This window comes from Buteo buteo, chromosome 5 (genome assembly GCF_964188355.1).
Source record: "Buteo buteo chromosome 5, bButBut1.hap1.1, whole genome shotgun sequence".
Lineage (NCBI taxonomy): Eukaryota > Metazoa > Chordata > Aves > Accipitriformes > Accipitridae > Buteo > Buteo buteo.
The window spans coordinates 30,602,734-30,746,912 of NC_134175.1; the positions used below are offsets into that span (position 1 = coordinate 30,602,734).

Genomic DNA, 144,179 nt, shown 5'->3' on the forward strand with positions numbered 1-144,179 from the left:
GGTTCTAATAAATCTATATTGTACTTATTTGTGTGATTTCCCATAAAGGCTGTTTTAAAGCTTGTTTGAAATTACACTACTAAGCTGAACTCAAGCTAGAAAGCTACTGTATTGTAGGGATGGAGGCAAGGCTGTTAATTAAGGATTCATGAGAATCACGTACCACTACAATTTTGGTGTCAGATTTTAAATATACAGGATTTAGTGCAAAACCTCTAAAAATTAAATTCCAATACACTAAGTTTGGTTTTAAGAAACTACAAGGTTCTGAAACACACAAACCCAGCACCTCATGTTATGTATACACATGCATAAAAACTGTAATATCAGATGAAACTTTGTAACTGTAAAAATAATGTCCCTTGTACCACTGTAAACTACATAATTGTAACTGATGTCAGTAACTGGTATTTTTCTTCAGTGAATGCTGGTGACATGATCAATAAGGTTCAAAGCTCTGTCTAGGGCTTAAGAAATTCACAGAAGCTAAAAAATAACACCAAAGGAAAAAAAATGTCCTTTTATCAAATACAAATCATTCAATGAATAAGCGACACATTTTTGTTTTCAATCATACTATATTACTGTCATGCTTAAGGTTAGACAACTATAATTCCCTTTTGGAAGTGTCAGAAAACAAGCTTGTGCAACAGGGATGCTGATGATCAGTGTAAATAAAATGTTTCATGCAGTCCTTAGGATGTGCAGTGAGCTGAATGTGAACAACCAACCAGCTGAAATTCATGTAGGTTTCAACTAAGCACACATAATAATTGAGACAGAAAATTTCCCTCATAGTACAATTTTAATTTAAAAGTTTTATCCTTTGTTCTATGAAGCTGTTTGTATGTAGTGACTTTTAAAATATTGTCTGCTGGATTTTAACAGATGCTTGAATTACCCATTTAACATTTCTTTTTCTTGGAAATGGATATGAAAATATCAATTCTAGTACTAAAGACTGAATGTCTTGCATTCTAAATAATAACAAAAGCTACAAAGATTACATTAATCTTAATAATCCAATCCTATTTTTAGACAAGCTATTACATCCTAAAGCTTAGTAGCATATTATTTAAATCTCACCCCTAATCCAGCTGAAAACTCATAGGAGCAAAACTATGTTATATCCCTGGTCAGTCACACAAAATATATGCTGCTTCATTTGAGGATAAAACTCTCCTGTTTTCTTTCCCAACCATTCACTTTCCCATACTCTGCATCCAGTCCTATGCCTGGAACTCAATGAAAGGAAGAATGTGAGAAATAATTGTTTTCTCAGTTCAGCTAGTAAATCACACATCACACAAGGGAAAAACTCATTTTGGTTGGCCAAATGAAAAAAAGGAAAGCATATCACAAGGGGTTGAAATAATATTTTCTTCAAAGAGTAGATAAAAGTTTTGTTCTACCTTCTACTGAATTTGGACTTGAAAGTGATTTAGAAATGGAAAATTGAAATGTTTCATCTGGGATAAGATAAAATCAAATTTTATAGGTTTTTTTCTTTTGTTCTTCCTCACCATTCAGATGATATTCGTTTCTTTGTTCTGTTTTTCCCAAAATAGCATTTTCCCAGAAATAATACATTATTAGTCCACATTTAATCCACCTTGATAAGGAACTTGAATTGTAGGAAGACAGTAATTTTCTCTTTTATTTCCTGTACCATGTCCACAGTCACCATACACTGCATGGCAGTTTCCCTTCTGGTTAATTCTCTAATATTCTTCCTGATTATTCTTCTCATGAAACAAAACACAGAACACACCGTATAACTTCCAAAAGATTCGGAGGCCTAGCTTAACAAAAATATCTACACATAGAATAAGCCAGAGTTGCACATAACACTTCAAAGGAGGCACCTAACCCCATTCAGCCCCACCTCACACTCAGGATGACAAAGTCCCCCAGGAACAAAAGCACAGACTGCCAAGGACTTCAACTGTCATCTTCCACATGAAGGTCCCACCCTGTCATGGGATGACTCTACTTATGAGTCTGATACAGCAAGCCCAGTGAGCAGTGTTGCCTGTGAAGGAGTTCAGGCAGCATTACCAGAAGAGGCACATGCCCTCAGAAAGCTCAGTTGTTCAGACTCCTCCAGAGGACCTCTGCATAAATGAAACTACCTTCTGTATCTGGGTATCTGGAGGGAAGGCTGATACGACTGCCTACACATAGTCTCCCACGAAGATACCTCGGTGGGGTGCGGGCTGACATAGGAGTTATAATTTACACCTAAAATTGTATCACCTCATCAGCTAAATTAAATGTCAAGGGACACTTAGTTGTCAAGAAGTCAGGGAAACACTGTTTACTGGGAAACCTAAGTATGCAAAGAAAGTCGTAAGTAACTGCATCAAGATTCCAGGCATGAGATCTCTGAAAGCTGAGATAATGAGGAAAACACAATACTGACTGTGAGACCTATCTGGTTATCATAATGTCTATAAATGAAAAGAAAATGCAGTAAGATAAATTGTACTGGGAGGTGGCATTTAAAATCATCCTGAAGATTAATAGACTAAATATTTACAAAAGGTTTTTGAAAATGTATTCCACTGGTGGTATGAACTCTGGAAAGACTTTCCTTATGAAAGACAGCAACAGTTATCAAATCATTATAAGCTTGTTTATTACCAGAAGTCTTCAAGTTCTGTAAATCCAACATGACAGCAGGTTTTAAAACTACACTTAGTGACCTATTCACTCTGTTTTCAGATTTCTACCAATTTATAAACTCTATCATGCAACAGCTTAAAGATCAGACACTTCCTACATTTAATCTGACAGCACAAGTAATAAAGACAGTATTTTTTCTTCCAGTTACTGACCACCTCATATTCATGCAGTGGTGAAAATTAACATGACCTTTTCAGCCACTGCTATAGCCTAAAGCACAGAAGAGTACTGACAAGGAACAGCTGGGGATGAGAGAAAAGGAGGAAAGAGAATCACACACTTGCCTTACTGGGGAGGTGCTGTGAGTGAATTTTCATACCAACAGTTTTTAAGGCCATTCATTCAGCACTGGTGAGGCCACACCTTGAGTATTGTGTTCAGTTTTGGGCCCCTCACTACAGGGAAGACATGGAGGTGCTAGAGCGTGTCCAGAGAAGGGCAACCAAGTTGGTGAGGGGCCTGGAGCACAAGTCTTATGAGGAGCGGCTGAGGGAACTGGGGTTGTTAGTCTGGAGAAAAGGAGGCTGAGGGGAGACCTTATCGCTCCCTACAACTACCTGAAAGGAGATTGTAGTGAGGTGGGTGCTGGTCTCTTCTGTCAGGTGGCTGGAAATAGGACGAGAGGAAATGGCCTCAAGTTGCAGCAGGGGAGGTTTAGGCTGGATATTAGGAAAAAATTCTTTACTGAAAGTGTTGTCAGGCTGCCCAGGGAAGTGGTTGAGTCACCATCCCTGGAGGTATTCAAAAAGCGTGTAGACAAGGCACTTCAGAACATGGTTTAGTGGGCATGGTTGATGGTTGGACTCGATGATCTTGAAGGTCTTTTCCAACCTAAATGATTCTATGATTCTATGACTGTTAGGCTTCTCAGTGTGTTCCTTCGCATGCTCTTATTTAGACTTTATTTGCAGTCAGCTGCAGTTAGTCTCAGAGGTTTTCATGACTACAATAGATTTTCTTCTACTCTGTGAACTTAATTTGTTATATTTTTATATGCTAATGTTTAGAAAGGCAATTACTATAATTCTGATGCAAGCTATCTCTAAATTTCTTACAGATATTTCTAGCATACCTAAGGTATATAAAATATGTCTTTGTAGTTAGTCTCTTCTCTTCTGCTGCAAGTACTGAAGATCTAATACCTGTTTAATGGGAAAGAAGGAGCAAAAAAGAGATCTATACAATATAAACACTCCAAAACAAGCCAGGTAGATGTGAAGAAAATAGATGAGCCTTTGTGGTCCATGTGCATTGCACAGCAAAACCCCAGCACTCTAATGGGAAAGACTCAGGACTGATGAAGGGAAGACCTCCTGGGTATAAAGATTTGAACACAGGTTCCACACCAGATACTCCCCCAAGTGCAGCAGAGTGGGCTGTGTAGTAAGGACCCAGGTAGTAATGGTTTGTACCACTAAGGAGTCAAGGCAGGCTTCTGATACTTCCCCACGCCAAGGTGAACCTACATGTGGCCAGTTACTAGAAAGTGAGTGTCTTGTAACATTGGAGAAGGTTTTGTAGACCACAACAGGTGCTTGGCTGAATACATGGTCTCTCTCTTTCTCCTTTTCTTTCTCCCCCACTCACAATCTCAATCCACAGTGTCACTTTTGACTAGATGCACTTCTGCTGCCTCCTGTTCTGCCTACCACTGGCAGCAGAGATGGTGACAAGGCAGAGCCTGCATTACTTGCAAACTTGGGAGTAAGACAACATAATTCATTTCAGTTGTAGGAATCCTAGGGCAAACACCAAGGTGCCCTTTCCACACACATTTTTCAAAACCGTGTGTAACTATTTTATTAGATGCTGTTATTTTGACTATTACCTGATTTCTGCAATCCTCCTGTAATATCTATCCACACTCGTGCAATGTTTTTTCTTGGGGAATATATACTGTAGCTTGACAATGTGGGCCAGCTTCTCTATTTTCTTTTGAAAATAAATAATTGATCACTGATGCTCTCAGTACAACTCTGTTCTTCCTCTAAGTTGGCTGCACCAGTCATAACATTTTGGCAATGAACCACCTCCCCTGTGAGCATTACTCACAAGGGTCCATCACTCCCATGGTGCATTGTTACTTCTTCTTTTTTATCCAGAACAATAAGGAAAGATGTGAAAGAGTCCTTGAAGATCTCTGGACCCCCTTTCCGCCCCCCAAACCAAGCAGAGATTGCTCTCTCGAAGTTCAGATCTTTGCCTTTAGATCTGATGCTCTAAAGATTGCTCTTCGCTGAACTAACTGACAGGTAAAATCTGAGGTCATCTGCCTGCTATCCCTTACTGTTTTCCAACAAAATGTGCCTAATGTTCTTACAGAATTTCACAAAAAAAACCCCTGATAATCATATTCATAGCTGTTTTTTACCCAAATCTTGTTACAAAGGGGAAATGAAACAACACACTTGCTATTGCCTGACAATATGTGCTGAGACCCACAGAAGACTCTGGCATAATTTTGATTTCAGGTACTGCCTTCTCAGTACATTTACAAATTAGTAAGCATATTTCTTCTAAGCAAGCTTAGTCAGAAAATTTCCATACATTTCAGGTCAATGCCACTTAACTGGATATCACAAAAAGGAGCTGACCCATGGCTGTTTAACACTGGATAGTAAATCATTGCTTGAAGCTGGTGCTTCACTCCAGAACCCAAGTATCCTGCATATTACTAAATACTTGCCTTAGTCATTCACAGAATATATATATTCACTGTCACTCACAGTATAGGTAAGAGAACAGAATTGATTTATTTCCAAAGGAAAGGATAAAGACAAATTAGGAAAAAATAATGCTACAATAGCAAAACCATATCTTTATGTATTCTCGAAAAATAGAAAATAAACCATGTGAAGATCTTAACATGACTACTGAACAGAGACTGTTTTGTATACATCAGTCTATCAAGTTATCAGAATGAGATAGACAAGGCCTGAAATAGCAGAAGTGAAGTGCCATTCAGTCATATTTAGATAAAATAAATACAGGAAATGCCTGTACTGAAATTGCTGAATCCTGATCCCAGAATTAGTACAGTTTATGTAATACCAGATGAATCTGCATCTTTTCCATTTATTTACCTATTTACCATCTTCTGAATGTTTCTGCATGGCTCTAATCAACTATGCTTTAGATTTTATTTGATCTCTTTGTTTTGGAGGCATACATTTTTCTGTCACATTCCCACTTAAATCAATTTATTGTGCTTGAAAAGCTCTATATGCAGAATTTGCTTGATCACAGAATCCCCTTGAGTTTTAGTCGAAAAGAAAAATGCACCCAGCTCCCTGAAATCATGCCAAATAGCAGACTTGGCTACCAGATAGAAACCCGAAGATAAGAGTGCACTGCAAAAAATCAAATCCAAGGAAATTAGAGCATGAGCAGTGATTAAACAAATTACACAGCCTATTCTGCTCCATCTAATTTAAATATAGAAATGACATCATGCAGTCCTCCGATTCTGTCTCCTAGAGGAATCCACTCAGGAAATGCAGTTGGGTGGAGACAGGACTTTGTTGGGAGGGATCGGAAAGATTGCATATACTTAGAAGAGGACAAAGGAAATATATGAAGAAGAACAAACAGTCCATTTGACTTATGTGTTTTCTTTTACTACACGTGTGTAACCACAGAATAGACAATGTATTTATAGGAAAAAAAATACAACAATTTAACTGCCTTTAGCTGAAGTTCAAGTTTTCAACAGTGGCTGAAAAAGAGCATTATACAATTCCATATTTACTTTTTCACAGTGATATCTGTGTTGAATTTGTTCACTTTAAAATCAGATGATGATGACTGGCAGCAGCAGTGCTTCAAGCTCAACACAAGATCAGAACATAAAGTTGTGCTCTCCTTTCTTCCCCTTTCATTATCACTTGTAGGAGAGAGGCAGCAAATCACACCTTCACTGGAATTTTCTGAATTATGCAAGTGGCAGAACAGAACCTCACTCCTTTTCAAACTGTTCTGCGACACTAACAATTGTAAACCTGCATCTTTATTAGCAAAGCCAGCAGATACGTCTTGAAAACAAAGAGCAGAATTACTAAGAAAAAGACACCTTTTAAACATAATTTTTCTTACCACTACAGCCAACCTTTAAACGTACATTGACAGCACTTAGATCAAGCTAAGTCTGGCATCATCTCATGGGTCATGCACAAGGGAAACCTGTTCCAAGAACAATTTCCTAAAGTTCTGGGTATAAATACTTCCTTTTATCCTCAGGCAGTCACAGCTCCTATTTTCAGCTACACTATTTTAATGAGGGGAGAAGCAAAGATGCGCCTTTTCAGGTGAGGTCAGTCTGGGTGAGCTATGCAAGAAGACTGTGTACAAAGAAGATCAGAGGCAGGTAATATGAGACTCGCAAATACAGGATGAGGCTGACTTTGGTCAGCTCCTTGACTGGGCAGCTATGGGCTGCCTCCTACACTACTTCTTCCATATGGTGTGCCTCCCTGAACTGATCTTTAGCGTTTTTCTGGAGCACAGCTTCAGCTGAGACAAAAGGTCACACCAGGAAGACATTTATATTTGTAAAGTGCTTTGACAGAATGGTAAATTCTGTAATTGCCATAACATACGTGTCTTGCTCTTGATCACATTTCTTAATACTGCAGAGCAAGCAAAAAGCAAGGATTGTGTGTACTAGAGAAGTCAGAAGTCAGCAAGAGCCTTTAAACCAAGTTGTTGTTCCGCCCTGAGATTGCCACCTTGCAAATACAGAAGGCCTGAAACACATGACCAACACATCTTTGCATGAATGTTATGAAAAAGGCTTCATATGAAGAAATGTATGTGGAACTAGATATGTACCACTGAGACAGAGAAAAGCTGCAAACTGCCCAGTGCAGGCTGTGCTCTGACAGTGGGTTGAAGTCATGCCTCTCTGTAGTGAAATTCTGTAAGGTCACCACAAATTCTGTGCAGTACTTAAATTCTAAAAATAGGTTTTAACTGCAACTTAAATGACACATTGGCTTTATGTTGACACTGTGTGCAGCAGTGGCTTTATCCATTGTTTATAAACAACTTTTCTTCTCTCCCCTTACATTTTTTTACAAGGACATCTGAAACAAATAAAGAAAAAGCAAAATGGTGACCTGATCTGCAACTCTGCTTTTCATATTTACAACCTCTAAGTACAGAATTATGTTGGTCTAGAAACTTGTTTTCATCTGGAACTCTGGGTTAAATATTAATTCCTCTACAATCGATATAAACCTCTTAATAAGTTCAGTGGGGTCAGTCTAATGCCATGCTTTTGCTTCCCACAGAAGCAAGCACATATCAACTTCCAATACTCTTCTAATATTAAAGGTTTCCTTTTCATGGATGATTCCTCAAAGTGATTGTTTCTACTCAATTGTGCCTAACAATAATGAGGATATTTCATAAGTGTAACTCTGTAACACTGCTGTGAAATCAAAAAAAACAAGTACAATACAAAATAAGAGGGGAAAACCTAAAGACAAACTAAATAATTTTAAGTCAGGAAGTATGAGAGTCTACGCCTTCTAGTGCATGGAAAAGAGTGTATTCCAACACAGAAAATCACTCAAAATCAGATTGATATCACTTAACAGGACCCCAAAATACCTGGGCCTCAAACTCAGCCAGCAGTCAGTACAATGGCACCACTGGAATTACCTTGCCAGCATAAATCTCTCATGGGTCCAGCTGCTCAAATCTGGAGTCCTTTTCATACACAGTGTAGTGTAATAAATGCTGCTTGTGGTACTTCCCCACTGGAGAATTACTCACAGTAATATTTCAGCTATTTCATGATGCAGTGTTTAGTTATACTGCCTTACATCCACACGCACAGTCCAACATGTCATGGCCCTCCTGTTTGAAGCTCCCTATAAAGGCCTGTGAAACACAGTCTCTTCTGATGGACTTGTACAACAGCACCTTATCTGAAGGTACCAAAACGTATTGGATGGAATGACTGACTTTTATCAAACTGGAATGCAAGCAACATTAATAATGGTGATTCAGCTGTGCCATCACATAGGGATTAGGTGAACTGCATTAACAATCTGCAATGCAACCTTACTTGGTTGGGGCAGTTTTCAAGGTTTTTTTCTTCTAACTGGAGTCAGTGCAAGTGACCTCCTCAAACCAAAAACATTTTATTTAGCTGCCAGTCCCTCACCAAGACTAAAAAAGCCCACATACCAAATGCTGTTCTGTGATTCTAACCCAGACTCTTGCTGTGGCTATTTCTCACATGATCCTTTCTTCAGGCAAAAACTAAAGTAACATTATTCATTTCACTTCAGCCCTAAAAACATTTTCAAACCTCCTCATGAGAGGGGACAGCGAGGAATGGAGGCACCCAGGGATGGGAAAGAAGGAAGAAAGTCCCACTGGAAATTAAATGTTAGAAAAGAAAGAAATGTTAACAAGAAATAAAAAGGAAAGAAGTGAAAATGTTTTAGGGAGCAATGGGTGAAGGGTAGGAGGGGAGTGCAATACATAGCCTAAACAGACTCCTTCAGTCTACTGAACAGATGAGATACCACAAGGAGTGGACAGACTTCAGGGAAGAGGGCATACTATAAGAAAAAAAGAAAAAAAAAGAGACAATGTGAACTCGCTGACAGATATGCCTAATGAATGAACCTTCTCTCTCTTGCTGCCACCAAAGAAGCAGTTCTACCTGTTGATGTCTTAGAAACAGATAAGCAATTTCACAATAGGCAGAAGCTAGGCTCCTTAAATCTGGCTGTCGTTGAGACAGTTTAGGCTTAAAGATTCTGCAGATCAGGATGAATAGCACATAATACAACATCAAGCCTCTGCCAATTTCCCAATCACAAGCTTAATCTCTATTTTCCATAGTGAAGCATTGTCTACATTTGTTATTTTTTATCTTGTGGCATCAGGATGTCAATTATAAGCAAAATTAGAAGAAAATAGGATAGAAAATGTGAGTTTTAAAGGATTAAAATAGTATAAGCCAAGCAGAATCCAAACTACCTGAAAAATCAAAAGTCCTCTGAGATTTTAGGAGTGACTTGTTTAAATAAGCTACAGAACATTCTCTGAGATTAATTCAGCTGCGTAAAAATAATCCTTTTGGTTACCATTTAAAAATTAGTCAAATTGCGTTTTTTTTCCAATTGAGCTGAACATCAAGTATGTACCTAGTTTGACTGGGCTGACACTTCAGTGTGGGCAGGAATATTGTATTAAAAAGCCTTGCTTTTCTATTTATTTCATTTTTTGAATGGGAGTTTCTTTCACAGTTCAATATATAATCACAAAAAAATGGTCACCCTGATTTTCATTCCTCATTATCAGCCTTCATTCTCACTATGGTCTGTCATGTTATCTACCATCGAGATTAAAACAGCATTTGAGATCTACAGCTGGGCACAGTAATGAAGATGCACTGTAGATTTTCTAAAGTGGAAAAAATAGTAAAGAGATGTTAAGGCTGAACCTACACATGACCAAAAGTGAAAAATGAAACAAGAGGAATATGAAAAAAATGGAGACAACTCACAAGATAATGAAGGGTAAAGTACTGAACTAAACTGAATAATAATCTCTCCAGAAAAAGAAAGAAGGGTGGAAGGAGAAGAGTATAACCTTGTATCGGTCTCCTTCTCTCTCCCACAGAGCCCTGAAATCAGCTTGACTGGGGTCCAGCTTTGCTACGTTCTACACACAAAATTAAAGGTCAGATTCTGCCTCTCCCTCCTCCCATCCAGAAGGGTCCACAGTGCACTTAAGAGGCAGGATGCAAACAGGCAAGTGACACAGCACAAAAGGTGCAAAATGGCACAAATTAACTAAATACAAGAAGTGGATGTTCCACCAGGGATTTTTGTTCAAATAAAGCAAGATTATATTGGAGCAAGACATAACTGAGAATAAGCATTTCACAACTTTGGCATCCATCGTAGGACAGACCTCCAAAGGCTGAAACGAAAGAAACCCTTAGGAAACCCTCTCTCCTCTGAAAGAACAACGTTGGTTGCATTCTTGTGCTAAAACTATACCACCAAAAATGAATGCACCTACCTAATAAAGAAACTGAGCCAACATTGTCTCAAACTGAGTTTTAACTAGACATAACCAGATTTAAAGGGACACAGCTATTACTATTAAGTTTACATGGAAGGACTACACAAATGATGATGATGATGATGGAAGACTGTGAACAACCAACTGTAAGAGAAAGAGAAAGGGGTTTGCTGAAGACTCACTAACAGACCATTAAACTTGGCCATATACTACATATGTAACAACACAGCAGTTCTGTGAGGCAATTTGGCAAGGAAATTCCGTATCTGAGAAGCAATGAGAAAAGCTGATTCCTGCACTAAGAATCCTCCAGAAACAATTTGCCAAGCCCAAGCATCCAAAATCTGTCAGCACAAATGCCCAAGTGATGGGCTCTCAGGGGAGAGACAACTTCTGTCAAGCTGGCTAAAATATGCTCTCAGTGAAACATTCGTGGCACTTAGTTTGCCACTCTGAAAGACCTGGCTTTTAAAAGTATATTCTAAAACTTATACTTGGTTTTAAAAGTTATCTATTTGACAGCAAGCTCACTAGGAACCGAATCAATTTTCTGAACTTTCATGTTTCCATTCCACCTGGGCAAACAGCCATTTCTTCTGGGTACCCCCTTGCACATGGCTAAAAATAATTTCATTAGCATACTGAAATCTCAACCTACCATACTAGATGGATAGGTTTAATACAGCCAGAATGTACAGTAAATCATTAATTTTGAAAGTAAAACATCTTTCTAGTCCATTGCTTTCAATTGTTCACTTCTTAGATAACTTTGTATTTCCTGCTCCTTCTTCATGGAACCATGTTTTATTTGTTTGTTTAAAGGATGACAAAACTGTATTAAAATAAATACATCAGGCTGTGCTGGGGAGGCCCCACAACCTGCTTCTCATGAACCTTGGCCGTTCTTGTTCCAAACCCATTGGAAACAATGTATTACAAGGGATAATATTTACACAAAGCAAACAGCAGTACTAGATAAACATGCTGGTTTTACATGGAGAGCAAAATAAATTGGTTTTCAGTAGAGGAGGAAAAATAACTGCACAATATTACTGCACTATGATTTTAAATCATTTCTGTAGATTATCAAATGAAGATTAATGGATTGCTTAAGACTTATATTACACAAGTACATTCTGAAAATTCAAAGAGACTCAACAGGGATGTTACAAAATTCTTTTTAAAAGGCCTTGCTAGGAGGACGCAGTAAATAAATCTGGCTCTGGCTGTGCAGGGGCAGCTGAGAGGAGAGAGCATCTTGTTGACTCATCTTTCTGTCCATTTCTCTTACACTGAACAGTCCCTGATAATTTTCCCAACCTTCTCATTAAAAGCATACCCAAACAAACTTTAATTGTTGTTTTTGTTATAATTGTGGCCACAATGTGCCAGATCTCCTGTACTCAACTGTGGGTACAAAGACTCTGTTCTGCTTGTCTGCTTTCCTAATGAAATGTAACCACTTTGCCTGGCAGGAACTTGCTCCCTTTTCTCCCTTCTTCCCAGTAACTTTCTGATTCTAGTGGAAAAATTTTAACCAAATTTGAGATAGGGCTCAAATACGGTCCTAGAAGCTAAATAAAAATTAGTGATAGGAGACGGGTCCCAAATATAGTGTCACTACTAAGGGAAAAGAGGGCAGTATTCTTTGTCACCCACTTCACTGGGTAGCAGCCAGCTAACCAGTCTGTACACACACACACTGGCTGGCTAATTCTTCCAGATATAACTCCAAACGTCACATACATTGTCTACCATCAAGTAGATACATCATGGAGGTTATGGTAAGTACTGGTGGCAGGAAAGAGCAAAAATGGAAAGGAAATAGAAATAAGCTTTCTCAGTCCTTCCACTCACAGAAAAACTTTTCAATCATTTTCATTGGCTGTGATTATATTTATATCCCAAAATTATTTTGCAACTTCAATTCTTCTTATTAGCAATTCTTCCAAGTGTTTTCATTATGACCATGCACTGATGTCCTAAAGTTGCAATTTTTCAGGTTCTTGTGGACAGCAGTATTGAAGGTGCTAAGCATCTGAAACAGGCAGCTCTGGCTTGGAATGCATCGCTATCGCCTGCTGTTGCAGTGGTGAAAAATATACGTGGGCATTCTTATGCACTTCTGACAGAAGACAGGCGGGTTTTATTGAGGAGTAATCTGCTATACTTCACCCTTTTTCTGACGGCAAGAAGAATGATTAATTCTTGAAGCAAGTGTATTGCTATACTGAGATGAGACTTTCAGTCTCTCTAGAAGACAAGACGAGGTCACTGGTAATACTAGAGTTAGAACACTTCTTAACTGAAGGGCTACCTAATTTGCAACGACCTACACTTCAGTCTATTTTTGTAGGGCTCTTTCTCTGTCATGAAGCAAGACAGACAAAGCTTGTTATTGTCACTTTGATACTGTGTATCCACTCACCGTTCAAAGAAAGTCTTTATATAGAATATGCAGTGAAATAAGCTACAGCATGAGTCACACTGCAAGAGTCCATGCTTCTTGAGTGTTATGAGGCACCAGAGGAATCAAATGACTTGGATATGAGAACAAGGCATTATCCACCAAGCCACAAGTGTAATTATAGAACAGCCTTTAAGAGAGGTTTCATTAACAGAGAGAAAAAGCTGCCTTCACATCTAAATCCTCTTCACATAATTCTTCTGTTAACTTTTAACTCTAAACCCATATTAGAGACAAGTTTTGCAAACCATATTGTAATAAAAATCAAACACATTGGAAATAAGGCAAAAATATGTTTTGCATACTTTTTTTTTTTTTCACGTGGTAACTGCTGTTTATCTGATCTGTCTTCCTTTGATAGTACTGAGGAGAATTCAGTGTTATAGAATAAGGAAGCTGTACACATATGCCTAACATATTTAACTGGCTAGTTTTCAATTTACAAGTATTCTTCTACATACTGCTAGCTGCTTGTTTAGGGAGCATCACAGAACAAAATTTTAGCATTATACTGTCTCTTCAGTTTTATAAACTTCAGATTTCTGTGAAAATCTTGATGTCTTTTAGATAAGATAGCCACTTAAGATTATTATTTGCATAACTCCTGTGGAATTAATGTCCATTATATACACCTGTGTTGGAATGGATCCTCAGCTGACATAAATTAACAGTTTCACTGGCTTCAGCAAAACTGATCTGTATACACTGATCTGTTCCCATAGCACTAATGATCATTCGTCTTCCAATAGGAAGGCATATTGTCCACTAACTAGTACTGAAGACTAGATCTCAGGAGATCTCTGCCATATTCCCACGGATGCCACTCACTCACTATAACTGATACTTGAACAAAACCTGTTCAAACTGGGAAATGTGAAGTCTGACTACCCTGTAGCCTTCAAATTTCCTGTCTGTTTCTGCAGTGGGAAATTTCATCCTTGAGAAGGGCCACATGCAGACAGCCTACATTCCAGCTGTGTCCTGGCCCTCTTCTATTCCCAGGCTCTGTTGCACTGCCTTACCAATAGGGAAGACAGATGAGCATCAGACTTAACAGGCCTCCACCACAGCCTTCATGCTACAGAAGAATCATGTAACCATTTCAGAAATTGCTTTCACCTCCAAACTTTAGGAAATCACAGTAGGTTCCAAAAGCAGTAAACAAAAGCTCTGTGATATAGGTATGACATACTCTTGTCACTGTCTTGAAAAACACCTGGTGGTGTTTTCTTATGGCAAAATCACGAAGTTTTCACATCACCAGTATCACCTAAGTTTAGCAAACTTGACAGGTATTACAAATCCGACATGGTTAGAAAGACCAGTGTAAACAGGCCTGCAGACCTACTGAATGACTGCACTGCCCAGCAAGTGTCAGTAGTACTAGCTTCAGCTAGAGCTAATCCTTCTTGCAAACAGAAACAAGTGGGAAAATCCAAACAAGAGAAAAAAGTGCTAGTGCCCAAGTACTTAATAGGGAATAATTTGTCAACAATAGCATGGATCAAATCTGGCCCCTTAAAAAGGAAAATTGCTACAAGTGTCCAAAGGTGTCATTTTAATAAAGTAGTGAGCAGAAAAGAGCAGATGTAAAATTAAGTAAGACGCCAAGCGAGACCAACACTGCCAGCACAGGCCTGCTGATTTGCTCTTCCTCAAGACAGAAACTAAGGGTCTGATGCACCAGTGTGTTACTTCGAATTCATGCCAGTGTGACTTTTTTCCAACAGACATAAAACTCAAATAATGCTTATCTATCAGGTTAATTAGACCAACAAAGATGTAATTCAGGAGAGGTTTCCAGAGTGTATACTAGTAGTAGCAGGACATGATGGTGGCCAGAAAAGCTGTCTCAAGCTACCAGAAGATGAAAGGTAAAAGTGACAAGACTCTGGACTCAACCGACACTTTCTTTGTTGGAGCAGCAGTCCCAGTAGAGAACTTGATTGCCTTTTCTCTAACTTGCACAGAGCTACATTTTATCTGGATCTCTCACCATCACCCTAAACAGTACAAAGAACAGTAACACACATGCATATAAACAACTCCTAAAGTGGCTCTGTCTAGTAGAAAATGCTACAAAGAGCCTGACCCAAATCATCTCTGACTTTATCAGTATGTTTTAGAAGCTTCTGAAAGATAAAAGATGTATCCTCTTAGAACTATAATTCTCAGTGTCACATGTTAGGCATTGCTTACTAATGAGAATTAATACTGTGTTTGATGTGCTCCTTTATGGTTCTCATGCCTTGCAGCAGAATGGTCAAACCTCTGCAGCTACAGCACCCAGAGGCCAGTTTTGTGGTGGTGTGGCGGCCCCTTGTCACGCAGCCCAGGCCATAATCTCCTCCTGTGCAGACAGGTGGCAGAGTTCAGTTTGCAGACACTGAAACAGCCTAATGGGCAGCAGGAGGCACTGGGCTGTTAGGCCCAAACAGCTGCTCCCTGGTACCTGACAGGAAAAAGCCATCGGCCAAATAGAAACAACCTGCAGGCAAGGCATGACCAGTTGGGCACCAGGGTTATTCGTGAGGGACATTTTAACTTGAACTCTATAATCAGTGCATCACCATCTATGTGAACACAGCCCAGTGGAATGCTACTGAATTAAGTGCTTCATATTTGTAAAACACTTCAAGATATGTAGATTAAGCATCCCATAGAATTGCTAACCAAAATAATATTATTCTGACATTGCATTCCTTCAGGAATAGACAGACAAACACTACAGTACATAAATGGGCTGATTTCTCTTTCAATATAGATCATTAGAGCTCTCCTGAGATTCCCATCAGTGTCAGTAAATGTATGTACAAAGAACTACTCATTTGATTATCTTACAATACAAAACCCCATGCATATATCCACAATGATTATATATTCAGTACATTGCCTTTAATGTCAGTACATCAACTGTGTTTCAGTTGAGATTTAACATTCATCGTCACATTCAGGCAAGTTTTGTCTTGCCTTCTCATCTCCCATACTTGATCTGTCTCTTTAAACTCGGCATTTCTAGCAACCTCTCACAGCTAGGTTTTAAAAGTAGATTCTTCTCTCTGCTCAATAAGCAAGAAAACAGTATATAATTTCCTGGTTTATGTACAACATCTGGCACTGTAGGAAGAACCATTGCAAATCTTACCAAGGCAGCAGAAAAAAATAGCTGAAAATCCTCCTGTATGGAAAATGGCTCTGCAGGACTGGCTATAAAACCTATTACATATTATATGAAAGGTTAGCAGATTTCCTGGCAGACTACAGTACAGTATGTGGGATTTGATTGCTGTATAGAAACAGAGCACTGAGAGAGAGAGGGCCTTCCATGAAACACTAAATGACGAACCTCAATCTGCTTTTCTCTTCACTAAATAAAAAATGTCAAGAGAAATCTGGCAGGAGTCTACACTTCCTAATGTTAATATTGTGAGTGATAGCCTACACAAAGCATCTGCAACAAAATAACCTTCATTATTTAATTGGCAAACAAGCTGAGGGTACAAAATTTCCCAAAGCACCAGAATGACTTAAGCATCCACACTCCATTTATAGCAATGACTTAGGCATTTCACAAACTACACAGCACTGATATTCTGTGACCCCAGGGACAGAATTTAGAGTTATTTAAGCATTCAGAGACACAGTTACCTAGGCACTGGCCCTCTTACCAATCCCATAAGAAGCATATGACAACTTGGGGCGTCCATGTGAGGTTATGAACTCTTATCTTTATCAAGGCTCCAACTCCAATAAGAGGGTTATAAAATGAAGATGAACTTCTATTCAAACACAATCTTAAAAAAGGGGAACCATGATGGAAAAGTTCACCTTTGCAATGAAAGCACATGACAAGGGCATGTAACTGCCGGTTGGGACTGGACCAAGAGGGATCTTACAGTAGCAGTAGATGTCGGGGGATGCAACGAGCCTACGGAATTCCTGACAGTTCAAGAACAGCACGACCTTGAGCAGCTTGTAGTGTATCCTTGAGAGTCTGGAAAGATCCGAGAAGACCAGTACAAAAACAAGATAGTGATAAGAAGAACCGTCCTAACGAACTCACCAATCATGAATTGTTAGTTACTAACCAAACCAATCATATACTAACACATACTCAAAAGAAGGGTATAAAAAGGTGTGTTAGAACAATAAAGTAGCCATTCTGCATGATCTATTACTTGTCGTGTCCGTCTCTACTGCGACAAGTAGAAGCTTCATTCAGTTGTCCAAGCAGAAAGCAGACTGCCTGAATTGGGGGCCCAGTGAGGCAAGAAAGAACTTGTTTCCCTGGTTGCACACCGGTAGACATCACTTCCTTGTGGACTCTGGAGAGCACAAGTAGGATGAGAGGGCATTTGTCTCCCAGTGACTTTTAATTGCTTGAACTTTCCCTGTTAATAAAGCAATGTTGCTTTCCAAACCTTTCCATAAAATTCTAGTTTTTCAGTTGTCTGTCAACACTCAACTGTCACGTGCTCCTTGAAGAAGCAAACTTTTCAGGAGAAGTCTGAGAAGGAAGTACCTGAGATACTGTAAGTGTCTGAAGCCAAAACTAGTCCACGGAGCCTAGATAATTGTCAGGTTGTTTTACAGCCTCCATCTGCAAAAGCACTGCCTAACTAGGAATCAAATACCTACAAAAACCTGTCCTACGCATTTGTGGAAATAACAGCCAAAATTAACTTGGAACATTGCCATGCACTTACGTAAGGTCATGACATGATGTGGTTACTTGTTGGTACTGATATTTATTGAAGTGGAATAAAGTGCTATTCATGAGCTAAAAGCCAACCCAATGTTTTATTCAGAGTTAAAATGCTTTTTCCAAAGAGGTGGCTTTTCCAAAGTGGTAAGCACTGGGCCAATTCTGTTTCCTTTAATGTCATAGGCAGCTTCTGAAAACAGCAGCCCTAATTTGAACCATTATGCTGGCTGTTCAGGACAACTCCAGTCTGGCAAGCCAGCACTGTCTCCCCGGGTGATGAATATGGCTAAGGGTAAGCAAGTAAGCTGGCACAAAATCAGAAGCTTGGGCACAAGGGTAGCTAGGGATTGACAAGGCTCTCCTTGCTATCTGGAAAATCGTTTCCCATTGTGAGTAAGCTGGGGGAAAGCTGGAGAAACTCTGTTATGATAAACTACATTTCAGAAGTGTTCTGCACAGACAATGGCCAGGACCATCAGTGAAAGACCAATAGGAATTTTAATTACAATTCCATTATGACCAAAAAAATTTCTTCTCCAGCAGCATTACAGGGACTATATATTCCTCCCAGGCCTCTATTTTGTCCAAATGCAACACAACATACCTGGAGTCTAAACATTTTGGTTAGGCCAATAATTTAATCTACCATGTGCATTTTTTTCTAAATACATTTTCACTGAGCTATTGCTGTTGTTGCACACCATTACAATTTAAATTACAAGGGTACATGATACATATAGCTGATACTGAGTTTAAATTGCTAAAGTTAAAGAGAATGAGGTACTATTGCATACGTCTCATTACCAGGCCATATGACCAACCCTAGAAATTTCCAGGAAGAACAGCCCTACAAAGATGATGACAGCCAGTCCATTGTGTTTGGGACATTGCTACCCAACAGTATGGTCAGCCCAGATACAAAACATTTCTGTGATGTTTCAAAATATATCTTGCAGATCGCTGGAAAACCCATTCCTGGCTCTTCAGTGTCCTCTTAAGAGGTGACAGAAATCACCAATATTAGTAAAACCAAAGCTACTAGCTAAAATCAGGGAGTTCTAAGAGAGGAATGTACCTAGAATGAACCCACTGAGACTTTTATGTTATCTACAGAAGTCATTGCAGTTGCACCTTTTTTTAACCTTGAAACTATAAATAGAAGTTGTAACAAAACATTTTTGGAAATGTTCTTTCTCCCATAATATAGTAAGGTCTACTTCAACAAAGATCTCAAATGCTAAGCTTTCATTTAGGTACAACTCTATAAAATGTGATCTTCAAGGAGTTCCAAGTCAGTAATGAATGTAGCTATCCAATACTATCCTCTTGCAACCCTCTTATACCATCTTTCCTCTCTCCTTCAGTCTATTCTTCATCAGCATCTAATTACCTGTATTCCCAGCTTTAAAACTTCGTGACAGACACTGATGATACTGAGTGGCAACATATGATGTTACTCTGTCTATAAATCTCTTGGAATTCCCTTTCTGAGGAAGCAGTGCAAATCCAGATTACATCCAACCACTTCACATGTTCCCATGCAGCCCATGGCTCTTGGCTCTGGTTCCAAAATACAAAGCATTCAGCACTACAATGGTCTATGCCCTGCCAGCCGTTGGCTCCTACTCCCTGTGCCCAACATCTCATCTTCTTGGCCAGGTCTGCAAAGACTGGGGAGGGCGCCCTACTGTGAACAGGGATCAGTGAACAGATTTGTGTCTTTAAGAAATTGCTGCAGAGCCAAGAAAGAATAGCCAGAGAGGGGCAAGGCAAATCTTGAGACTATATTTGCCTCTTTGTAACATGAGAAAATAGACACATTTTTCTGCACAAGACCAGTTGGACATTTACAGAAGTAATCAAAGCACACTATAAAACTCTAAAAAAGCAACAGAGCACTTGATTTTGCTTTCCAATATTACAATAAGTTGTTTTTACATCTTATATGTAACATTTTAGCAGTCTTTCAATGGAAATGAAGAAGATGCACACATATATACATACTGCATATATTCCACTCCATACTGCATTTCAGAGTATCTCACTGAAGCAATTTAATTAACATCAGCCAGAAAAGAAAAACGTAATATAAAGGTGATTCAAGATCTATTTGTATAATCTTTCTTCTCATTAAAAATAATGGCCCCTTTTCCACTGAAAGAAAAGCTAAAACAACAGTTGACTCCCGTCCACCCTGAATTTGCATGCAATGTCTCATTGTCTCCAACTGTACAAAGATGAATACCCAGATTAATCAACCATTCCCAATTGTCTGTCTTCCAGATCATGGAGCATGTAAAAAAAGATCTCTGACTCCAGCTGGCACCACTACTCCTTGGCCTGTTCACAGGGCAGGGAGAATCTAGGTACTAAAGGTTGCCCACATATATCACTTCTACCAAGTTTTCAGGTTTGAAAGAGAGTACTTTGGAAATAACAGTAGCCCTTCAGGCTTTGCTCTTTCATTTTAAAATACTTTCTGCTGTTCTGTTTCTACTAAGAAGTCAGCAGCCAACTATCAAGAAAAGAAAATTAGTCAAAGACATTTGCAGGAGCCCCACACTGACCCAGCAAGAGACATACTCAAAGGGACTGTTTCTGGAGCCCTTTGTGTCTTATCCTAGTTCTCATGAGCTGTTACATTGGATTACATGACTTACAGAAGCAAAGATAGCAACATCAAACTCATACACATCAAAAGAGACAGTCTCTTCTCTTTACAAAGTGCTATCAAGACTTTCAAACTCAAAATTCAAATTAAACAGATTCAAGCTATGCTTCTTTCCTTGTCTTGATACCCCATTCCACGGTATTTTCGAGTAGACTGATACAGTGTTAAGAGTTCCACTAGTGTATTTAGGTAACTGTACAGGAAGTCTACCCATTATTTTCCCTCTCTGTACTAGAGCCTTCTGTAGAGCATATAATCATGTGTGAAGATGTGGCTGTCCTTCTGATCCATCAGAGTATAAAAATGGACAGGCATTTGGTCTCCAAGCCCTTTTGAGAGCAGATTTCATCAGCAGCCATTCACTGGAGTTCATAAAGAAAGCAGCAGGCAAACAGAAACAGACAAAAACAATGGTGCAGCAGCTGCACGGGTCACATGTACAGCTGCTGCTAAGGTGACCACAAACGTAACCTCCTGGTTTTGATGTGGGGCTGCCCGAGTTAGGACCCAGTGATTTATCCCATGTTATAGAGCATGTCCCCTTCCTCATTTCCAGAGAGAAAATTCAAACTGAATCTGTGGATGCATCCAGGGATTTAGTCATCTTCAGACTATCTCTAGGAATAAAAGTAGTAATGAATTTATCTAAAAATCAACTAACTCCTCACCCTCCCCTGCAATTCCCCCTGAAGCATTCACTGAATAATTTGCCAATTAAGAACTAGACAGTCCACAAGTCTGCTAGTCATTCATTTAAAAAAAGACACAGGGCACCCATTTTAATGCTGCAGTCACATTTTAATCAAATATTAATCCTTAAAGGTCTTTGAAAGGAGGAGATACACTCTCTTTGACAAGCCCATTCTTAAAATAACTTTTTTGCTTTAACAGTTAACAGTTCAAATGAGAATGCAGCAGGCAAGTCATGGATTAAATAGTACCTTCAACAAATAGGACTCAGCGACATCAAGCAAGAGTCAGAAAGCACAAACTGAGGGGGATGGGACAGTAATCAGGACATGCATTAACTTTTAAAGTTTGCCATTGTCCAATTGGTTTTGGATAGCGTGTATGACAGCGCAGGTCATCCACTGGAGCGGGCACCTTCAGACTAGGGGCTGCAAAAGCTCAATGCCTCCTTGCAGCAGTAGTTCCATGAGGAAATGTGACTTGATCTAATTTTGGAATCTGGAAAAAAGACAAACATCAGGAAGGAAGTTTAAAAATATTTGGAAAAAAGTCCTTTCAGAGAAAAAGGAAACTCAAACCAGATAAATTCAAATAGCAATAAGTCAGCATCAAACTGCTGTGACATGTCTTTTTGGAAATAGCACATAAGGATCGCTTGCCCCTCTCCGGAACATTTAAGACAGGGAGCAGGAAGTCACTACTACCTTTGGATGGGTTTAGCCTAGTGGTTTCCAGTTGCCTCTGTATGTACGGGTATGGCAGACCTCCGTTTGTGTCCAACACACATCAAACTCTGCTGAGTTAGTTCTGCACAGAGCTCTATACACCCTCCCTTCAATTTCAGACACTACTATCTATAGAAACACCGTTGGCACAGAAGTCTGGAATACTCCAGACCCCACAGATGATCAAAGCTAACAGACACGAGATCTGCTAAGAAAAAGAATCATAACAAAGGAAACTACTTTCAGGTTTCTGGTATAAAGACACAAACCCTAATTCCACATGAATTTTCAGTACTGTGCATACACTGCCAGCTAGTACAATCCCCAGCAGGTTTCTTCAGGACTACGCATGCCAATAGGGAGTACTTGATAAGGCCTCACCTGTACCTTCATGGAAGATCAGGATCACATCAGTCAGCTCCCCTGATTCACCTGGTAAATACAGTCTCTAAGGGACTAGTTTGCTGAGTCAATTCATCATATAACTTTATTTTTTAAAAATTCTTAGGTCACAGAGAAATGAAATTAAGACTTTATTAGCTAACTTCCAGTTGTAGGAGAGTAAATCCTCATAATGCACTAAAATGGTCTAATTTACATTACAGTGATTCTCTGGGTAAATGGATGCATGTTTACCTCACAATGACCCCAGAGGGCACAGGTTTCCTCCCATTCTCACTTTGTTCTCCTCTCCTCTTCCTCCCTCCCCACCCCTCTTTTTCTCTGACATCTTTGTAAACAGTACAGAATTTATTTTGAGCCAGTGGAAAGGGGGAGAATGGGCAGTAAGCAGAGCAAAGAGGGTTACCACCTCCTCCTTTCCTCATCTCCTCCTCCTGCACAGCAGCAAGCCAAACTACAACAGTAAAGTCAGAGGCAGGAAAAGGAACAACATAAAGCATTTGAAAAACACCCATTCTGAAAATCCTGGTTTTCAAGGAAAGGTGCTGAAACGTTAGAATTAGCAAACATAACTGAACAGAAAACAGTTCCAACTAGTCTTTCTAAAATGAAAGAACATTGGCTCTATGTTCCTTTCCCTCTCTGTATGTGAGATGGGCACAAGGGTCAAAGAGATTTCACATATAAGGAAGGGGAACAAAATCCATACACCAACCTTCTTCCATACTGCTGTTGCTAAACTTTAAGTACAACTTCTCCTATGAATAATTCTATAAATTGCAGACATTTTTAGTATACCAAAAGACAGTCTATCCTAAGCCTCCTCTTTTGCTCTAATATGCTCCAACACTCTGCTGTGATCAATTTTCATTTCATAAACTAAACAAGGCCCAGCTGGATAAATAATGAGCATAGACAGCACTGTAGGAAGTGGTTATTTATCCTAAATCAACCCTCAAACAACCTCATACCCTCTTTCTTGGAATCAGTGTAGTGCTGGAATTTCACATTTCAGCAATACAATCTATGTCTTCACCACAAATGCTAATTATAGAGCTCAGCTGCTGCTTCTGTTTTTAAAGCAATTTACCATTGTTCTCATACAGTCTAGCGTTAACTCACCTATATTTTCAGCTGAGTAATGTATCCCACACTTCCTGACCTGAGCTGCTACGCGGTATTGCTGTATGGTCTTTCAGGCAATGTAGTAGTGAAGCCCATCTGTAGTCATATTTCTGCATTGCCAAAGTTCTGTGCAACCATGGTGCAGTCAGTCTGTTAATTTTCCCTCTGACATGTGCATGTCAGTACTAAATCTCTGCATCTGTAAAACCCTTTGGGATCCCTGACAAAGAAGGACTCTATGTAAAGGTCAGATTAATAACTTTCTTCTTGAGCAAAAACATTTTATGAGAATTTAAAGAGACATGCAAGTCTAGCATTCTGGAAATTCTCACAGCTGCGGTTTGCTACCAAAACTGTGCTGCTTAGAGTCATGTGTGTTCACATGATCTGCTAAGCTGGGAGCTGAGGGCTGTCTCTTGCTCTTGAACTTTTCCCTCCTGCACTTTAAGATCTGCCCAGCAATGCTTTTATTGTATACTGCTGAGTACATGAGCACGCATGTAAAGGGCATGTGATGGCTGTCACTTCTAAATGGTTTATAACTAGTCTGTCCTTTATTACCATTTCTTTGGGTATTGAAATAAATTCATTAAAATTTCAGGACTTCTTTTTTAAAAACAATCAAACCAAAAACTAAAATGCAACATAGACAACACTTTGCCTTACACGGCAACCACAGACAGAGCAAAGGAACCACATGTTCAATTTGCATTTTTTCTAGATATGAAAATATGTATGCTAATTATCTTTAGAGAGTATTTATATCAATTTTGCTTTTCCAGGACTCAATATATGGAACATACCTCATACAGGCTATAATGTTTTCAAGATTTATTTAAAGGCTTGGACAGAACAGAATACTAATAATATCGTTGCAGGCTTCCTGTGAGTAACAAACAAAGCATTAACTCCTTAGAAATACATGAAGCTTACAAACTGAAACTGTCCAACCCTATAGTGATGAGCATTTAGAAATAAAAGCAATCATTATAAGAATAACATAACCCATCCAAGTCCATAGGTCAGTCAGCTTTCTATTCTGTGTTTTAACAGGAACTGTGGCATCAGCATAGGGCATTACAGGGGGATTAATGACTAGCTGGAATTAATGGCTTTGGGGCTATGCCTGAGGCAATCAACTCCTCCCACCTACTCACTAATCCCAGGAGATACTGTAGTCTCTGTTGGAGCATTAACATCCAACTTTTTTATAAAATCCTTTCTGCACAGGATTTTTGTGCTTAGATTATTTGGAGGACTTTATATATATATGTGAGCAAAAATACAGTGAATTAGGGAGAGCATATTGAGGTGAAAAGCAGTATCAGTGCCTCCAAGACTATGTTTAATGGGAACAAATGTTCTCAGATAAAAAAGAATGCAAGTGGGCTTGTATTTTTGATCACATGCTCTCTGTATATTTGAGGTGTGAGCTATATTGCATTAACAGCTTTCTGTTAGTCTTCCAGTGCTCCAGCTGCTTCAGAAAGTCTGTGCTTCACCCCTGCTCAACTTCCTTATTTTGCAAGACCCCACACCACTACCACCACTATCACCACTGTTGTATATATGCAACAGAATCTTTTGGATAGGTGCTAGGCACTTTCAAAATTGGCCATAATGCATGTACAACAAAGATAACAACCATTTTAGTCATCATTGGCATGAAGTTATTAGCACACTACAGATCTTAATTTGAAAAAAAAAAAAAAAAGGTGATACATCATATGTTACTTTAATTCCTGGCACAGTCCTCAGTTACACTTTTTTATTCCTCACCCAAAAAACTCTATTTGCAAGCATTCACTGCCTGCCTCTTGGCATAGACAGCAAATATATTACAGACTTTCAGCAGTTACACTTGCATGAAGTATTGACTGTACTTCTCAGGTGAGTTCACCAAAACTGCAAAAGACCCTTCAAATCTGGACCCTGGATATTCTCTTCCCCAGAAAAGCATTGCTCTGAAGAATAATCCATTTGCCTGAGATGCAATCTGGAATGTTGGCATTCACCACAGCAGTAATTCTTGACATGACTAGCAACAAATGAAATTGAGAGAGGTCTGTCTGACTGCTGAGCACTACATACTAACTCTAAGCAACCTGAGCTCCACACTTACATTCAAATACTCTCTACTAACATACAGCCTACCTATAGAGTAAAGAACTCAGCAACCAGAAACACTGTTATCACATGGTAAAAAAATAGGCTGTCTCATGTGTTTAAGCTTCCAGCTTGCTTGCACGGTTATCAACCACTCTTGGTCAAATTCTCCACCAAATGCATGCAAGGGCTTTCCCACTGAAGCCTATGTGGTCTGTGCATACATATCTAGATTATAGAGGACAAAGTTTTGATTCTTGTAGCCAAATGCTGAAAATTTTCATGATTACATTTAATTTTTTTAAGCTCCTGAAAAATCTAATCTGTGCTTGTGTGTTCAAAGACACAGATCCTGTACCAGAACATGGTACTGGCTATAACAGTTAATTGTGTAAGCAGCAATACAGCAAAAGTAGAAACAGACATGAACCAACCATATTTGCCACCCTGTTGTTTCAGAATTGTCCACAGATTACTTTAATATTAAAGGCATAGATCTGTACTGAAGTATCTCCCCACTGTGAAATGGAGCTGGCAATTTCATCACTGCTTATCATGGCCTGGGGAAATTGTGCATTTGTGTGCAATTATCAGTTTTCCATAGCCTTTCACTGTCTGCAGATTTTTTGTTGCAGTGATGGAGATGTTACTGGGATGGTTAACTTCCTTCCCCTCAGAAAGAGATAAAAGCTGAAATGACAGAGTTTCTGGCAAGAGAATTTCTGGCAGAGGAAGCAAAGTAGGAAATGCAGCTCCTGATATAATACAGCCCACTCTGTCTCGTCTAAGAGGCTTGCTGCCTGGGTATTTCTCAAATCTCTTTGCTGGATGAAAAATTGCCAGGGTTTAAAACATCTGAAGCTTTCCTGTTTTGAGAATTATGTGCTTTACAGATCATGATAAATCCTGACTAAAATATGAAAGTGTCAGTGTTTTAAACAGTTCCTTACTTCAGTGAGGTTACATTTACAGTGCAATGAGTGGACTTGAATTACAGGGTCCTTTTTCTCTCGAACAGACTGAAAATATATGTATATATTGTATAAACAGTGTTCAAGCACCAAACAAAAATGATGAGAGACACCTCCCTGAAGGAATTACTCAGTCCCTCAAGAATTTTCCTTGCATTATTCCTCACACCTTTCTTTCTGTCTCCTTCCATCCTCCCACCACTCATCACCTGTCCAGGGAAAATAGTGCCAGGTTATTTAATGGCCTTGTTATCACAAGAAGTTTTTATGGTAAGTTGGTAAGTTGAGAAATGGGTTTGTATGGACTTGTGGTGAAAAGTGCAACCTGAGACTCCACCCTTTCTGCTCATAAGTTCAGTTGGAGTCACCGCGGAAATACAAAACAGAGGCAGGAACACAGAGTTTTAAAAAGGGCATTGGCAGCGTAGTACTATGACTGGAAATAAGGAACAATCACACATACTGCTCCAACAGCTCAAACTGGAAAGCTAATTGGGACATGGCCCAAGTGTAGTACCAGAAGTCACACTATACTTCTCCAACGGCCTTGACCTCTGTCACCGATGCTAAAGGTGAATTCTACATTTTATTGCTCACTCTTCCTTTCAGTGATTGCTCCCTCCATCTTTTAGTTATTTGTTTAGTTTTTCAGCACAAAAAAATCCTGGCATTGCCATTATGGGCTCTGAGCCATCTGAGCAATCTTCTTAAAATACACTAACACATCATCCATATGGTTATCCAATATGTAACTATTTACTTTCCAGAATAATAACAGAGGTAACAAAAACTGTTAAAAGCTTCACAGAACTTCAAGAGGCATGATCGCCCTAATTAGAAGTCTATGACTTTCACTGAATAGCAGAGTTATAGACATCAGTCTGCATGATCCCTTTTTTGAACATATTTTCATTATAAGTCTCCCTTAAACAAGACTGAAAGATCAGACGAGTGGTTGTCCTTAGGAGCTACCTGTTTGACATCATTGTCAGGCGTGTCCCAGCAGAGTTTGATGCCATGCACTTCACTATATTCTGGAAGAAATCCACTTCAAACAGCATTTAGGAAGGCTGGGAAGACTATCTGAAAGCTAGAAGAAGAGATACCAAGGAAATTCCTTTCCAGGTATGGTCTTCTTCCATAATAGCTTATAACTGTTAAATGGTTTTCAACACCGGTTCCAAGATTTGGTTAGAGGACCCAATCAAGCTATAAAATAGTTATACTTGTAAGCTGTAATTGGTACTATTTCTGGAAGAAATCCACTTCAAACAGCATTTATGAAGGCTGGGAAGACTATCTGAAAGCTAGAAGAAGAGATACCAAGGAAATTCCTTTCCAGGTATGGTCTTCTTCCATAATAGCTTATAACTGTTAAATGGTTTTCAACACCGGTTCCAAGATTTGGTTAGAGGACCCAATCAAGCTATAAAATAGTTATACTTGTAAGCTGTAATTGGTACTATTTCTTTTATAGTCAACTTACATGTAAAATCCTCTTGCCCCCTCCAGAGATTCATTGTTTCCCCAGAAGAAAATGATACTTGGATGAGAGTTGACTTTGTTGAGACAGTTACCACATATATTCTCTTCACAGCATGTGCAACACTGTCCAAGGGCAAAGTTGTTTATCACAATTTTCTAAGTGTACTTCAGGTGGTAACTGATGCTGTGAAAGCACATGAATTGACCTGTGACTACTTTATACACTGTAGCTTGTGAGTTAAGGTTTTATGCCGGAAGTTGGTTGTGCTACAGAGTATTCCAGATGCAACTCAGTGGAAGGATTAGTGATTATTGAACTTGTGGAAAAAAATCAATGAGCTCTTAGGCCTGTATGTATAAAGCAAGATGGGAGCTTTTCTTGCATACTTCAAAGACCTACAGTTCTTAGGTCTCTCTGGTTAGTTGTGAAATGGTATCTCCTTTTATCAGTAGTGACTAGAGCCCAGAAAGGAGGAACAGGAAGAAGGAAAGCTATGTCACTCCTTGTCCTGGCCAGCAGAACTGGTAAGCTTCAGTATGGGAACACAACATATTCATCGCAGCAACACAGCGGTACACTCTCTCCTTTGGTATCACAGAACTTGAAGGGCCTCAGTTTTCTTTTGCGACCAAGACAGAGATAGTAGAGGCCAGACTTTCAACCTTGAGTGTAAGTTGTACTGCTTTGTAGACAGAAAACTAGAAGAAATGCTATTTAATCAAAACAGTTTGAACCCCTATGATTATATTCAGGCATTTTTCTCAGGACCGCCTTTTGTTTGTGTAAGATACCACCACAGGGCTCATGCCGGTTTAAGGTTTCAGGCCCTGCCTTGGTAACATTGGTTAATAGGAGCTTTTCCATTAAACTTAATGGGAGCAAGAATATTTTGTATGATGTTTGCCTGAATGTCGTAGGTATAAGCAAATTCAATACACTGAAATTGGCATCATTGAGCCCCCTGCAGCTCTGAAAGTGCAGGGCTTAGGGTCCATTAGCATACTTTTCTCTAAAGTACAAGAAACTATAATTAGCATAAATTTATTGACTAAAACTGAAGGTGGAAATGAAGACCAGGCTGGAATCTAGTGAAAGAGCTTACAGGTAGCAGCGAAACTCTCAGCATAATAAACAGATAAACTCAGAATTTCACTCTAGAGGAAGAGGATGTGCCTTGTTTTGACTAATGGAAACTGCATCCAAGACCAAGTTCAGGCTACAAAAGGCACTCAATAGACTTTTGTCTCTTCAACTAAAAAGGAAACTTAAAAGAAGCAGTAATCTAAATCCAGTTTTGTCATATGCAATACAATTCACTTAGCACCTAATTTAAGTGTGACTGTATTATGAAACTTCACAGAAACACACAGAAGCAAATGCTTGTTTTAAGATCACAATATGAACACAACAGTAGACTATCTTAGCAGACATAGCACTTCTAACTGTTCAAAATAACTTTGGTAGGAATCTTTACAAATTATGTCCAGTTACAAGAAAATGAAAACTACTTACTTATTTCATTATCTTTGTAAACCAGAATAATCTCCTGCTGCTCCAGTGAACACAGATCACAGTAAAAAAGTATGTCTCTATTTTACCAACAGAAGCCCAACTCCGTTAAGAGGAGCCAGATTGATTATATTATTGTGTCACGTGAAAGAAGAATACTTCACAGAACAAAAATATAGGAATCTTTGCTATGGTGTTTACAACTTAATACCACATTGGATACATTAGAACAGAAGTAACAAGGTCAAAGAAATCACCGATCCTCTTTGCTTCCTGTTGCTGTACAGCTTTCCTCTCTTTTTGTATTTGTTATTTTGTAAGTCAGACTGTTAAAGCTATGGGTTCCCAATGGGACCTCAGCTTCAGGGGCTGAGTACAACTGAGAGCCTGTGTGATCATGCATATGCATATTTTGTACAAAAATAAACCCTCTACTTGGTCCATGTTTCATCTGCCAGTTGGCCCAGTTGGTTATTTATTCTGTTGGGAAGAATGAGCATCCTTTTTGCCATAAAGCCTTACCTTCCCCTTTCTCCATTCCCATCTATCATTCTTGTAGTGAAGTTGCAACTGTTAATACATAAAACTTAACTTTTGTTTTGGCTAAGGCCTACACAAAATATCTGTGTCTCAAGACCTGAAACTGGCCCACATTCTGAGTATTTTAGTGCTGTGAAGGGGACAATAGCCATACAACTATCCCTATATTTTTCAATCGCCACAAAAATAAACCATTTGTAGACTAAACACATGCAGGCTACTTCTGTTTCGAAGGCTCCCGTTATTATATTTGGCCATACATACACTATAAAATAAATGGATGTTACTCTGTATCTTTACACTTACTTTACCAAGTTCCTAACACTGAAGCATCCTTCACTCCTCCTTTCTCATATTTCATAAATTTGTTTGCTTGAAGCCCCTATCTTTTCCTAAAAATAACTAAATAAATAAAGCATTATTGGGGTTTTTTTAGAAGTGCTTCCAAATTTCCCTCACTTTCAGACTGCACAGCAAGACCTGTCTTGGATTTCCCTGCCTCTTTCCCTAAAGCCATGAGAGAGAGCCTGAGATTCCACATCAATAGCTTTTACTATATATTTTTTCACTTTGAACAAAGCATCACCTTAACATCTGAACAGTAAAATTCCACCTTTCCTTTTTATTTTCCCATGCATTATTTAAACATGCTGCTCTGAATTCTACAGTTAGGGTATTCCTGGGTAACTACAATCAACATCTTTTATTGTCTGATACAGCAGGATATGTGGGCTATCCAGGATAGTTTCACACATTTGTTTGCTGTATAGTAGCCTCAATTTAAATATGATAATGTAATTTAGCAAAAAATGAACTGAAATCAGATTTACTGAAAAAACTTTTAAAATTTAATTTTCAGACTAGCAATCAATGCTTATTCAGTTTCCATCTTATCCCTGCCTTCCCTTTTTGCAGATGCTTAAGTGACACTAAATTAAACAATCGCACAAATTTTAAAAAACATAGGAAAATTACCAACTGCATTTAATTCAGGAATAAAAAGGTCTAGAGAAATTACTCTTTATGAGCATTTTTCTTAACAGAAAGAATAAAAAAATGCAAAAATTCTCATGGCAGAAGTAATATGTATCTATTTGTGGCATTCTGTCTTTCAAATCATTTTGAAACGTAAGATGACAGAAATGAAGAAGGGAGATCTCACTATCATCTCACACAAAACCTTACTCAATTTCTGAGATATGACTGTTAGGATTAAATATTAAAACATCTTCAAAGAACAAACTATGTTGAGACACAGTAAGAAAGCCCATTATTATTCACAGACATAAACAGTATCAAACTATTATCTGCTTAGTATTATACTTAGCTCCATTATATTTCCTCTAAATCTATGCAAAATAAAAATATAATCGTGTAAACAACAATAATTACAACAGAAGGAAACAAAAAATAAAGAAATCTTAAACTTACATTGATGTGTTATTATAGGTCCTGCACAGCAAGTAGCCCTAAGGGTACATTTTAGGTTTTTTATCCATGCTCCGTTCTTGTTGCTGATGTGACCACTTAGGCACATGGTCAAGTTGCAATCAGCTTCTCTCTTAGTGATGTATGAGAGCTGTGCTGATTTATCTAGTCTTCTGCAGCAGATTAGCACTAATGTTTCTGCTTCTGCATCCTACCTTTCTTTAGCGGTAGACTCTGCATTATCATTGGCGATCCGAATTAAAGAGCCAGTGGATGTAGCACAATTTTTTGTCTTTCTGAAACCATTGCAAAGCAGGTAGTCTCACACAAATACCATGTTTTAATCCACTGAGCCTCTTTTTTAATATCTTTGGTGAGAACAGTAGTCAGAGATACAGAAGAATGGTTCCAATAAGTCTGCTACAGTCTTTTTGTGATTTATTCTGTTAAAGGAATATTCTCCTATGCAGATGCCCCCAGGCAAGAGATGACTGTAATACACCAACATTTCAGCCAAAAACATGGAATTTTCACTTTGTAACACAAAGGTATTATATGCAGGCAGTGAAATTCTAGTTTATCCCAAAGAAGTGAGCAATTTGAAATTAATTAATGCAAAAAGGCTTATGAAAAAAATCAAGTTAAATACCTTATATGTTAAAGGTACTTAACATATAAACTCATTTGGTTAAAAATTATTTCAGTGCCTTACAGTGTATGAGTTCATCACGAATTCTCTTTTCTCATTAGGATTGACATATTTTACACTATAGGATTGTCAAATTCAGCTGTTAAAAGCATTACAAAGAACCTGACTGAACCTTGTTGTTACTATTTTGACTTTCCAGTAAACAAGTAGTATTTTAGCAGTAAAATGCAATTGTTAATTCATGATCTTTTAAATTCAAGACACCATGAGACACAGCTGTTTAAATTTTCATTAGGACTTTGAAAAATATTTAGGAAAAAATGGATGTCTTAGACCATCTAGTCTTAAAAATGTGAACATTCTGACAAGTTTGCTTACTGTCAAAATGACTCGCATCACTGCTGTTCCTAGCTGCTACTCTTTCTGATCACAGAAGATAAGCATTCCTCTCTGGTTTTAAGAAACAAATGCCATACCTGAATATTAAACAAGAAGTATGTCCCACTTAAACATTAGTAATATTTGAATAGCAGAAAAATTTCAGTTACTCATAAAGACCTATTCTCTTTCTATTATCAGCATTCATTTTAGAAAAACATTACATGGAGCATCTTACCCTAAACAGGAAACCAGGAAAGAAAGAAAGTAGGAAATAGAATTAACTCATTACTTTATAATAAACCCTAAAATAAAGAGGGGCTATTTTTGCTGGAATATGAAAGTCTGTTGTGGCAAAATGTGGCAACATCCATTGCAAAGTTCTTTCTGGACTTTACATATGCTTATTTTTACACCTGCCATGGGAGCACAGCAACCTTGGGGACAGAATGTAACAAAGACCTAAGCATGCTCACTAGAACAGGATTGTTACAAAGGCAGTTTTAGATCTAGGTGCGGGACTGCACATACTTCTTCAGGCTTCCCCAGCTTTCCTCCTCTTTCTCTGTGTTATTGATAAGGAATGAAATGGGTGACTGCAGAAGGGCATCCAGAAGCCAGAGTGAGACTGTCCTGAGGAAAGGTACCTGAAAAAAGTTTTAAAGCATGCCCAATGCTAAGCTGCCAGCAGCTGGCTAAATGGAAACACTGAGGACCTGATGTACCTTCAACCTCATGCCCTCCCAGTCTTCACTCAGCTCCTTGCAAATGCTGAGTTAGCATCTTATGATTTTGAATTTGATAAGTCTCTCTGGATGATAGGTGCCTACCACCACACATTCAAAGACCTGAAGGTCTCTGTTTCAAGAAAGATAGAGGCAGGGTGCTGCGCTTCCATCTGGCTTTGAATTGTCCTCAGGACTGGACTCATCCAAAGAGCAGTAATTCTACTTTCAGTTGCTTTCTCTGGGGAATGAGATTCAAATTCCCAACTCTCGTGCCTCAGGACAGTGTCCTAAAGAAATAGCTCTACTCCACTAGCAGTGCTTCAGCTAGGAGTGCTCATCCCCTTCTGTGGTGAAACGTGCTACAATACCAAAAAAGAATTCAAGATTCACTACATCAGAGACAGGACAGAACAATGCTGACCTTCCCAACAGGCTTCCACCAACAAAAAGGAGCATGACATGGATGTGCCAAAGAAAAGTGAAAAGTGCTGTTAATTCTAAAAGCAGTATCAGTTGTAAGGACACTTTCTCGCTAAGAACTGAAACAAAATTTGGACCCCATGGTTTCATGTAGGTCTTTGCTATACTAGGAAAAAAGGTCCTTAGCCAAAACATTGAAATCTAGTGTAGAAACAGCGTTGGAGCTGCTATTACAGGTACACACAGAAAATTACTCTAAAAAAGAACTCAACTCCATTTTAAACATATCAATCTTTTTGCCCCCAGACTCCCATTAGAAGTTTGTTCTGGAACCTCATTGCTCTGATGGTTAGACAGAAACTTTTAATGTACACTCCAGCTGCATTAGTACCCACCTGCTCCTGAGCTGCTTATTTCCCCTGAATGGTGGTCTTATGTATTTATAAACAGCAATCGTATTCCCTATCAGCTTTCACATCAACAGACTAACCAAGACATGCCCTTTTAGTCTTATCATATAAAATAGACACTCCATCTCCCTTACCATGGTAATCATTCTCTGCACCTATCTCAGTTTGAGTTCATCTCTTCTAAACGTGGGTAGGCAGAACCATATATACTATGTTCCACTCAAGGACTTACCACAGAATTTATTTTAGTAGACCAAACAAACTGTGGTTTTAATACATGGTTGCAACAAAATTTAAACCTCCTACCATGTCATTGCCAGCAGCTAAAAACTACAACAGCTTTATCTGTGATGGAATTCTCACATATACCAACTGGGATGTGTTAATATGTATTTTCTCTGCTACACTACATGAGGCCGTGAAGTAAGAATCAACATCAATCTGCATTGACTTATGTCAAGCAAAAATATGAATATAACATTACTGCTGGCCCACTTGCTTAACTCCCAATTATTTACTGAAACAAAATGTTGGTTTGATAACATAACTTCCAGTTCTCTCAACAAATTGGTTCCATATCTACTCAGCAGGGAGAAGAAAGAATAGACATCGTATCACTGTTTGCCACTAAAAAGCATCATCTGTCCTTCCTAAGCCCCAGTAGTTTGCTTAAGTGTTACACACAAGCTATGCAAATGACACACTAATACTTCAAACATGCAAATGGATTATATGTATTTCTACAGGAAATTACTCAAGGCAATTGAGAGTGTAAAGTCAAACTAATTATCATCCATAATTGAAAACATGTGAGTAACTTTTAATTAAACATGACTTCTCTACTGAAAAAACCCACATTAAAACCTCACTAACAGGGACAACAGCTAATTGGGGAAAAAAAGGAATGAACAAAACAATGTTTTGTAAAGAGGGTGTTGCTCAGGAAAAAAAATTATTTAAAAAGCAGACTTGTAAATGTATTTCTAATTTATTCTTGATTCCAAGCCCACTTCAATTTCAAGCAAATAAATACATGCAGGTAAAAAAAATATGCAGGTTCTCAAAACCACAGATAAGATATCAGAGTGCTTGTTTATGCAAGTAACTGATTTGTTTAAAATGTCAAATATTAGATTGAGACAGGCAGGAAGTATTTTGGAGGTTAAATGATCAGTAAGATTATTCTCTGGGAGACATCTAAAACCTAGCAAAAACTACACAAAAAAAACCCCCACAGAATGTTTAAGCCACAGTCTAAGTACCATCACAGAAAAGGCACCTAGCTGCTTGTGCTGAGGCCCCAAGAAAGCATAGTAAAGGGCCATCTCTTCAGTTAAGAGCCTGTGTGTTCAAGGAAGTGTTGCATATGATACACCTGGATGTTTATATCTTGTTCAACCATTCAACAATCACCAAAAAGCTTTCAGGAAACAAAAATATACTATCTTCTCACTTTGCCTATGGAGAAAGCAAGAGGGTAAAATTAAATGCCTTGATCAAAACTGCAGAGACTTACAATTTCATGAGACAGGTTTCTATGACCTGTCTTTCCGCACCTAGAAATCACAATAGCTGCATAGCAGAGCTGGCACATCTTAGGCTTTCCAAGGGGAAGAACACAGGAACTTACTGGTAGTCTGTCTAACCAGCAACAGCACATTCCTCCCATGGAGCACGGCCATGATACAGAAAAATTAAGGGAATATACTACAAGTTTCAAACACCCAACTCAGAGTTTGCCCTACATTTTAACCTCGGTCAGCAAATTATCCTAGGGATAATACAATTTATGCCAGCAAAAGCTCTTCTGCAACTATTCCTTATACCAGTCCTCCATTAAGCTAACTATACCACACAAAACCCCTGTTCTCCCAACCTAACACCATGACATTTTCCCCGCAACCCTGCCAGCAAAATTTTAGTATAGACCTGGCTTTAGTGAATAGAAGACCAAATAATCAATAATGTTTAGGGAAAACGAATCAGTAGGAACACTTTAACCCCAGGTATCCAGTTTACATTTCAAGGCACTCTGCAAGAAAAACAGCAGGGAAAACCAAGAAAAACACTCTGCAAGAAAAACAGGGACCTTTCTTTCAAAATAAAAGTTGAAATGGGATTTGAAATACAGAGATCCCTAAAAATCAGGGGAGTCTACTACCTGCAAACTGCACAGGTCACAACGTGGGCTATGTAAGCAGCAAGGATCAACTAAGACAAAACAGAAGAGATTATATGCTGTCCCATGGGCTACAGAACCCACTTGCCAAACAACACTGCACTGAGAATCACTAGAAAAAGCTGAATAGATAGAAAGCACAAGCCTATATCTTATCCTCCTGAATAGCTAACAATCAGCCTCATGTTTTTCCTTAGAACAACAGCATTACAATGAGACTGAATTTCTCACTTTTCTCAAAATGGCCCTATATGTCTGCTTGCATTTTAGTGTCAACGTTGTGAAATGTCCTTTTCCACTTCCCACATCAGATCAGACTACAGGTTGAAGACAAAATAAAGGATGACAGTTATAAACTGTCTTACTGCATGGCAACGTAACATTGTAAGTGTTTCATTCCTTGCTTTCCCTTAAAGAATCTTTGGCATGCTGAATCTATCATTAAATGTATATTTAATAACCAAGAGAGATAAACTTAGCTTTAAAGCCTTCAAACACAGCCAGATGAAATAGCTTCCTCAGTTGAGAATGGTATATCTGGCCACTGGACAGATAACAGCCTCACAAAAAGATGTTTAGCTTCAGAAAGCCCATGTGTAAAGGCCATTGTAAGACACATTTTAGACCACACTTAGAAAAAACATAAGAGAAGGTCAAAACCCAACTTGGGTGAAGAGAACAGGGAAAAATTGTTTTGGCAAATGTAGACAGCTACCCTAGGTATAGAGGTAACATTACATACAGTGAATGTGGGACAGGTTTCTTACCCAGAGATTAATGCCACGAGTTGTTCATTAGGTATTATAACTCTCTCCACCTGCAACTAAGTTTGGAATAAGTAAGTCTAGACATACTAAGTACACTGTTTCTTTTCAGTGGGGGATTCTTTTAACATTTTTCTTTGTTTTTAACAAGCCTGGATCTGATTATGAGAACTCATGATACTTAGTGCATTTTTTTCACTTTTCTGTGCAGAAAAGCTTTTATAAGTTTCTGGTTCCTAGCATCATCCTCTAATCTCAATCAGTAAGACTTGTATAAGGCAGTTTTCTCAAAGAAGTGTGCTGCAAAAGGTAAAGGCAATCATGCACTAGTAAAAAGCCAAGAGTCCAAAGAGGAGATGGACCTGCTAGTAAAACGTTATTGAAAAAATGAGATATGGTTGTTTAACATTACTGCATTTTGGAAATCAAAGACACTGTGAGAACATAAATGAGTAATCATCAGGAGGCCAACAAGCATCAGGTTTGTTGAGTGGGCACAGAAACAAGAGCTACTTGTTTCAGCCATGTCAGAGGGATGAGCACAACATTAATAATCAAACTTCTGATGAGCAATTTCATTCTGAAAACAGAATAAAGTTGCTTAGTATACTTTCACTTGAATATTTACAGAAATCCTGCATAGAAAGAGATTAGAAATAATTTTTACTAGTCATTGAAATCAACTGTGCATATTTTGAATGCTGCAGCTTCCTCAAAATATAGTGCATAATTGTTATATTTCTGCTTTATCTTCCTGACCTTGATTAGTTGCTACTAAGCAGTTAGCCAGTCAATTTTTAACTGGAGAACAAAATGCGACACGAAGCAAAAAGGTAAAGTTGGAGGTGAGTTTGGGGTCACTCCTTCCTCCTCATGCTTTCTTGCAACATGGGCACAAAGGGATGCTCCACAAACTCCATAACACATCTGCAAAAAGTGGAAATAAATACTTCATCATATTCCAGAGTAATCAACAGTATTCACTGAGACAATAGATCATTCAGAATTTATGGTTTTTATTTATTTAATGATGTACATATTGAGAGAGGGGCAAATGTAGGAGAATAATAATCACGGTAAGAGGTCATTGTGAGGCAGTGCCAATAAAAACCTTAATTTGCTTTTATTTAAATGTTAGCAGATGTGCCAAAGAATAACGGAATGCAGGTTGCATCAGTTTATGCTGTGGTGAATTTTGTCGTGGGGCAGCTAGGAATAACCCAGGAGAGGAATGAAAACAGGTGAGTAAGAGAGAAAAAGAATGGGAATTATATATGCTTGTCAATACCTTATATTCTAATACACTTTTCTTTCTTTCACTTGAGAGTGAATTCTCACAATTGATTCTGTAAACATTTTCAATACCAGAACTGCAGTAATTTTCCCCTATTTTCCATCCAATGCACATGGATGGCATAATATATACCACCACTAAACACTTTAATTCAGAGCAGGCTGTATCTAGGACCATGTACTAAGGTACCTTTCAATTAACATAAAACTAAAAATACTTGGAAATGACTTTTCAAGAGTGAAGCAGTAAATATCACTACAGTTAGATCAGAAAGCCCTCACTCATAGTTAACAGAAACAAATTTGTAAAGCAGCAAAACTGATTTAACCGAAGTTGGAGGCTTTACATGTGGGTTGCTGTTGGTTTTTTCTTTTAATCACTAAAGTAGTGGAAGAAAGGAATGCAGTAGCTGTCACGTATTTGGATATCAGTAAAATATTTAATAGTCATACCTCATCTTAAAAAACTTGAAAATGCCTTGGGTAGAAGCACTATCATGCAAATTAACAATTGGCTAAATGACTGCAAACAAAAGATAATGAAACATGGCAACGCATAAAAAGGAGGTGTCTAAAGAAGTACTAAAGGGCTGGGTTCTGATTTTTTTTTATTCATAATCTCAAAGGGATAATAAACAACTTGATAACATATTATGAAAACACTAGAGAAGGAGACTATAAAAATACTGGACAAAAAAAATATGTAATACATATGTGTCTAGGGAATTAGCAATGCTGATTCTGATTTCCATTCAGAAAAATTCAATGGAGACATCATTTATGTAGAGCTAGTGAGTGAGCAAAGTCTAGAAAGCAATAATCCTGAACATACTTGGAGTATACAGCACACCTCCCACTGCCATAATTTCTTAGCTCTGCATAGTTATTTATGTAAGTTTAACTACAGTGACAGTCTTTCTTAATACAATAGCAAAATGCTGTTATCTCAATAATTATCAAATTCGGGCATGTAAAACTGATAGTAAACATCAGATTAGGTATGTTCCAGATATACATGAAAGATAGGGTCATAGAAATTTGTGAGAGCTCATACAAGGAAGTAAGAAGGCATGTCAGGAAAATTAAGAACAGTTACGTGATTTTTTTTTTTTTTTTAAGCTATGATAAAACATAGACAAGACCACAGTGTGCAAGTACTGAAGGACATAAATACTGAGAACAAGGAGAAATCATCTCTGGGGCATGAAAGCAGTACACACAAGAACCAAAGAATGAACTCTGAAAACAAATTTCGGAGGGGTGTCCTGGTTTCAGCTGGGATAGAGTTAATTGTCTTCCTAGTAGCTGGTAAGGTGCTATGTTTTGAGTTCAGTATGTGAAGAATGTTGATAACACTGATGTTTTCAGTTGTTGCTAAGTAGTGTTTAGTCTAAAGTAAAGGATTTTTCAGCTTCTCATGCCCAGCCAGCAAGAAAGTTGGAGGGGCACAAGAAGTTGGCACAGGACACAGCCAGGGCAGCTGACCCAAACTGGCCAACGGGGTATTCCATACCATGTGATACCACATCTAGTGTACAAACTGGGGGGAGTGGGGGCAGGGGATCGCCGCGCGGGGACTACCTGGGTGTTGATCGGCAGGTGGTGAGCAATTGCCCTGCGCATCATTTGTACATTCCAATCCTTTTATTATTGCTGTTGTCATTTTATTAGTGTTATCATTATCATTATTAGTTTCCTCTTTTCTGTTCTATTAAACCGTTCTTATCTCAATCCACGAGTTTTACTTCTTTTCCCGAGTTTCTCCCCTATCCCACTGGGTGTGGGGGGGGAGTGAGTGAGCAGCTGCGTGGTGCTTAGTTGCTGGCTGGGATTAAACCACGACAAGGGGAAATAGGAATAAATTTTTTAGTAGCATGTGATGCACTTGGCTGTGGAATGTTTCTCCAAAAGCAGCACCCATTCACAAGCCATTTGGCATGGAGACCTAAAATGTGCAAAGACAAAACTTTAGAGAGCATGCAATACGTACCAATAGCTCTCTAGAAGGGAGATGGAGAGAATGAATGGAATGAAAGAAATGGAAATAAAGATCTCATTAAATAAAGACATCATTTTAGTTCCAAAAGAAGGGACAGAAGCAGTCCTGGTCTTGAAGACCAATGAGGAGGAAGCATTACAGTATGCTATGCTGTTACACTCCATTTTTACAACACATAAACAGTTCATCAAGGGCTCTTCAACAAGCTTCTCTGAAATAGCAGGTATTGGTCACAGCATGAGAGAGAAGACATAGTATGTGAAGCCTTTTGCCATAGGCACAGCCAATTCTACTGTCCATTACTGCAATGAAATTAGTGTAGTTTGACAGGTTTGGCTTACTAACAAGAGTAAACACAACTTAAAGGAACTTCACCATCTTGTTTTAAGATTCCAAATAGTTAATCCATGCTGCTGCTCTCTCACCATGCAGAGTATCTAACAAAACAAGATCTTCCCCGCACTTCTGTTATGCAGCAGTTTGTGATTAATGGCTAGTGTAAATAGATGAGCACTGCTGTGGGAGTAAAAATGCCAAGACAAAGGTCCCACTACAGAAGGCAGCACATTCATGACCAGTAATGCAGCACATGCCCTGTTTACAGTTTGAAAATTAAACTTGCAACATTAAGAGATTTTCTTTTCTATAGTATCAAAACTTCAATACATGTTTCTATTTATTTTCATATTGCTGAGCAATCTCATATTGGGGACAGTCACATGGGCATCTCTTACAGCAAATTCTACTCACACAAAGCAAGCCATTCAAAAATGTTCATGTAAAAAGAACACATCTAATATAAAGATAGCATTCATTATTACTTTAACAGCTTTAAAAGTAAGAGTTGCTTTTTCCTTCTGTATAAAGCTCTTTAGCATATTAAATTAACAATTTTCATTTGTACGTGTGGCAACAGCATTATCAGATAAGGAAGATATGCATACGTAGACTGAAATAAAGAAGAGAAAGTTTTAGCAGTAAAGGTATACTTAAAAGGAAAAATCAACAGAAATGTTAATTAACAAGGACAGAAGAAAAATGCTAAAGCTTTGCATTGGCTGGGCACAAGGAAGAATAGTCAATCACCGTCAAGAATCTATTTCTTTCTAGACATTTGATATTATTTTTACATAAACATATTACTATAAAGGGTGAGCTTTGCCATTGTTCTTTCTCAGGGGAGTAGGCAGATATAAAGTACCTCTCCATCTCCCTGCAAAAGCTACTGGCAACAGAACAGCATCACAAGGGTTGTTTTTTGTGGGTCTACTGTTTTCTCACACATTAAAAAGCATAAAATTCATATTAGCAGTGTGAATTTTTTTGTTAAATAAGGAGGTAAAACATAACTCATGGTCTGCTTCTGGATATCACAACCATTCATTACATTTTATTCAACACAGATTAACTCAGTTCTTATCCAAAGATATTGTCCATGAATTCTTATGGTAGTAAAATCTGTATTCCTACCATTGCTAGGGCTCGAAGCATTTCCAGGATCTCCTGTGCCTCACACCTTTATATAATTTTAGAGTACAAAGGTGACAATAATTCATTCAAGTATCAATGCTTGCGGGCTGACTGGTAGCATGCATCATTTTCTGAAGTCGTATCAAGTAATTGTTTGGAAAGGTTAAAAGGCAGAAAAATCCACATTCTGTTGTTAAAACAGGAAAAGTCTGTCTCTTAGAATAAAATGACACAAAGTACATTTTGTATATGAGATCAGATGGAATTAACACCCTGTATAAGGCAACTCCATATGGCAGATGTATGTAAATACATCGGACAGAAACAACCTGCAAAGATGAGAGTTTGATGTGAACTTCTGTTGTAATCTCAAAGCATATAATCTTTCAACCACACCACAGCAACAGCATAGGTAAATGCCCCAGCTATTACATGCTCAGATTGAAATGTAGCTCTTCTTTGATAAAGCATTACATGAAATAGGTACCTCCTCAGTAATCAAATCTGCTACTCCATCAGTGTATTCAGACAGATCTGCTTAACTGTCCACACTTTTACTACATTTCACTCCTTTAGCTCTGCAGAGCAAATGTACTAAGAAATACTAAGTGATGGCATAATTCTCACCAACTTCAACAGTGCGAGAATTATTTCCTAACTGATTGGTGATCCCTGGTTATCTAATAGGATCTAAATGTCACAGATAAACCTGAGGACAAATACCCAATGAACTCTTAACCAGAGATCAACAAAACCAGCATTAAATGCTAGCAGGAACAAAAGTGACAAATGCTAGAAAGAGAAACCATATTCCTAGATGCGTGGAAGAGACACATGCCAGAAAATTGCCTGAGAAATGATGGCAGAAAGAAAAAAGGCCTTTGAAAAATGTTTCATGCTTCTAGAGAGGATACAGGCTCGAAGGGTTTTGGCAGAAAGAAAGAAGAGAGAAAATAAGCCTGTACTGAGCTTTTAATCTTTCCTTAATTGTACTGAGAGTCGCCAGCATTATCCCCAGAGAGAATTAAGCATAAAAGCCTAAGTAACTCAAACAAGTTCCCTTACAACTCAGTCCTTTCAGAACAGCATGATTTCTTTGAAGGACTCAGTTTCTCAAAGACCAGGTCATACAAAAATCGTATTGTAATGCATATTTTTATTATGCTAAAACAAAATGATGATATTGTACCTGTTTCCACTAACCTGTACTCAGGAATGTCTGGATAGGGTTTTGTGGAAATTAACAGAATAAAGTTTGTTTGTTTATTTTGGAAAATGAAGTGGTTAGTACTCCAAGAAAATGGTTTGCATTCGTAGTCAGAGAAGATATTTTCAAAGGTCAAGAGAGAGGTGGAATGCAAAATTAAATAGAAATTACTCAGGAAACGGTCAGAGGTTAAAATGTAAATAAACTGAATTATATCAATAAGTACTAAATGCACGATGGCAAGGTTTAATTTTAAATGCTGATTATTTATCACCCTCAAACAAATGGTACACAAGCCTGGCTTTGAGCTAAGTACAGCATCTAGAAGAACAAAACTATTTTACCCATGTAATTTAAAATGAACAGAAGTAAAGTTCAGTCAGAAGATATTTAGTGTGTGAACTTTTATTTGTGAGTTTCAGTTTTCTTTTAATTTCTTCATTTGAGATTTAACCGAGAAACTATTTTAAGCAGAGCTCAGAGGAAATACAAACTAATGGTCTTATCTAATCAGCCTTGAGATGGAGGATAAAGAAATTGAGCTTTAAGCATCACATTAGACTGACGGTATGAATCCACAAATTCTGACAAACCATTTATTTCAACAGCCTGTAACAGAAATATTAGATGAAAACACGAATTCTGTGAACATTCACTTCATTACAGAGTATAAAAATACAGGGAGCACATGCCTTAGAAAGCCACCATGTCTTATTATGTGCTGTTCTTGAATATTTGTGGCATAAATAAGCATTCCCCAAAAGAAAAAAAAATTAGCTATGAACAGGTTGTTCCATAAATCCCCTTAAGATTTAAACATTTCAGAGGGCCTGCAGGCCCCCTCAGGGCATGTTTCAGGCCTGATATTTTCACATTGCTAGTAAACAGATTTCTAGGAATTTTGTAGCTTACTGAACTAAGGGAATTGCAGCAATACCCACTAACGTTGAGAACTGTTAGATGTTGGAGTACCACTGCTCAGATTGAAACAAGGATTGATTCAAGAGCAAGCACATGGATTATCTGGGGTTTTTTAAATCTCTTTCTCTTCTTGATATCTGGGACTGGCCATAACCAGCACAGATGACAGGCTGGGCCCTGTAATTCTTATTCTCTGCCACAGGAGAGAGATTCCATATTCCGTTCTTAGTCTTTTATATCTTCATTTTTAAGCATACCTCTGGGATCCCTAGAGTTTGTAAGGCTTTGATACAATTTACCTCAGTACAAGTATTGGGTTGACCATTTTGTTAAGAACCCCTGAACTACTAAGCAACAAAATCATTTGAGTGATTCCAGCCTCATGCTCTCACATAGCATCAACTATGTCAGTGGGTAGAAACTGATACAGAAAGGAAGAGGGTAAAGAGGATTTAAACCTACCGGTAACAGCCTGTGCTGCATATTATACAAGAAGGAAGCAATTAGTAATTACCTGGGTTGAAATCCCACAATGCTCATTGACTTCAATAAGGGAGGGTTTCACCATGGATGAAAAGAGGGGAGGAACCAGTCTAAGGGAAAGGGCAGACATTGAACCTTACAGCTCTGATTATGACCAGGAAAATACATTTATCAGAACTGCACTATCTAAGGCAAGCAATGGGCACTCTCTTTTTGAGCCCATTTATTAATCCATATACCTAATAAATTGATAATGTCTGGGGTTTGGCTTGTTTTGAGTTTTAGGTTGTTGAATGCTCACTCAAGGGAGTGCTTCCTTAAGGAAGGAGGAATTTACTTTCTGCTAAATAGGACTTACAGGTTTCATTTTCCTTGCTACATGAAAATGAACACTTTTACAGTATTTTTCCAAAATATTTTACAAAGTAAGGACTGTCAGAATAAAAAATAATAATATATAATGTAATACAATAGCCTTGCCTTCAGTTTGTGTTAATCTGCATATGATCTTCCACTGCCACAGATCTTATTGTCAAAGATCTCTAACTTTTTTTAATGCCAGCAGGTTTAAGCTAATGGATTTTTAAAATGTTAATATTAAAACAGATCCATTGATCTAATAAATGGTATCACATTATTTGCCTGACCTATTATATAGTATAAGCAGAAAGCACCCATTCAAATGAAGCATACAGGCATGCATTCTATAGGAATGCCTTGGAGGAACACACAACCATAGCCATTGCTGTAAAGCAACAAAAACTCATTGCTAAAAGGAAGCTTCTAAGGGCTTACTATTTTTCTCAAGAACCTGGAGGAACCAGTAATAATAGATTAACCTTTTCTGTAAGGCAGAAAAAGCACGACTCGTCTGAAAAGAAACCAAGGATTTAGATGAGAACACTGACCAGAAGGTCAGAAAGGGTCAATCTCCAAAATAACCTCATCCACACACCACCCCACAGTTGAGTTAAGGAACAGTCAGTCTGTGTCAAATCCAAAAAGTTTAGAAGCGTAAGCAAAGCCTTACGCAGTTGATCACTTCGGTATCCATTCTAAGGCAGGAAAGGACACTGCCAACCACAAATGCAGTTAGAACCAAAGGTCCAGGCAATCTGGCACAGAAGTTTGACAAGGCAAATATGAATTTAATGTAGTAATATATACACACAATACGTATTAGATAGATAGCAGATTATGTACACGCACATATGTACAAAGACATAATTCTGTGTTATGCATTTTTTCTCTCTGTGACAGATGAGAATGAAACACATACTTGATAGTTAAAATTATGTTGGGGAAAAAAGCCAGAAACTATTTTATAAGCTTCAAATCTTATGATTCTTTTGAAAGACATTTTTACTTAATAAAAATGAACTAATGAAAGACCAGAAGTTTGCTCCCTGAAATAAGATTTGTAGGCTCTAAGTTGTGTTTTGCAATACATGTTTTTGCCAGTTAGCACATCATGCTTAGAGATACCACATTTAATAATACAATCTGCTGAGGATGAAAAGCACTTTCTTTGCTAATAAAAAAGCTGGTTATAGAAAGTGCAAGTTTGGCAGTAAAGCTTCAAAGAAAAATAGCAGCCTCAAAAACATCTGCAGACTTTAAGTGTATACATTTCAGTTTGTCAGATGTTCTTCTGTAATTTAAATATTTTAGGAATTAATCAAAATAATTTCTTTTCTTGAAAATCGGATGAATTCATATTTTTCAACTTCACCTCTAACCATGATAAAATATGAGAAAACCAATAAAGGCATTACTTAACAGGGAGACTGACATGTTTGCTGGATGTTTCTATCTCTTTTTATCCAAGAAGGAACCTCAAATAAGTCAAGCTTTCCGCAATATAATTTAAGACTCTTTGAAGTGCTAATAAACATATAAACATTTACAAGGGCTGTAAATAGGAATGACAATATATTTTTGCACAGTGCCTGGTACACTAGGATTCAACAGGGCCTTCAAGCTGATAGGCATTACTACAGTGATACAGAATTCCACCCAAGAGAAATGACATGCTAGTATGGTTTGAGAGAAATCAGAACTACAAAGCCTTATTCCACCTCTGCATGGTGATCAGTGACACAGTCACAAAATGTTGCTATTGAAATAGATTCAGAATAAACTGGGAGACTGAGGTGGAAACTGATTGTAGGGATGACATACAAGAACATGCCCCAGGAAAGTTTGTTGCAGAGAGACATGAAGAAGGATCAGACCTTTCCAATCAGCTTGTTATTTTTCAATATTTTCAGTCACGTAAGGGGTGTTTAAAGTGCCTGCATCTGTAACCTTAAACCAAGGATAACAACAGCGAAAGGGAAACTCACAGAGTTAAAACTAACTGGATCCCTTGATCTTCTGCAGAAATTGTGCCTCATTGACAATATTGAATATCATACATAATGGCACGGCCAATTATCTGAAACAGTGCAGATAATTATTGATTATGAACTTTTCAGTCATAATGCCATTATTTAGAAAAGAACATGTCATAGCAAGACTCAATCAAAAGACTTGTACACTTCCATCAGTTTATATCACGCCAAGAGAAAAGCTGCATTACTGAAGTGAAAAATCTCATTCCTAGATATTTTTCTCCCCTGCCAATGGCCAGGAAGGTTACCTTAGGATATACACTGTCATAAACAGTGTTCACAAAATCTGCATCCATTTTTTAAATGGTGATCAATACACCTGAATGAAAGCAGCAGTCACTGTGTTGCTATGCTGACAAACATGGCTTGTTCTGATATAAGTCCGGCTACTGAGGATAGAAAGCTGTTCCATACTCATTTAAATCTGCTCTACCAGACAGAGCATTGGTCATTAAAATTAGAAATGTTTGACAAAGCAAAACAAGAGAAAAAAACCTAAAAGCATATTACAAGGATGGTCAAAACCAATATAACAGCACCACTAAAGGCCAGACTCTGCTCCCACTTAGCTCCATGTGTATCAAAGCAATTGTACTGTGTTCACTTGAAATATGCTCAGTTCACACCAGCAAAACTGGGAGTGCAATCTGGCACTTCTTCTTGGTATAATAACAATTTTGGAATCTTTTCCTGCTACTCACTTGCATGCTTTATCAGTATGAACACAGAAGGTATGAAGGTGGGATGTTAGTTATTTTCAAAGCTTTGCTTGCATCTTGCCAATTCAGTGTTTACTGTCATATTCTAAAGCCGGGGAGGGGAAGAGTACTTTTTATATTCCTCTTCCTTCCATGTGTTACTCTAGGAAAAAAAATCTCCTGCTTGCCTACCATCACTTCATTTTTAAATGTCTCTCACACTAGCTCTGTTTCTTTGCATACAAATTTGAATTGGTCATCAGATGAAGGTTTACAGACACCATAAAGCAACAGATTCCACACACTTGGGTCCTTCCACGTCTTCCTTCTGTGTTGTATTCTGGATCTGATACCATGGAATCATTCTTCCTTATTCTGACAAGAAGGCTATTTGAGAGGTTGGTGAACACAGTATTCCAGCTACATTGCAAATGCAGACTACTACAAATTGATCACTTTTACATTTCTCAAATAAAACCCCATTAGAGAGACAAATCATCAAGGCAGAGTTTGAGCAGTCAATGGAGAGTGTGACATGAAGTGGGTCAAGACAGCTGAGTGTTCCATGACCACCTTTTTACACTTTTGTGGGTCTCCAAGCACTACACTATTTTAAATCACATGATCACCCATCCTGCAAAGCTGAATATTCTGTATTTTATTAACTATAGTTTTGTATCTCTACTATGTTTGCCTATGGGAAATCAGTAAATCAGAGCAAAGACTTCTGCAATTGATTACTGTGCAATAAACTGGGAGAGTAGTATACCATAAATCAAGGTGATAGTTTAGGGACCGGACATGAATCTGATTTTTTTTTTATTCCCCCCTCCCAATATTTCATTTCTCAGATCAAATTTAATTTCTCACTTAAATGAACTGGAAAAAATTTCTGGTATAGAATGCTCATTGGTGAGAAGGTACATTAGAAAGTACTGACACTTATATGAGATTCCTAATACTCCTTAAACATGTTTAAGTATTCAGGTGTCTACCAGAGAAAGAAGCAAGAACATTCTCAAGTAACAATGTAATGTATATTTTCCAGTAGCCTAAGGCAAGGAAAAGGCAGCCCCTCTGAAATGCTGCCTACTGCATTACACTACAAAACACCTACATGAGATTCAGTAACATACTTTGCTAAATAATGTACTTACAGCATGGCCAAACAGATAAAACAAATGAAAATCCTTACATGTTCATTTCCATTAATGTATTTTTACAGTGCCTTCATAATTCCTACTGCTACAATCCTGACACATAAAATGAGGCATAAGATTATATTACACCTTGGTATAAGGCATATGACTATATAGACCTTAAAAAGACAAACTGGTATTACATGCAAATGCACTGAGAGCTGTGGTCTCAATTCTGATGAACTTAAGCCTTATTCAGAAACCTCATTGAACAGTGCTGCGACATTTAAGTCAGCATGCCATTTCATACATGCATTTCCTACACAGCATTCCACTGAAACCGTATGTAAAATTTCTTCTGTTCTGACAGAGGATCTGTTTTTAAACTAGCTCATTAAAAACTAACATTCATAGTGTTCAGAAAACAAAGATGGTAAGAAAGCTGCTTCTCTCAAAGCTGTAATTTCAGAGCAGTGAAGTCTGCTGAGGGCTACTGAATTGTCATCAGATGGGCAAAAGCAGGAAGCAAGTTACGCTACTTTTTATCAGACTAGATGATGTGTAAGTGCTGCTGAATGTGAATAAAAAAGAATTAAAATATTCATTCTGACCTTATAGGGGCCAAGACTCCCTCTCTCCAAAGTCACTGCATACCGAAGTAATAGCTGTTCTTCATTTACTCAAGATCAAATGTTTCTCAAGGCATGTTCAGTAACTTCTAACATAATCTTATTCCACACAAAAGGAAATTGGTTATTTGTATGTTATCCAAGAAAGGCTGAGTAATTCACTGTGGTAGGAAAGACCTCTAAAAATAAGTCACCTCTCAGCAGATTCACTCCCTTCCTGTCTGGGTTTGAATCAGTTTGCAATTGCATGAAAGAACAAAGCTTGAGGATGAACTACAGAGAACTTCTGTAATGATAACACTGCTCAAATACATACATTTCACTCCTACTCCGTTTAAAAGAATCCAACTATTAGAGGTGGAGCAAGCCAGTGACCCAACAGGATGTGCATGACCAGATCTCCTCGTGTGTAGCCTTCTGCTTTCATGTTTATTTTTGGATGTCTTTTGCTCTGTGCTTTGAAACAGTTTTTTGGGCACAGTAGCTAGCACCAGTTACTCATTGATGCTAAAGAGGGAAAGCAAGTTCTTATCAACACAAAAACTATCTCTTCCTACAGATTCATAGAGCACCTTGGAAGTCTACAGTGCTGTGATAGTGATGAATAACTTTTTTTCATGTTTGTTAGTGCTCCTCAGAGATGAAGGCTGGGGACAATCCGTGCACAAAGGCACATCACCAGGGATTCCCATAACCTCCTAGAGCTTCTTCATCAGGAAACAGTATTCAGCTGTGTGAGAACCTAACCAGGGATTTCATCATCTCAAACCTGCTATAGCAGCCACTGATAGAAAACAAGACTCCAAGGATGAGTAAAGCTTAGAAGTTCAACAGATGTTCCCAAACAGGATGGTATTTCAACAGATACAGTCATTAGAGAAAAGACTAGGCCATTTTAACTGGTAATTGTTGTTATCAGGAGGATACCATTCCTTTTGATTAGCATTCCCTGACTGTTAAAAGTGGAGGTCATAGAAAATCTTTCTGTGTTTAAAGAGCTGATTGAATATGTGGTTCTGTATATTACAGAAGGCATCTTATTATATTTTTGATAAAGAATATCCTATCTTTTCCTCAAAGTGTATTTAAATTTATAAAACTGACAGAAGAATAGTGATAAAAAAGAAAAAAGTCTGTTCAGAAGTAGCAATCTCTTTCTTTCAGGTATAGACCCAATTGTAATTGTACTCAAAGAATTAATACATTTTGCTGTATATTGTGCATTAAATATGTTAATGAGCCACATCTGGTCTGTGAAACATTCTATCAATGCAATTGGTTCTTAGAGCAATACACCTAATACAGGAAAAGTCACTTCAATTTAAACGATACTCAGAAAAATCTGTAAATTCATAATATGAAATTATAGAGATTCTGAAAATTCTTTCTAAACTTAGAAATAACTAAAATAGATAGGTATTACATCTTTCTCTTAAAATCTAGTTTCAGGATTTATAATAAAAGTTTCATAAGCAGTATAAATGGATATTCATTTGTCTTTCAAAGAACTGCATAGCTTTGTGGTAGAAAAACATTTGTTGCAAACATGAACTTCATCTGTAGGTTTCAGTGTTGATGAATTTTTACTATAAAGGAAGATAGTTCATAGCTTTTAGTCCTATCATTTCAGATTAGTTGCACAATAAATTAAAGTTCACACTGAATCAATTTATACTGGTTTATTTTCCAAGATCATATTCACAACCTAAAAATCAAAAAGAATATTAAAAATTGCAGTCTTAGGATTTCCATGCTCTGTATGCCAAAAAATCTTTAATCATCTAACAGACAGTTTTCATTTGTTCTTTCTCTCAAAAGAAGGAAAAAAGTAAATTTCCCCAAAAGTAAATTTCAGGGGGGGGTGGGGGAGTGGGGGGTGGAACCAAACAAAAAATTTAATCATATGTAAAATGTATTCTTTGCACTTCTATTATTAATCATAAAAATCCTACATTCATAAAAGCAGCAACTATTTTAAGAATTCCAACCCTACAGTTTATTTAGGTTGTTCTTAAACTACAGTATTGTATTATTTTGGAATTATTCAACAATTTTTTTATGGAGAAACTACTTCTATCTGGAACTAAATTCTCATTATCTGCAGAGTTGAAATTTATATGCACTAGATTTTAGTTTTTACCGTATCTGGATTGTAATGACACTGACATGGTTGCATACTCTCATTTTTCCCATGGTATCCCTGATAATAAATATCTGTGATCCATTCTGACTTTCTGTGGGTTTTCATTAAAAACAAATTAAAAAATTATATGAATGGCACATCACTGTATCAATAACCATTTCCCCATATGGGCTTTGTCACAGCAAAGATATATGAATCTTAGGATAAGGTAGACAGAACAACACAGCATCCATAACATAACAAAAAGTTTCCTTGAAGAAAAGTATTTACTTTTCTTCAAATAACAAGAAGAAGAGAAGAAGAACAACAACAACAATAATAATAATACTGCTGCTATTGCTAGTATATTTTGGGGGAATTTTCTTAAATAATTTTATGTCTGTTTTGAACATTCTCTGTTTATCATACCTTAGCTGCAGTTTATGTAGGCTTTGGGATTAGTAGATTGCAAGGAAACAAATACCATCTTGAAAAAAATGAACAACTTAATTCTACCTCAGACTAACCAGCAAAGCTATATTTTGTGGCATAATTTTCCACTCACTAAGAGCACAGGGATAGCCTCCTTGAAAGAAAGCACACCAAAATACATTAAAAGTTCACTGTAAAACTGCACAAAAGGCAAAGCACCATAAAGCTAAACTGTGGTCTGTGACTGACACCTGCAGCATCTGTGACATGCTCTGCTGCACAATTTCATAAAATCTGCAACATACAAGATGTGTGCTAAGGCTCCCTATGACAGCTCCCAATACTTTCAACACACATGACCTTTTCCAAAAGCATCTATCATCAAAAAACTCATCAAAATTAGCAAAATTGTTAGAAACAACATTATTAGTGATTAAAGAGCAAATGACATTAGCATTTTTGTTTTAAAACAACTTTAAATATGTTTTAAGGTTCAAGATTTTAAAGAAAGGAACTTAACATCCATTCTCCCAATATTTCTGATAGGAAACCAACAATCTCTGAATGCTTAGTAAGAAAGTCATATACACAGCAGAAATTACTCTGCTTATACTAATTAAAAGTTAATTAAAAAAGAATGTTACTTGAGAAACCTACAATTGGATTTATTCTCCTCCATCATGAGCTTGTAAAGCACTATCTACATTAAAAATTTCTGACAACTGGCAAGTGTAGCATATGTTAAAACAGATGAGATCACTGGCATATTCAATCTTTTAATGCCAGGGTCTAAAACTATAATGAAGATCCTGTAGAGAAAAAAGCATGAACTGCAGAAAACTATTGCATTGTGAATTTCTTCAAATTTTCTATGAGACTTTACAAGCATTTCATTTCAGCTGTAGACATTGCAAAAAAACCAGTACAAATTATGGCTATGCAATTCAAAGAATGAAATCTGATATTGTCAGAGCATTCAATGGCAGCACGTTTCATTCACACATCAGTCTTTCATGCCTTGGTCATGCTGCACCACTAACTATGCTCAAAGCAACGTATTTGCAGACAGGTGGCATTAGTGCTGTTTCCTTAGTCAGTGTAGCTAGTTGTGGATTTGATTTTCTTTCTGATACCCTTACTTTAGTACTGCTTTAGGACAATTATTTGGAGTATAATACTGCTCTTTCTCAGGAAAAGAGAAAGCAAAAAAAAACCCATCTTTCTGCACTTAGGAGAGAAGCTGAACTAAAATGCTACAACCAGCATCTATGTCTTAAATATAGTTATGTGGCCCTACATCTGCAACTTTAGGACACTGTCACAGCATCTGACAGCTCTACACAACACCTAAATTTGTACTGCCACCATTTAAAACAAGCTGGCAGTACAAACTGAAAATAGTGTAGGCCAGGCCAACAGGATGCCTTCCAATTCCCAGAACACTTTTCAAATCAAGTGTAATGCTTACAAAAATGAAAAATGATTGAAGTTCAGCAACTTCACAAAGTAACATGTTAATGAAGTCTTCTCAGCATGGATACCAAAGTACACAAGAGATTATAGAACCTCAGCAGTACATTCTCCACAAAGAAAAGTTTTAAGGGAATTCATGTGTAATCAGTAACTTAATTTTTAAGTGATCTTGATCCATCTGCAAATTCTAAACCCCTTACAGCTGGTCATGAGACAGGAGTAAAGGATAATAATTTAAAATATCAGAGTATATTAAGGATAGACTCTCCTCATAAATGCTGGCTATAAAAGCAAGTTTAAGGGTAAGAAAGCAACACCTGCAGTATACAAGTAAATTCCACCAGAAATTTCACCTAAGTTATTTCATTAGAAGAAGCCCACAAGACAGAAATACAGGAGTATGTAATCATACAGAATATGAGGCACTAAAAAGAAATAAAAAGACTTTTCTTTTTGTGCAAACTAATTTAAAAGAATTATTACTTTGCTTACAGTATAAATGTGCTTATATTTCATTACAAACACTTAAAAGGTTAAATCACTTTTTTCTGCATAAATTGCATATAAATCTAAATTTACCTCCCAAAGTGCTTTAAAGTCCTTCTGCTCAATTCGAAGGAGCTCGCTATATTCTCTGGTAACAATCGTTGCATGGCGAGGAGTGTTATCCAGAATGGACTCTCCAAAAGCAGTTCCTATTCCCAGAGTGCATATTGTCACAGCATCCTTTGAATTAAAAATAAAAGGACACATATTAAATATTCCAGGATGTTTTAAGAGTCTTTATGTCACATTTGCTAACAGCACTGCCTTAAGATTCTTCAGCAATTTGCTCTAAAAGAAAATTAATTTAAAAGTGCAAACAAAGAAATCAATACGCTGATTAACAAACGGGAAGCTTCAATGCGGAAGTAGGACTTCTGTTTTCTATGACCATCAGTTGAATTATACATTTCTGCCTGCAAAGCAGAGAACACAAGAGTTACCTTCACCTTTGGAAGAAAGTTATGACCTCTGTTCATCTATCGGTAAAGACTTCTGTGATGATGAGATCCTTTAGAAATGTCAGAGGTGATCAGAAGATAACTAGCATCAGAAATGCAACCTAGGAATATAAATTTCTGCCTTATATAGGCTCATCAGAAAGAAAATTTGACTGTTACGTTTTCTCAGTAAACTTAACTTTCAATTATAATATCCTCTTGCATTTGTAATGCATTTCTCTATTGTACAAGGTCTGTGCACAATGCAGTTGTACAGTTTAATCAACTCTTGGCCTTTCTGTTGAAAATGCCAGTAAATCTCTCAATTGTTCATGGATGCCTGCCAATTATGTATCAGACTAAAAAAAAAATTATTTTCACATAAGTCAGGGATTTCAAGAAAACTATTTAAAAGTCCAAAACCACCTGGAATACAGTATTCAGGACGGTCCCAAACATGCAGTAAAGTCCACTTCAAAAGAGTCTATTTGAGCACATGCCATTCATATGATGGGAAGATGCCTAAATCAATCCCCCTTGGCCAGGAACTCCTCTGTAATAGTTCCAATATAAATTCTGAGCTACTGCAGACAAAAAAATAGAATACTTGAAATTAAATAACTTGCTGAATCAAGATCTTTAGATACATGTTCTAGTCTAGGCTTACAAGTTGCTATGCTCCTAAGAACAGGCTTGAAGCTGAACACTTACATAAGTCTCTTTCCAAGTTGGGCTGACTGTCTTTCAAGTAATTAAAAAAAAATAGCAACAGCATTAAAAATTTAAACTGATACAAACTGTACTTCACTAAGGAAATCATACATGCACACAGACAAATACACATAAACATATAAAAACACATGCTAATTTTACTCGATACAACATTAGAAATATAGTTTAATTCTAAAATGTGGGATTCATGAAACAAAAATAAAAGCAGAAAATTTTGTCATCCCATCCACTACATCCTTGCAGCTGATAATCCAGGAGAGATGCATGAGCATATTTCAGCATCATTTTCTGTGTTTAAAATTGCATTGTCTTCCTTTCATGCATCTAATAAGTGCTAATAGGCAAATGTTATTAAGATCAAGTTAGTAGCTTTATAATTGCATTACAAAGACAAATGCCCATAATAGTCCAGTTCCCTGAACCATAGCAAATTGCTTTTGCACAGATATTACCATCTAAAATTATGTGTTCAGGAAAACAAAATCAATTATGTCTTAGAAAAGATCTAGGAAGAATTTACAACTGTAAGAAATAAATTTTCAAGGAAGGAAACATGAACAGGGACTGTTTAAAAGAAAGAATATTTGGGAATGAGCACCTAGGCACCTAAATAGAAGTCTCTACAAACAGTCTATAATACAGGCTATACACTAAAGATCTGCCTTAACACGCTTACCTTTCAGAGCTGAAACACTATAAGCGTGCTACCATAATCACAATTGCACTCAAAGGAGCTACAAAGAAAATGTGCCTACTGCTCACACAAATCTCCAGGTCTCCAATACATTATTCTCAACTTTATTTAGAAAGTTCAGATAAAAGATCTCTGTTTAGGGCAGAATAACCAAATATCCTGGCAGAAACTTTTCCATTAGGTGGGTCATAAGCAATATTTACATCTTCCAACGTCTTTCTTACTACCTTCCCTCCCTCCAAAAAAATAAACACCTTTGAAATGCTTCACCTTTTTTGATTCTTTACAACCCTAAAGAATATATCTTTAAAGACAGAATACAGAAGAAGAGAAAATGAAAGGTGTTGGTTAAGGAACCACTTTCTAAGATAACTTCTGATGAGGCAGCTGTTCAACCTGAGAAATAAATTAACATTGTGGGGTGTTAAGTCAAGAAGCTGGAACGGTCCTATATACGGTCATTAAAGTCCAGGCTTTTATCAAGTGAAAGTTCTTTCAGTTTTTTTTCCCCAGCCATCATTGCTCTCCATAGAGAGGCAGTTTCACAGCCAGCTAGGGAGCAAGCCCATTTGTCTTCTTCAAGACTTCAGAGCCCCATTTTCTCTCTGCTCCTTGTTTATACCTCTCCAGCCTCCTGGGGAATCAGGTGTGCATTTCCTATTACGCCTGTTAACCTTACACTCAAGAATCTCCTGCTGTTCAGTGTAGACTTCAGGAGGATTGCTGGCAGCTCAGCAAAACTCAGTTTGCTGTTCCCCTCTGCAATCCCAGAAGCAGCAGGGGGTTCTAGCTGCTGGTAACCAGCTAAAATTCACACAGCTATTTAAAAGGCAGTACCAAAGACTTAAAAAGATGAGATTGTTTCCATTGCTGTCTGTCCTCTGAACACACTATAAAATGGTAGCTTTCAAATCAGAGGCTGTTTGTGTATTCAGTTTCACTGACTCTCACTGCAAGGTGAGACACATGCAGTGAAAGAGTTGTTACCCCCCCCTCCCCCCATCAATCTAAAACATTATTGAATTTGTAAGACCTTTCTATGGAATGGATGAGAATCAGAAACAAGACTCTGCCTTATTCCCTCCCCCACCATCACAAGGCACATCCCTGCATGCTCCTCCCTGACTTGTGCCACTTTCTGTTTTCCAACCTGGCAAACAGAATTTTTGTACTGTGTGTAAACAAAATCATGGTGTCTGAGAGAGGAATGAAGAAAATATGAAAAAAAATTAGAAGTCCTAGGTTGAAAGGGATTGGGGACTTTTCTCTGAAATTTTAGTTTATTCAATACGTTGAGTTTATAAAGGAGTTGATGTAGCTAGTTTGTTTTTAATCTCATCATTTTTCCCACACCTTGTACCTTTAACTCACCTCTGCACCTGTGTCCCTCCAGGACTCCATACCATCTCCATGTTTAATTGGAGAGCTGCAAAAGCTGGTATTTTGAAAAGCTTTCTTATTATTAAGAAACACAGTTGACACAGTTCAGTTTGTCCTCAGCAAAAATTTCCTTTGATAACAGAGAAACCAAAGAATACACATGAAAGTGAAATATCTGTTCTATGAAGTGATTTTCCTGTTCCATTACCTCCACTGGAATATGTTTCAGCCATTCAGATAAGAAATCTTTATCAAACTGCTTTTAAAGATAACATAGAAAGATCTTCCCACACTAGAATTGCGGTTTGCCAACATAAGTTAGGCGATCCTCTTTACACAAAACAAGGTGATTTGCTCAAAGGAGGCATTATGCATCTAGAAAGACTGTGACCAACTTCTCTTCTAGTTCCTAATTAAGATATTTACAGATCAGATTAATTGTACTGTCGTAATATATTCATTATTTCCATACCTTTCTATCTGATCCTCTATAAGCTACCTGCAATGTCTTGGAATTTTTGCGAGGTTACCTTACAGACAGAAGTGAAGTGATTTTTCCACATTAACTTTCAATAAGTCAAGTTCAAAACCAAAATTAGTACAACCATGACATTGTGGAAGTCAGCATGGACCAACACACCCTGCTTCTCAACTGAGTACTTTAGTCCAGCCAATCTCTGTGTTACAATGGCTATACCAGTTCTCATGCTCAAACTAAGTAATTTAGAGCTAGCTTGGGCATATTTACACTACACTACAGACTACAGTACGAACCTATGTCACAACTTCACATAAGTTATCTCCAAAATACATAATGGCTATTTACATGCATACAAAACGGCATTTACAGGCAAAAAGCAGTATTACAAGGACTGTCCTGTTTAAATCCCTTTCCTTGTTTCCACTTCATCTTATCACATACCTCCTTTGTCTTCAGTTTCAAACAGCCAGGAAATTCTTCCCTTTTTTACACGGACATCTGAACCTCTTTCTTCAGTTATTCTTCTCAGCAACACCACTAACTTATTTGGCTTTTGATCCCCAGCCCTTTGCATCTTCCTACAACTGACACTGCTGTGCCACCCAAGCACCCACAGCTCCTCCTTTAAAGCTTTTCTAAAAAAGGCTAATTGTAAAGTCAATGCCCTGTGTTGAGTTTGGTCTGTTTTTAAAATCTGATCAGTTTAAAAAAAAAATCACCAAAACACAGACAAGATAAACTAGCAATAGCCCCTAGCGCATGCTGTAATTCAGCTGGCAGACTACAGTAAAACTGCAGATCAAATTGCTATTTGGTCTTTGTCTTTCTTCTCTTCATTCCTTCCCGTTTTATCAGATAGGAATATAAACCTTAATCATTTGTGGTAAAAGGCTCTGAATCTAATTCAGTAAAACACAATGCTGCAGAATGTCAAAGATGCAAAGATGTCACACTGATGCTTTGGTCATAATGCAGTTATTCCCAGCTTTATTCTGAGACATTATCAACATCCTTCAGAATCTGTTCATTTTCAAAATAGAGTTCAAAAATTGAACATACACAAGGCAGTCAGCAGTATTTTTAAGACAACACCAAATTAGGAATACCTCTAAGAGGGACTTTTATTACTATATACCTCAGTTGTAACATTGGGTAGGTAACAGTGCCAAAGAAAAGTTAAATTCAGAATCTGTTCATAACTGAGGGTAAAGACCTCTTTCTGATAGATTCTAAACAGGCTGCATTTTCTGTTTATTTTGAAGGGGACTTACGAACTCTGTGTGACTTTTAAGCACAATATATATCAGGGTATTTGTTACAAACAAGTTGAGGCAAGACCAAAACAGTTCATTACACTTACCTCTGCAAATCATAGTGTGATATTTTTACCTTAAAAAAGTCCTCTTCAGTTTCTTCTTGATTGTCGAATAGCCAGAAAATTCATAAATAATTTGTATAGAAAGCAGACCAGCCACCACTCAGGATGTACTGGCTGGGTAATCCTGCAGATCTCTGTACTGTAAATTGTATTGTCCCATTCAATGGCAAATGAAATTACCATCACGATCAGCAGCAGCTACCATATTTTACCACCTCAGTGGAACAGAACTAACAGCAACAAAGAAATCTTCTCTGGTCAAACTCTTTAAAATAGGTATGTTGTAAATAGTTGAATATGGTTTTCAAACCAGCCATTTTAGTATCAAATAGTGCCTGTACTCAGTTTGTTATATTTTCTAACACTGCCCTCTTGTGACATAATACAGTTTTGCAACCAGCCAGAAAATTTTCCAAACCAAGATGAAAGCAAGGCTTTACCTATGAGATCCTAAATATGTGTGTTTGTCTTTATTAAAACATTTAAATCAGTAAATGGAATGCTTCCTCTTATCATAATAGCAAATAATAGGTAATGTTAATGTTTCTGTTTATATGAATTCTCAGCTTGGTCTTGATCAGTATTACTAACATTTTCTGTGAGAAATCACGGGTGTCTGCATGAGTAAGCTGATGCACAGCAAAGATGTGTACAAATTAATGCTTCCCTAGCTACACTGAAGTCTGGATCCCTTAGTGCATTTAGATATAAATTCTAGTGCAAGACATGTAACTACATGCCTTCGTAGGAGCAAAGGCTATTAAGACATTCTTAGCACACACCAAGTGCAGAATAACTGTCCTGGTTTCAGCTGGGATAGAGTTAACTGTCTTCCTAGTAGCTGGTACGGTGCTATGTTTTGAGTTCAGTATGCGAAGAATGTTGATAACACTGATGTTTTCAGTTGTTGCTCAGTAGTGTTTAGACTAAAGGATTTTTCAGCTTCTCCTGCCCAGCCAGCGAGAAAGCTGAAGGGGCACAAGAAGCTGGCACAGAACACAGCCAGGGCAGCTGACCCAAACTGGCCAACGGTGTATTCCATACCATGGGACGTCACGTCTAGTTTAGTAACTGGGGAGTGGGGGTGGGGAATTGCTGCTCGGGGACTAGCTGGGTGTTGATCAGCAGGTGGTGAGCAATTGCACTGCACATCATTTGTACATTCCAATCCTTTTATTATTGCTGTTGTCATTTTATTAGTGTTATCATTATAATTATTAGTTTCCTCTTTTCTGTTCTATTAAACCGTTCTTATCTCAACCCACAAGTTTTACTTCTTTTCCTGATTTTCTCCCCCATCCCACTGGGTGCAGGGAGCAGCTGCGTGGTGCTTAGTTGCTGGCTGTGGTTAAACCACGACAATAACTTACTGCACTTTTAATGGGAGAAAGCTACAAAACACCAAAGGTGACTACATAAAGAATTAGCACATGGTAGCTGCTACACAACACATTTATTCCCATGCTTGCTGAAATTTAAATTCCCCAGGTAGACATACAAACACCTAATAAAAGTGGGACTAATATTTTTAATCAAGAGAATTGATTTTCTCTATTTACATTAACACTGTAGGCATCATCATATAATCATAGGAAAATTCAAGCTCCAAGAAAATTCAGGAGGTCATCTAGTACATCCTGCTCATCCTAAGTATTAAAAGATTATTAGTCGTGTCTAAAGACTTTTTAACCAATAGGAACCTAAACACAAAGTTAGCTTCTGTCTTCCTAGAAAAGATGGCATAGTCCTTCTGTATTTTTACATGAGAAAACAAACTTTTAAACTTGTAAACTCAGGTATATTTCTGTATCTCTTCTGCTCTGCTGGAAGTTTCTCATTAGCATTAGTGCCATTTATGGTAACATATGGTACCAGCAGAGCAATTGACCATGACTATGACTTTGCAAAGGAAGCTTTGGCTCCTGGGTGCTGTTACTGGAAAATGTGCTCCAGGGTAGGTTACAAGCATTCCTACATCTTAAGCACTGGTCATCCATTCCTGGCTGGGAGCACAATGCTGGCAACTGAGTCTGTCAGGGCTGCCCACCTATGGAGCTACACTGTATGTTCTCCATCACCTGCGGTTGTAGTGAGCACAGTAGGCAGAAAGTGCTAGCAAGTACTTCAAGCTCAATGATGACCAGCACCATGCCGACAGCAAAGTACAGGCAAGACTGGAACAGGATACCCAGGAGCTAAAGGCAGGAGACCAAGGATGGACAAGGTGGGGACACGGTATAAGCACCAAGCTGGGGCAAAACCAGATAAAATATTGGACTTAAATACTATTTAGGAGTCCCTAATCACCAAACTTATCCAGCACTAGAATGGTAAATGCATGAGCTGCTGTCCTTCTGGCAGTGAGGCTGTATCCTATGGCAACTAGGCAGTGGTAAGAATTCAGTTCATTGCTCCTGAGAGAAGGAAATGTGAGGTTAAGAAATTAATGCAGAATTTCTAGAACTAGAACTATGCGAATTATAGTCCTGTAGTTTCCTATTGGCAGGAAAATGCAGTGAATCTGAACAAGCAGAAAAAAATATTCATATTAGATTTCTTAAAAGGTTGAAGTGTTCCATTCTCCATCTAATGGAACAAATCAACACTCCAAACAGATTCTTAATTTAACTTCCACATCCAGAACATTTTTGTGGATATATTTCTTTCCGATTCAGTAAAGAGCATTGAACCTTAACAACAGTGTAGTGCCATCTTTTGGCAAACACCGGAAAATACTCCTGATTGCTTTAGACCCACACAGAAAAGGGTCTCGTAAGACTCCAGTCCTGTTCCAAATCGTGACAATACCAATGACAGCCAGGCCGTGCTGAGAATTGCTCAAATTGGGCTAATTACACTCTCAATCAGTCTCTACTTAGTACAGTGAAGAGGTTGCTAAAAATAATGATATGAAAGAAGCTCCTTTTGTATCTATCATCTTATGGTGAGTAGAAAGACCCAGTGCTCACACACTGCCCAGACTTGCATTCTGACCCAATTTCACTGGTGATGCAGTGCTTAACAAAGTGAAAAATCCAATTTCTGCCAATCTGCTATGAGCAAGAAGGCTTCCTCAATCAGCCAGACTTTGGGCAAAGAATACACCACCCCCACCCCCCATGTATGCTATATTCAGCCAAGGTGGGAAAAAGGGGTAGTGTTACACTTCAGGACCTGGGTAGTTGTACCACTTATGTGAAGGCACAATGAGTCACATGTCAGAGGTACAACCCCATGCTGACCTACATGATGGGACAATCCCAGATCTCAAACATGGGAGCAGGGAATGGGACATGATGCCTTCCCAGAAGTCTCAACTCGCAGGAGGAAGGGCATGACTTGTCAGCATGATGTTAGACGACATGGGTGGGAGACTTTCCAGGAGGAATATCCCATCTTTTTACTTATTTATTTACTCTAAATTCCCCGATTTTGTAAATCTCAGAGTGCCAAGATACTGAGAAATAGCTTGCAATTTGGGGGGGGATTTTACTTGTTCTTGTATTTGTTAATACCAGGCTTCTGGTCTAACATGGCAGCAGTTCCAATACTCTACTATTACTATAATACTTTCTCATTCTTGCAGGGGAGACTGCAGTATGCTGTTATCCAACTGCAAAGTTGGTGGGTTTGGTTTGAACTTTCTGAACAAGGACTGAATTAAAGTATTTCCAGGGAATGAATTAATAACTCTTAGATCTTTAGCTTAACTTCATATGGCACTATTAGAAAAGACAGAGGAGTCGTGTTTCATATTAAAATGTAGACCCGTTTTCAGAGCATTACCTCCATAGAGAAAGGACAACTGAGACTAAAGCAGACTCAGAAACATGCTTGTGATAGGACAAAATATTTGTATGATATATGTTATTGTTATCTACCACAGCATAAGTCATACCCTTTCTTTGTACTACTGACTGGATGGTTTAAACGAAAAATCTGTTTTACCTGGTGGTTGCTTGTATCAGAAACCTTCACATCCAATGATCCTGTCAGAACAGCATACCAGTTTGTCCCAATATCACCCTGACGGAATACTGGAAAGATGAAATCTTGTAAATAAAAGCTATCTCTTTAAGTTTAGCAACATTAACAAACATTTTCTCTCATATTACTGTACTACTATAGTCACTGCTGGCACTATAGAATTTGTCATATCAGCCTACTTACTTACTATTACAATAGTGTTTCCAATGACACTGGAAAGCACATATATTAGTAAACTGGTCGATAACACTACAAAAACAATGAAAGCACATAGAATGGCTTCACTCTTCTCCCCAGTTTGCTTCACTTTTACTGCTGTCTTAATAAACAAAACAAACAAACAAAGAACAACAACAACAACAAAAAAGACTTTCTGAACGATGTCCCTTTTAAATTCAGAATCTTCCAAAGCAGACACAGCTCCCACTGACTTCAGTAAGAGTTCCGGCTGAGAAGCAACTGCAGGACTTTGGTGTTCATGCATTCCAACTGTGTGATTACAGAGTATTAGAATTCCTATTACTCTAAGTAAACCCCAGTGCTGTGTGCCTAAAGCATGCCAGATGTACCTGAGGGGTACCCGAGACTCTACTAAATACCACAGGTCTCCATTAGCTATTCCCCTGGTACAGCTCTGGGAACTCACACATTCCCATCACAGGACCACCACTTAATTTGATCTCAGCTTCATAGACCAAGCACACCTATCCACCTTCATCTGGCACATGGGCTGCCAGAGAAGGCACAGAGCTGTTGTACCCCACAACAGTATGCAGCTCTGCAAATCTGTCTTGTGTTATTCAGTGACTGCAAACCACACGCTATTAGTGATATGCCTAGGTGATACAGTTTTGCCCCTGACATCACAAAGCACCTACAAAAGAGATCAATAATACATTTACAGGGGAAGAATGAGGCTTAAGTGTAATGACTTGCTTCTAATCTTGCAACAAAACAGTGGCAAAGTCCTAAATCCAATAATGTGTGCATTGTTACCATAGATTCACTATACACTGCATTTGTAGAGCAAGCAGCACTTTAGTCCTGTCTTCCCCCATGACTATGACTGTAAACACCTTTATGGCCATTCCACTGACTGTGCTCTCTCATCAATCTCCTAGAGACAATCCCAGCCTAACCCCTAATTTTATCTACATAAAATAGGCTATCATATGAAGCTCTCTTACATGTGATTCCTTTTTCCAGATTTTCATAATATCCACAGAGACATATCTGCTGGAGAAGGTTTGGATGAAATTTCTCAAAAGCTTTCACTTCTTTCAGTCGTGTGAATATTATATCTACATCTTCACTGGAACGTTCCAAAGGTCTGCAAGAAAACAAAGGACAAAATTCTCAAGGGCTTTATCAAAGAAACATCCCCACCTACATGCACCAAGCTTACAAATGTCTGCATTAAACATCACACTATAATATAAACCAATTACGTACAGGTACGTAATGAAACCCTTTCAAAACATCCTAACAACTGTCCATTATCAACTTGAGCATGACTATTATCATTTCAGCAGTGTCCAGAAGCCCCATTTAGCACCAAAGTCCTGCTGTAGCAATTACTGTAAAAGCATATATGATGATACAGTCCTTATCCTAAAGAGCTTATAATGATATATCATTCTAAGTTTGTAAAGGAACACGAATAAACAGAAGTCCAAACATACAAGAGCTCTGTGGAATTGGTGCCCAAAATGGAAGTTCTTTATCTGGCTAAAAGAAAAGCTTTCAATATCAGCAGTAACTCCAATATCCCCATCTCTTTTCTGCATTTTACCAGGTACAAACTAACTTGAGTGTTCTGTTTTCTCTCCTCACTTTCAAGCAAGAAAGACAACTTTATTAAAGTACATTCTCTTTCATGCAGTTCCTGTCTCTTAATGTTGGACAAATTAAATACGCAAGCAAGAATCTTAACCCTTCATTGGCAAGGGTAAAGAGTTTTAATCCAAATATTTAAAATCTATGATAGTAACACCTTTAAAACAACAAGATTTCAAGAAAAATAAGATCACAGAACTTCCTCCAACAAAGTAGCATGTTGACCAGCAGTACAGCAGGTTCAGAAAACTACTATGTATTTATGAAACTAAAGTGAATTAGCTCCATAACATATATTTTAAATGTGATTATCAAACATTATGAATCAGCAGGTAAGCCAACCACTAGCTGAAGCATTAGAAAGAATGTTTCCTAACAGACTAAATGCCTACCACTACATACAGAAAGAAACACAGAATGTTCCCAGGACATCATGCTGGATCAGATGCAGAAATCATTTATGTACAAAGGGGTACCAGGAAGATAGACAACTGTCAGTAGTCATTAGACCTATCACTCACTGAAATGCTGCTAGTTAATTTTATTGACAAAAATGTTCTTTTAGCCAGTGGATGAGCTTCTAAATGAACTGAAGTCAGGTAACTTACAATGAACAAAGACTAAGTTCACAAATACATATCTCTATAATCTTTTTGTTACATCCACAGTGTAAGCACTCCTTCCAACAGGATTTTTTTAAAGATTCCTCTTTGGAATCAAAGACTTAAGGGATCCAAAACTTTGTCTCAGGGAAGAAGCCCAAATCCTACTCACACTGAATCTCTGTCTCATCTTTCTTATTAAATTAAGTCTAGGAGGGATTAAATATCTATCCTCATTTATACTCCAACTTACCCTTATTAACTACAGATGAGAAGAATAACTCTCTGGTGTATACAGTTGCTTCTACATCACAGTGACATCCTCTCATCACTTCAAACCACAACCAACTACAGCAGCTCCCTTTTGAAGTATTTCAAGTAAGATTTTCACCCATTCCTTTTTTTTGACTGTGCACTAGGTGACGGGTACTAATAAGCATTAACTCTCTTGACAAAACCCTTTTAAGAAGATTAAGAGGTGCAGCTTGCAGAAAGATTTAAAATCAATTTATACAAGATCCCTCCCCAAACTACACTAGCACTTGGGACACTAACTCCCTTAATGTATGGACTCTCAAAATTAACAGCAAAACCTGACATGGAAAAAAAGGGACATCATTCTCAGAATACCCCCATTTCCTAGAAAAACTGTGTCTGAGACTGTTTCTTTCATACAACTGCTCATAGCTGACTCCATTCAAGTCCATCAGTTCATTTGCATAGAATTGACTGTAGGATCTCAGTGTTCGGTGGTTCTAATTGTTCGATAAAGTCAGACAGGGAAAAAGCAAACAGAGTTAGCAAACAACATGCATCAGGTTGTATAAACTTAATCAACACTGTTCTCTCAGTGCTCTTTTCTGAAATGTGAGTGCAGAAATCTCTTCCACTTCTGGTCCTGTCAAAAGGACAAGATTTGGGGGGATTTAATTCATAGACCGTGTAGCTTTTTCTCCTGAGAGTTGCTGAAGGCTCAAGAGATGGGGCTTCCATCTAGTTCAGAAGGTGAAAGCAGGGCGCACTTCCATTGATGTGGCAAGGAGCGTCATGTCAGGCAGATGAACTGCAGGAAAAGCTCTTTCTTCTGACAAAACTGCTTCATGACCCCAGTTAAGTGAGTCATCATGGAAGGACAAGCATTCTCACAGGTAGCTGAGCCACGCTTTTTGGAGTTTTAAACATCAGCACAGCAGTGAGAAACCAAACTCCATATTTATTGGGAAAGACAAATCGAAGTTTTGTGTTCCTAGTGGCTTACTTTAGCAAAGCAGCTGAGCACTTTGTATTAGCAGCCGTTACTTCCACTTGGGAGTACATGAAGTGGGCATTTGAAGGGGGGGACTCAGCCATGCTCTAAACAAAAAGAGGAATCCAAACTTCTAAGTAACATGCATAGTAGTAATCTGAAAATTGTTACATTCCTTCCAATGTTTCTTAATAATTCATTACTGCAAGCCATTTGTTTCCATAGCTTTTCTTCAAAATACACTGGGTTTAATACTACTGTGTACCACGAAATTTCCACAAATATTTTTACCAGAAGGGCACACATTTTGATTCAGCACATTTGGAAACAAAGCTAGAATTTGGGAGAGGCTTTCAGTGAATGATTTAATCATTAATCTATCTTAGAAAATATACCTTTTCCTCCACCTATGTTTTACAAAAAAAAAAACCACCAGTAGCCAGCACAGAAACGTGCAAAGAATCTTAACTGTACCCCAGAAAAACAACTTACTAATGTCTCTCAAACAAGACGCACAGACAAACACCTAGTATAAGAATTAGCTGTTTGGTTAAGATGGTGAATAAACATAAAAATGAACTAGGATCTAAGTTGTTTGACAACAAAGTGCCTTTGGATTTGATCAGAGCTCCTGGGAAATGTCCTCTATGTTTAGGAGTAGGCAATTAACTAACACTAGGTGACCCAAGCTGAGGTGGCCCTTAGTCCTTACTAGGACATGGAATTTTGCCTGTGTACAATCTCCACATTGCAGTGTAACAGTAATAGTAATAGCACTCAAACTCATTTCTGTTAAGTGCTTATAAGGTACAACAATGAGACTGGTTTCAAAAGGATACTTAGTGAGACAGCATAATGAGAATAATAAAAGACCATGGCATCAATTAACTGCTTTTCCACACTCAGGCAAAGTTTGACCACTTTCTACAAACCATCTTTTAATAAAATTATCATCATTGTAACTGTCGTCATCATCATTACATTAACATTAATGAATATATTTATGATGCCAAATTTTGTTTTCTATTTCCTAAGTACAAGCTGCCTAGCATGGAACATCAGTACAGGACAACACAAATTTACTTCCTCATTGCAGCTATCTTACTAAATTGCTGCAAACTTGGTTCCTTTAAAGCATAGTTTGGAATAATATTTAATAAGCTAATATTATAATATATTCTTCAAAACTTCAATGATTCAACCTATTAATTAGAAAAGTACTACTGATGGCAGATGGAGAATTATTCAAGCTTTAATGTCACTGTAGTCACACTGATAGGAGGCAGTGGTATTAATCTAGAAAGGAACCATTATCCAAACCAAGGACAAGGAGGTGAATCTCCCTACACCCCCTACATGGCTCCAAAAGCCTTTGGAAAGGCTTTTCCAGAGACCGTATCAGAGCATCTGAAGTCACTCCTCTGTCATCACCACTGCTGTTCACTAGAGAGCAATCTCACTGAGTTCAGCCCCCCTCTGCTAAACTAGTGCTGGTGAGGATGTCCTTCTGTTCTGTTCTTTGACATTGATGCTGGTATGCTACTGAAGTGTCCCCTCACTGCTGATGCTGCAGAGTTATAACTTGATATCCGTGAGCATAAGAAGTTAAAACAACGCATTTCAGTGAGACTTCAACTACCACTGGATTTTCTGCTAAAGCTTCTGTCCTTTCCTAAGTGTACTCCAGTTTCTGAAAGCTCTAGCCCAATGTATGAAATAGGACCACAGATGATTCCAGAAGTGTGGACAACCCTCCTAAATCAATTAAAGTTCTTCAGCTCTCAACAGTTTGGTAGAGGTATGAGCTAGAGCAGAAGCATTTTAAGGCAAGGCCATCCTTCCTGTAGAAAATCTATGACCCTATCCAGTGAAGCACCCACTCCCTAGGCTGCCTCACCCAATTTAAAATAAATTTTCATTAAAACAAAATGTGGAAGTGTTACATTTGTCTTCCCCTTTTTTGCTTAAAAAATACCAGCTTCTTAGTTCTTTTTCCCAACTTTTCAGCATCTTTGTGGGACAGCTGCTGCTATAGCTCCATTTCCCTTAAATCTGCAGGGTACAAGCCCAGAAAGAGCTGTAGCAGCTGCTGTAGTAACCACACTTCACTAACTGGCCTGGCAACTATAACTGAGTACGTATCATGCCATGACCATAGCAAATGCCAGGACAGAACCATGCAGGAGGAATGACTGATTTGGAAATTAAAACTTCACACTCTTACCATGAAGGATAATGCATGGGTGACACACCTACATTCCCCCCTCTAATCTTCAATTTGAAATTATTGTCCCCAAATTTGTATCTCAACAGGGTACTGCGCTGACATCTCATTTCACTGTGGCCAAAGTGAGGTGGGCATTTCCAGTGCTGCAAAGCAGGGCTACAAAATTATTAGGAAATTACTAAAAGCAAGAGTATTTAATTTATTTTCACCACCCTACAAGCCTTTCTGTTTTGTTTGACCACTGAACGCTTTATCCAGTTCCTTATTTATATTGCTAATTTGCCTCTTTAGAGCATAGTAAGTCTTATCTGGCAGTAATGTTTTCACACAAGACGTCATCTATCTTCTCCTTCTGCTTCTTCGATACAACATCACAGCATACATATACAAGTAACAGCATCAATGCTAGTTATACATCTCTATTCAATTATGTCGATAAGGCTTCTTTAAAGGATATTTTACCCCTGATTTATTTGGTTGTGAAGATTTCAGGCACATATTTTATAGAGATAAAACAATTTTCTTGACAATGTCTACTTGACTATCTGTAAAAGGAAATTATAAAAAAAAACTGCCAGAAGTGTATCTTCAAAAGGCTATTTCATATTTTTAAGTGCAAAGTATTCAAGCTCAAAGTTTAAATACAGACAGAGGATAATTGCTACAATTCTTCACATACACAATTTGGGCAAGAATTCCTGTTCATGTGCAGCATATATAGCTTTATAAAAGAAACTATTTTGATGGTGTTAAGATTAAATATTTGAATGTTTATGTATACTGTGAAAGACTTGTTAACCTAGAAGAAAGGAACAAGCTGAATTTTCTTATTTTGTTTTTATCAAGTTTAGCTAGCTATAACCTATTACTTTCTCTTTTACCATATACGTCCTTTTTAGGTTCTTCCTCATAATTGGTTTGACACTTGAAAAAGAAAAAACAGAGGATAGGCAGTTTCACCTTCTTTGCCAAGATGCCGCTAGAATTTTAAAATGTTTATTTCCATAACATCTGTTCAAAGATCTGAACCCTGCTCTAACTGAATGAAAACAGTGAAGTCTATTTCTTCCCCTTGCTCTTTTTTAACTCTTTAAAAGGGCAAAATACTGCACTTCAGACAGCAATGAACAGCCCATGAAGGATGAGCAGATACGATATATTTCTTCCACTGGCAAGGCTGTCTGTAGAAAACAGAGTATCACACTACATAATAGACAAATAAAACTAGTTCATCTCTGGGTTAAAACTGAAGCATCTCTTCAAAGATGCAAAGGCAAACTCTATGAGCTGGAAAGTACCAGTAATCACTACCATGGACCATTTTGTGAATTTTAAGAATATTTTAAAGTGTATTCTGCTTTGAAACATGAGCGTGGAGAAAACAGCAAGGAATACCATTGAAACCAGCTCATTACTCTGTGATACCTGTACTTTCTCCTACCCTTTCCCGACATGCAGAAAAAAAAAAAAAAAAAAGCAAAGCAGTAGGATGCAGAATACTAGTACTAAGATACCATTTTCCCATAGTGAGAGCAGGACAACACTGAGGCACCTCTGTCCTCCAAGCAATGCTGTAAGGCTCTGTGACTTTTAATTTCTCTTTGAGAAAGGAAAGTTTAAGAGAGGGATACCAGTTACTTATCAAAGCATTTCAGACCTGTGGAAAGAGACTTAAATCCTAGATATAAATGAAGTTACTTTTAATCTGAAGTAATGTCCAGATAAGGGTTTACTTCCATGGGGACAAAAGGCAATCAACTCCCCCTCCCCAAGAGGCACTTTGCACTTGTTATAGTAGTATTACCAAATCCATGTTTTCAACATTCACATTTCAGCTCCTCTTTCCCTTGTCATGAGGCTTTCAAATAATAATCAAATTACATTCTTTTCTTTTGATTTCCATTTTATGAGACTTTGGGATTCCAGTTTTCACACTTCCTCTGACACACAGGAAGTAAAATTTTATTTAAACCCTGTTCCCTAGGATTCTTATACATACAAATCATTCCAGAGTTTAAAAAAAAAAAAGGTGCAACACAAGTAAAACTGCTGATGCTTAGTTTCCAACAAATTACTACTGTCACCTACACTCAGAACCCCTGTGATAATCTCTCATGTCCTGCTATACAAGGCACAAGAAATGCTGTAGATAATCCTGATCTACACAGGTACTGGTTGACCAGCCAGTTAAATGCAGACCGACCAGCTGTCAGCTGCAGTCAGACAGAATTTGTAATAGTTGAGTTCTGTCTTCCTCAGCGAGGGCCAAAAGAATGCAAATATGGGGGATTCTCCTTTACCTACACACTCATCTCATTATTATATTACTCACTTATATTTGTGCCTTCAACTCAGTTTGGCCAATGCACTGAAAAATTATTGGACGGTTAGACAGAGCAATCAATTGTGCTTTGTTTCTTTACATACCCTGCTCTACATATTATGCATCCTTCCAACAGGTCAATTTTTAGATCTGTATAAACAGTGGAATGCCAAAAGATGTATCTATTATGTAATGATATTTAGAAAGATTTATCTCAAGTTAAAAATACACTACCTGAACAATACAGCTATAATAAGAAACAAAACATAAAAGAATTTTTTTCACTTTCATATGCTTTTTAAAAAGACAAAATACTTCAAGAGAAAAAATAAAATTACAAGGAAATTTTCTCCTTTTCATTTATGAAAATTTTTATGTATGGTGCATGCTTTGCAATCAAGGTGTGACTAAACCTTATTGAATAAACCCTCCAACTTTCATAAATGTGAAGTGGAGCTCAGGACAGTTAAAATTCCATTTGACAGAAGTAGATCTGGATGAAATTACATCAACCAGCACTGCAGCTTCATAATAGGCATCAAAAGCATTTTAATATGACGACAGACTCTGAGATACATTGCAAATGAAATTTATAATTGAACAATATGCACAAGTGATGATATCCTTTGATTCAAACTCTGGCCACTGCCATCCACCAATACACTACGCCAAATGCACTTTTACCCATTTAGGATCTGCATTGTTACAGCTAATGAAAATTTAAAACTTACAACAACTATGAAATAACTTCTACAGATTTACATTGACATACATTTTGACAACTGCTGAATTCAAAGATGAAGTGGAAAGTCAGTTCACAAAACATTCATTGAGGATGCTGATAAAGCAGCATGAGTAGTAAGTGATTATGCCAGATACAGCACAAAAACTAGTAAAGAACAGAGGAAGTATCGTAAGAATGATAGGCTTGTTAAATGCAGCAAATTGTAAGATGCACACAAAAACAGATGTCACACTGGATACAAAAAAATACTTGTATTTGAAAAATATCTGGTGGCTTTAAGGGCATGATTTCAATTAGCTGGTTTGTTGGGTTTTTATTCCTTTGCTAGAATATGAGTTTTTGTTACAAAAGAAATTTAATCTGCTCAGAATACAGGATTTTAGAGATCGAATCCTAACAACATGCCAGAAATAACTCAGGCAATGACAGTTTAGACACTTTTCCAGTATCACCTGGTAAAAGAGAAAACCTACAGTTGCACAAGTACCACAACAGTCATGCAGCCACTCCACAAGACTACCAACTAAATTTGAATATATCATGTCCTAATAGGCATGTGCATGTACTAGTTTGTTCTGGTGGGCCATGACAATGTTTATACACATGAATGCTAGGGCAATCACTTTTTCTTCCTCTTAATACCTGTTCATAGAACAAGTGTGTAACTTACTGCAACCACATGTAACAAATGGAAGCTGATACTAGAAATGCCTAAGCCCGAGAGCAGAGAATAAAACAGCTTGAATTTGTTTAAAATACAACTCCTGCTCTCTACGAGTTATTATGAATTCATATAGTCAATAAAATGCACAGAGCTGCAAGCTTATGGCAAGCTATATTAACAATTATTTTGGTCTCTCTGAGAAGATACGGAAAGAAAAAGGGCTTTTTTATTATTCATCAAAGACTGCACCTTTGCACTGGACTAGAAAATGAGTTGTATGATGCGGAAAGATAAATTTGTTATTATTCATCATTCTCAGAAGAGTGCACCTTTGCACAAGTGCTAGAAAGCATTTGGGCTATGTCTATACTGCTCTGTCTCCGAGTTTCCACATCCACCGTGGCGCCTGCTGCCGATACATCCCCACACAGACTTGATCCAAGTATACACCAGCTTAGCCACGTATGACATACAGAGAGAAAATGCCAAGCACACAGGCCAACAGGAGCTGCAGTGTATGTCAATGATTTTGTTCAGATCCAAACTATGTGAAAAATGGTGGTGTTATTTCTATGGATTTGTTACAAATAAAAAGCAAGGGTAGAAGTCAGTGTATGTTTTACCAATCGCATAAAAATACATTTTAAAAGTAAATAAAATAGCATTGTAAAGCAATTCTAAAATATTCACAATATTGCCTGATTATAAATCTATATCCCATTATCTTTGACATAATTATAGGTTATAGAAGATGACAAGCATTTTCCATTTCTTTTATGACAATTCTTTCAGAATATCAGTTCTTCATTCTAGCCTATCTCTATACTCACAAGAGACCTGTTGACTACTAAGCATATACAGATAACTTACACCTCAAATATATGTTACAATGAACTAAAAAATAAATCCCGATTCCAATATGTTGCCATTACATAGCTTCAGTCCGAATTTACACTCAAATCTATGCGAGCTTGGCTTAAGGTACAGATCTGAGATATTATCCTGTATGTGTAATTTTGGTTTTGTTAGATGTAAATGATGCAAGTGGAAAGTCTAACAAGGATATAAAAGCTCAGTATGTACAATATGTCCTCGAAATGCCCATTCATATTTAAATAATTTAGAAATAGCTGAGCAAAGATCATAACATTCTTAGCACAATAGGCTAGCAAAGTTACATGCTTTGCTCTGTGATCTACTCCTCCAGTCTGCTAAGGACTGAAAGTTATATTTAATACAGAGAAAAACACAAGATGCCATAGACAAGTATGAAATCCTGCGATCTCTGACTGTTGTGAATGCTGTACATCATTAAAAAGTTTGTATTTGAATCCAATTAAAACACCTGAATTCATAACTGTGATCAGGTTTAAAGAAATAATAGCTACGTAAAAAATACCTTGTCTACCATTCAGTAAAGATATGTCAACATGGAAATTTCCTGGTTAGATAGTCTTGTGAAAGAAACCATGAGAGTAGAGAAGACATTGTTTCTAAGCTAATTATACACACTTGCATAAATCAGCAACTTTATTTTAATTATGTGCAGATTGGACATACAGAAAAATGCTAATATGGTAGGCATGCTTCTGCTCCTTAGGAAATTAGTGGTAAGGCAACTATTTACTTCAAAGATAAAAGGACTGGTTTCCTTAACAGAAAAATTATTTACATCTCCAGGTACAACCAGGATGTACAGTTGCTCACCACTGATGATCTTTCTCTCCTGCAAAAATAAAATATTCCTGATAGAGTGCAGTGTTCTGAACATTTCTGTTCCCGCTTTTCCTTACCTTTGCACTTGTGACTTTATATATAAATAGTGTCCTGTGTATTTGATTTTAAAGTGCTGATCTTTGGCTTTTGTGGTTAGTAACCACACACGGAAGCTGCATGGTCAAAGCACTGGTGGTGCTAGCCCACAGTACTCTGCACAGTAATAACATTTCTCCTGAAACATTTTGGTCATTCTTCATTTTTATATGTGCTCTTGTTTTAGATGTTAGTAGTTCTAGTTTGATATGTGACTTGGAGAAAAACATGAAGAACACATACAAAACACATCATTTCTGTACATTATGTGTTTCGTTATTTCCATTTAGAGTTTAATTCTCCCTTTTTTAAAAGAATGAATTTGGATAATCCATATTACATGCCATTTTAATTGTCTTTGCTGAGGCTCACCTAAAATTCTAAAGCATACCAGTTTTAGAACTGCCTTCCTCCTGAAAACATATTCATTAACTAAAACATATTAAAACTATATTTATTATTTAATAAAAACACATGTTATCCTACAGAGAATTGTCTCATTAAATTATCCTATATTCACAGAATCCACACCTAGGTTAGAAAATACTATAAGATTTTTTTAAAAGCTTAAAATACATAGAAATTACATAATAATTCAAATGAGTACACTGATAGTCATCTATAGAAAAGAAATACACTCTAGAAATACAAGTGTGTAAATTAATTAAAAATGCTATACCTAATAGTACTTAGATTTCTATAGCACTTTCCCAACACAGCTTTAACTGTATTTTTTAAATGGAAAACCAGAACAAAACACCTAAGTGTACTTCCTATGATCACAAAGCAAAGCATGACAGAGACCAGGAAAAAACCTACAATCTCTCATGTCCTGGGTTTGTCCTACATTCAGATTGCCTTCCGGAAAAGAAGGATAACAATACATAAACCTTCAGGGCACCTGGAACTGATGCTTTCCACTCAACAAATTGGTGCCATTAGCTTACTCCAAGTAACAAAAAGAGAAGAAAAAGTTTCATCTTAAGAGCTCTAATGAAATTCCCATTATAAAAATGGTCAGCATATTAATTTGCATATAAATATAGTGGCAGAGAGATTTCTAAACAAAATGCCTCACGTGTTTCCTAAAAACATTGTTCACTCTGCAAGGCTATGCACCCCATTAAGCACAAACCCCTGAATTTTAGTTTACAATTTAGATCTCACAATGTATTGCATTTAAGAAACCTGGGAACTGACAGGATTACCTATCTAAAAGTACTGGGGCTCATATTCTGCTTCTTCACATCCGCACAATGTCAGTTTACAGAGCGGACAATCAGGCCCTCTGCTTCACTTTGGTTTTTATATGGCTAGGTTACTATCACCAGTTCTGTTTGTATTTACATTTAGAGTACTTCCAACATTTATAGACATTATTCAACCTCTAAGCGGTTAGTCTTCTTTTAAGTCATGTGTTACAGAGGGGGATCAGTATATGTGGTAGGTGTCTAGACTGAAAGTTTCATTAACTTCTTACAGTTTGCTGCCTGGACTGTTAAGGAAAACCTAATCAGAGATGCAGTCCTACAACACTAGGAGGTCACCTGGTAATGGTAGAAATTATGAGAAAAGGAAGGTTCCTTCTGTGTGCACAAAGGCTTCTCTCCACAGCGTACCCCCAAATGGCATCAACTGCGAAAAGCTGGCTAATGATGCTCAGTAAACTGCTATATGCCATGTAAGTGAATTCTCTTCGATAGCTTTATTTGAACCATATAGTATATTTATGGTGTAAATTTTTGTTAACTATTTTCCTAGACTACACGGGACACTGAGCATTCAGAAATCAAATTACTTCTCTTATGAACTAATCCACTAAGTGTTGAAGGTAGGAATACAGCAAAGGACGTTCAAACCACCCACCATGCAACTCAACACCGTGAGACTCGCTGCTGCAGCACCCGGGGAAAGCAGTCCAAAGAATTTATTTAAAAAAAAAAAAAAAAAAATTGCCTGTATTTTTAGAAGTGAGCACACCACCTCTGAGCACACGTTAGCCAGCCATAACTCCCACCTCTGCGGTGCTGGCCGCCCACCTGTACCTGACCCGCAGCAAACGCTGCCGCCAGCCTGGCGGACAACCGCAGGACGCCAGGACGCCGCTGCGGGGAGAAGAGGCTGCCGCCGCTGACGGGAGCCTCCTGCGGCCTTTTTCGGGGCGGACATTTTTATCTTTCCCACCCTCCGGCCAACAGTCCTACACCTGCTTGCGCCACTGAGTGCTCTGAGGCGAGGGTCCGTGCTTTCCCGCCCGCCCTGTCAGGTGGCTGGGTCGGGGGCTGTGAAGTGGGGGGGGGAAGGGGGGGGTGCGGTGTGCTGAGGTGAGGCGAGGCGAGGCGTGGGGCGGTGTGCTGAGGTGAGGCGAGGCGGGGGGCGGCGTGCTGAGGTGAGGCGAGGCGAGGCCGGGGCCGGTGTGCCGAGGTGAGGGGCTGTGAGGCGGAGGGCGGACTGGGGCGCGATCGCTGCAGGCAGCGCGTCTGCCACGGCTGACACGGCGGGTCCCCGGCCAGCAGCCCCAGGCCGCCGGGCCGCGGCGCCCTCTCCCCGCCCTGGAGCTCCCCCTCCTCCACCACGTGCAGCATTTTCCGGGCAGCAGAGCCCGGCGGAGAGCAGCTATCCCAGTGGGAACTACCCGTCCCCTCCGCTGCCGGAGCATTTCGAGCCCTCATCCTGCCCGTCCGCCCCGACTCGGCTTCCTCCGGGCATTTTGCTTCCCACCTGCACGCTCCTTATGTAAGGCAGGATCTGATGGGGAGCGGGGAGGGGGTGTCCGCGCGCACACACACACACACACACACATATACATGCATGCATGCATGCATGCACGCACGCATGCGGGGGGCAGGTTACACGCACACAGCATCCCTCCGCAGCCGCTCCTGTGAAGATGCCGATACCTTTTATCCAGGCAAGCGATCCACTCGCCGGAGGATGAGGAATGGGAGGCGTGAGCGGCGACCATGTTGGACAGGGATCAGGTCGCCGCGCACCCGGTTGGCGGCGGCTCCCCCCGCCCGCCCGCCGGTCGGTCGGTCCGTCCGTCCGTCCTCCCTCGCTCCCTCCCTCCGCGCACGGCGCGATGGGCTCGCCCAGGCCCCCGCGGCGGCGCGCCCTGCCCGCCGCAGGCAGCGGTGTGCGTGGGTGCGGGTCCGCCCGCCTCGGCCCGCGGCTGGGCGGTCACCTGGCGCCGCCTCGGCCGCCCGGGGCACCTGTGGGCCCGGCCGGGAGGAGCGCCCGGCCCTGCCGCCCCGCAGCCGGCGGGTAGCGGCCCGGGGAGGGGGCGGAAAGGAGCTGCCCCCCTCCTGGAAGGTGGTGTCGTCCTCCGGTTTTCGTGAGCTCCTCAGTACGCACACTTGAGCCCGGCTTACTGGTCCCTGCCCTTGCTTCACCAGAGATGTCCGTGGCGGGGGGGGGGGGAATACAAGCTTTTTAATTATAATAAGCAGCTCGGGAGTATTTTAGCAGCTCTCCAGAGCGCTGTGTGTCTGTCCCCCCGGCAGTAAACTGAGCTGAGCAGTAGCTGAGCAGAAGGAAGGTGAAGTCCACGTTTCAGGAATTTTTCTGAAGCCTTCTGCCAGCCTGCTGTCCATCCTGTCATCGCCCGTGAAACTCTGTCCTAAAGGCTCTGGTTTATTGTAGGTGAAAAACGAGCTGGGCAGTACGGCCTGTGAATAGGATTTAACAATTGGAAGGAACCCAGCACACAGCATGAGAAACGTGAGTCTACTATACAATGAAAACCATACACACCCTTCCGTTGTGACAGCATGGCCTGCAAGATGCAGGTTTTTTAGGCATGCTAATGCAGACATGATTTTAAAAAGTGGTGAGCAGAGGAAGGAATGCAGAGCAGCAGGTCTCCCTGTTTTGCAAAGTTCTGTGTGAAATATTTTCTACAAAATATTTCAGGTTCTAGGTTATATTTTCCCAAGTAATATGTGTATAACCGTAAGCTTCAGCTTACAGTCAGCACAGCCTGCCTTAAGTAGTGTGGGAGAAGGGTAGGAAACTACACAGATCAGCAGGATGTTTGGGGTTACCTGTAGATGATAGCAAAGTAAAAATCAAACTGTGCCTGCCTTCAGGCTTATAATTCCTCTCTGCTTTACAGCATGGACAAAAATGGTTAATTCAGATGCTGATAATCTGCCAGTGCCTTTTAAAGTTCTCCATGGGCTATCTTCTTTGCCCTCTGTCCTAATCTCTTTCGCTGTACCAAGTGTAATTTTCTTACATTCATGTGCTACTTCACATTTCATATCTACCTTTTAACAGCCGCATTGCTGCCACAGCTTCTTCAGCACTTTAACAGAAATAAATGTTAACATCAGGATACTGAACAGTATGATGAAAAATCTAAGGAAATATATCTAAAAATCCCTTTTGCTAAAAGAATACAGCTAAGAATTGGCATAGCAGAGGAGAATGCCACAAAAGCCAATTCTTTCATTTTGCCTTAAAAAAATTAAAGTGCATGCCAGAGGAGTAGAAGAGGCTGCCAGTCAGTGAGATCAAAGCTGCAGCTCTTCCTTTGCTATAGTCCATGGGGAAAAAAATAAGAAATTCTTGCATCTAAGCAATCAATCTACTTGAGGAAAATCAATGCTGTTCATTCCTCAATATGTGAGTGTTTGGGAACCAACAGAACAAGAGCTTCAAGCGTAAGAAATTCTAAATTCTCGAATTAATGATTTATAACATAGTACGTACATTACAGATGAATCAATAAAGTTCACTAATTTTGTACTTCCGTTATAAAACATTCATCACATTTTTCCACATAATTACAGGTTTCCTTCCAGAGCAATCACACAGGGCAGCCCTTACTGGCCTTTTTCCCCTCAACCCAGTTTAAACTACAGTAGATGCTCCTTCCTCTTAACTGGTATCAGGCCTGAGAAGGAAACCAGAAATGACTCCTAGCTGAAGGCGTTTATCTTTTCTCACAGGCTGTTTCACTGACACAAACAGCATTGCACAAACCGGTACCAGCAGTTTTGTACATAGCAACAGCATAGCTCAGTCAGCAAAACCACGGTGCCACCACCACTGTTTAGCGTTCACTCAAGCCACCTGTCAAGTCCTCTCCCATCCATATGATGTTTAATGACCCAACCGCTAGAGGACAGGCTAGGCCTCCATAAAAGGTAGGCAGTAGGGATACTTCCTTGGTAAGCAGATGGCTAGGAAAGAATAGGCTGTGTTTGAAAAGACAATACCTTTGGAATGCTCTCCTGGGATGCAACTTGTGAAAACCTTTGTCGGTGCTCATGAACCTACCCTTGACCAAGCAACCTGCCTGCCCTGGGACAGCCCTCTGCAGTGACCCATGCTTTTGATTCCAAGGAATGCAGTGCCTGTAGGCATGAAGGGGATGTTGCTCAAGTGCCCGGCTGTGGGCAGACACCACTCAGAGATGCACCTTTTTGTGGGGTAACCTTTAAGGAGAGTTTAACACTTTGTGGATTGTGCAAGCTAGACAAGCCTAGGGTGGGCTAGGAACCCTGGATATATCCATACTTCATTCAGAAGTGTGTCAGTTAGAGAGCAATTAGAGCAAGACAGCCAAAATATACTTCTGGCAGTTGGATTATGAGTGATCGTGTAGCTTTCTGATAAGACATGAGTGAAACTTCTCCGAGAAATTTAGGCAGCAGGGAATAAATATTTGATTGGTTCAGATATCAGCCTGTGTCAACCAAAAGGTCCTCAAAATGCACAGTAATCTCAGGAGCTCCTGACTACTGAAATCAGAAATCCTGGACCCCAGGTCAGTGCGTGTTCTCCTGAGATAAAAGGTACCAAATAAGCAGTATATATGTCACATGAGAAGTCAAATAGAATGTAGATTATCCTGTGACTCTTAAGAATTCAGGCCGTAACAAGCCTAGGAAACATATCATTTGAGAGTACTGGCCTTATGTTAATGGGGTCAAGTGCCCATTCACCTGTGAGTAAGAGCATATGCTAGAAGGAAGATGCTGAAGCACACTTCATTAGTATAAGGACCATATCTCCTTGTGGTGCCTCATAGTGCCCATTCTTCATTACTTTTCTAAGCTACACACTTGTACGAAAAAGAGATGACCCAAAAGAGATTTGAGACCCAGGACTGTTAATGGCCAAAAATGCACTTATGCTCAGTCTCACCTATATCTATACACCTTTTGTGAAGTTTCACCTGAGAAAACATAAAGGATTATGCATCATTAAAATGACTGGTGGTGCGAAAATATCCTTCTCAGAAACAGATCATTCTTTTTCAGCATTTGTGGAACTCCATAATAAAGTTTCAGATTTAATATCTCCCTGTTGAATAGAAGGCTAATGGGACTTTTTAGAATCTGATTTGTGAGACTTGATTATGCAGCCAAAAATTTGGAATGGCAGCTGCTTTCAAAGAAGATTGCTGCTGGGAAATGGAGGTTTGCCAGCTGAGGTATGTGAAGATCAACTGGCCTTTTAACTTTCCACAGTTTACAAAGGAATGACAGGGCCATGCTGAAGCCCTTAAGCCACAGAAAACCAGAAATTGGCCAGCCTTCAAGTTATCCTGTGCCTATAAGACTTAAGAGTCAGAAAATGTAGGGTCCAAACTGTTGTTTGCATTATGGGACATAAGGCAGATCATGTTGAATTTCATACCTGGACCATTTCTTTGCTTTTTCTTGCCAATACAAATACTCGTTCCTTCACTTTTTAATTCAAATATGGCCAAAGAGCTCTTGCGAAGATCTTCCAGAAAAAAATTAATTCCCCTCAAATAGGAACCTGCTATGAAAAACTTGAACCAAAAGACTAAATGATAGTTGTTAGAGCCTGAAAAATAAAAATACTAAGTATATTTATTAAGATGTGCATTAGACAGTGATAGGGTACAAATAGGGTACAAAAGAGGGCTACTGTAGAAACCTCTTTATACCACTAATTATATCAAGAACTTTAAGAAGTTTCAAGCAACTGCAACAAACTTAAAACAAAGAACAGCAGGGCTTGCCCTATTTTCTACAGCAGTTTTGGATGCTCTGTATAATACTCCATACTAATGAAATTACAGTTATGATATAGTGAGGAATTAGTGGGCACAGAAGTGGCATCATAAAGCACTTTTTTAAATTTCAGAGCAAACACAGAAACCCCCAGAAGCTCAGTCCTCAGTTCTGGCCATCTGTGTTCAAGACAGTACCTAGGGGAAACAGCTGGCTTCCAGCCACCAATGTATTCCCAATTCCTCTGTCTGTTGAAGTATTGTGGAGCCTCAGGACTCTTCTAATTCAGACTGACTGTACTGAATCTAACTGATAGCACAAGGCATTGACTACAATCCTTTGTCCCTAAAATACAACTGGGAGACAAGGTAAGATAAGGCCAGCTCCAGCAGCTTTAAAACACTTAAGATTTCCTTTCCCTAGAGGAATCTCAAGTTTGTCACTTAAGCTGATTTTAAGCATGTTTTGTGTTGCTATATGGAAGCCAAATTAATTAGCATAAGTCCAGAATGGGCACATAAATTCTACCTTGAGCAATGGTTTAACATATCGCTCGGAAGTCCTGGAAGTAAAATCAAGACTGACAGAACTATCATGCATGTTTAGAATCCAGCAGTGCTACATTCAGTGTGGTTAGGGTTGTAGGAACCAAAATGTATTATCATTTGTACATACACAACACCTACTGACTTTAAAGGAGTAATCACAATATAGTGGAATAAAGACAGAGAAACCTGCATATGAGTTCTTTGGGGATTTGTATGCTTTGAGGGCTGCAAAAATATGATGATGTACAAATTTAAAACAAATGCATAAATCAATAAAACTGCCCTGTAAAGCCTACAAGCAACACATTGATTCTCCTCTCCAATGCTAATCCTTAAACCCAGCGTATAATGACATAGAAAAGGCTTTTTCAGAACAAGTAAGGACTTCCTTCCCAAATTAACTTCCTGCATCATTCCCTGTTCTAGCTCTTTCTTGCTCCTGTCCTCCTCACTGATTCAGGACAACTCCCCAGTTGCTCTCAAAGCACCTTTTTCAGAAATTCCACAGCACCACAAGCCTTTCACCCCATCATTCATGAAAACCTTCCACCATGCTTCTCATGATAGCTCTACCGTGATATTCTGGAAAAGGTCTCAGTGTTGCCAGCAAAACAGATAAAAGTGAGATACAGATAGACACCTAAGAAAACATACAGTGGCCTATATAGAAGGTGTAATATGAGCACAGGTGCAAGGTGGAGAAAACACAGCTAAGCTGATGTTTATGTGAATCAGTAAAGTTCAGATTCTGGGCTCTCTAAAATCAGTTGGCAGATTGCTGTTGTGTTCAGCAGGACCAGAACTGTTTCCTGAATTCCTGAAAGCAAAAGAGGTAACTGGAATTACAGCATATGTCCAATTTTATATATGCCTTACTAGTTATGCAGATTTTCTGAACAGTAAAGGACTGCTTATTCACTACATAAAGTGCTGTATTCTGCATCATTTTACCCATCTTTATTTGACATTGTCCTTCCTAATGAATGTAAAATAAAAGCATAGTCCATACCGTAGTAAGGGCCAACACAAGGAGGATTGTATTAGTTTATACTAATAAAATACTCTTGAAATAAAATACTCTTAAGTTATAGCATGAATTACAATGAGTCTGTGATACCATTTCTCGTTAAGAAAACACGATGCAGCAATCACCTTTTGTATTATTACTTGGCACAGATTTAGCAGCAAGTTGCACAGAAGTGCTATAAACATTTTTCTGTTTGATGACCAATATCAAAGCCTTTCTGTGGAGTTGCATTTTGAACAGATGGTCATTTGATTTGCACACCTGAAATCTGAGCCCGTATGCTGAGATTAATTCCAAAAAGACTCAGAAAAACCACACAGTAAGAAACACGCTTCAAATTATTAAAGTTGACAACGTTATGGCTATGCAGAGGTTTCATATTTTTACTTTAACTACTTTCTTTTGAGTAGGGGTTTTCTCCACAGGATTTTTGTCAAATTCTTTCACTCTTACAAAACTAGATGAGCAGGGGAAGGTATGAATGGGTCTATTCTGTTTAATCCACTTCCTTAGTTATGTCAAGACCTAGATAGCTGGGTTTGGAACAGAAGGCAGAATCTGAGAATTTTATTTCACAGGAAAAAGAAAGTCTATTGAAATAAATAAATAACAAGTTCTAACTTAGTCACAAGAGCATTTTAAAGATTAATTAGCTGATGAAGTATAGTTCTCTGAAGATGCAATACTTTATGTAAATTTTTTTTAATTTATTAGTGTTTAGATGTACAGGCATGTCAACATACTGGGTTTAAACAGAACTTTGTATGCACAAGTCAGGACAACATAAGGAATTTCAGATGATGAATATCGAGAAAATGCTTTGCAGTTGCCAAAGATACAAGGCAGGCTAGGACTCAGACTGTGCTATGTCCATTTTCAGTACAACATTCAGGAGGCAGTAGAACTTAGTGCCACACTAGACCCACACAGCCTGCCATCATGCTCCTTACTCTGTGAGTACAGGGCAGACACATCAGTGCTTCGTAATGGACGTGAATCAAACTGATCAGCTGGGGCTGAATCACAGACGTGGTCAAGAGGGTCTGGCTTAGGACCCCAGTCATAGGAATAGGGTTCATGGAGTGCTAGGCTGGCTCTCCACATACCCACAAAGGCCTGACAAATATGTTATTTCAGCTCCCCACTGTCTGAAAGGATTTGTGCTGCCTCTGGGCCTGACCTGACCCTACAAGTGTTCATTTATAACACAACAGCATGCACTTAGAAATTCCACTGTACCTTATCCGCACTGCACTGTCAGCTCAAATGTTTCAGTTTCTCTGGAACATACTTAACTTACCATGGCTAATGGAATTAATCATTGGATTGTAATTATTCAGTCCTTCTTTCACCCAAGGTACAAACGCAAATTAAGTTCTTATTGTCTGTATGTATAATTCCTTATTCCTTCATCCTTCCTTGCCAGCTTTGCTGTGTTTCAACAATCATAAATTTTTGTCAAAGGCTGAAAGGAAAGGTGGTTTTGCTTGGCTGCAGAGCCAGAGGAACACATTTTTAACTGTTCAGGCTGAGTTTTATCTTCACAACTTAGTGTCAGCTCTCTCTGCTAGGTACAGATGGATATACTTCTGGGCAGGAAGAGCAATAGTTCATGGCCTGTCCCTAAATTTGCTACAGCTGCTATTGAAGCCATTAGGCTATCCTATCATAATTCGTTATTATGAAATAACTAGTTTTCATCATTTTATTGGGTGGAGTCTGAGGGAAAGCCTGGGAGTGCCTAGGAGCAAGGTACCCCATTAAACATCCTTGTGGTTGCTATGTCCTCATAGATGATAGCTCAGCAAGAAAATTTGTCGTGGGTAGAAGGTGATCCTCCTTAGGTCCCTTATTTTCATAATTGATCTTTCCATGCTAATTTCAAATAGATTTCATTTCCAACCTTACTTGATCACTATAGGAAATTTATTTTTCCTAAAGTCTGTTCCCCATTTCTCCTACCAATCACTTCCAGATATCATATATATGTATTTATAAATCTTTTCATAACTGTGTTTTTGTTTGATGCATAAGTACTTAAAAAACAAAGCTCTGATGCAATGTATTTTTGTATTCTTCACGAGATGTGTGGCATAAAATCAGTTGACTGCAGTTCCCCTGAGCTCCTTCATGATAATCCATGAAACAACCTCTCAGTAGTAGAGACTTTTATTTATGTGAGCACCACATCTCTCCTTAGAATTAAGAGGTTTTCAAGGGAAAAAGGGACATGGTACCTAGATTCCTGGCAAATAAAATTCCTGTCCTGAAGTTCACAGGTGATTTCAATAGCCTTCCCTCTCTAGCTCCCAGTGCCTTTGTTTTGAAATAGAAGTGAGCAACCGTAGCTGTCCCACTGATTCCTTGTTTGTAAAATTGAGATCTGCAAAATATTATCCATATCATAAAATAAACACTTCTGAGAACCTTTGTCAATGAGTCCTATATAACTGGGACATGTAATTTAATTAGACCTTACATGAAATAACGACGTGTGATCTGCAGTGAATAAAGAAACAAGTATTTTATTTTCTTCAAATTCTAGTTTTCTGCAAATTCTTTCAGTCAGGCAGATAGACAACTATGAGTCCAATTGTGTAAAGTAAACTCAGATAAAACCTGCAAGTTATTTCAGTGCAAACAGTAATTTCATAAATACATTCAATGAAAGTCAAGGACATTCAGTAAGTCCGAGACTGTCCTGTTTACATAAGTGTTCTGCACTACTCTAAGAGCAGGATTGTAATTAGCATCATAGGAGTACTCTAATGAAAGTATTCAGAGCTTTATATTTACTTGTACAGTGCAGTATGGTCTGCTATAGGTAAAGATCATACATGACACATTTGCACATGACAACACATTTATATAGTAATTCATTTTGCAGGTCCATATACATTCAATGTAGCTATTCTGTTCATCACAATACAGTAAAAAGTTCATTCTTTCTGCAAGGTTTGGATCACAGGATTACAGATCAAATTTTTTCTGAGCGCCTGCTGGGGGCACTAACATACACCCGTAAAAAACAAAAAATGAAATTAGACAAATGAAACAAGAAAGACAAGTTCAATCATTTATTTACGCAGTAAAAATGACACAGTTCACCTCAGATAATATATAATTTTTATAGTCTTCTTTTCACAGCTTTGAAAATACAACTTACAATAAATTTGCTTGCAGGCTTATACATGCAAATAATTCAGACCAAATGGGTAAAGAGTGAGCTAAATACAGCATAGGCAGCCCTAACAATGTATTATGGCTGAGAAAAAAAGGTGAACCAGTTGGTAAGTGGGGAAGGAAACTGCCATGGACTGGCTGGTAAAGACAGGTGGCATTTGTTGCTTAAAAAACAGACTGTTGAGTTGTGTAACAGGAAACCCAGCTATAGCAGCCCTGTACTCAAGTAGCAATGATGAGGTGCTACCTTGTGTGTAAAAACAACAGGAGGAGACCTGGATGGATTAAAAATATGTTAATGACACAACAGTAGCATAAAAACAATAAATACCAAGTTTGAAGCATAGGTGTTTTCACATATATGTCGTATTGGTTCTAGAGAAAAGTTATACAAATCTGAAAGCTTTAAGTGGAGACTGTACAACGTACAGCAAATCTTTACAGAGATGCTCTGTTGTCTTCAGTGTTCTCTGATTTTCCTGATGGAAGAAAGACTCCACATTTCAGATTCTCCTTTGTCCCCTGAAATGAGCAACGTTCATGCCTGACAGCAGCTTTTAAATTATCTTAAAGTGCCCATTTTCATAGTGCAAAGACGGGAAGGGTAGATAAACAAAAGCTAGGACAAAAAGGAAATGAGAGGTCGGCAGAAAAAGAGGGTAAGAGGTGAGCATCTGACTGGAAAGAAAAGAGATTGCTGGGTCAGAAGTTCTTTACTCCAAATTTGTACAGGATCTGAATTTCTCAAAGACCATGGAGAAGAATCTCATTTAGAAAATTCCATGCAGATAAAGAAAAAAGGAAGTTATCACTGGGGAAGTTAACAGGAGACAAAGACCTCTTAGACACTGAGCAGAAGAAGTTGGGCTTCCAGAAGCAGTCAAGTAATGCAGTGAGGAAGCACATCCTCATTGATCTAATGGCTCATCAGCTATCTGGTATTTGGAAGCATTCCTGAAAAGGGAAAGAGAAGTCACAAAATATTGCACAGTTGCTGGCAGCTTGTATGATCCTCCCATAGCCACAACTTGCTCCTGACAAGGCAGGGATTCATTCCATATTAACATTTTTCGACATTTTCATTTTTATTTTCTTGTTCTATTCAATCTAACCTGTTCCATTATTCAATTGCTCTTACAGTAATTAGGGGTTTTTTAACATTCAAGTGAAATTTTCTACACTTCAATTTGTGCCTGTTGTCTCTTGTTCTGTCTCTGGGCATCCCTGAGAGGAGTCCAGCTTCATCTTCCTTATTCCACCTCCCATCAAGTATTTATAAATATTGATAACATGCCCACTGAGTCTTCTCTTCCCCAGGCTAACCACTCCCAGCTCTCTCAGACTCTCCCCATATGTCAGATGTGCTAGTCACTTAATCATCTTCATTGCCCTTTCCTGGGCTGTCCCCTGTAAGTCCACGTTTTGTACTGGGGAGCCCAGAACCGGACACAGCACTCCAGATGCAGCCTCATCACTGCTGGATAGAGGAGAATAATCATGTCTCTCGACATGCTGGCCATACTCTCCCTCATGCAGCTCAGGATGCTGTTAGCTTTCTGTGCTACAAGGGCACTTTGCTGGCTCATGTTCAAATCAAATGAGATAAAACAGATATGGGAAATAGATCTTTCATTATTCCAAGCCTGGATCTTGAAATGCATTGTAGTTCACAAGTCAAGGCCTGCACAGTCAGCTCCCTGTGGAAAGGCAAAATTCCCTGAGTTTATTTTAGATGACTGTTCCTGGAAAGCTTAGACTTCATTGTATGATTGTTAGAGTATTCCAGTCACCGGAGGTGGAAAAGGAAGTGGGACTTAGGGGCACATTCTGGGACCTCACCTGCTAGACTTCCCGTGGCCAGTACTGCCAGAGCTACCTTTGGTCATACTGGTGACAAAATTAAGGTTGCTTTACGTGTCTCACACTTGGACCCTATTTTCAGACATTTACGAGTTTGTCAAATTTTAAGATCTTAAACTGAATTTTTCCATATTTGGGGTCTATTGTCTGTCAGAAAGCCTCAGCCAATGCCGTTCAGTCACCCAAATGGCTTAGGACATATACATTGTTCTGCTGTTGTGAACATTCTAGTGACCTTTTCTTTTAAGCCTTTATTGTGTACATGGTCTCAAACAGGGACTTGAGATCTGAAAGAATGTCCTTTCTGAAAATCTGCCCAGGTTTGTGTTTTTTCCAGTAGAGTACACACATGCAGGACGTCTCTCTCAGAGGCTGGAGCTCAAGTCTCTGAGTCCACCCTACTGAGCCATCTGAAAAGACGGAATAACAGTGATACCTCTGTATTTCCCAGCACTGTTGTGAAAGTTAATAATATTTTAAAAGCACCTTTATTCTACAGTGATGAGTGCAGGGAAAAGCTCATAAAGATATCATTAACCTTGTGGTCACAATAAGTCTGCTACTGTATTACATTAAACACAAGATGAGCAACACAGAGAAAACAGTTCATTGGGGAAGCATCCATTTGTTCACTGCATTGGAGAAGCATCCTCATGAAAAAAAAGGGGAATCTGATCACAAATAACTTCAGTAAACATATACAAGTTGGCCATGGGTGATTTTAATCCAGTCATTTCCTAGATTTTGAGTGCCTGACTTTGCAATTTTAATATTGTTCGGATACACATCATTTGTGACCACCAATAGTGGTCAGCTTTCCTTACTGCATGTGAATATTTCCTCCAGTTAAGAGCTATAAAAATGAACCTGCTGAGTACCTCAGAGGGCTAGGATGGAAGAGGATCTCTGGGGACAGTTCACTCCAGGATTCTCTGTGATCCTTTTACTTCACAGCAGGATGGGTATGGGCTAGATCTCAGTACAGCCCAGCAATATTCCCCTCAGATGACCTTCTTGGCATGCTTGCAGCTCTCACTGGATATTCAGAATATCCAACAGCCCTCGTGTTGTCATCATCCCCAGGGACGGTTAACATGGCACAGCCCCAGCACGAGGGCTAAAATTGGTCAATTTATGAGCCATGTGCTGATCAAAAAATTGTCACCCCCTAGACATTTTTAGAAGCACATGGTGCCCATCCTTTTCTTTTACCTCCTTAGCAGAGCTCTCAAAAGAGAAGTTCATAGAAGTACCTATGCTGGCTATCCTTAGTAATTTAGGCCCTCAAAATAGCAGTAGTTTGTTAGCCTACCTTTGCCAAAACAGTTTCTAAACAATGTAATTAAAAGGTTTGGGGAATTTTGTTATGTTTATGCCTTTTACACAACCTAATTCATTTTCTAGGGTGAAATCAGTGTGTGTTAGTGATACAGATACTACACATTTGTCTCCATTGTAGCATGATCCCAGGAAAACGTAAAAAAGCAAAGTGCTGATTCACTCCTATTGTTGATATTTTTCAGGCTTGCTTACACAGAAGATTTTAGGATTTCAGCTAAGGTTTTTGAGTTTTGAGGACTGTACACTATATAAGCACACATTGCCTCTAACCCACCTCATTTCACTTTGGCAGTGAAATTTTGTTTATTACTCAAATCCACCAGAAATGCTTCAGTTAATATTTGCTAGCAGACAAACCAGGGAAATATGCAAATCATACAACTTCCATTTTTTAAGGCATTTTTGGTTTTGCCCTCAATAAACCAAGAAATATGGTGTCATCTTATTATAATCTTGTAAAACATTTAAATATTTGACATTAACATAGGGCTTCTTTCCCTCTGGGAAAGAAGACCATGAGGATAACATGCCACTGTCCAATTACAGCAGTATATGTATTGAAGTAAAAATATTTAAACAGATGTTATAAAAGACTTCATTTCCATTGTACAGCAGAAGCACATCTGCTGTGCTTCAAATACTTCTTATCCATGCCAAAGGAATACTATGAAGAGAAAATGCATTTTTATGTGCTTTTCCTTTGAGTTTACCCTATGTGAATATGGAAAGTCTTTTCAGTAGGAAAAAAGGCACTGATTGTGATCACTTGACATTTTCTGTTTGCCCTACAGCTGCCATTTGTGAGTAGTATGGAAATCAAGTTCTGGCTCTTGATTTCTGGCCTGATCTTTTAAAAACCTTGAATGTTGCTAAAATAGTATTGAGCAGGAAGTAAAGGAGGGATAACATGGTGCGAGATCAAACTAATATAAAAATGCTGCAGTGCTACACTCACTTCCTACCAAAACATTTTCAGGCATTAGCTTATTGGTATTGTTCTTTACAAAGAAAGTATTTGATATCACAGTATTATCATCAGTGATGAAGTGCACCTACACTGATGTTATGATACAGCCTTGTTTTGGGGACATACTTGAGTTTTAGTATTAATGCTTCAAGCACATACAAGTTCCAGACTTAGGCAGCAGTGGAGTGGTGGCTTTAGAGTAATAACCTTAATTACTTATAAGGTAAGGCTCTTATGTTTGCTCACTGGTGAGTCTAGAAGAATTAATACAGTTATATTTAGTGGAGATACTTAGTGAGAAGCATCCACCTCTATTGACTATGTACTTTATTAGTGCAATAGCCTCAGTATTAAAAAGCACTCCAGCAGGCAGTCAGCCTTCCTTCCCAGAGCTACTTATGTTCACAAACCTGTTATACGTTCCTAGCTGACACAGGTACACAGTCTCTTATTTTGACCCTATAAGTTTATCCATAAGATACTATTTAAAGCTAACAGCTGGATGGGGCACAGGAGGAAGAAAACCTTGAAAGCTTTGGTTTTATACAGATTCTTCTGGGAAGCAAGTGTGCAGCAGCAGTCTGATGGGATCCACGCCAACCTAGCGGCACTGCTTCCATATGGTGCCAAAAGCCCAAGAAAAAGCTCTCAGGGACATGAATTTTTGCCATTAACCCAAGTGAGGTTGGAGTAGGAGTGGAATATAAATGTTACCCACATGGAAGTGATGCAGAAGTGGCCCTGTAGATCCTGTAAACCCTGAACATAGGACACAGAGACAACATTGCTTATCAGTCTTGCATAGGGTTTTGGAGAAAGTGGAGTGGGATCTGTATTCCATCACCCTAAGGCTGCTGGGTACAAGAAATACAAACACATTCACTTTGTACATACAAAAATTGCCAGCATTTTGGTACTATTAACAAGCACTCTGAAAGGATTAATGTGCTTGATATAAATCGTACTGTTGTGCTTGCAACTGCTACAACATGAAATCAGATTAACTAATATTATGCTCTAAAGTACTCTACATTTTCAATTATTTCAAAAGTACAGTTTATGAAAATGATGCTCATTTTCTGGCAGAAGAATATTTTATGCCATAGCAGACACCTCAATTATAAGACACTACAGAAGAGGAATTTGAAAGTAATGTTTTTGTGCTTCACTTGTCTTCATCTGTAGTGCAAGAAGCTTATGAGATTTGTATCTCTTCTGACAATACTTTCTTTCTGCTTTCTTTACATTTTTACTGTACCTTGGTTTAGAAATTTCAACTATTGCCTTTTGGTTTTGGCATTTTTATTTTTCTAAGTTTAGTTTTAACTGAAACCACTTATCTCCTCATGGTGCACAAAGTAGGATTTGTATGCAATCTTAACAACAGCTTTTTAGATTTCTCATAAATTAAATAAAAAAGGAACGGAATGTGAATTAGTTTGGAAGTGTAGCCAAGTGACCTTATCAGCCAAGTGACCCTAGTGGTGCTTTGTAGAAACATCATTATTATTATTCTCAATATCTTTGCTGTTTAATATTCCACTGCAAGAAACAGAACTGTTCTCCCTGTTCCTAACTCTGTGAAGTGAATACCTGCTACCTTCTCCAACATTACCATAAAAACAATTTGCAAAATGAATTGCATTCACCAGTGTGCATGGTCCATGCTTTTATTCTTCACTCTATGAATATAATTAAATTTAGCTTTCCAGACAGTAGACAGAGGAATAAATACTTTTAAGTGAACTGCGCAGCTATGTATCAAGCCAGAAATGAAAAGACCATCTGACTGAGAAATGTGTTGAAAAGCTTATGTTAAGAATTCCAGAAACACTCTTCAAAACAAAGTATCTGAAAATTACTTTCTTCATTTATGAAACCAGGCTTGTTCAATTTCTGATAAAAATAGCAAATCTTCTTAGACTGGAGAAGTTAGATAAAACTAAATCAGACTTTGTTTGAGGACAGATACAACTATCAGCTCACAAGCCACTGAACAATAGCTTGCTGGAGGTAAGGGAGGCTTTGGCTGTCACCAGAAACGTTCTGACTTCATAATCATCAGAAAAAAAGCTAACCTTCTCTCCTGCCTGCAAAATCAGGATTAGAAAGCCTTTCAGTACGAGACTACACTTTCACAAATAACATGGAAACAAGGAAAAAGAATCTGGAAAAATACAGATGTAGGAAATAATTGTCTGGTTTAAATATATGGGACAATAGAGGTATATTCCTAGATTATTCTAAGCCAAACACTGTTACATTACTTATCATTCTAGCTGTTGTCAAAAAGGATCTACAAATCATTGTAAAAATTATTTAAAAAGCAGGCAGAAGCTAATTAACATTTTACATTCATTTCTGAAAATTTTTACACATTTGTAGCATTTGAGCATTTGAGAATTCCCTGGTGCCTCAGTGGGAGAGTCCGGTATGCATATGCTGAAGTCTTTCTGTGATCAGGGATGTTATTCCTATTCTTTTGTAATTTCTTTTCAAGTTGTTATTGTTGTATCACTATAAAGGTGATGGTTTAAAAAGTAACAAGAAGTCTCTGACACTATTATCCACTTCATTAGGGCCAAACCTGAGAGGCACTACAGACAGTAAACCTACTTTTTGTCAGTGATTGTAAGCACTGTAGAAATTGAGGTTATTTAATTTAATAAATAAATCATTTCTCACCGAAAAACGAGTGATCTCTAACAACAACCAGAAGCGCCCATCCTGTAAAGATGGTACGCAATGATTAGGGTTTCCCTAGTTGGTAGTTTCAAAGAAGCCAGCAAGATGCACAAAATTGACAACTATCAGATTAAAAAATGACAAAACAATTGAATTGAACTTAAACTGCACAATCATAGTGAATTGTTACTAGTATTTCCTATACAGCATACTGATCCTTTAGTATTTTTTGGTTTTAAAATTACCTAAGTATTCAGGATAGTGAAAGAAGCATTATATTGATATTTCAGGGAAAAAATGTCAGATTTCAGGCATCTTCTAGTGTGGGTGTAAACACATGGCTTCAGGAGTGCTGACACTGACTTGGGATGACTCAGTTTGTGTAAGGAGGAATCGGTGGTATTTTTCATTGATGTTTTTAATATATCCATTATAATGATTCCCCACACCAAATACCAGCTGAAGGATCATGCCAGATTTTGCCATGACTCTATCAGCCACTCATTAATATGCTGTAAACTATAGTACCTGTTCGCTTTTGTTCTCTAGTTTTATGAGATTCTGTAGTTGCTGTTTCTGAGCTTTCCCTGCTGGATAAAGTCATGTGTTTAAAAGGAAAAATACTGAATTTATCATGACTTATAAGATCACAATTTTACCATGTAAAACTGTGTGAAAGATGATTCATACTCCAAGAAAGTTAGAGAATATTGCTATAATTGTCCAGCCAGAAGTTCACCAACTGTATATATTTAAGTGGTTCTCACTGTTTATGTTTGCAGATAAAAATGTGATCATATGATCCTTTCAAGATAAGCTACCACTAATTTTAAACACTATGATTAGTTCCTCTTTATTTTTCAAAATAGGATCTCACAGAATTTCACTGTGTTGAATGCAACTCCTTGAGCTGTGAAATGCTGCCCAAGAACTTTTAAAATTCCAAAGATATTTTAGTCCTGACAACATGTATGCATGGTATGTCATTCAACCCCTCATGATAATAAAACATTTTTGCCTGTATGTTGTTGTATTGGGTCTGGCTGAGATGGAGTTAATAGTCCCCATAGCAGCCCTCATTGCTCCATTTAGATTTTGTGTTCCTTCAGCTATCTGAACTCTGAAGTTACTTCACCTGACAATGCAACCAAGTCTTTTGTCTGCTGGTTACTTTAAGGCTCCTAACTGCATTTAAATCCAACACATCACTTAAGCTTCAAATCTGAGGGTTGTCTTGATCTCTTAAGATTAATTCTTCCCAGAAAAGTTAAGAATAGATATTTTTTCTATTATTTTCATGAATATTTTGCAGCTTAAAATGAACAAGGCTGAAACCATCACCATTCCGTACTCTACTTCCAAACATGTCCACAGTAAGAAACGGAGGCGTTCTTACCATTTGAAGCTCCAGAGCAGATGGAGTTTGGCTATTCTGAGTCAGGGTCACAAGGTTTCATATTTCCCTCTGTTCAAGCCTTGTAACACTTGGTAAGCATTAGTCATATACCAGGCTTCTGCATGTTGCCCTTATCAGTGTGGCTGGAAGGAAAAGTAGCTTTTCTGGTAAACTGGGGAGACTGAGCAGAGATTTGAAATTGGCATAAAGTCAGCATCAGTCTCCTGAGACCATTAGTATGGCCTAGCTTCTGCCAAACAGACTAGCAAATTTTTCATGTTTGCTTTTGAACTTTGTTCTGCGTATGGCAGGGCAGGCTATTAACAGCTGACAGAATGGACCAACCAGTGAAAACTTTTTGTTAATTAGCTGAGTATGACCGTGATGTTCAGTGTTGACTCTGCAACTTGGCAATGCTATCCATTGCTCACCTTTGAGAAGGTATATTAGGCGTGCATTTAACAGTATTTGAGTTTATAAGATTACATGTGAACGCACGTTTGTAGCTGTCAGGAGCAGAAGCTAAAATATTTTCAGTGAACTCCATTGCCAACTAAACAGAAACTGTAACTAAGCAACACAGAAACACCGCTCCAGTTATTCGTGACCTGGAAACATGATTTACCCGATGTCTGCCTCCCCCTTGCCCCCCAACTAAAATGCCTAGATTTACTTGGTTGTTTTATTTCACTAATCTGCAACATGTTATATATCAAAATTTAAAAAGCCAATATGAAACTGAATCATCCTCACCACAAAAATTAGTAGAAAATTTGATAATGTTGAGTCCAGGAACAACATTTTCAAAACCTTAAAATAGTTTCACATGATTATATAGAGAACAAGATAAGGAATAAATGAAAGAAATGCTTTTCAGTTACATTTTTTCTTTATAATTGTGAAAGTGGCTTTTTACTTAGAGATTTAGAAGGACATCTTCACAGGCAATGGCAGTGCTAGTATCCCAGTAATACACACTGACATCTGTGCCTAACGCAGTAACCAATCACTTGAACCAGGTCAAAAGGACTTCTTCCCAATGATATAGAAGCACTGGCAATGTGAACTTCTGTGGACATCTATTGTGACTCTAAGGCAGTATGTTATGCAAATGTTTGTCCTGCTGTTTCTCCATCCCTACTAACCTTGTTCCCTCTCCCCTTTCTCTGGGTCTCAGTGGATGAAGGAAAGTAGTGGAGCTACTGTTCAACTCAGTCCTGAGCTAGGAATTCTTACAGAGCATTTAGCATTATACAGGAAGCAACTTTTCTCAAAGGCAGGATGGTATATGTACTGGTTTATACAACTGATATGTGTAGGCATTTATTGAAAAACCAAAATTTTTCTACACCTCTCAAGTATAAAGATATCTAGACAGTCACGTTCCAGGAGAATGCCATGCTAATTATCCCATGAGTCATTCCACATGAAATTATACATTTCTACAATCTGCATCAGTATTTCAGCTTCTGTCTCTAGACAAGCAAGCAGTGTACAGTGAAACATACTTTTCAAGCTACTAGTCACCAGTGGGTTTATAAGGAGTATCATAATTTCACAACTCTACCAGAAAATATGGGGGCTGCACCTGAAATTTACTTCTGAGCCCAGAATTTTAAGCAGAAATGAAGTTATCAACTTTGTGAGTTGCTGCCTTGGAAGATGTGCGAAGTTCAAGTTAGAAAACTTCATAATACCAATATTATGGGAATTCTGCAGGGTTGTACCTGTTAGGTGTTTTCTGTAACAGCACCTTAAATCTAAAAAGAGCAAAAGGTCATTAAAACCACAAAAGTTTGTTTCACTTTTCACTGGTGTCACATCAATTTAGCTCTAGTGTGGAAAAATACATATATTCACATATGAAATTTGCAATATACAGCTACTGTTTAATTGTTGGGGGACTCTGGTAGACATTTTTAATCTTTTTCAAATGGAAACATGTAAGATTTTCAACTGAAAAAGAAATATGCCTGCACATATGACTATATTTCACCATCTTATTAAAATACGCTGAGCACTTTTAAAGCAAAGACAATGTCTCTGCCTTCATAACTTTAATATGTGTGGAGAGTACTGTATCTCTTTTCCCAAATTGTCAAGGTACAGAATGAGCATTTAAAAAATGTTCAAGTAAATCCTTCATTTGCTGTTATAATTACTTCTTGGGCAAGTTATTTTTATCACAGTTTCAGATTTCAAAAAATAACTAAATTTTTAAAACATAAATTTAAAGTATCTGTTTTGGCCATCTAAAGAACGTGGTTTATATTTTCATATTTTGACACAGACATTAAAAAGGTACCATTCTGGGATTCACTGAAAAGGAATATATTTTTTATTTAAAAAAAAAAATAAATCCCTTTTTAACCAATGGTAGTAAATATTTTAAATAGTTATTTAAGAGACTGGACAACAGAATGAGACACCTGAGCTATCATGGGTCCTGGGAGCAATTTCACAACATTAGTGCTGACCTACATGTATTTTGATTAGCTCACTGAAAGCCCCAGTGGTATCCAGCTATTCTGTTCTGGTTTGGATAATGCATGCTCCTCAGGCATAGTAATTAACCTCACGCAGGCCCTTCCCTTGTTATATATTAATCACATTTGTATGAGCTACACACATCATATCACTATAAGATTTCCCAGTTACAGGGGGGTTTTATATTTGGGAGAGGACAACTCCTTTCTATGCTCTTCTTATCCTTGTCATTGTACCTCTGTAAGACAGATACCTAACATGATGGTTTCTAAAGATCTACCTTTACGAGCCAATATCCCCCTAAATGTTATTATAGGCAAAAAGGGCTTCAACAAAAGCAAACTAAATAGGCTGCTTCTTGGCTGAGCTCAGAAAGAGACCTGCCAACAAGACAAGGAGCTTTCAGAATTGTAAACCGTGCAAATGAGAAATAAAAGAATTATAAGCCTAGTGTTGTCCTCAGGCTGTTGTCCTCCTCCTTGGTTGCAGTCCAGCATCTTTTCAGAGACTTGTTTTCAGGCCAATAAAAGCTCTCTTCCTCCTACCTCAACCAAGAGCTACATTTAGGTTACAAATAATCCCATCAGCCAGAAAGTTCTTTGTGTCCCTGCAAACCTGTACCTGTGTCATTCAACAGACTTGAGAAAAGTAGGTATCACTCCTAGTAGGCTTGAAAGCAGAAGAAACATGTGAGATCTGGCAGATTTCCTGATACAGCCCAGAAACTGGATACTTGATATCCTGAGCCCTTTTTGAAAGAGAGCAAGGGAGATGCAGCAAAACATTTTTCAGCTTTTCTTATCTATCAGACCAATCAATAGAGAGTTTCAGAAGTTCCTACCTCTTTTCAAAATCTAACTTTTAAAGCCAAATGTCTTCTAAGTGTTCAGACCTGAACAGATATTTTTTTTTTTTTTTCATTCTGGAGCTCTTACCATGTGGGATCTGAAAACACATTTGCAGCTTGTACATAGCTGGCAGGTATAGACAGCAACTTTTCACATGATCTGGGTCCCCATCATCTGCATTTGAGACATGTTTGGACCATTTAATGCTACTTTTTGTTTCACATGCTAAGGGTTTTCTGTTCATGAAAGTTAGAGCTCTGGGGAGAAACACTGCTCAGGTCTCACCCCTGAGATGAATGAGGATGCAGTTACAATGCACACCTTGAGATCACATCCAGTACCCCAGTAATGACAGCTGTTTATTACCATACAGATCTGGAAGAGTCCAAATCTGAATGGACAAAAGCAGCTTTTCATAGGACTTATGCTATGTTCTTGAAGGATCTTTTAAAATAAACAGCAAATAAAGTACGATTTTATTCTCAGAGGAGATGATAAAATAAAAATGGCTTAATAGACTATATGCATATTTAAACACATTTATACTTTCTTGCAAGTATGATAGATGGGAGTCCTCCCTGAGTTCCAGCACCAGAACAAAGCCCATTACATTTATAACAGCCCCCCAAAAGCTGTAAAGAACTCTCTTGATCCCAGTCTAACCATAAAGAATAAATGTGTCATGAGTTTCCTTCATTCAGAGTATTTCCCATGCCTCTGGCTCCATAGCCTGATCCCTTATTATCCTATATTTCAAATACTTTTGTTGCAGAATTCCAGTTTGAAACTGTCATTTTGCCCATTTTCTCTCTTTCAGGCTGTTGTACCACCTATGTTCCTGTAAGCACGGATGAACGGATGAAGCGTTACATCTTCCAGGACTTTGTGACCTTGCAACAGTGGGTAAGTGTCCTGAAACTGCCTCTGCCCATCCATTTATCTTCCAGAGCAACCTTAAAATCCTGTGCATTAGAATGTTTTGCTTATCAGAACAATATTCAGCCCTGAGTCCACTTACAGCTGATCATGTGAAAGATGCTGTTAAACAGTTTTAGGGATTTTCTCATACATTACTCTTCTTTGAAATACCCTCAGAGAAGGAGGATAGTGGTTGTGTGTGTCATGAGGCTTCGGAAACCTTTTGTTTTTCACCTCAGTCCACTGATGGTGTTACCAATTGGTCACTGATTTGTTAATATTTTAGCAAAATCATATGTATGTTGTATTTTATACATTTAACCCCAACCAGTACCTGCTGTGAAATCCCCTGTATAGCCCTGTACCAAGGCCGGAGAAATTGGCTAAGATCATCTAGTAGGAACATTTAGGACTTAGATAACAAGATAAAAGAAAATTAAAATCTGATTATAAAAGAGTTTGGTTTGACTAAAAAGTAGAAGATTGTGAAGCATAAGTATGGGAGTGTTGAGTTTGAAGTGTAGCCTTAGAAACTTAGGAGCTTAGGAACTGTATAATGTGTAACCATAAGAATTTAAGTATTGTTCAAAATCATTTAACCACAGAAGTTTTGACAAAGATTGGTAGTCTTGTAGTGTTTGTTTTAAAGGCTAAGGAAACCGTTATGGACACCAGCTTGCTGCTTGGAAACACCTGAGAGGTCAAGAAGCGGACGAGTGAGGAAGACTACGAAAGACCACCAGAGGACTCTAGAAGACCACCAGAGACCATTAGTGCGCTTGCGTGATGGACATTAACATATGCAAATGATTTCCTGGAAATCTGATGAATATGCAAATGACGTCTTTGTAATCTCATGAATATGCATAAGTGAGTTCAATATAAGGTGTATTGTTTTGGTTACAGGTGTGCGTGGTTTGTGAGAGGACTCGCCCGCGCACCCGGCCGTCAATAAAGAAGTGTCTGCTTATCTACACTAAATTGGTGTTGATAAGTTTTTATTCCGAGATTTCGGTAACAATGGAAGAGAGGTGAGTCACTTTATTATAAGTATCCTGTCTCCCATTGCTTTGTTTAGGTTTGCACCTACCTCTTCCTGAACAGAAGAAAAGATTAATCACACAAACATGCTGATACACAGATGATACAATTTTATACAATCAAATACAAAATTAGAACTGCAACAGGGCGTCTTCATTTCTTTTGGGCAGGGCATCAAGATGAAAAGCAAAAGGTTCCAGGAGCTTAGTGGCAACACGATGCTTTTGTAAGAATAAATCAACATTATGACAGGTACTCTGTAATAAGCACCTTTTCATGCTTACATGCATTGAATAGATATATGAACCAGACTGTTGAGAAAAGGCAATCTTTGATGCACAGTTGATCATTCCTGTTAGTAGCATAGTACATGATGGAATTTAATTGATTTTGGATTTGAAATTAACCTGAAAAATTAAGATGTGCTTCCTTTTTTTATTCTATTACTCTGATTAACAGAACAGTGAAGCAGTTAGAAGGCTGTGGTCAGCAGAATGACAGTCAGTAACTCTTATTACGTAGATGGGTGTTTTGTGTATAAAATTGCTACTTCTTGTACCACTTTTAAAATCTATGGTGAAGCTTTTAATCAATGCCATTCAGGCTCCGAAGCAGCACCATTCTCTCCTACACTCTCTCAGGATTGCCTTGCCCCTACTGTCTTAAAAGTGCTCTCCTCCTACAGAGGATCTGGTCAGCAATAGCAGCAGCTGCCGGAACAGTGCGTCCAGCATGCCAGACTGAAATTCATGTTTCAGGAATGTCTCCTAGGGGGGTTGAGCAATTCAGTCAGATTCGTAGTTAAAAGCCTTTCACTGTAACACAATTACCCTGCAATAGAGAAGAGAAATGGTCGGCATTTGTTTGCTACAAATGTGCCTTGCAAAAACCACTATTATGAAGTCCTTCCTCAGGTGAAAATTCCACTGACAATGGGATTTACCTCTGCTAGAAATACAGGCTGCGGGATTGGGAATATAAAATAAAAAACAGAGTGATCAACAACATTTTATATGGGTTTCAACATCCATTTACTAAAAAACTGTAGGTTTTTTCTGTCTGAAAAGTAGTAAGTAACACTGTCCAGCAGGACCCCAGTAGTGCCAGGAATTTGTGGTTTAGGGACTGTTTAGAAAAGCATATATTTTATTTTTTTCTGATTCTGGCTGATTCTCATTATCATACACAACACAGAAGGTCCTTGCAAAGAATGTATCATCTGCCTTAGGCAGGTGGGGCACTCTCACTGACCAAGTTACAGATTTAACTGGCCTGTAGCCATACCGTTTGCAATTTCCATCACACATTCTGCAATTCTGGCTTAGTCTGAGTCATGGCCTGAAATGAGAGGAAACTGCCACTGTCTGGCCAAACTGTCTCATCTTGCAATATGAGTACTGTGTATTCCTCTGCCTCATGATTCCCACAATCAGGTCCTAGCCTTCCAGCCCACCAGGGAATAAAAGCAAGAGTATCCAAACTTGGCCCTCTTTAGACCACCTTTCTGCCTCCTGGTAAGTGAAATGAGGGCTTACACACAATGAGTGGGGCAGAGGATTGAAGCACATATATGCTAGTGAGAGTTGTGTGATACAGGGTAAGAAGAAAAGAGCAAGGGATGACTTGGATGCTTTGCAGCTTATTTATGATAGAGCCAAAGATTGTGACAGTAATTAAAGTTTAGAGACTTCGGGAGGAGATAGGGCCAGATCACAGACAGAGTTAGTTAAGGCAATTGTTTACCCATTAGCTGGGATCTAAGCAGGGGGAAGAGAGTAGAAAAAGGAAAAGAGAAGAGGTGAGTGGTGGTGCAAGTAAAAAACTGGAGGGAGGAAACTGTGAGAGGTAGTACAGGGAGGGAATGAGGGAAAGCTGGAGATTGGCTCTCAAGACTTCCAGGTGTTCACTCAAAAGGCCCAGGGTACAGAAGGTGGTTTCTTCTCTCAGGATACTACACAAAACTAGCATTTTAACACTTTGTACATGTACTCATCAGCCAGCAGTATGACTGTGAAACACCTAGGCTTATGCACAGGTCATCTGGTTGATTCTGCCAGAATAGACATAAAGAAGAGAGCTGGACCAGTCAGATCTGCACAACCTCTTTGGTTTTGCAGGGATTAATTTCTAATTTTTGGCCTGACATGAGCTCCCCCATCATGTAATTTGAGCAGTGTGAAACACAGAGAACTATAACTCAGTTGAAGCATTGTATACTCCATATTGTCTGAAGAAGCAGTCTCATGGCAGCATAATTTTCCTCCTTTCCACACTTACTTTCTTCTGGAGTCCAGAACTGAGATGCTTTCCAAAGTACATTTTGTAAGGGATTATACAGACAAAGTGGTCAGTGCACAAAAAAGAGGCAATTCATAGACTTGTCAGACAAATCCGTAACCTGGACATAGGACATAAAGAACCTGATATGATAGCAAGGTTGCTGGTGTGGACAGAGAGAGAAGGCAGAACATCTGAAATAGAAGAAAAAGAGACTGAATTTTCATAATGTTAAATCTGAGCTGGTGGTCCAGGTGATATTCACAGGCACCATGCTCTTTTCTTCCAAGCTGCTACAGGATAGTAATTGCATGGGTTAAGTTCAATTAGGCTATTGAAACAAATGTCTTCTAGATAAATTAAACAAGAGAGGCTTCAAGTCACAGTGCAAGCATGTATAATCACTCCAGAGGTACATGTGAGACTGCAGTGAATTGAAATGTACTAGGAAGAGGCTATCTGGGGAAATATCTATCTAACCTTTATATAAGGAAGAAACAAGAGAAACACAAGAAGTAGGAAAAAAAGAGTAAGAAAACATGAAATATAGCCTGAAATAGCTCTACGAGGATGGTTGCTAGAAAAACTTCCATGCATTTTGTGCTGAAACCTGCTGATACTACAAGCAAAAGAATTTGCTTCTTGTTGTTCAGATCCTCCTATAAGCACAAAATCAGATCTTCATACATTCTTCAATGCAGCTCTGTACAGAGATCCCCTGCTCTTAACATGAGCTTCTTTTCCAACAGAAACAGTTTGTAGGATCTCAAACTGGATAACCGCTTAGGCCAAGAAGTGATAACAATAATAAATACCTCTTGTATCCTTCAAAATGAGTCATGTTGTTCAAAAGGTAAGAGGGATTTACTCATAATGGACAGGCAGTGATGATTCAGCAATTACATTTTCAACAGACTGTCAAACAAACTTCACTGAACTATAAGAATGCATCTGTACTGATCTCATGGAAATATACAAAGGGAGTTGTTTTTACATGACTAGAATCAAACACATTACTCAGAACCAGCAGTATAAAAGAGAGACTGATGAGCAGCCAAGTCTCCCAGCAGACAAGCCGAATAGATTTCTAAGCCCTCTTGAAGTTGTCTTTGCATTCCTTCCTGGAAGAACGTTTTCATAAGCAGTTACGCAGATTTCTTTTAAAGTAATCCAGTACCATCCTATAGCTCCAGGTAGCTACTACTAAATGCCAAAAACACACTGATACTCCATTTTGTGCTTCCAGAAATACTTGAAAATGCATCAAATGTTAAAAATGTTTGACATTGCAAAGTGCTACATGATTAGTTCATCACAAGTGAGTTCTTGTCCATCGGAAAGCTTGCATATAAATATTTTTAGGAAATCCTTGAAGAGAAATAACATCTACCTTTGTAGCACCTAGTGAAGGCTAGCGTTTATATATATATAAAATATAGGTAAATCCCTGCTATGTCAATGTATTCCAAACACGCATGGTCTCTCTTTCTGGAGTTCAGTTGATTTCAAAAGTCCCACATAGATATTGATGTCTATGTATGTACGACAGAAATTTAGAAGTCTCTGTGTGGATACAGAGAACTTTTCCCATCAACTTTAGGAACAGCTGGGTAGGACTCAACTGCCTGTGATGCAGTTTTCTTTGAGACTGAACCAACCTTTGAGCCACCTCCACCCAGTTTGTATTCAGATGAAAATGATACATTTAAATCTATTGACAATGCTTACAGAACTAAACAATTCTGTATAACAACCACTTTATAACTTGAAAATCAGTAACAGTTTATGATATTTTTTAAAGAAAGAATTACTTTTTCTTCTGAGACATGGGTCAAGAAGACTTGAAAGTGAATATGATATAAAAACATTCTAAAAAACAGTTCCAGTGTGGATAGAGCCATATACAAATGGCACTCAGTCAAGAATTTCTTAGAACCATCCAACTGAGGGGTTAGAGTTCAAAGACTTTAAAATTCAGATTTATTTCTGGCTGAACTAAATATGTAGTGTTGACTTCCTGCTGCTTAAAGGAAAAGGCATTGAGCAGAATCCACCAAAACAAATGGAAAATGGAGCCTAAGCAGAATACCATAAGACAGACCAGCCAAGCTCCAGCACCTTTGCACTTCCTCTGCTTTTCTTATCCCATAGGATGTAATACGACAAAATATCTTTGTTTGTGTGTGTGTGTATCCATGCAGAAGCCTATGTGCAAGTATATATAAATACATATGCCCACACACAGTTATTCTTTACAACAAATAAATATAATACACTTTGTTCTACACATTAGCATTCAGGGCCTGGCTGCCAGATCAGAACATTTTGTGTGTTTGCATTGCTTGGAAAATGGCAAAAAAAGGCAGCTGGAAACTTTGGCAAGTCATGTAGTGCTGCTCACAATCAGCATGTAGAAGGTTAAAATTAGAGTCAGAATTTGGTTTTGACATATTTTAAAAATAACTGACATTTGTCCTGGGAACATACATCATCTAGCATGCATTAGGAAAAAAATCTTTCTACATCTGAGCACACTGTAGCAAAACAAAAAAGGAAAGCTTTCAACAAGCAAAAAAAGCAAAACAGCAACATGATCTTGAGATGCATAAACAGGAGAATAACCTGCAGGGCACAAGAAATAATCCCTCTGCTCTGCTCTGCATTGCTTAGGCCACAGCTAAAGCACCATGTCTGGTTTTGGGCACTGTATTTCAGAAAGGTTTCAGTGTGAGAGGACTAGAGGCAACATGGTAGCAATCTTCTAGTATATAAAAGGCCATTGTAAAGAGGAGAATAATATTAAGACTTTTCCTTGTCTACTTTGCACAGGTCAAGAAGTAATAAACTGGAACAAAGTTTAAAATTAGATATTGGAGGTGGGGGAGGGAATTTAACAGTGCATTCACTGAAAGACTGGAACAGATTGCCTGGAGAGATTGCATGTTGTCTGTTATCAACGTTTTTTAGCAAGAAATAAGATAAAAGTCTATCAGGAATGTTAGAACTATAACTGATCCCATTACAGGGCAGGAGGATGGGCTAGGTGACTTCTGGAGGTTTCTACCAGATCTATGAGTCCATAATTCGTTGAGAAGAGCGATAGCATGCTAAGATGTGAACCTCCCTCACAAGTTGTGAAATTTCCTGATGGTACAGTGTCTGAGCGGACAGATTCTGGTTCTGTTTACATTCAGTTTGTATTAGTTTCCTTTCAGCACAAGGTTTTACACAATCTGGCATCAATCTCTGATAATCCCTTTTTGTTTAATCACTCAAATACAAGGTTTTCAAATGGATCTTTTGGATTTGCCTTGGAGGCAATAGGTCACACTACTAAAATTTGCATCTCTCAGGTTATATTTATATAATGTAGTTATATATTATAACAAGCAAGTAAAAACTATTTTGTTATGAAATAAATAACTCAGTGCTTGAAAATTGGATCAGCTATTGTGTTTGTGGTTTAATGTCTTAATTACCATTGCCTTATATGGATTTCTTCACACTGATTGTGCTATTACTTCACTTATTTACAGTATGTAGCCAAATTGAGGGCCACTAGGAGTTTCATGCTATCAGCATAGCCCATAGTTATTTCCCTTTTCTTTCCCTATTCTATTTTTTTAATCTGTTCATTAGGCTTTTCCCTCACCTCTAATAACCTTGATTGATAAAGTGAACAACAATTAAAAAAATTCAAGAACAGTACTTCCCCTCTGCAAAAATACAGTTTTAAAGCAAACGATGATAATATAGAACTGTTGGAACCAGAACATAACAACACTAAAACTGACTTTTTCTTGACCTCAGATTTGCTTTTAAAGTTATGGAATATTTCCAGTTGTGTGGGTGTATAAAAGAAAGCAGGAACTCTAAATACTAACTACACCAGCTTTAACTTCTCTTCCCACTCACAAAACACCACTAACATACAAGGTGATGGGGTATCAAAATACTAATACTGTTCATTACACATGTTCATTACACATGTACTAATGCTGAGGCTGAGAAAATTACTAACAAAAGATGTGCTTAAAATGCTTTATAAGTTCAATTCCAAAGCATGAGGAGTTTTTCTGTACACATAATATTATCATGAATGGCTCTTCTGATGATCAGTGATCTCTAAAGACAGCAGGAAGACCCCTTGTCTAAATACACCATAAGAAATGGCTACCTTTAACATGTTCTTTTATTATATTCATGCTAAACAAGGCTATTTTTCCAAAGGAAAGGCAATTTCTATGATTTCTAATCACATTTTAAAGTGTGTTACATATTTTTGGTTATTCAGCTCAGATGACACATACAAGCTACAGGAAAGAGGAAAAGAAAGAAGGTGAGACAATTCCTGTCTGAGCATGACAGCAATACCATACCCCACACAAGTAACACACTGAACTGTTTTGAAAGCCAGGAGTTTTCTGTTGTTCTTTACAAGAAGCAGCAGTAAAAAAAATATTTCTACTCTTAACACAAACTGTTTCCCTATTTCCTCATTAAAACCAGAAAGTCACATTGAGAGTCAGCATACCAGTAAATAAAAACAGTACTACTACCTGCCAGTTATATTCATATCTGTTTTGGTTTACTTATGTCGTGCAGTACATTTAGCTCAAACATCAGCAATAAGAACAGGTTTTCTGGTCCTCTAGAATTCTGGGGATCTGAAACCTCAAGCTGAGCATACACACTCACATTAATTTTTAGTCCAACAATTAGAATGGGAAAGAATACTGCACAGGCATCATGGCTTAAAAAAAAAAAAAAAAGACAAAGTGCCATTATATGTATAACGTAGTACCATCTGCAGTAGACTTCATATTAAAAAAGCAATAAATATAGTGCATTAATCCAGGCTTTGCAATTACCCTATATGGACTAGAATAACTTAACTCCTCAAATAAGGGTTAAAAAAGGGAAGAATAATAACAGATCATATTCATTTTTTCCTGTTTTTTTAATCTCTTGCTATTGTTCAACATTACACAAAGTTTGTACAGATTGTCCATAAAAATAAGCCAGTGGTTTATTTATTGTGTGTAAGCAAGTAGCTATAAATTAATTTATTACAAGTGTCTGAGGGAATCTTTGTGAAATATATATGTTCATGAAATAGTATTACATTCAGCTAAAAATGAAAATCCAAATTAGTTGCAAAATCCTATCATTACAGTGATTAAATCCATGGCTTACCTAAGCCTATATTTCAAATGAAATATTTCTGAATTTATTTAAAAGGCTGTGACCAGACTACTTAACGAGAGCAAGCAAGAGCTTAGCACAAAAAAATGCTGCTACAGCAGCCTGCCACTCTTCAGCCAGCAGCTTTATCTTTCACTAAATTCTAAAATGCTTTTTTTCCTTCACTATAGATGTACAGTTGTAGCAGCATATTTCACAGCGACACTGCAGCTGCAATTTAAAGCATAAATTCAAAGTCAAATTTTCAGAAGCTGAGCCAAATTTAACCTTATTTCCATATTTGGATACTTACCACTGTAACTGAGATAAAGAAAATGAAACAAGTCACTATCAGAAAAGTCTTGCTGTTTTTCTCAACCACAAAAAGCCATGAGGTACTATGCATGAATTTGGCAGTTCAACTACCTGTGCCATTTAGTCCGATTCATGTCTTCCTCCTCTCATGCCCTCCGCGTGGATTGAACAGCCCCTCCAGAACGGGCCATGTTCCTTGGGAATTACTAGAAGGGCATGTCATGTACCAGTGTGTCATGAGGCCAACACTAGTCTGGGTAGTAACCATTTTCATCTATGGTCTATGAGATGACTCATGTGTGGCTGAAAAGAAATACACAGTCAATGCATTTCCTTCTAAGTTCTTGAATGCTAAACCATAAGTAAACAGAAATTTGCCAGAAGGAATAACTTTTGTCAATAGTCTCAGAGGAAAATGCAAAAATAGCATGCAGGAATTAGCCTGTTTAGTGATTCTTCTGGAACAGAAACATTACATTTGTCACTCTTCATCGAATCATTGCTTTGTCCAGCCCATCATTCAGCCTCTGACAGCAGCAAGGACTAGGTATTTCAGAGGAAATGCAAGGAAACCCTACAGAGGACAATAACAAAGTACCTTATTCTAGATATTTTCTCTTTCTGGCGCAATCAGTTAATATTTACATTGCCATTTGTTTATAACTTGTCCAAAATAATTGTGGCTGTTCTCATTATACTTTAAAAATTAATTATTCTGTTGTTCAGTCCCGCTAATCTATTGGCTTTGCAGATATCTTGTGCTAGTGAATGATTCAATTTATTTATACATTGCATCTAAAATATATTTCATCATCTTTAAAGTTAGGTTTCAAATATGTGGTGCTTCTCTGTTTCACCTCTGCTCCGACCTTGGATTGGGAGTAGTAATTGAAAGTAGCAAATATATCTTCCTATTTTTTATATCTCTCATTACCTGTTTGCCCATCTTCATAAAGCTACTCAGTCCCAGATTTTCAGCCCCTCTCATCTGGAAATCTACACATTTTCCATTGTGTTTGATCCCTTTTCTTATTTTACCCAGCTTTTTGATAACAGATGTTCAAAACTTAAATGTACTGTTTCAGAGGGGAGTAAAATTTGAGGTCTTTGCACGCACACGTGCAGCTTAGCGGAACAGATGTGCTGTGCAAGCCCAACCAGCTGCACAGCATACAAGCAGTACTTGGGGTACGTTCACCACCGATGAGAACATACTGTCAGAAGGCCCCTTTCACCTCCTGGTCCAGAATCTGAGCGCTGGGAACTGATGCCTTCAGACAGCACTGATGCGGTGCTGAAGGTTGAGTCATACTTGTTTGGAGGGTGGTGAATCATCTGCGTAGGTAAAGCACAATGTATTGCTGAACCCTCACTGGGTCTGTTTAGCCAAAATTGAAATTGCCGTTCCTGTAAAGTTCCTGGGCCAGTTGCTGTACTCTCACGATCTTTTAGGCTAGCCAGAAAGGACCAGTGTGGTCAGATGTAGGCAAGAACTAGCTACCATTTAAGCTAAGAACTGACTACTGCACTCAGCCATGTCCTAGTGCTTCAACCTAACCTGATGCTTTTATTGCATTAAAGACACAGGAGAGATTTATGTTTTATTATCTATACAAGTTAAAAGGCAGAAAGTCTGCACACACTGTTTCATTAGGGAGATGAGTTTTCCTCTAGTAAGTAACTGGACGTGCATGAGATTGCAACAGACACTACAGAAATACTATGATGGCTAAAGTAATTTTGTAAAAGATCATATCCTATTTTATCTCTACTGCTGCTAGAAGGGGGATCACTGTGTTACAGTGGGTGTGGCTAGGCTCAACATTTTGCAGTGTGTTTTGTGCATATTCCCAGAAGCACAGACATTTCTCTAAGCAAAAGAAACGTGCCCATGCACTTTCTTTTCAGGCAACTTACCTTCTGAATATTGAATATAGCCGTGATCAGTCTTGTTTAAACTAGTACAAAGTATGTGGGGACTTCCTTATTGTGTCATCAATGCTTACTGTAAGGAGCAAAAGGCAGATGGACCTGAAGCTGGCTGCATGCTGCAGAAACCAATAGACCTTAACTGTAATTGTCCTAATGGGCTACCTAGACCTGAACAGCTCTTACTGAAGTTCATTTGAATGGACAGAGTTAATGCTTTTAAATGTACGTGAATAGATCTAAGACACATTGTATTTGCTTGTATTGCAAGTTGAGATAGTACAGGTGCAATTCACCAGACCAACAGACTAAAACAAGGCTGTTTTCATATACTTCACAGTATACCAATATTCTGATGGTTGCAACACTTCTTACTCAACTCCAAGTTTCAAATTAATTTCTGTACAAATGAATTCATAGCACTTGACCTAGAAGATATGTAATAAATACAGTAAGGCTGAGAAATTTTTCATATAATTGACCCCTTAGAAAAGATGCTACAGCACTTGGAGAGATGATGCAAATTGTCTTTATGCCTTTCTCCTGCTAAATGAAATATTAACAAAAAGATTGATACCTCCTTGGCATGGGCTACAGCCAGTGAATGAAAACCCTTTGAGGACAACAGGGATTCTGTGCAGAGCATTTAAAAGATTTTGCTTTACCTTCCAGACAACACTTCATCAACACACCTGCATCTCAATGAGAGATTAAAAATCTGAAACTTGGAAAAAAACTCCATCTAAATGTATATATTCCTTTTTAAATGACATGAAAATTATCATATCAGTATAATAAAATGGTCTGAAGAGTTTTCACAATCACCTGAAAAGCCTTATGCCAGGCAAGTACTTGCAAAAAGTTAATCCCTTGTACACAGTAATATACTTGTTATGCTTAAGAAAGAAGAATAGAGTGGCAACTGGCAGCCAAGGAAAGATGATTTTATACATCTTGTAAGCAGTTCAAAATAAACCACATCAGGACTTGTTACACTATTGTGAGCATATATGCTAGTTGTGCACAAGTTACATCTTGTTGTTTCTCAACCATCATTAGATAGGGAACAGTTTTACATCTCTGAGCTATATATAGCTGAAGACACCAAAGAAAACAGAAAGTACCTCTAGATATGTATCCTGAATTCAAATGTCAAAAAAAAATCAACACTTGCCTAGAAAGTCAACACTTGGTATATTTCCATGAAAAATTAGTTTCCAATAAAAAAAATATTCAAATTTTCTGGAAAAATGATATTTTTAACTACACATAGTTCTTATATCTAAAGATAATTTTAAACAATGAAGATCACCTAAACAATTCATAAGGCTTGGCAAAAAATGTCTGCTTTATATTTAATTATTTTCTTTTGGAGAAATATTTTTCATCCTGAAAACAAATCCACGTTACAAAAAACAAATTATAGTAACCATTCTGGGTTAAAACTAAAAACAAAACTAAAATTGTTTTAATTGTCTTTCTTTTATCTAATTTAATCCACTGCTAGCCAATTAATTTAAATAACAACAACGATCTCTTAAATAATCTTCTGATGAAAAGCTAAAAAACAGACTTATTGCCGGTGATGACAGGAGATTTCCATACGCATATAAAGGAATTCTTAAATATCTGTGTAAATCACTTTGTATTGGTTGATTTCATAAGTGTGCAATTAATGTCAGTTTTGGGGGTATAATTCCCTGGGACAGTAATGCTGTTGCTGATATACATACACACACACTCTTAAGTTGTTCGTTCTGGGTAAATTCCTGTAAATGGCCAAATATAAAGACGACATGACCATTCATTTAGCTTATGTGCAGAACAAAATTATGGTTCACAGAGTCACAGAATCATTGGGGTTGGAAGGACCTTTGGAGATCATCTAGTCCAACTTCTTTCTCAAAGCATGTTCTAGATGACTCATATCAAAATACCCCTTATTGATTCACACTTCTATGAATTCTCCCTTTTTTTTACCTGTTACAACAGAGGCCTTAAATCACCTTTTCATGCTATTTCTATACAGTGGGGATAGGTGCCTTGGAAATCTTTTACAAAGTAGGTAGCTGTTTCTTTGGAACACATCATCTATTGAACCAAACTAATCATATTCATTATTCTGAGATGCTTATGACATAAGATCTAACTGGAATCAACTTTGCTATGACGTTATTTGTATCCTTCAGCCTCTTAAGTCTACACAATTCATCATTTCTTATTTATACTTTAATTTTGCTCTGTATTCTTTGTATAAAAGCCATGTTCTTTCAAGACCAAGATTTATTAATAGCTTAGTGCACTGAAGATGTACACATGCTAAATAGCAACACTCCTGAACTGAATATTCCACTCTGAGCAATGCATCAATAGTGGTCCTTAACAGAGGACTGTAATATAATTACACACACCATATCTGTGATATTCTTTATAATATTGTAATAAGCAAATAGCAGTCAACAAACTAAGGTTACAGTTTTCCAGCCTCAGATAATAAATAATGTTTTCTGTTTCTTCGTTGTTATTTTTGAGGTCCCTTCCTCAGAGCTCAAGACAGTGATGATGGAATACATCCCCCACACCAGAATGGCAGTATGGAAGGTAGTTTTCACTTGTTCTACCGCCCGGACTGAAGTTTTTTTGCAATCACATGGCCATTTCCTTTTATTGTAGTGGAATTCCTTAACTGAGCAAGATTAAAAGTGAACTGTCTATATAACAAAGAATACTGAAGCAGAAGGAGTGGGAGGAACACCAGAAAAATAGGGAGCATGGAGGAGGAGCAGAGAAATATCAAAAAGGGTTGTAGAGCACATTGTAGAAGAGGGTGAGAGATCATCAAATAGTCCTCTACAAATCTACTATATTAACCAATTTCTAGGGCAGAGGGTTAAGTGGTATTTCTAGTCCTATTTTGTTACTCAAAGAAACTTCCTATATCATTAGCCTCCTTTAGCTCAGTATAAAAACATCATAGCAAGGGGTTTGTTGTGTTTGTTCTTAGAGAAATTAAAGAATGACTGTGAGATATACATGTGACTAGTTCCTAAGCAATGCAAACAGCAACACATCTCTAAATATATGAAAAACTCTTACGGAAGTACCTAAACTACTAGACTTTGTATCTAGCCTTCTTTGGAAAGAAGGATGAACTGGCTTGGCTTTGCCAGTCTGTTACACATATTTAAAAGAAAGTCAAGAAAAGGAAAGAGTCCGAATAGACGTCATGAAAACTAAGAAGATAAGAAAAGTTGAAGTTCTGAAAAGAACCCTTTCACCAAGGCTCCTAATAAAGACGGTCCATCTCTTCATTACCATGCTACTCATCCACCTCTGTTACACTGCACAAAAGGGAAAAAAGCGGTCTTTATAGTTGTACATGATTATATTTTCCTTTTGTATTGAGTTCAAAGTCTTTTCTAAAAAAGCAAGAGTAGATTGCTCACAATGTAATGGGCCATTCCCAGGAAACGAAAAAATGGCCTTAATGTTTTATATTAATACAATAGGTTATGTATAAAACAGGTTTTAAAAAGTTAATGCATATTAGCTTAGAACAGCCATATTTTAACACTGTGCGACTGAAAGTTCCAGTAGAGCAGATGAATGGAACTACAGAAGAAAAAAACCCGCTATGACAAAAGGATAAAGGTTTAACTAAAAGGACTCAAATCTATATTTCAGGTGCCTCTTTACCTTCCATCAGGAAACGAGTTATTAGGAGTAATGAAATCAGAGATTGAAAATACAAAAACTTTTTAGATCCTTCTGTGCAAGGCGGCGACACTGGCCTTTACTTCTTCACTTTATAATGATTCCTTTGAGTTGTGGTTCTGAAAAAGCTGTGAAACATCTTCCTGTTACTTCTTTTTCATCTTTCCAAACACTGGCCAGGAATAACCCCATCCTATTCTTTTCTTGGGTTTTTGAAACACATATTGACTGTAATGACTATAAATTATCTGGTTAATGTGCCAGATTTATAAAAGTGTTAGAGCTCCTCTACGCTGCTACCAGGTGCTTCTGAGAAGGTGCAAGGCACAAGACAGAATCTTACTTTTTTTGTGCTGCTTCTTCTTTAGACCACTGCAAATATTTAACTTTCGAAAATTTTGTAAGTTAACTGGATTTTAGGACAGTCTCACCACATCACTCCCCACCTGATGGGCTGTTAGCTCTTTCTTCACCAGAAGTAGCAGTAGATTGCTAGCCAACATCACCTCTCCCAATTGCCTCCCTACAGTCACCGACTTGACGGTCTGCTTCTGGGTGATAATCTTCCTTAATAAGGCCTTTTACGTTTCAGATAGAGACTTTTACTGAACTCCATTAAATCTGCATATGTAAAGAAGCAACTGTAACATAGCTATGGTCACTTACTGTAACGTACTGACTACTCTAAAACCACCACAAGTACGGAACCAGTAGAAGTTTTCAGGATGCATTATTACACACAGGCACACTGCAAAATACAGGAAGCCAATTAATAAACCTTGCAGTGTCTGCATCTTCAGCACTTGTCTTTGGCTGCTGACCTAGGAATATAGTTGAATGCCTTAAGTGCTGTGTGACAGAAATAAACTAGTACTACAGAAGCATATATCCTCTCCATAGCCTATTCAGTCTCCTAAACCAACACTGGAACAAAATCAAGGTCTTGGGATGAAATGTCTTAAGAAACACCAAAACCACCTCTTCTTACCTCAAAATCTTTTTCAGATCATTTTGATCTGAGCAGAGCCATAACAATCAGAATCCAAAAGGAAGTATTTCAGTGTCCAGAGTGGAGCTTCTGCAGTGGAAGATTCCAGGCTCTGGGATTTCTCATGACAAAGATTAGCAGCAGTCATATTAGAATTTTTTTGAAGACTTTTTTTGGACAGCTCAACATCTGCTACACAGAGGAAACTTCCAAAATTTAAACAAGTGCTCTCTTCCAACAGTTCTTCCCATCCCACCTAAAATCCAATTTAAAAAGTACAGACCATCTTAAAGAGAGTTGCCAGTAGTCTGTTACCAAGCACTGGCTGACTTCATTTTTTACGATGCCCATTTCTTTGCTGATGGCACCACTCAAATTATTTAGATACATACTACTATTTGGGTTTCCTGCCACGCTTTGCATTTGACTAGTAATTCCTGATAGAAAAGTGACCGGTGTGCAGAACTGTGAGTCAGGTAAGGAAGCAGAACAACATATGCTAGAGATGATCTTGAGCAAAAGATATTACAAAACCACAGCCTTAAGTACAAATTTATCTACCATAGATCTAAAAAATACATATTTCCTGGTAGAAGGCGTTCAGAGTTTCTGCTCTATATCAACTGTTCTCAGGAGAAATTGTATTTGACCATCTTTGTATCTATAATTATAGTTTCATTTATGCTATGGTACTTCCCATGGTCCCAGTTTGGATTGAGAGCACTTTAGATCTACACCATCTGGCACTGTATGCACACCATGGAAGGACAACCCCTACCTTGTGCAGTAAAAAGTTTAAAAATCAACAGTACTTGAAGACAGAATTTTGGTTATCTTTTCAAAGGTATATTATCAGATTGTGGATGTACTACCAAAGTGAAAATGGCAGGAGACCTGACCTCTCCCCGACTTTTCTGAGTAGTTTCATGAAGCCACTTTTTGTTTGCACAAATGGTGCACATGGAGAGAATCCTTTTATTCCTATGAATGAAAGTATTTGTGTGCAAATGAGCACATTCACATGCAAATGAATGTATTTGCACAAGAAGCACTTGCCCACCTGCCACACGAGCCGTGGCTTTTCGACTTTCAGCGTCTGGGTGCTCAGAAGCTAAGAATGCCAGCAATATTTCAAAAGTTGAATGGTCAATCACTATGAACAGCGAGCAGGAAGGGTAACAGAAAACAAAGGGGAAAAAAATGAAGAAGAATGGAAATGTACAGAGAATATTCTTACAACCATCCAGATAAGGCAAGAAGAAAGACTACCACTACCCAGAGCTGAAGCAATGGCAAACTGGAAGCAAGAAAAGAAGAGGAAGTACTATAAATGAAAACAAGGCTTTTGACAAATTTCTTTGTTTGCCTTCTTACTTAGTAGCTAAATAAATTGCATGCAAGGATAAAATCTCTGAAATAATGGAGTTTTACTACACCAAGATCCTGTAGAGGAGAGCTGGAGAGACTCTTAAAATACAGGAAAATTAGGTTTTTGCATTCACATAGAAGTGCTGTTGCTTTCTAGACTTCCCTATGCTGCTCAGGATCACCGCTACTTTGACAGCATAGGGCACTAATCTGTTTCACAAGGCCAATTTGGCCTTCTAGTAACAAAAGTTTAACAGTCAGTATTGAAAAAAGATCTGGGAGTAGCAATTCATGCAGTTGAGGACCTGTATCCTTAAGGCCCATATTATCAGAAGCAGCAAGACTATCCAGCTCATTTCTTATCTGTTTTTCATTACACCTTGTATGCAGCCAAGAAATTGCAGCATATATCCCAAAAGTCTGTCCCAAAGACAAAAAAAAACCAACACCAAAACCCTATTGCACCTGCAATGGCTCTTCAGGAGCTGGCTGCTGACATACGCATGCAGCAGGTGGACGTTCAGTGAAGCATATAAATCCCTTACAGAAGACCAAGTGAGTAGGCTTTCTGGATACAGAGCAGCCTGCCAAAGTATGGCTGCTAGGTGGCTGATGCATTGTATCTCACAGGAGCCTTCCTGTACCTAGCAGAAGATTTTGGGGCTATGCAGCCCCCAGAGATTATTTTTTTCTTTTTAATTTAAAACGTGTGATTACCCCTTACTTTCTGCCACCTGTTCTGCTTATAAACTTCTGCAGGGCCCCTTTCTCTGCTCTAATTTCCAGCAAGCTGTCACGTTACCCTAGCCCATGGAGCTACCTCCTCCCCTAGGCATTGAGATGACTCACGTGCATTCATGTATGCAGAGTGGCAGCTGGCCCTAAGGCCAACCAGGGATGTGACCCATATATCAGTTGCTTAATTTTCTTGAAACTCTGCACCCTGCTAAAATAGACAACTCATGTGGAGCTTCACTTCTAGCAGCATTTCTGTCATTTCCATGCCTCTTATAATAGTTTCTGGAAAGCTACGGTTCACAAAAAATGTATGGAAAAAATTGGAACTCCACTAAAATTTTCAGCATTTTGGACTCAAGACGTCCTTATTTCTACAGGAACCCCAGGTGCCAATTCAGGGAGCCCCCTCAGACAAAATTAGATATATTCTTTCTGAAATCACAGTCAGCTTGCTACTACAGAGTAGCCATCCTTACCCACACACTCCTGGTCCTCTGCACTTTCTACCAGCTCACCAAACAAAGCCTGTATGATCTATATCACTTAATTTTGTGTTACCAAACCCTCACCAACATAATTTCAGCTAGTACAAAGCATAGTCTCTGTAAACATTGCTTCAGGGTGTTTGTGCGAATCATTGCAAAACTCCACAAGGTGCTGTTGTCCACTAATGCTGCAAAAAAGGAAAAAATATGAAAGCATTTTAAATAAAAAGCAGTTTTCGATACCAAAACAACAATATAACATGAATCTTCTTCAAACAGAAGTTGCCAGTGCATCTTAGCGTGGAGTTTAAATGTGAGATTGATACTGTAAGAATGAAGAACACCCCAGAAAGCAGATGTGATCATCACTTTGTAAGGTTTCCTGAATGCCCCTGGATGAGCTCAGTGAAGGAAGATGTCCTGATGTCTGTAAAAAATTTGAATCTTTTTGTTATTTGAAGAATGGGATGTAAAATTAGATTAAGAAATACAGAAGTCTCAGCCTTTGATCTCTAACTGTTTGCAGATCCAAACTTAAAAGCCAGCCAGAACGAGAAATGCTAATTTGTTGCTGGATAAGCTTATTTCATTTCTTCACGGTATTTCTGGCTATCCATGTGTATACATCCCAACATGAAGCACAAGAAAGATTCAGCAGCTGAGACTGTGGTCCCAGTTGTGTCACACTGAAGAGATATCTGGACACCTGGTTGTTGGCTGAATGAAAAACAAATATTGAACCACACGACATTTCCCTGTCGCTAAGGTTTAAAAAAAATAATTAAGGGAATTGAAAATCTATACCTTAAAGATATATTCACATCATTATATAGAATTTCAAAACTGTAATAAAATGAAAGGTTACCCGTACTGTGAATGACCAGAAAATCCACATCAGCCACATGCATTTGCTAAGCTCCTTTACAGCACAAATTTAAACAATTCTTAAATATTAGGTAACGGGATAGACGAATTCAATGTAAAGTATGTTTTGTAACAGGGATTCATCTGTTTTTTCTTTTAAAAATTCTCAGAGTGTATTATCTTTGTGGTCACTTTATGTATCCACTGCAGGGGTCAGCAACAGCTGTGCTACCAACTGTAGTTGTAGGCCCAGAGGCTGAACTACCCCAAAAGATGTAAGGAGTTGATCCAGATGCTGAAAAGTTGTAATTGAAATAGTCCCTTCACTGCAGGTTTGATCACTGGCCCAGAATAGGTTTTTCTAATAATTTCAGTAAAGAAACCATACATGGTTATACTCATATACAGACAACAGCAATTTTAATGCAAAGACCAGTAAGGCATGATTACAGTAACCTAAGCAATGGAAGCCAGGGCAGGAAAAAAATGGACCATTCACATTGTGGAAGGACGGCACACACAAAAAAAAAAAAAAAAGGAAGAGACTATGCACATGAAAAAGACATTCTTGACCAAAATGAACAGGATTACATGGGGTTATTGATTATACATTAATGTTCTTGATACTTATAGGAGAGTCACAGAAAACAACCTGCACCATCACTGTCCCAGATCGTCTCTAAAAATAAGATGCAGTAGTACAGAAGTAACCAGAAAGCGGTTACTTAATGAATACTATTAAAAAAAACCCAACTTCTAGTGTCTTGTATTCTAATAATGGTTATTTTCTAGCCATTCTTTAAACGTGTGTTGTTACATAGAATTACTGAAAGGGGAGAGTGATCAAAGGGTACAAGAACACTCCATCTTTCTGTCACTTGTTGAAATTCAGCCCAAGAGAGCAGCAGCCAGTAGGTATCCAGATGAAATTCTTATGGAGTCCTGTATACAGACAATTACTTCAGTCCTTTTTCTATATTTTCCTCAGAAAGAACCAATTCCTAATGGTTTAATTATAGTATACAACCAAGTCTTTCAGGGTGGCATGGAAGGGAGATTTGCTGGTGTGGCTCTGAATCTCAGTAGCTTGGTTTTAGTAATAAACATACACTAAAACTTGAGAGGGGTGTGTTTGCAGGACAGTATCAGCTTCCTGTTATAGCCACAAGACATTTCCAACATTTAAGAAGAAACATTTCCAAGCAACATTTGGAATGATTTAGGGGCATTTGGTCACGGGACAAATTTTGGTACGTTCTTGGGTTTTAGCACATTATCTTAAAAATGTTCCAGTTTGACCCCATGAGTAGGGACTGTCTGAGTAACTGAGTCAAAATGAGAAGCAGGCTGCAATGCAGCAAGGAGGTTCAGGCAATGAAAGCAGTCCTGTTGCATTGTATGAACACATTTCTCCCTGAAGACGTCACAGTTTGGATGTTTTCTTTGTGACTGAAACAAATAAAAGCTTTTGGGGCTTTCTGAGTGCTTATACACGACAACATGAGCAACAGGGGGGAACCACATGAGATATATTTCTCTCTTCCATTTCTAGCTCTGAACAGGAAATGAAGGGAAAGAAACCTTGGAAGATTTACTGGATGCTTTAGGGTTTCTCTTCCCCTGAAGTAATCATTGCAGGATTTCACTTGCTGCCTCTAGAAGTATTTTCAAACAGGTTTTTCTCCTTCACACACATTGTGAATTTCAACAATGCCTTAATTTAGCATCTCATTTCTCTTCCCCCCTCCCAGGAACTGAAATAGATATCAGCGTCTACACAAAGTGCCTCACTACTATGTGCAGTGCAGCCTGTAAATAAACCCACAAGACTTTACCATGTCAGCTTTTATAAAAACCTGGTTTTAAACATCTCCAAGTTTTAAAACCTCAGCAGCTGTTAGAAGCGTTGCCTATTCGCTGGCCTGTTGCCTTCTGGTCTAAGCAGTGCCGAGAGCTGCATGTCCCGTCGTCATGGCCAGTGCTTACGCTGGCATGCTCTGAACAGCTCTTGCTCAAATCCCAGCTATGACATTTTATTAAACCATGCAGTTATCACCATAATCCCACATTAGGGCCTGAGGAACCTAGCTCTGATACTAGCATGTATTTTCAGTTCAAAGCCTGCAGCCAGGAGATTATTAAATCCCCCAGCTGTGAGAAAATTTTCCCATCCCAGAGTCAAACCAGTGAGAATGCACACAGCTCCCCCAGTCCCCTCTTTAGGCTGGAGTCAAATAATTTACTGCACATTTTTGGACTGGTAAAATTAATTCCCTTCAAACCCCTGAACCCACTACCATGAGGTTTTGCATCTTCCTCAACTGCTGGATAAAAAAATATATTACTTGGGCTTTTTACACTTTGTAGGCACTAGCAGATGACTACAGAAAAGAAAAAAAACAAGGCTTTTCACCCCATTTCAGAGTACCCAAATTTCTTATGCCTACCTTTCCACCCAGCTAATAATGCTTTGCTTAGACAGGGCATTACACAGCACTTCTCACCAGAATTTGTCACTGCCTATGAAGCATTAATTCATACACAAATTACGCTTAGACACACAAGACACTTAAAGGAGCAGTCCCACAGACAAATGATGATGTTCATGCACAGAAACAGCACCAAATACTACAACCACATGATAGTAATGAAGAAGGTTGCCCATCTCACCCTACCAAAAAATGAGAGTGCGCATTTGCACATATCAACAGGCTTGCACAAAATGGGAACTGAAGTCATCATGAGTGCATCTCCAAAAATACAGGCTTAGAGAGATGAGGTAAACAGCAGCATCACAACAGGGAACTAGATACACTTCAGGAGGTCCAGTATCTCTTATCCTATATACGACTATGGCACATTCTAAGTTAAGGTCTGGGAGAAAATGTCGATTCTCTCTGCAGGGGAATAAAGCCTGTATCTGCAGCACATAAAAAATAAAATTCCAAGACTGTTGAGAATCAAGAGTAACAAAGCAACGCCTCTCTTATTTCTAATTCCACAAGGCAATGATGTTAATATTAATGAGCCAAGAAAACCCTTGCCACTCATTTTCAAATGTTCATTCGTGTTCTGCACTCTGCACCAGACCCTTCAGTGACTTGCAGGTTCAAAGACTGCAAGGGAGACAGGGTTACTCAGGGCTACAAGCAAAGAAATAATGTAGTGCTTTAATGCAGACCATCCCTAAGTGGAAACCATAAATTAAGGATCTATACCTGTATTACAGCCTTTCTTGAGAAATGTTACGTATTTTACAGAACAATAATTTCAGTTCTAAGTAGACTTTATCAATGTCTATAGGTGTTCTAATCATCTATTGGTATATACTTACTGGTAGTCTGATGGAGCATGTTCTACACTAATAAAAAATATTGATCTATAGCTCTAAAGTACCTTAGCACTGAGTCATAAGTCCCATTTCACTATGACTTATTAATGTGATTTTTTTCTTTTTGTGATTTAATGCACTATGGCTATTTTATGCTAAATTTATCTTTCCCACATGAGGCTCATAAACCAGTGAGCAGACAAAGAATTATGATAAACCATGCCATCACAGATAAATGTAAAAGAATATAAATTAGATGCACAACTCTGTCAAAGATTTAGATGCTCCTGTTGGAGATCCTTGACCATAGCAATAACTGTTCTCCAAAATCCCTTCATTATCTCCCTCCCTTCATTTGTTGATCCACCTTGAGGACCTTACACTTAGTTTCAGCTTGGCTTCCAAATATTCACATACACAAAATGTTGTGATGGACATAGTGCCTGACGTTTGTGAAATTCATGAAATATTTTCAAATTTTGACACCTAATTTTTTTAGAAGTGGTTTCTGAATGTTTCAAGTGACAGATTCAGGGTGAGATGCAGCAGCAGTGTGGAGGAAGCAAATGAAGCAAACTGCTTTCCCATCCCATGAACTGGCAACTCTGTCATACAGCATGATGGAGAGACAGGCACCACAGTCCTTTGGGAATCCTACTAATCCTGTGCCAAAAATTTGCTGTCAAATCACTTTTGAAGATTCTAATAAGAAGGCTGATTCACTGCATGTATTTTTTGATATTATGAAACTTTGCGTCTTCCAGAAATGTCACTTATTTTCAGGCTATTTTACAAGGTAGGTGTGAAACAAATTAGGCATTATGCTTTGCCAAACTAAAAATCCAAGAAATACTAGACTGGAACATCATGCAGATGAAATTTGATAAAAATCTGCAGTAACTATGTAGCTGACAAAAATCAAGGTGTAGTTTCTGATGACGAACCCCATGAGTTTAGTTTTATTGTTACATTATGTCACTGACCAAAGTCCTTTCAGCCGTGTTTGGCCTGTACCAGAGAGTCCCATTACTTCACTTTTATGATGTTAATGACAACAGCAATTTTAAAAAGGCAAATATCAGCTAACACAGAGCCATCTTGAGTTTGTTTTGTGGCTGTGCATCTTGAAATATTTGCTACAATTACTCACGTAGCTGGGGCAGCTGTATGCATCATATTTTGCTGGTTTGGGAATTGTGTGCTATTTTGGACAAGCCAGATAGGCCTTTTGAATAAGCAGCTTTAGTGTCTTGGTAGATGGCAATAGTGGGTAAATGATTAAATGCAAGAGGTGGCATAAATAACAAGTCAGTGCTAATTATCAAATGTTTAGGGTGTCATAGAATAATGATGGCACACAACTTTTGCAAAAGGAAATTATCCAGCTTTGCTAGTCAATTCAGATGCCAAGCTCCAAATTTACTTGTTTGATTGGGCTGGCGTTCTTTCCTCAGAGACTAGGAAAAGGTCCCATAAGCTTTCATTGGCCTAAGTCAGAAACATCTGTTAAATGTATGAATCACTCATTGGTGGAGATCAACAGTCAGAAATCTGTACAAGGGCAGATTTTTTCCCCTCAGATAGGTGACAAGTCAACCATATGCCATCATTACTCTGTATGTCAACCTACGCATATATTTCATTGAATTGCTAACTCAGCCCAAACCTGCATCTTTCTTTGAGCTCTCTTAGTGGTACTCTAATATTAAAATTAAACATCCTACACATTTCTGTCTTCTTTCAAACCGGTGCTTTGTTACTCTTCACAACAGCATACAAATGCATCAGAAGTTCCAGAAATCTAAGGAAAAAAAAAATCTTACAATCCTTCAAAGTAGCTGAAACACAGTGGAAACATAAACTTAAACATTAATTTATTTTCCATCTCATGCTATTCTGTTTTAGATATGGAGATTTGATTTTGAGCATTCCATGAAACCACTTCTAGTTGATGCACGCTACAGACTTACCAGGATCCATATTATTGCTGGTTTTGAGGAAAAAAACAAGGCCCCATCTACAGGTATCAGCTATACCCCACTGTAAATAAGCACAAATATAGAGGAGTATTCAGCACGTAACTGTGAAGTGTCCGTGTTAGGGTATGTTTGGCCAGCTGTGCTAATTGCATCCAAACCCCCACGCCCACGCTCCTGCTGGCACTGCTCCATCTCCCCATTTACTATAGCTCTGCCTCTTTCCCTCTAACAGATTCTGGCATATTCTCCAATCCCACTATTTCTAATCCTGACATCCCTTTGCCAAATTGTGGAGGCAGCTTGGGGAAAAGGAAAAACAAAACAAAGCAACCATCATCTTCAGCTGAAACTCACCCGCCTGCATGGCTGCCTTCCAACATGTCTGCCAATGCCTGGTTGCTCCAGCAGCTACTGCAGGAGTTGGAAACTTGAGGGGAAGGAGAAAAAATACACAACAGGCACAGAAATGAATGTTAGTGGCTTCAAAAGGAACAGCCATCTGTTTTCCTTACTCCCTGGCAGCAGCAGGAGCTCCCTGCAGTGAGGATGGAGATTTGGCAGGTTTCCGTAACCCTGTTGAGCTTTTACTATCCCTACCAGCATCCCCTGCTGCTTCTCTCCACACCCTCAGACCAATTATACTTTGACTTTCTCCTGCAGCAGCAGTGCCTACACAACCTTATACTCATGGGCACTTTAATCACCAACACCTAGTCAAAACCAGCAAAGTTCAACTACCTCTTAAGCATGGCATTCCTCAATTTGGAATTATATAATTTTGCAGCCATGCTGCATCCAAATCATAGGAAAACTGGTTTTAAAATGTAGCTGAGGCAGAGTTTACACCTGAGAAAAAGAACTTGTCTTACTTCTGTGATAGCATGGTCTGACCTATATCACCCAAGATGTCAAGAACAATCGTGTTATATTTTCCCATTGTGGCTGCCATTTGAATTTTTATTTGCATAATGTTGCTTTCCCATGCAGAAGGTTGCCAAAAAAACAGAGCATGAAACCTGTCATGGAAATGCAACAGAGAGGATTCAGGGGCTTTATTTTCAAGTAGATTTGAACTGATTTCAGTGTATTTCATTGCCATAAAAATCAAAATAGAAATTTGCTCAGTCTTTAAGTCTATTATTAATATTTCTCATCATGGTGTGCTATAGATCAAATTTTAAGGAAAGCAGCAAGTGCTAGAAAAAAATGTAGCAGGTAAAAGAATGTAAGAACATACATTAGGCACAGTAAAAAAACCAGCTACCCACAACCACAATCTTCCCTTGGAATAGCAGCTTTTTAGTACAGTTCTTCAAGGCTGTTTCTGTTCTCAGTTATCACAGTTTTAATATAACTTACAATCACTTCCTAGAGACTTAGTTATCTGGATTTTACAAAGCATTATCTGCTTTAGGGAAAACCAGAGTGCTGCATACAGTAATCTGTTGTGCAAGAGTGAGAGCAGCTGGTGTAGCTTACATAAAGTGGCAAATAGCCCAATGCAATAAAATGTAAGCATGTTCATAGCAAGAGCAACTATTGGCATAGAAAAGATGCCAGAATGTGTTTCTATTTGAATCACAAATAAAATAATCTGTTTATCATCTATCATAATGAAGACAAAACAAGAAGATGCCATTTCCATAAATTTTGGGGTGACAGATTCTCTTTGAAATTTAGATTCTCTTATTGTTGTTTTACTTATATTTAGTGCTCCCAGTTACAAGGTCTGGGCTATCACATAGATCTAAGCAAGTTGAAATCCAATTAGTTAATTTGTCTATCACCTTAATTTTGGTGTTTGGGGTTTTTTTGGGGTGGGTTTTTTATTTCGTTTTGTTTTTTTTTTTTACATAAAAGCAGAACTAGCTAAATAGAACATGGAATAAGGCAGGGGTTTTTTTGGTTGGTTTTTTTTTTAAGGAAGGAGATTGTCCATTCAAATACATAGTCCCTGCCTCAGACAGTTTATTGTTTTCTTAGTAGTTGTGCTGCAATAACTTTAACCATCAGGTGTACTTGGATCATAGATTACTAAATGCTCTGCTCTTGTATTACCAGAAGCACATTGGAAGAAGGCTTGAACTAGGCTGCATCCCAGCTGCAATATGCATTGTACAAACATGCAATAGTTGACAGTACACCAAAGATTCCTGGGATAAGGATGAGGGGAAAGATGTGACCTCTTTAAGACTTCTGAAGCTATTGAAATATAGACTAAAGATAGTAGCAGTGATCTCCATCACATCAAGATCCATTCTGTCCATGGACTTAGTGGGAATTTTATCACTGACTGCAGAGGATGCAGTTTCAGACCCTATATTTTCCACATACCTCCAAAGGAAAGATGATCTTCCAAAAACTCTACATGCTGTTGGAAGAGTTCAGTAGTCCCTCCTGTTGGGAAGCCATTTACAAATGCCATTTAAGTCTGTATTTTCTCTCTTTTTTTTCCTGTCTTAAAGGAACATTCACTCAGTTTCATTCTGCAAGATGATCAGGTCCCCATTTTCTACTCAAAGGGCCTTGCCCAAAGGGCTTAGTGTTTCAAAGAATTAGTCCCTTAGAAGTCTTTGTTTCCTTATCATTGAAAGCAACACAAACTATGGGCCCACAAATGTACATAGCCAGAGTTTTCAACAAACTGTGCCTATAAGCCACTGACCAAGTTATTTGCTGAGGATTGAAATCCCTCCATGGGGCAATGTTAACAGGTATGAGATAAAAGGAGGAGGTAGGGAAAGCAAAATGGCTGCTTGGATTAATTTTCTCCATCTTTTATGGGCAAAATTGTAATGATACTAAAACTTAACATCTTGCCTTTTGCACAGTGGTAATAGCAGAAGCATGGCTTAACTGTATGTGACAGCCACAGTGACTCTTTATGCAATACATTTAATGATCTGTGTTTAATGAGAGCTGAGACACTTCCTGGACGCTGTCCATATCAGTCCTTCTCTGAGGCTATAGTCACACATTTAATGCGAGAAGAAACTCTAGAGGAAATATTTTCTTACTCTTTCTGCTATGACTGCAAAGCCATCCAAAGTGAAATGAATGTTGGAATGACCCTGTGAAAAATAGAAAATAAAAGCTCAGCAGAGGGAGCCGCCCACTCTTCTCAGTGGATTAACCCAGCTTCCTAGCGATGATACTTTTAACATTGCTGTTAATAAAGCCTTTCATTTTTCTTTTAACGTCATATACTTTCCATGAGCAAATTCCCATTTCAGTGTCACAAGTGGGTAGGATTTGGGATGTAATGCTTACCTCCTCCCATCTCCCTCCCCATAACTTCCTATTCAAGAAGCTGCTAGTCTTAAGAAATCTACAAGAACCTGTGAGTAGATTGAAACCCACCACAAAAAAACAGCAAACCAGTCCTACTGTTAGGATCTCCAGAGTGCCACCAAGCCACTGGGAAGTGAAGGGTACTTAGACGAAGAAACCCACTCTGCAGAGAAACAAAGATATTTTCTTTTGTAATTCCACAGTTGTGAGTTCCAGCACATTTGGGCCTCCCCCAACTGTACACAGAAACACCTGCAAAGCACATCAGAATCCACAAACAGAAGGTTACATTTTGCACATGAATCTCTGCGAACAAAAAAAAATGAGGGAAACACCCAGTTTAGCATGAACATTATGGTCTGTATTGTGCTTTAGAGGCTTAGCCCTTTCTCAGTTGGCAGGAGGAATGAGGACTTGTTCTGCTGGTATTTTGGCATATTAGTGCAAATACCTCTGGGGGCCTAAAAAGCATTTCCTGGGGCAGCAACTACCCGTGGGTTCAATGTGTGCAACTTGGACTTGGCTCTCACTAGCAGATCTAGCATACCATGCTGCAAAGGCTTAGGACCTTACACCTATCACCCTCAGCAAGCTCAGAGATTTTCATATGGCATTTTTCATACCTCTTGTGTTGTGGATCCACTGTAAAATTGACCCTGCTTGGGAAGATCATCACTCCCAGCAGAGAATCTGCTCCCCAGGAGAAAAGAAACTGGAGGAAATATTCCTTGAGCTTTCTCTACCCTGAAACATTAGGATTACTAATAGACCTCCCAGCTGCTATGATAGTTTGCATAATGCAAACACCTGCCTGCTGCAATGACGCAATCAACGTAATAGACATTTGGCCACTATACAGCTAGAAATTACTTTTCAGCACTACAGAACCAGGCCAGTTACAAACAGGTAAGCTATAGCTAAAAGATAGGATAATCCTGTTCTGGTCTGACAGCCATCCAATCCTCTGGATGCATATATGTTTTTTAAATGGTCACTTTATCTCTGCATTAAAGGTTTGTTTGAAGCCAAGAGCTCATTGTCCTAAGAAAACTGCATTCCTTTAGGTTAATATTTCACTTGACAGGAATCCTTTCTGGCCGGAGATCGACTATGCAAACAGGTTTGTGTCTCATTGTTTCCAGGAACAAGCATTTTTCAAACCCTTCTCAAACACAGCTGAATCAAAATATGCCCAATTCTCTTCCTTCTATTTAAATCTGTAACTCCAGGTGTACTCTTTTCTCTAAGAATAGCATGTTTCTTTACATTAGTTACATATTATTTAAGTACAGTACATTTATACTAATAACAAATTGGATACCATAAAAGTATATGGTTTCAGAGCTCACACATAAAAAGCCATTAGAATTATTTAGTCTCCACGGAACATTCAGGACAACAAATCCCTTTCTTTTTCATTTGGGACTATCCGGCCTCACTAGGTCTAATCTCATGTCAGGAAACGTGTCTTCCTGCTATGCCTATTATTATTATCTCCTCTGAGTAACATGCAAGACAAACATAATGTACAACAAAAGTATCACATACCACTACGTTACCTAATCTTCTATTCCTGTTCTACAACACAGTGGTGACTAACAAAGAGCTCTACCTTTCTTCTAAAAGCTTTTATATCAGTAGCCACTGCTTATGTCTTACCTTACATACAGTGAGCAGCGGAACAGTTTGGATGTTGTGCCCCTACTTCCATATTTTACTCTTGTCTCCCTGGAGCCTACTACAAGGAAGTGCACCAGAAATTTGGGAATTAAGCTGGAAACAGGAAGACTGGGAAAAAAAAAGCAATTGAGTCAGAAAAGCTAGTAAGTGATTCAAGCGAGTAAGATGAATAAGGACAATGAATCAGAAGGAAATTATAAACTGGATATTGACAATAGAGGTTGCTTTTAATAATTTTGTAAAATGCTTACTTCTTTTTGAGTGCTTTGAGTCTCCCAACAGCAAATCTTTACTGAAAAAGTAAAGTGGTGGCGAAGATAAAGAAGAGTGTTTCAATGTCTTTCTGGGCCAAGTATACTTCACCCACAAAATCTCAGTCTAACTTTTTATGCAGGATAGAGGTACTATTGCTCTTTGGCTTCCAAAAAGTGCATCAGCCATTACCCAGCAGCAGCTTTTCTAAAAAGCTAGAACAGAGTATCTATCATTCTATATCACTTAGAAATACACTGATCATAAATACTTCTGATACACGATAATATATCAGAAAAGTTTTCAAATATTAACTATTCATAGGACTAACCTCAGATTGCCTCTTCAAAGCACATCTAGTTACCTCTCTTCTGCAATCAAACAGCAATGGAATTAAGAAGGAAGTCCTGAATCCTTACCCTCATAAATACAGCCAGGATTTCCCAGTTCATACACTACCAGTGAAATCAATGCATCTTGCACCTTGTGCCCTTCTTGGCCTTCTCAAAGACAAGCACGTGACAACTCAAAGTATATTGCTTACATCCTCCTCTACCCCAGTTTCCTGAGGAAGCCACAGCCCTCCATAGTACAATATCCATCAGTCACATGATTAAAACTGGTCCCTCAGCCCAGTAACAAGGGCATGTCTGTTACGTTAGGGGAATTTGTAAGCACTCTGGGTCACTCAGCAAGACTGCTTGCATGTCCTGTTCTGTTACTGGGGTTGTACCCACCAAACATAAGAGAATGTATCAATTTTCATCAAACTGCAGATATGTCTTATCCCATGGTGAGAAGCCATGGTCCCACGATCCTCAAAATGCCTTTGTAGAAAGCTCTGTGGCTTCTTCTACTTGAAACATTGGGCATCATTAAGGCTATAGGGACAAATGTACTCATCTAGTCTCAATGTCAGTAAACAGAAGACTACAGTGGTTGAATTCCTGCTTCAGTTTCAATAGCTGTCCTTGCATCAGAGTTGACCTTTCCTAAAATATCCATTCTTGATTCAATAGTTTCTAGTAATGAAGGATCACTGGAACCACTGGTAGCCACAGCCTTTGGTTACCAGTTCATTAATCACTGTAGCCATTGGAAATGTGTCTTCCATTTCTGGTCTAGCTACAATTTCCTATTTTATATTTGAGCAGTAGGCTGGAGATCCTTATTCTAAAACTTCTGTACCTTCCATAATTTTTTTAATAAATTGTCATCAAGTACCTCATCTTTTAAGAGCTAGATAGAGTCAACTTCATTAAAGTTTCTGCTGCTATTTTTCAGCCCTTAAATTATTCTTTTACTTTTTGTCTGTACCAGTTCCAGTATAACAGTTCTCTAGGTCTTTTGATTCCCCTACTGCAAAGTGAATGGAGGCAGGGCATTTGAAATGTCCTGAGCATTTGCAACAGCCTGATATGACCAAGAGCAGGCATATTGCTGCTGCCAGTGCTCGGAGCAGGAAGGAGGAGAGGTAAGAGCAAAAGCCTTACTACCCCTTAATCTTCCTTCCACTTCCAGTATCTCTACATGCTGCTCACAATGACATGTTAAAAATTATCACTGGGACAGTTGTAGTCCATTTGATGTTTGCCTTGATGGCTTTTGTTTTGTTATTCTATTTTATTAATCAAGATGCCACAAGTCAAAAAGTTTCATAAAAATCTTTGCTTATTATATTGATATTATGACAGAAGTTTGTAGTCTCATCCAAAAACATTAAGGTAATTTGCTAAAAACTGATGGGAGAAGGGTTGGTTGGTTGGTTGTTTTTAAATAGATATCTGTTTTCTGTAATGGAGCTCACACTGACTGGCTCTGTTAACAGCCTTTCTTTGCCCAGGTGTCTCTTCACACCCAGTCTGTTCTACCTTTCCATTTGAATTCACTAATATAAAGGGTATGCATGGGTGTAAATAAGGTGGCAATGTTATCAATAATTATTCTGCAATTCCAGGTCTCCATTTATGAGCTTAGGTGTTAAAAGTTTTTATTTACCCCATCACAAGATTCTTGCAGATGACAGTAATTCTTCTTACTATTACTTGCTTTTTCTGTCAATAAACATTGGCTCAACAGTATATTTAGCAGCTTAGAACATCAAAAAAAGGAAAAAAATTGTCCAAAGCCTGACAAACATTCTGTACTTGCCAGTTTGCACCTTGTAACACAGGACCACAAAATAAAGAAGCTGAGAGGAAACGCTAGATCGACACCTGCACTGTTCCAGCCAAGCCCTCTAGATTAAGGTCTTCTCTTACTGGAGATGGAGCAATCCCAGCTGAGTGTTTCTATGGATAGCAGAGCTTCAGAGTGAAGGAAACCCACTTGCCAAACTGAAGGTACTTTTGTATTTGTATGGTCTTTCTGTAATATCAGGTGCTAACATTTGAATTAGAAGCATTATGGTAGTATTTCTTTTTCACGCTGAAGATATATATTAGCTAGAACTGGAATGTTCTGTTAATTTTGAGAAACTCTACTTAAGGAACTCTGTTTAACATAACATACACAAAAACATATTTTCATTTTATCACCTAGACCTGTGTAAGATACACAGAAGCAACAACAACTGCTTAAAGATTTCAGACGAAACAAACAAGCAAAAGCAGAATATTTCAGCCACACAGATTTTATATATAAAATTTATATATATAAACCACTGAAATTGGAAACTGCGTTGACTGCAGTTCCTATAGTATGAAGCTTCCAGGATAATGGGCTGAACATTTTCCTTCCTTGTTTATTTAATGAGAATAGTTCTCTTCCCCCCCACCCCACCCCCAAGTGACGCAGGTGTTGGGTTAATCTTTCAACTCCTGCAGACGATGCAAGAGTAGAACACTAATGGAATTACAGTGAGGTGGCTGGGCATTATTCACCCATAACTGAATCTCACCTTCAATTATTGCAATGCAGTGATAGTTAGAGATATAGTTGCAGACAAAGGTCAAAGGGAGATAGTTTACAATCCAGCACTTTATTTGTTCCTTCTAGTATGAGGGAAAAAAATCCTCATGGTTATCCTACTTTCTTCAGTAAAAACCACACAGTGACATGGAACAATACCAAGAGACCTCAGCATATATGGGGAACTTAATGGGTATCTCATTCTCTAAGTCCTATCAGACCTCTGTGTGTGTGTAAATTAAAGCTTTGTGACTTGATCCAAAGCCAGCTGAAACTACTTATTCCCATTGATTTCAATGAGTTTGGAATCAAGACTTGCCTCAAAATAATTCTAAATCATTAGAATAACATTGGCTACTAACTCTTTATTCTGTTGTGAGAAGTGCTCAGTGTCTTTTAAAAAATGAGACCATATGTATTTAAAACAAGGCTAAATGAGGGTTAGGCCTTGTACTGAAGAGGAAAGCCTAGGGAAAGATGCATCTTCTGTTCTGTATAAAATATATTCAAGTGGCAATTAGAGCCCAAAGTGAGTGTAGCCTTAACAATATTTAAGATATAAGTCCATCAAGACAGAAAATATAAATGGACAATGACCAGACTGAATATTTTTGGTTATATAAAGCATGCTATACAAGTGCATAAGCTAGAACACATACATTTTACAATTTACTTAACCCCATCATCATCATCTTTAAATATACACACACAAATACAAACCACTCCAGGGTAGGGCTATACTGATGCATGCTCAAGGGCACTCTCCCGAGCAAGCCACAAGGACCCCTTCAAGTGGCAGCTGGAGTCCATAAACAGGCCTCGCTCAGCACAGAATGGATTGAAGACCTGCCGTTCCACCTCAGGACCACGTCTTAAGTTCTTGCATTTGGTTTCATTCGGAGTGGGGAAAACTCAAAACCTTTCACACATTCTCATTATAGGCAATCATTTCCACACACTTGTTCAAACCAAAGCCAGAGGTTTATGATTCAGAAAAGGGCAGAGGGAGTGGAGGAATGATTCTGTAATTCTGTAACTATTTTAGCATTTTACTAGTCTTTGAACTTCTGCAAATAAATTGGGCTACAGGAATAATTCTAGGTAACAGCAATGCATTATATGCTAAATACTTTCTCAGGTGTTTGTATATAGAGAGGTATTTGAATAACACTGTTTAGGTTTTATTAACTCTAGTGTTTTCAGCCAGGTCTGCACAGGGTGATCTAGTTGAAAACAAATGCAAATAAGAGGAGTCAAAGCATGTCTAATGTGACCAATGGGGTGTTTATGCTATCCTCACACATACCAAACAAGCAAGTCTACCCACTTTTTTATTTGCTGTTTACCCGTATGCAGCATGTGCTCTACAACTGTCTTAACATGTATTGGCATGTCTGACCCCTATGTGAAAGATCAAGAGGATTCTTTGCTTCACTCCGTGTGTACCAAGCATTAGACCCATGCAAAGCAAAGCAATAAATTACTCTTCTGATTTGGTTACGCTACCCCCCAACTTGATAGTGCTTCTCTGCTCCTTTTCTACTTGTTTTACAAAAGAAAAAAAATAACCAGAGAAAGCAACAATGAACAGGAATCTGTATGTACAAAACTTTCCAGTTTTGTTTAGCTTGAAACAAAAGCAATTTTTTTTAATCTTTAAGAATTAAGGTATGAAGTACAGAGCAAAGGACTACACAAATAAGGTGGGAAGAATAGTATCCAGTTTTCACCTGGCCTGACTTTCCAGAGCTGACAGTACCTTTCTTTTGCAAATTCCTGGTAATGTTGAAATGGAAATTTTAGTTACAGTTATTTTGTTTCATAGTGGCCAATCTGAAACATCTGCCACCCAGTTGACAGAAACATTCACAACTGGAATGAAATTAAATTTGTTCAAGGAGATATCATAGAATCATAGAATGGTTTGGGTTGGAAGGGACCTTAAAGACCATCTGCCATGGGCAGGGACACCTTCCACTAGACCAGGCTGCTCAAAGCCCCATCCAACCTGGCCTTGAACACTTCCAGGGATGGGGCATCCACAACCTCTCTGGGCAACCTGTTCCAGTGCCTCACCGCCCTCACAGTAAAGAGCTTCTTCCTTGCATCTAATCTAAATCTACCCTGTTTCAGTTTAAAGCCATTACCCCTTGTCCTATCAAACCAGCAATTACAAGAACTCAGGCATTACTGAAAGAAGGTGAAAACAGAGGTGGAGCTGAAACAAGTTTTTTTAAAATTGTTTAAGTGGATGAAAGGGCAAACATTAAGAAAGCAAGATTTTGTAGATTTTCAGTGTAGAGAAAGCCACATGAAAGGGTTAAAAACCGAAATTGTAGTCACTTAATTTTACAAATAAAAGTTACTAACCTGATTAAGTTGCAAAAGAGCTAGTTTTAAATAATAAGTAAAGGGTACATATATATGTAAAAAAGGTAAGTGGAAAATATTTACTGTTTGAGTCAGTCAAATTTTGCTGTTGGACAGAGAGAGGTATGAACTCATATTAACTTCATAAAAGATGCTGTTCATTTATGAAACAAATTTCATTAGTTGTTCATTTACTAAAGATTTTATACAAACAAATACAAATAAACTGTCCTGGATTACTAATATAATTTGGAGAACTAGGTAAACCTTTTAATGAAAGTTTTAAAATGCTGAAAAGGCAAAACAAAGTTTTAAATATAAATTAACTCAGGTTAGAGGGAGATGATGTTTCAACACCAGGAATTCAGCATGAGAAAGAAAAATATTTTCATACAGTACTGAAAGAGAATTCTAGCTGCAGAAATGGTGCTGTTTATTTCCTTTTCTGAAAAGGAGATAGAAACCTCCTGAGGAGCAAAAAATCCCAAAACCATAGTTTGTATTGTATACAGTTTCAAAACAGCCAGGACAGCTCACCACAGCTGGGATGGGCAGTGTTCAGCACCACTGCCACAGTCACAGATGGTCTGTGTGGAAAAGTCGGTGCAGACTGACCCGTTTTGTGCAGCTTCTGGTCCAGGCTGGTGAGGTGCAAATTACCTGCTCTTCAGAAGCATGCACCAGTGCTCTGCCTTAGCTATTATGCACCAACTAGAATATTAGGGGGGTTAATTGTTTTCATGCAAGCATCGTATTAACCATGGAAGTGGTGCCGACTCACCAAACCTCTATCATTCAAAGAGGTTCCTATTTTGGGGGGGGTATGGCAGGATCCAGCTTTGTCCAAGAAGAGGCCTCTCCACAGCCACACGACTGTTCCTTCGTTGCAGGAGCAGTGCTGATGGCCTACAGCCATCTTAGTCTCCCAATAAAGGCACCTGTAATCCAAGTGCATTTCTGGTGAAAGCCATATTCATTAAAAAAATTACCTTTCTACCACCCCCTTTGGTGGCAGAGAGGACTAAGAGACAGTGGTACAGTCAAATCACTCGGCAGGACTGTGTGGGCAATGAGAATAGTCAAGCGCTTGGTGTTGGAGATACAGGAGACAGTACTGGGACAGAAGAGTACTACTTCTGTTACAAAATTTAAATTGAATGAAAATTAGATCATACTACTGGTATCTGGAAAGGATTACCTGTTACAGTAATATTAGAAAGTAGGAGTGAAACAAGAACTTTAAGAACAAGATCTTTCACATTAGCAGGAGACACTTTTTCAGCCCTAACAAATCCCCATGAATGGCATAGCAAGAGGTTTGACTGGTAGTTCCTCATCCCAGAGTAACTTGTCATAATAAGAAATTTTGCATGTATCTAAGAGTAGATTCTGACCCTTAAGGAAAGAGGCAGTGTCACCCTAAACTAAATTCGTAATGTTAGAAGTTTTTATTATGTCTAATCCAGGCTCTTTTTGCACAGCTTATTCGTGAACATATATGGTTGATGATGGTGTTCACAATCTTTTTTCATGCCTTGATCCATCCTAAGTAAATTAAATCAAGACGAAAATATATGATCCTGCAATTATAAATTAAAAATTAGAAGCAGTCAGAATTAGTTGTCTATGCAGCATTAATGTGTTCTATTTTAATATTACCTAGATCATAATTTAAGTGCTTGACTTTGCAATCAATTTTATTTAATTTTAACATGCACATGAAGTATAGCATTTACATGAAACTTCCTCCATTTACAAAAAGAAAATCTGCTGGATAAAAACAGATTTTAACCATATGGAAGTACGGTTATGGTTTACATGCTTGCAAGGGGTCATCAGCAATACCAGACCTTTAGATCTACTTTCTTAAGCCTTTGGTAGTTGAGTTCAAAGAGCAACAGAAAGCTAGAGAAGGCTATTTTTTCCAGCTTGGACCACCTACTTTGCAAGTGGGCTTCACAGCTGTTTGCAGAGTATCTGTAAACCCCAGCACTCATCTGCTGGGTCCTACAGTGCAGTCTGGGGACTGAGGCTTCTTTAATGGCTACATTCTGCTGCTGGTTCCCGCAGTATTATTCCTTTGTTCCTGTCCTGTAAGATGCCCCTGCCTACAGCCTGTCCCATCAAGCCCTTCCCGCTCCCTCTGCTGCTGACTCTGCTCTGTTTCTCATTCCTCTGTGGTCAGGTCAGGTTGCCTTCCACTTCTCAGTTACGCTGCATGGGTGTCATGAGTTGGAAGACAAAGTGCAGCCTCTGGCCCAGCACTGTAAGGGCCTTGGCTCCTCGGTCAGAGCTGGGGAATCTTCAGACAGCTTCACTGCCAACCTCCAGCTGAGCACCTGCAAACAGGCAGATCTGTACAAGAACAGCGATAGTTATTTCACTGGGTCTGCCATGACAGAGAGCTCCTTACCCTCTTCACTGAACCTTGCTTCAAGATATGGAAGGCAGCACTTCAACATGACTGTAAGAATTTAGTGAGGACAAGATGAAATGTTTTCCCCTAACTGGATCTTGGAAATGACTTAACATCTTATTAAGCATCTCTTCTCTCTAGGACTTTCATGTCTACTGTGTGCAGAAGGAACTCTTTGGGGAAAGGTATTTTCTTTTGTGACGGAGGTGGATCAATAAGCTAGAGCCTGTTGCACCTGATGTTTTTCATGACCCCATAGCACGTTCTGCATCTGTCACCAGAAAGTTCCCTTCAAGAGAATGAAGGCCCACTCTGGGTTTGTTCAATTGTTTTTCTTCCTATTACAGGAAAGGTTGTAAAAAATGTGTATGACAAACTGCCTTAGTATGATCTTCTACCTTAGAGACGGACAACTTTTTTATCTTGGGAAGTTTTATTTCCCACTTGCTATGAAGTCAGCCTTTTGGCTTTTCTTTACTTCCTTCACCTAAAGTTAGGTCAGAGATAATTTCCTTTGCTCACAGAGCTTGTCAAATTTTGCCATTAAGTTTTTTGTCTTTCATCCCACAAAATTCTCAAGCAGGTGATATTAATAAAGCTTTGTGAAGTAAATTTGACTATTTTATTCAATGTTATGTACAAATAATTTCATTTAATCTCATAGAGCCCATATCAATTATTTACCAATGGTATGGTCCCTTCCATTAACTCCTCATAATCAACTCTGAAATGGTGGGCTTGAATTCAAAGTGCAAGAATGTGTCACTTGGGAATTGTCAGAACATACTAAATCATGGTCACCCTGCAGTGACAATATATTGATTCCCAATGTATTATTAATATACGGCTACTCGCATATGTAAGCTGCACTCCACTCATACAAGGTGTTCTTTTCTGTCTAATTTAAATAGTGTTGTATTAGCTTGGGCCAAGAACAATTAGGAACTTCATAAAGTTTCATTGGTTCCTTTGTGTTCTTTTCACTGCATTACTGGAAATTTTACTCTTGAAAGGATAGTTGATATGGCAGTGTATATGTCCTGCAAGAATGGGACAGCTTTTACAGAATATATTTAACATTTCTAACTGGTTATATACATGGCTAACTCCCATTCATTAGTTTTGAGGAGGAGGTCCATTCAACAGAGCCTTAGCCTAGCCAGAAATGTTACCCACATGAAGTTTGTGTATATCTATGAGCTCTTCATAGATATGGTGTCTTTGCTTCCTTTTTTACCTTCTATCTAAAATCCTTTTCGCAAGTTCTTTTGGTATTGGACTGATTCGTGTTTCTTTCTGAAGTATCTTGGATTTTACTTCCAAAGTCAGGAGTTGCGTTTAAGTTGCATTTACTTCAGACTCCCCTTCATGAGTCTTTTGTTTCTTTCAGCTTAACATTAAAGTTCTTTTTCACCTCTCCAGAAGCCATATTAGTTCAGATCAACAGTTTGTGTTAGCCTATTATCCTGCCACTAGCAGCAAATGCCTGGGGAAGAATAAAACAGGGCAAGATCTTAGTGATGCTTTCCCAGACTACTCTCTCATCAACAAAGAGTATTTTGGACATTAAATAATTTCCAATTCACCTACAATTTACTTGTTTGTTTGGATACATGCAACTGGAAATATATGTTCTACTAAAATAATTTTCAGGAGCAAAATTTAATTTAGTTCTCTTTCTTCTATTATAGGTGTCCTATTTGCATGAGGAAGGTGCCATAAAGAGACATAGTCACCATTAAATTCAAACCAAGATAGCATAAGGGTAAGAGATGAGTGTTTAAGAACTAATGCTTTTATCTTGTCAAACTGTGCCCTAGGATTAATCTTTAACATCTTATAATTCTATGACACATGTTGGTTTATGACTCAATAATGACATTTGAACTATCCATACAGTGCAAGCTTTAAGTCCACTGAAAAAAGAAGTTAAATACAATGAAAATAGAAACAAACAAACAAAAAATTAGAGTGTCTAAGAGGTTCCCTTTTCATATTGTAATGTGTAGTAATGACTCAACAAAACTAAGTGAGAGAATGATGCAGCAAGAAGACCAGTGGGTATTTTGGTTAGTTCCTAGTACAACTAAGGAAACCACAAAACCACATCAATCCCTAGTCTGCTCAAGCAGTTACAACAGAAAATATTTCTGGTTTTGTTTCTAGAACTGCAAGCCACAAGAATAAAGAAGGTTTAGCTTATTCTCAGGAATTAACCTAGATTGCTTTCAGAACCTTATTGACATTTAAAACTAGGGTCTCAGTGCAGTGCTTAGGTGTGACATGAAGCAAGCCATAAAAGCACTGGTACCACGTATGCCTTATGAACTGTAAAAATTTAATTCTGACTATTTTCCACTTCTTCCAGATGGAATAAAATTACTTCTGATTCCTGCAAGAATCAACACATCTTCTAGCCATATTTTATGTCATGCTACAAAGGGAAAAGACGTTTAGCAGTGTATTTAAATAATCAAGTTTTATTTTCATGTTTCAACTGCTTCACAAAATAAACAATGAGTAATACAAGTTGGGGAAAATGATTGTTCTCTGTTCTTGGCAGTTCTTAAGTGATTCTGTATAGCAGGACTGATGACTACTGATCTAGAGATGATGTTTTCTTTTCTTAAAAGGTATACCATGACCTTATGCCTATGCTTCTTACCCAGCAGTATCTGTATGCAGCAGATACAATCAAGCATGCATCTGTCCCACTGGTTTGAAATGCTGCTGAGATCAGTAGCCAGTATTTCAGTCAAGCACGTAAGGGATCTCACATTTGGTGGTTATGTACAGCCATGTTCCTGAACGACAGTGCTGACCCAGAAGGGGTCCTGAGAGCTTTCTTAGCAGTGTCCAGAAAGTCTTCTCAAAGCAGCTATGCAAGATGTTACAGGATCCTTTAGTATCCTTAGGGAAGCATGGATATGCTCCATATCTCAGAATCATTGGAGGACTATGGAGTAAAAGCAAGGCTGACCCATTTAGAAAGTTAGCCCTACACCAGTATTGATGACGCAGACAATCCCTCCACATTCAGCTATATTGGCTTCTGGGTATGCAACAGCAGAGCTATGCAAACAGATGCAGCACAGCCAGGAATCCAGGAACATAGCTGGGAATGTCTTCTGCTTCTAAAAAAGTCTGAACCTTTCAAGTATAATTAAATCTTTCTGGAAATGGAAAGCTAAAGAATGGCATTTTTCTTTGACACAGACCATAGTCTAACAGCTCCTAGTTGTAAGTATAGCAGTACTTTAAATCAATCACTGCAGTCTTTAAGCTAGAAATAATCTAGAAGCACCTCTGTGTTTGACATCTCTAACAAAATGAATGCCTGGTCAGCATTCTTCCTACCACAAATCCCATTGGTTCTTTTTTCCATCTACCTACAAAAGTAAAGGTTACCTAGAAATTAGCTCATAGGTTATTGTATACAAACAGTAATCTGTTGATCAAATACCTGTAAGGAACAGGGATTTTTTTTTCTCCATTTATGATTCTTCTATAACATAATAAGCAGAGCAAATATATACTGATATTCCAGGTAACTGTATGTGATGACCAATATTTTTTCATGTATTCATGATTCAGTAAAGAGATACATGAGGAAAACCAACATTACTAAGGATAGCCAAATCCAGAAAGACACCAAAGAATATCAGAAAGATTTAACAATGGTAGGTGACTAATACTGAAATATCCAGGTCCTTTAACTTCAACTAAGGAGCAATAAGCATATGATACAGCACAATAATTCAGTTCTGAGATTTGTTTGTTTATTTAGCAAGGCATTGTCTGAAATGGTGGCAATCTGCAGAATGTCTATGACCTCTTTAAAAATGTACTCAAAACTAGTCCTCCATTTGGTGTGATTCCTAGGGAAACAAATAGACCTCATATGGCAGTTCAGCTACCCTATCACACTCACCTCTTAAACTGTTTCCTCTTGATGACTGTTTGGTGAGAAATATTTTTGAAGTCTTCTGTTAATCATCACTGGGGTAGATAATATCTTAATATATTCAAGAAAGAAAACATTTAAATCATTGTATCACAGCTTTGCAGAGTACAAGTGATCAAAATGTGTTAATCCTTCTTCTCATTCCTTACAGAAACATTCAGTCTTCTGACAAAACAACATCTTCCAAAGAACAAAGACAATTTTGGAAGACTAAAGAATAGCTTTCCTAGTCTAAGTGTCTAACTGTAAATTATAATGGAGTACTATATGATAAGTTAAAACGGAAAAGAAAATCACTCTTCTATTTTCTGAGCAAATTTCTGGGCAATATTTAATAAAGAAAGAGCTCCTAGGGAGCTCTCTTTATAGGATGTTCTAACTGAGTATTAAAATCTACGATATAGATCATAATCTGTGGAATTGTTTTGGCTAAGTACTCTTACACTACTAACATTAATGGTTAAGTCCTTAACCATTAAACTTTTAATATCACTGTCAGTATGTTATTTAAAATTAAATCTAAAAATCACCAAGGAAAAATATTAATACTATTAAATGCCCCAAATGTACTCAAAAACATACTTCCTGAAATATTGACCTTCACAAAACTGAAATTAGGCTTACTTCCAAGGACTTAATTTTTTAATTTTGAAGTGCTTATGCAGTATTTTTATGAACTAAAAATAAACCCATTTGATGTTATGAATATTTTTTTTGAGGGTTTTTTGGTTTGCCTTTTTTTTTTTTTTAATCAAGCAGAATTTATGATTTAGTAAGCATATGAGCCTATTTCTGACCTTCCTAGTTAGAAACAGTTCTGGAAGTCTGTGACGATGGATGCTATTCAAGAAACATGTGATAGGCATTTAGCTTTCTAAAATGTGCAGCATGTGAGATGAACCAAGGCACAGTAATTGCAATGCTTCCCAGGCCTTTTCATTTGAAGATTTCCAATGCCTGTTGTGGCAAATCTCAGCTTGGCAGTTTTCCACATCTACTGGAATAACTCCCTCATCTCTCTTCCTTGGACATGCTTCCTTCCCTTTATTTCTACTTTAAGCCTGGCCCTGAAGCTCTCCAGATTTACTTTCTTTACCCTGTTGCTTATGCTATTTATGTAGGTCCATGCTATTTACGTTCATGGGTCTCTGCTGTATATTTCTTAAAGGAAAAAAAAATCCACCTTTGCAAACAAAGACTTTTACTTTAACATGTCTTTGCTTTAGACTGCATGATGCTAGACTTCTAGATGGCCTTTCTATGATGGGAAGGCACTCAACTGCAAATTTACTAGTGCTTCTGTCCCCCGCCGTGGTGAAGCACCCTGGGCTGTTGCACCTGGCTCTTGGCATGGCAGACCAATGTGTGCTCCCCTTGGTCTCAGAGGACTCTAGTGTCTTGTCATGCTTCCTGCAGCTCTATCTGCTGCTTCTTCGTAGAAAGGGAACCGCAGAGGGTAGCTGACCCACAGCCACAGAAGGTACACGCTCGCTCTTCCTCAGGATATCAGCAAGCATAGATTTTCCAGATCTCTGTCTCTTTACAGGGTCTTCTGTCAGTTTGCCTCCTCAGGGACATGACAGCAGCAAAATCTGTGCAGGTGCCAGCAAATTTAGCTGGTGCAGCAAGTCTGCAGACCTCAGTGAAAAAACTGAAAGTGGCATTTTGTTTTCACTCTTGAGCGTTTTTTTTAGCTTGAGTTCCCCCTTCCTGCATGTGCCTTTTTCTCCTAATTAGGGTCTTTTTTGACATCTACAATTATTGCTGTTCTTCTGTGTCGTGGTTTAACCCCAGCCAGCAACTAAGCACCACGCAGCCGCTCACTCACTCCCCCTGCACCCAGTGGGATGGGGAGAAAATCGGGAAAAGAAGTAAAACCCGTTGTTTGAGATAAGAATGGTGTAATAGAACAGGAAAGAAGAAACTAATAATGATAATGATAACACTAATAAAATGACAACAGCAATAATAAAAGGATTGGAATGTACAAATGATGCGCAGTGCAATTGCTCACCACCCGCCGACCAACACCCAGCCAGTCCCCAAGCGGCGATCCCCTGTCCCCACTCCCCCTAGTTTGTACACTAGATGTGGTATCACATGGTATGGAATACCCCGTTGGCCAGTTTAGGCCAGCTGCCCCGGCTGTGTCCTGTGCCAGCTTCTTGTGCCCCTCCAGCTTTCTCGCTGGCTGGGCATGAGAAGCTGAAAAATCCTTTACTTCAGTCCAAACACTACTTAGCAACAACTGAAAACATCAGTGTTATCAACATTCTTCACATACTGAACTCAAAACATAGCACTGTACCAGCTACTAGGAAGACAATTAACTCTATCCCAGCTGAAACCAGGACATTCTGTCTCATATAAATCACTAATGCCCCACCATTTACCTAAACTGGTGGGTGACACTTCCTTCCATAATCTCTAACTGTTTTTGAAAGCTGACTCTCATCATCTTCCTCAGGTGATCCTTTGTCTTTCTAGTCCACTGGGTAGAATCAGTTTCCCTGGCACTACCGTTTACTTAGCATATCCGTTTTAGTGCTCAGATAAATCTATTTACATGTTAATAAGCCTCACTCCTCTTACGACCCAACTCAGACACGCACAGTGTATTTTTCAGTGCCAATGGGTGTCTCAAAAGAAATTAAGATAATACAAAATTAAATTACTAACTTGGTTACTCTTCATATTCCATAAAAAGAATGCAGAAATCTTTCTTTCATGCTCAGTGTCCTTGCATCCTATCAGCGTTATTCAGCATTCCGGAGCTGTTTGGAAAAGAGATTGTGCCTGTTGCCTCCTACTCAGATGTAAAGATATTTAATTGAATTCAATCTCCCTCCCAAATATCAGCTGTACTAAAGATTTTTGTACGGCTGTGCATTGCATAATGCTTAGCAAGCTTCCTGCACAGCTCAACAGAGTTATCGCATGGCCATCATGGAATGAGTTTGAATTATATTTCTTGTCTCCTGGGCCAATTTATTGCACTACATGGGAGCATTTCTAATCTCAGTTATACTAAAATCAATTATAGCACTCTGGATATTTGCCAGCACAAGATCAGATTCTGACTCATTCTTTTGTGTTTTGTGCTTTTTTCCTCCTCATTTCCTTTTCATTATGAAATTTTGTGACATAGTCAGAAATTGGTTATAAAATGATATATTTTTGCTAATGTGTTTTATATTTGGAAACTTCTATTCAAAGCAAAGTTAGTTCTTATATAATTGGGCATGCATACTTTTGTTCTATGTGCTTTGAATATGACACTGTTAGCCACAAAAGCCTGGCTAAAGCTCTGTTAAATTGTAGACATCTTAAATTCCTTTTAATTATTAACACAAATAATTGATTCTAAAATCCACTGCACCATAAGCAGCATGCTATAACAAGTTGCTTTGGTTTGCGGTGTGTGGATTTTATCCCCCCTTACCCTATATTATGCATGACTTACCAGTGAAAAAAAGAACCACAAATGATTGCTTTTCCAAGAAGTGCTAGAAAACACTCTTTTTATATAAGCACATCTATCATGCAATTTATTGCTTGTTTAGTAACATAAATTCTACTTTCTCCCCAAAAGTGGGATAACTTGACTCAAGTCACTAAGGGGGTGTAAGTCACTGTGAGAAACATTTTCAACATTTTGTTCAACAAATCCAGCTTCCAGGCATTTTGATGGTCTTGAAAACCTTTCCTTCTCAAGGCATTCACTAGGCCTTCCCATCAATTAAGTCCACTCACCTCTTACTTTGAAAACTTTCTTGTCATTTAATAAGTGAATAGACTTTTACATAAGATTTCTGAACAGGGTTAATTTTCCCTTGTCTGTTAGCAGCAAAAGTAGAATTAGAATGGATTTAGCTCAGTTGTAAGATTTTCACCTTGTTCTTTAACCTAGCCTTTTCACAGAGGAAGCTATTAATGACAATCTAATTAATGGAATACATGGACTACTTCCCCTCCACCCCGCCAGTTTCCAAGAATTGTTCAGGTTTTGTTTTCCAAAATAAAAAGTAGCTGCAGCAATTCACACTCTTGTTCATTTCCACACATAGAGAAGCCTGAAAACAAGCTAAACCCAACCTTCCCAAATTGGACCAAATATTACTCTCATTTACACCCTAAAAATCAATATGAATGAAGCAGGAAGCAGAAAATAAGTTGCCAACTGTAATCATTCTAAGTGAGTAATCTGTTTGCTTTGGTCTACTATATCCACCCATTTTCCTTATTTTCCATTTGCTTCCACTTCATATCCAATTTATGACATGAGCACATACAAGTCTACCTACTACATCCAGGCTTCACAGCATTGGCTAATCTTCCTGGTATTTTTCATGCAAAACAGCACGAAACAGCTAGAACAGACTGTTATATGTGGCC

The 144,179-nt window shown here is 38.3% G+C and overlaps 1 protein-coding gene and 1 long non-coding RNA gene across 5 annotated transcripts; one reads left to right on the plus strand and one right to left on the minus strand.

Annotated features, from left to right (window-relative positions):
- Nucleotides 1-21,367: 21,367 nt before the first annotated feature.
- Nucleotides 21,368-77,441, minus strand: LOC142031267 (rap guanine nucleotide exchange factor 4-like). 4 transcript variants are annotated; one of them, XM_075028434.1, is made up of 5 exons: nucleotides 77,337-77,441; nucleotides 64,169-64,311; nucleotides 62,943-63,031; nucleotides 53,926-54,072; nucleotides 21,368-21,765 (listed from the first exon to the last, which is right to left on the minus strand). In XM_075028434.1, exons 1-5 carry the CDS (start codon nucleotides 77,399-77,401, stop codon nucleotides 21,706-21,708), a joined length of 504 nt encoding a protein of 167 aa, XP_074884535.1. In that variant the 5' UTR covers nucleotides 77,402-77,441; the 3' UTR covers nucleotides 21,368-21,705. The 4 variants fall into 4 exon arrangements, 1 of the variants encoding a protein (XP_074884535.1); XR_012650480.1 differs by lacking the exons at nucleotides 53,926-54,072; nucleotides 62,943-63,031; nucleotides 64,169-64,311; nucleotides 77,337-77,441 and adding exons at nucleotides 22,374-22,424; nucleotides 23,517-23,762; XR_012650478.1 differs by lacking the exons at nucleotides 53,926-54,072; nucleotides 62,943-63,031; nucleotides 64,169-64,311; nucleotides 77,337-77,441 and adding an exon at nucleotides 23,517-23,762.
- On the plus strand, nucleotides 77,050-99,605 carry LOC142031269 (uncharacterized). Its single transcript, XR_012650481.1, has 4 exons — nucleotides 77,050-77,172; nucleotides 78,079-78,156; nucleotides 98,588-98,673; nucleotides 99,338-99,605. It is a non-coding gene; the product is annotated as an uncharacterized LOC142031269 (long non-coding RNA).
- The last annotated feature ends 44,574 nt before the right edge of the window (nucleotides 99,606-144,179 follow it).

Bases quoted from the DNA above. Each gene is read 5' to 3' on its own strand.
- LOC142031267 (XM_075028434.1), bottom strand. From the start codon at position 77,401: ATGGTCGCCGCTCACGCCTCCCATTCCTCATCCTCCGGCGAGTGGATC. The intron at 64,312-77,336 runs GTATCGGCATCT...GTTTTCTTGCAG, and splicing joins ATCGCTTGCCTGGATAAAAG to ACCTTTGGAACGTTCCAGTG. The intron at 63,032-64,168 runs GTAAGAGAGCTT...TCATCTTTCCAG, and splicing joins TCTGGAAAAAGGAATCACAT to TATTCCGTCAGGGTGATATT.